This window comes from Erythrolamprus reginae, chromosome 9 (assembly GCF_031021105.1).
Source record: "Erythrolamprus reginae isolate rEryReg1 chromosome 9, rEryReg1.hap1, whole genome shotgun sequence".
NCBI classification, from domain to species: domain Eukaryota; kingdom Metazoa; phylum Chordata; class Lepidosauria; order Squamata; family Dipsadidae; genus Erythrolamprus; species Erythrolamprus reginae.
Genome location: NC_091958.1, coordinates 14,816,990 through 14,960,424, shown reverse-complemented (window position 1 = coordinate 14,960,424; position 143,435 = coordinate 14,816,990). Strand labels below are relative to the sequence as shown.

The window sequence follows — 143,435 nt, the reverse complement described above, 5'->3', positions numbered from 1 at the left end:
CTCTCTCCGCCCGCCGCTGCGCCTCCTTGACGCCGAGAGGAAATGCCGGCAAAGGCTTTTCTCAGCGGAGGTCTTCAATGTCGGGGGCGCACGGGCGGTTGCACGCGCTCCCTATCTCCCTGCTAGCCCACTCGGAGTATTCAAAATAAGAAAAACCTTTGCCGGCGAAGGCTTTTCTTATTTTGAATATTCCGAGTGGGCTAGCAGGGAGATAGGGAGCGCGTGCAACCGCCTGTGCGCCCCCGACATTGAATATCACCTTCGCCGGCCCCACCTCTCCTGCAAACCCCCTTGCTGAGAGCCCGGGGCGAAAGTGCTCTCGCAAAGGTGAGGCGGGCAGGGCGTGCGCGCGTCACCGCTGAGAAGAACGGAGAACGAGAGTGAGTGATAGCAACAGACAGCAAGATAGAGAGAAAGTGAGAAAGAGAGAGTGAGAGAAAGGGGGGGAGAAAGAGATAGCAAGAGAGAGAACAAGAGAGAGAAAGAGCGTGAGAAAGAAAACAAGAAAGAGTGAGAGAGAGAGAAAGCAAAAGAGACAGAAAGAAAACAAGACAGAGAAAGTGAGAAGAAGAGAGAGAAAGAGGGGGAGAGAGAGAGAAAGAGAGGGAGAGGGAGAAAGAGAGAGGGAGAGGGGGGAGAGATAGCAAGAGAGGGAGAGAGAGAAAGAGAGAGGGAAAGGGGGGAGAGATAGCAAGAGAGGGAGAGAGAGAAAGAGAGAGGGAAAGGGGAGAGAGGGGGGAGAGAAAGAGAGAGGGAGAGAGAGAGGAGATAAAGGAAGAGGAGAGAGAGAAAGGAAGAGAAAGAAAGAAAGAGGGATAGAAAGAGAGAGAGAGTGAGAGATGCTCAGTGAGCCTTTCTTTGAAGTTGCCTTTCTTTCTTTCTTTCTTTCTTTCTCTTTCTTGCTTTCTTTCTTGCTCTTTTTCTTTCTCTCTTTTACCTTCCCTTCCTCTATTTCTTCTTTTCTTTCTCCTTCCTACCTTCTTCCCTTACTCTCCCCTTTCATAAGTTTCCTTGCTTCCTTCCTCTGTTCCTGTCCCTTCCCCCCTTCTTTCTTTCTTTCCTTCCTTCCTTTCCTCCCTCCATTTCTTGCTTTCCTTTTCCTTCCTCCCTTCTTTCCTCCCTCATTCCCTTCTTTCACTCCTTCCTCTCTTACTCTCCCCTTTCACACCTTTCCTTGCTTCCTTTGCACCCTTCTTCTGTTCCTGTCCCTTCCCTCTTTCCTTCCTTCCTTCCCACCCTCCGTCCATTCATTCACCCATTCCTCTCTTGATCGCCCCTTTTACGGCGCCGCTGACAGCTAGCTCCCCCCCCCACCGGGCCATGGAAAACTGGTCTAGCTTAAAGCCGGTCCCTGGTGCAAAAAAGGTTGGGGACCTCTGGTGTAGATGATGTGCGCTAGCCAGATAAAGACTCAGACTTAGTATTAACAATATTATTATTTACAAATATACAACCATATTAACAATGGATTATAAACCGCACACAGCTAGAATAATACGAACTCACTAGCAAAGATACAGTATCTCAAAGTAACTTCCTCCACAGGGAACGGTGCTGGCGCCCTCTAATGGCCAACCAGTCAAAGTTCTTAAAGATACAGTCTTTACTTTCATAGAGCAACATTGTTAGTTTACTATATGGCAACCCCAAAGTATGTGATGTACCATGTACTAACAAAATCAGACTAAAGATGGCTAGAAAACAAGGAAAACAAAAATACCTCACTAACAATTAATGCCAACAAAACCTATCCATTGTTTTAGAGAGTCTTTGGTGCTCTCTGAACTTGCTGTGTGTGTGTGCTGGGGCGGGCATTGTATCATGTGTGTAGATACACGTGCACACTCTTTGGGCATCTGAGCCAAAAAAGGTTCGCCATCACCGACACATCCACATTGCAGCCACTAAACCGGTGTTTTCCAACTTTGGCCACTTAAAGATATTTGGACTTCAACTCCCAGAATTCCCCAGCCAGCCAATGCTGGCTGGGGAATTCTGGGAGTTGAAGTCCAGATATCTTCAAGTGACCAAAGTTGGGAAACACTGCACTAAACAGACTCAAATCAAGATTTGTTTGTTTGTTTGTTTGTTTGTTTGTTTGTTTGTTCGTTCGTTCGTTCGTTCGTTCGTTCGTTCGTTCGTTCGTTCGTTCATTCATTCATTTATTTATTTATTGGATTTGTATGCCGCCCCTCTCTGAAGACTCGGGGCGGCTAACAGCAATAATAAGACAGCATATAATAATAATCCAATACTAAAAACAATTAAAAACCCATTATAATAAAAACCAAACAGACACACAGACATACCATGCATAAAATTGTAACAGCCTAGGGGAAAAGAGTATCTCAGTTCCCCCATGCCTGGCGGCAGAGGTGGGTTTTAAGTAGCTTACAAAAGGCAAGGAGGGTGGGGGCAATTCTAATCCCTGGGGGGGGGGTTCCAGAGAGCCGGGGACGCCACAGAGAAGGCTCTTCCCCTGGGTCCCGCCAAGCGGCATTGTTTAGTTGACAGGACCCGGAGAAGATTGACTTGAGTGGATCTTGACTTGTTTTCTTCTGAAATAATTGTTGACAGCTGGCATCTTAGATAAGGTAGATTGGATAAGAAGCCGCAGATTAATCTTCCCTTGGAACACCCTCTGAAATAATCATTAGGTGACTTGACCTAGTTTCAGGGAATGCTGAAAAAAGCATCTTTCCTCTAAACAAGCAAGACAAAATGTAAACACAGAGAGGGAAAGAGACAGAGGAAAAGAGAAGGAGTTGGAGGGGGGGAGAGACAGATAGACAGATAGACAAAAAAAACTGACGTTAAAGCAAGCAAGACTAGGCAATTTGCTAACCTCCATTTTGTACAAAACAAGGAAAGTCCCAGACCTTTGATAGCTGTCTGAAATGAAAGTCATTTTTCTTTCTCTCTCCAAGTACAACTCTCTCCCAATTCTCTTTAAAAAGATTTAAAAGATGAAAGGGATTGGATTCTAGCAAGTGCACTGTTTCATATTAGGACCAATTTCCAGACGTGCATTGGAGTGAGACTTTCTGAGTCTGTTTCCAAATGCTTTATTTCATTTTATTTATTTGTTTGTTTTGTCAAGTATGTATTGGTGGTATACAGAGATATATACATGATACTAGTAAAACAGTAGGACAGGGGATGGAAGACATGCTGGTTCACTACTGCACACCCCCTTACTGACCTCTTAGGAATCAGGAGAGGTCAACAGTGGATAGGGTAAAGTCTTGGGGGTTAGATGAAGATACTACAGAGTCTGGTAGCGAGTTCCATGCATCAAATACTCACTTACTAAAGTCATATTTCCTGCAGTCGAGTTTTGAGGAGTTTGTTGTATGCTCGTGCGTTGTTGTGGTTGATGCTGAAGTAAGGACATTGACAAGGACATTGTAGCAGATGATTTTATGGGCTATGCTTAGGTCGTGTTTAAGGCGACATAGTTCTAATTTTCTAAACCCAGGGTTGTAAGTCTAGTTGCGTAGGGTATTCTGTTGCGAGTGAAGGAGTGGGGGGCATTTATGTCCGAAATGTGGAGTGGGTTCCAGACAGATGAGCTGTATTCAAGGATTGGTCTGGCGAAGGTTTTGTATGCTCTGGTTAGTAGTGTGAGATTACCAGAGCAGAAACTGTGGAGGATTAGGTTATTTATTTATTTATTTATTTATTTATTTATTTATTTATTTATTTATTTATTTATTAGATTTGTATGCTGCCCCTCTCCACAAACTCGGGGCGGCTCACAACAATAATAATAACAATATACAATGTAACAAATCTAATATAAAAAGAAAGTATCTAAAAACACATCGTTTAAAAAACCATACAACACAAGCATACCATACATAAATTATAGGCCTGGGGGAGATGTCTCAATTCCCCCATGCCTGGCGATATAGGTGGGTCTTAAGCAATTTACGAAAGGCAAGGACCATTGAGGCAAAAACCCACCAAAATCGTGCATGCGTGATTGCAAGATTTTGCTTCCGCACAATTTTTTTTTTTTAAGAGAGACGGTGCCACATGACAGACCAGCAAAGGCAGCACCATTTTGTAAAAGGTTATCCTTTTTTTGTTCAGATATCCTCTCAGGGTGTCCAGGGAGAAAGCAATTTGAAATTCCCTGATAATTCCCTCACATTTCCCTGTAACTTGTGATCTAGTTAAAGCACAGTCGTAGATGACGTCATACCAAATGGCTAAGCCATGGAGAAATATCGGTAGCTGAGGAAGCAAGTTGTTGCCACAGTTATGCTCATTTTTGCTTGACTCTCTCGATCCATTTTTTTTTTTTAACATGATTTTTCCCTGACTTTTAAACATATTAATACAGTTTGGGGTTTTTCTCTGATTTATTCCGGGTTTTTTCACGAATTCCCTGATATTTCCCAAACCGCCGATTTTTCTGACAATTCCCTGATTTCCCTGTTTTCCAGGTTTGCTGGACACCCTGTCCTCTTTTCTAGAGCCCCATGCTAAAAAGCTTATTTTTTAAAACTTGGAGCATCGCTGTTCTACTTAGCGGTAATCTTCACCTGCTCCATGAGATGAACATAAACCGTAAAGTTCAACATTGTCAATTCCCTGAGTAATCCATCAAAAATGGCCTTTTTATGCGAGTCTTCAGAGCCGTCAGCATTTTTTGCAGGATAATGAAACTGAACACCAGATGGTGCTCAGCTCCAGAAACAATGCGAGGAAACGGATTGCCTTCAACTGCCTGCTTCCTTCTTCCTTTTCCGTAGTTTGAATAGACAACATTCTATTGTTCATCCAATCCAGATGTGTTGGGTTCCACGTCTCAGACTTTCACAGCCTCTGAAGATTTTAGACAGCTGCGGCTTCAGACTGGGATCCTCTGAGGACTTTAATTTGGGGAGAGCTGCTGTATCGGTGTTAAGATAATTTCATGTACAGCTCTTTTTATTTTATTTTTATTTTATTTATTTTATTTTGTCCAATACACAATGAGGGATTTAGTGGGTATATATATATACACATAGTAAAATACATGATGAAGGTTATAGAGGAGATACTCATAGTAAAATATATCTAAGAAATAATAGAAAAGAAGATATAGGAATAGAACATATCAATGAAAGAATAGAAAAAGAGATATAGGAATAGAAGAAAGGTATAGGAGATATAGGAGAGCAATAGGACAGGGGACGGAAGGCACTCTAGTGCACTTGTACTCGCCCCTTACTGACCTCTTAGGAATCTGGATAGGTCAACCGTAGATAATCTAAGGGTAAAGTGTTGGGGGTTTGGGGATGACACTATGGAGTCTGGTAATGAGTTCCACTCTTCAACAACTCGGTTACTGAAGTCATATTTTTTACAGTCAAGTTTGGAGCGGTTAATATTAAGTTTAAATCTGTTGTGTGCTCTTGTGTTGTTGTGGTTGAAGCTGAAGTAGTCGTCGACAGGCAGGACGTTGCAGCATATGATCTTGTGGGCAATACTTAGATCTTGTTTAAGGCGTCTTAGTTCTAAACTTTCTAGGCCCAGGATTGAGAGTCTAGTCTCATAGGGTATTCTATTTTCAGTGGAGGAGTGAAGGGCTCTTCTGGTGAAGTATCTTTGGACATTTTCAAGGGTGTTAATGTCTGAGATGCGATAAGGGTTCCAAACAGATGAGCTGTATTCGAGGATGGGTCTTCCTGAATCTTGATGTATATGTGGAGTACAATCGGTTTGAATTAAGTCGGGGTGTCAAAACCAAGGCCTGTGGGCCAGATCCGGCTGGCAATCTGGCTGGATCAAGCCCGTGGGGCCAGCCAGGAAAATGTAAAGGGCTGGCCTGCATCGCTTTGGCCCAATCTTTTTTTAAAAATTAATTAATGTATTTATTTATTGGATTTACGTGCCACCCGTCTCTGAGGACTCGGGGCGGCTTACAACATATAAAAACAATAGAGAACTACAAAATCCAATTAATTAAAACTAGACAAACAATCTAAAAATCCCAGTTTAACTAAATCAGAACTGCAGAAAAAACAATTGCTGCCAACCTGCCTTCCATCGAGGTCCTGTATACTGCACGAGTCAAAAAGAGGGCGGGGAAAATATTTACTGACCCCTCGCATCCTGGACACAAACTGTTTCAACTCCTACCCTCAAAACGTCGCTACACAGCACTGCACACCAAGACAACTAGACACAAGAACAGTTTTTTCCCGAACGCCATCACTCTGCTAAACAAATAATTCCCTCAACACTGTCAGACTTTTTACTAAATCTGCACTTCTATTTCTATTAGTTTTTCTCATCATTCCTATCCTCCTTTCCCTCCCACTTAGGACTGTATGACTGTAACTTGTTGCTTGTGTCCTAAGATTTTTATTAATATTGATTGTTTCTTCATTGCTTATTTGTACCCCATGCCAATCATTTAGTGATGTATCTCATGATTCTTGACAAATGTATCTTTTTCTTTTATGTACACTGAGAGCATATGCACCAAGACAAATTCCTTGTGTGTCCAATCACACTTGGCCAACAAAATTCTATTCTATTCTATTCTATTCTATTCTATTCTACTCTATTCTATTCTACCCTTTCAAACAACAGCCATGCAAACATTCATCAGCCAGGGGGTTAGTAATCACTCCAAGCCTGGCAGCACAAATGAGTCTTAAAACTCTTGCAAAAGGCGTGGAGGGTGCGGGCAGTGCGAATCTCCAGGGGGAATGGCGGCAGCGCGGGCAGTAGGGGGGAGCCGGCACAAGCGCGGGCAGAGCCAGTGCAAGCGGACATGGAACGGCGAATGATGGTGGTGGGGATCCAGCAAAATTGCAGGCGGCAAGGTGAATGGTGGTAGCATGGGCAGTGGGAGGGAGCTGGCGCAAGAGGCGAGTGAGGGACCAGGCGCTTGCGGTGCGGGAAGGCAAAGCTCGCGGCAGGCAGACTAGGCGGCGTTCCGGCAGTTGGTGTGCACACGCGCTTTACCGGAGCTAGCCTATGCAGTGCCTTGCCACCACCGGAACCGCGTTCCCCCCGTTCAGAGTCCAGCCCACCCCAACTCTAATCTGTAAATAATCATTTGTTATAAATCTCCATTTTATATCACTTATTGTTTCTGAAATGATTGCATGTTTTGACCTATAAACAAATGTAGCTTGCTGGAGGAAAGGATTAAAAACCAAAACAGTTACAGGTAGAAGAAAAAAAGGGAATGCAGATGGAAAGGTTCATCACCACCCACAATAGAGAAATAGTTGGTTAAGATGATGGAACTTGCTGAGAATGGCTAAATTGGTTTCTTTGAATTGCAAACAGACAATAAAATCTACATTTCTGGCTGTCAGGAACTCCTTACAGACTTTGTGGGCGAAAGAAGAAAAAAATAAACTTGGGGATTTAGGGTGAAAGTGAAAATCCAGGCCTTGAGTGGGAGACTAACACCTTCCTGCTTTAAAATGTGCTTAGAATTTCAGATTAATAAGAGTTTAGGATGATCTACAGCAATGTTTCCCAACCTTGGCAACTTGAAGATATTTGGACTTCAACTCCCAGAATTCCCCAGCCAGCATTCGCTGGCTGGGGAATTCTGGGAGTTGAAGTCCAAATATCTTCAAGTTGCCAAGGTTGGGAAACACTGATCTACAGCAAGATAAACCCAGTTTTATTTTGATTCAAGGAGCGATGATATGGTAGATGGTTACATATAAGAAGACGAGGCCCATCTTGTCCATTCATCACACAAGGGTTTGGAACTGTCAAAGCATATGGATCAAAGCGAAAGCAATTTCGGACCTGTACCTCCCAACGCAAGATAACTGCCTGCTAGATGAATTTATCTCATTAACTATTATGCAACACTGCAATAAATCAGTTGCTCTTTGTGGAAAAGCTGGACCGCTTATTATGTCTCTTGAGCTAATCCCCAAAGTGCTTCGGATGAGATCAATTCAAACATCTGCCAAGGATGATCTGTACCTTCCCAGAAATCTTGGAAGAAGTGGAAAAGAGATGAGAGAGGAGATAAAACTCAGGGCACGGGAAGGAGATAGAACAGTGATGGCAAACCTATGGCACAGATGCCCCAGGTGGCACGCGGAGCCATATCTGCTGGCACGCGAGCCATTGCCCTAGCTCAGCTCCAATGTGCATGTGTGTGCCGGCCGGCTGATTTTTGGCTCAAACAGAGGCTCTGGGAGGGCGTTTTTGGCTTCCATAGAGCCTCCAGGGGGATGGGGAGGGTATTTTTACCCTCCTCCAACTCCAGGGAAGCCTTTGGAGCCTGGGGAGAGCGAAACACAAGCCTACTGAGCCCACCAGAAGTTGGGAAACAGGCTGTTTCCAGTCTCCAGAGGGCCTCAGGGGGGGAGCTGTTTCCGCCCTCCCCAGGCATTGAATTATGGGTGTGGGCACTCGGGCCTGCTCGATAGCACGCAAGCATGCTCTTTCACCACCTGAGGGGGAAAAAAGTTCACCATCACTGATCTACAAGGTCCTTCCTTCTGTATTAGTCTAAAAAGGAGGGACAGAGTTCTAGTCCAGGGTGAGGTATCATCAGTACACGGATGATACCCAGCTTTACATCTCCACCCCTTGTCCAGTCAACAAAGCAGTGGAAGTGATGTGCCGGTGCCTGGAGGCTGTTGGGGTCTGGATGGGTGTCAAAAGACTCAAAGTCAACTCTGATAAGACAGAGTGGTTGTGGGTTTTGCCCCCCAAGGACAATTCCATCTGTCCATCCATTACCCTGGGGGGAATCACTGACCCTCTCAGAGAGGGTCCGCAACTTGGGCGTCCTCCTCGATCCACAGCTCACATTAGAGAAACATCTTTCAGCTGTGGCGAGGGGGGCGTTTGCCCAGGTTCGCCTGGTGCACCAGTTGCGGCCCTATTTGGACCGGGAGTCACTGCTCACAGTCGCTCATGCCCTCATTGTCTCGAGGCTCGACTACTGTAACGCTCTCTACATGGGGCTACCTTTGAAAAGTGTTCGGAAACTTCAGATCGTGCAGAATGCAGCTGCGAGAGCAATCATGGGCTTCCCAAGGTATGCCCATGTTACACCAACACTCTGCAGTCTGCATTGGTTGCCGATCAGTTTCCGGTCACAATTCAAAGTGTTGGTTATGACCTATAAAGCCCTTCATGGCATCAGACCAGAATATCTCTGGGACCGCCTTCTGCCGTACAAATCCCAGCGACCAGTTAGGTCCCACAGAGTTGGCCTTCTCCGGGTCCCGTTGACTAAATAATGTAGTTTGGAGGAACCCAGGGGAAGACCCTTCTCTGTGGCGGCCCCGACCCTCTGGAACCAGTTCCCCCCAGAGATCAGAATTGCCCCCACCCTCCTTGCCTTTCGTAAGCTCCTTAAAACCCACCTCTGTCATCAGGAATGGGGGAATTGAGATATTCCTTTCCCCCCAGGCCTATACAAGTTATGCATGGTATATTTGTGTATATGTTTGGTTTTTAATGAGGGTTTCTTAGTTATTTTAATATTAGATTTGACATATGCTGTTTTATTATTGTTGTTAGCCGCCCTGAGTCTACAGAGAGGGGCGGCATACAAATCTAATAAATAAATAAATGAATGAATGAATGAATGAATGAATGAATGGATGAATGAATGAATAAATAAATAAATAAATAAAATAAAATAGTTTTGAAAGCCAACTGATTGTCTTTGGATCAGTCACTCTGTTAGCCCAGCCCCACTCACAGGCAGAGGTGGACTGCTAAGGTGAAACAGTAACATGTGCTCACCCCCAAAACCTGTGTGTCCATGGGCGATTTCACTACCTGCCCAGGTGTAGTAGCATAATTGCTCTAGACTCCGCTACCACTCAGAGCCACGGGGGCGAGCACACATCACCCTTCCACCTTAGCAGCCCACCTTTGCTCACAGGATTGTTTGGCCATAAAAATAGGAGAAAAGTATTGTGTATTGACCCAGGGGAAGAGCCTTCTCTGTGGCAGCCCCGGCCCTCTGGAACCAGCTCCCCCCAGAGATTAGAATTGCCCCCACCCTCCTCACCTTTCGTAAACTCCTTAAAACCCACCTCTGCCATCAGGCATGGGGGAACTGAGATATTCCTTCCCCCTAGGCCTTACAATTTATGCATGGTATGTTTGCATGTATGTTTGGTTTTATAATAAGAGGTTTTATTAATTGGATTACATGTTGTTTTTATCATTGTTGTTAGCCGCCCCGAGTCTACGGAGAGGGGCGGCATACAAATCCAATAAATAATAGTAATAATAATAGCATGATTGCCACCTTGACTTATTTTAAGTAATAAAGGTGGGATTATTATTTTTTTAATAAATAGTATGAAAACTTGCAAACAGAAATGATTTCCCCTTAACTGAGTTTCCAAATGCCCGAACGCTGGAGCTTTGGGTTTATGTGTGGAAGACCTTGTTTTCATTGCTTTGAAAGAATCAAAAGCAGCTGATATGACCAACATCTCCCTAGAAATCTGGACAGTTAGCTAGAGGATGATTTGTTATCTGGCCAGCTAATCACATGAACTGGGATGAGGCAGCTTCACATCCTGGGCCTAGAAAGCCTAGAACTACGGCGCTTAAAACACGATTTGAGTATTGCCCACAAGATCATATGCTGCAACGTCCTACCAGTCAATGACTACTTCAGCTTCAACCACAACAACACAGGAGCACGCAACAGATTCAAACTTAATACGAACCGCTCCAAACTTGACTGTAAAAAATATCATTTCAACAATCGAGTTGTCGAAGCGTGGAACTCATTGCCAGACTCAATTGTGTCAACCCCTAACCCCCAACATTTCTCCCTTAGACTCTCCACGATTGACCTCTCCAGGTTCCTAAGAGGCCAGTAAGGGGCGTACATAAGTGCACTGGTGTGCCTTTCGCCCCCTGTCTAATTGTCTTTCCTTTCTCTCACTTATCATATATATTTTCTTTCTTTCATATATCCTCTCCTCTAAGTTCACTTTACCCTTATATATATTACTACATGTCTATTTTTCTTCCTATGTATTTGTGTATTGGACAAATGAATAAATAAAATAAATAAATAAAGTAAGGTGCTGTCATTTCCAGCAAGTCTCTATGGGTAACATGAAGAGTGGTCCACCACCGTTGCTTAACAGTGACAGCCAGCAGACACTCAAATTTCTAGTATCTATGCAACTGCGTGTTATGATTGGTATGTAAAACAACTGTACTGCTCCAAAAAAATAAAAAATAAAGGGAACACTTAAACAACACAATATAACTCCAAGTAAATCAAACTTCTGTGGATTCAAACTGTCCACTTAGGAAGCAACACTGATTGTCAATCAATTTCACATGTTGTCAGCACATTCAACTTTGTACAGAACAAAAGTATTCAGTGAGAATATTTCATTTGTTCAGATCTAGGATGTGTTCTTTGAGTGTTCCCTTTATTTTTTTTTGAGCAGTGTATATAAATAGCACTGAAAAGTTTAACCATGTGCCTGGCTCTTATATGCTCATAGCAAACACCTGGTAATAAAATGTGTACAGTGCTCAAAAAAATAAAGGGAACACTCAAAGAACACATCCTAGATATTTATTTATTTATTTATTTATTTATTTATTGATTGATTGATTGATTGATTGATTGATTGATTGATTGAATTTCCTTGGACTGAATGGAATATGCAACTGTTCTGTACAAAGTTGAATGTGCTGAGAACATGTGAAATTGATTTGTCAATCAGTGTTGCTTCCTAAGTGGACAGTTTGATTTCACAGAAGTTTGATTTACTTGGAGTTATATTGTGTTGTTTGTTGCCCCCCCCCCTTTTTTTCTTTTGCAGTACACTGTATATTTACTCATAGGAGAATGCATGCATCTGCTTCCTTACTACTTGTTGAAATGTGACCTAGAGAGCTTCACATTTGCCCAGATCATCAATCTGAAATGGGGTAAGAGCAAGATCGATCACAACAGAGGTGGAGGTGACCCTGGAGGTCTTCTAGTCCAATCCTCTGCTCAAGAAGGAGGAACCTATACAATTTGAGGCAAATGGAAGAGTTCCCTATGTGGGGCGAAGCCTAGAGGAGAAAGCATTGCACACTCACACACACACGCACAGACCGCGTGCCTGTTTGCCTGCCTCCAATCTCCCTCGCCTGGGCGGCCGAAGCCCACCTGGAAAGAATGAGCCGCCTCGCGCACCGTTTCCACGGCAATCTTGGCTCGGCAGAAGCGATGCCACCTGTGGATCTCACGCGCACCTTTCCCGCCCGGGGCTCTCGGACCACCCACCTCGGCTCTTGATTGGCTGCTTTGGAAATCCTTTTCCTCGGATTGACTGATGGGCTTCTCTTTCCCCTACCCCCCCCCCTCCGAGGGTGGGGACAGTTTAAAAAGTCGGCGGGCTCCAGTCTGAGGTACATTATAAGCGGGCGCGCTGAGGAAGATGCCACGTCTCTCGGAAGAAAAAGCCCAGTTGCCTCTTGAGAGGAAAAAAATGAATAAAAACAAAATTCCAGGTCATGGGACAACCCTGACCTAGGTAGCCGAGACTCCAGAGACGCTGCGTCTCTCGTTCTTTCGCTGCTGCAAGGGCGCCGGGAGAGGGGGATAAACCAACCCCCCTTTCCCATCTGCGCTTCCGCAGCCGAAGACTTCGTGCCTTGGACCATGCCGAAGCCTCTTGTGTCCTGAGGTAATTCTAGCGGAGACACGTTGCGGGGGTACGTAGGGGGGCTAATGAATAGCGAATTCATTGGCAGTAAGGATAGTCCCTGTGGTAATTTTAATTATTAGGAGTAAATATAGTCTTAGGAGTAAAAAAAATACGGTTAGGAGTAAAATGCCAAGGGGGGCTGAGGTAAATATCTCTGCAACTTATTTAAAGGACTCTAGTACCCTAGCTCACCTATGGGGAGTTGCCTCAGTCAGTCCCAGGGAGTGGTTTCCCTCAGGGAAAAGAGGCAAACTTCTGGGTCCTGAATAGTTTTAACGAAGGCTCTAGTTTTTAAGGGAGTAAAATATTAGTGGAGTCTCAGGTAACCTCAACTAAGCCATGCCTTGTTTAAAAAAAAAAAAGACCAAACCAACCACAGGTGAGCAAGAATTAAAATTGGCTTAGGAGGAACAAAGCTGAGGCAATTTTAGGCACCTGTGCAGTTAAACGGACTAAACTACCACAGGTGAATTAAGTGTTAAAATTAACTTAAAGGCAAAATTGCTTCAATCTCTGGAATTGACCTTCCTCTCTTAAATAAAGTGAACTCTTGGCACTTGAGGTCATTGTAGCCAAGGTTCAAGTTCTTAAAAAACATGTAGAGGACTTAGCCACTTTAAGTAACTAAAGGCAAAAATTACTTCATGAGTTGCCCTTACTTTCTTGAAATAAAGTCAACAGAATAATTTGAGCCAAAACTAAACAAATTTAGAGAAGAATACTGGTGGAACCTAAGGTAAACTCAAGCCATGTACTTTTGAAAGGACCAATCCACCAACAAGCAAGTCAGAATTAAACTTTGAAAGTAAAATTGATTCAGGAGCTGACCTTGCACTCAGGAATCAATGAATTCTTGGGACCTGACTGAGGTCATTTTAGTCAAGGCTCAAATTCTTAAAATTCCTTGGCCAAATATTGTATTCTAAAGAAGGTAACTACAATTACTTCATGTCCAGGAGTTGATCTTGTTCTCAGAAATAAAGTCAATTCTTGGGACCCGAGGTAGTAATTCTAAACATAACCCCACCACCGCCATCCCCACCACCAGGTGCAGAGGACCAGCCACTTCATCTAAGGCAAAAGTTAGCCAAAAATTACTTCCAAGTCCAGGAGCTGACCTTGCTCTCTGGAATAAAGTCAATTCTTGGCACATGAGGTAATTCTAGCCAAAGCTCAAGTCCTTTAAAAAACCCAAAACATAGGAGACTAGCTTCTTCAATGAACTAAAGTTAACTAAAATTGCTTCAGGGCTAAAAGCCATACCTTTGGGAACAGTAGAAACCTGTGGGTCTGAGGTATTCTTAAGGGTGCAACATTCCAATTCAGTTTATCTTGCTTTTTTCACTGGTAGGATAAAGCACATAAACCTCCTTTGTGAAATTGTTGACTTGGTTTTCTAGTCTTTGAACATCAGGAGGGCGTTTGCCCAGGTTCGCCTGGTGCACTAGTTCCGGCCCTATTTGGACCGGGAGTCATTGCTCACAGTCACTCATGCCCTCATCACCTCGAGGTTCGATTACTGCAACACTCTCTACATGGGGCTACCTTTGAAAAGTGTTCGGAAACTTCAGATCGTGCAGAATGCGGCCGCGAGAGCCATCGTGGGGCTTCCAAGATTCGCCCACGTTTCTGCAACACTCCGCGGCCTGCACTGGTTGCCGATCGGTTTCCGGTCACAATTCAACGTGTTGGTAATGACCTTTAAAGCCCTACATGGCATTGGGCCAGAATACATCCGGAACTGCCTTCTACTGCATGAATCCCAGCGGCCGATAAGGTCCCACAGAGTTGGCCTTCTCCAGGTCCCATCGACCAAACAATGTGGTTTGGCAGGCCCCAGGGGAAGAGCCTTCTCTGTGGCGGCCCCGGCCCTCTGGAATCAACTCCCCCCAGAGATTAGAACGGCCGCCACCCTCCTTGTTTTTCGCAAATTACTCAAGACCCACCTTTGTCGCCAGGCATGGGGGACTGGATATTCCTTCCCCTAGGCCATTACAAGTTATGTATGGTATGTGTGTGTATGTTTGGTTTTTATAATAAGGGTTTTTAGTTGTTTTATTAAATTGGATTGTTACATGTTGCTTTTTATCATTGTTGTTAGCTGCCCCGAGTCTGCGGAGAGGGGCGGCATACAAATCCAATAAATAAATAAATTTGGCGATGGTGATTATTTATTTCTTTTATTTCAGAGAGATTCACGGAGTAAAATCACTCAAAAGTGAAGACATCAAAGGTAAGTCATTGGTTTCATTAACTATCCAGCGCTGCATTTAGCCAAGAGGCTTGAAAGGCAAAAAGTATCTAAAACATAAATTTCTAACTGACCTCTCCTACTTGTGAAGGTCATTCAGTCCCTGAGCTTCCAGTCTCTGACGTTCAGACTGAATGAGCCTGGTAGTCGGCCGCTGCCTATCTCATTCAATCCCTGAACGCACACACGCGCGAGCACACAAACACGCGCATGAACACATGCGCGTGAAAACATGCGCGTGCACACACATGCACAAACACGCACGCGCACACCCTGGGAGACTCACACTGAATGGCCTTTCTGGGGTTCCATTGGGTGACCCTTCCAAGTCACTGAGCAAGAAGTGAAGGCGAATCAGCCTGGAGGAGTCAAGAGTGTTCAGCTGCAAGCCAACTCCAGCCCTGAGGACCCTCTCACTACTCCGACTCGAAGGGAATCCTTTTGGATCACCTCCATCCCACTTTCACTCTATTAGAAAGAATGCCAAGTAGCAGCTAGATGTCTTAGAGCTGAAAGTTAATCTAGTGATGCATTTTAATATGATGCTGTATATAATACAGGAGAAGATTTGTGGCTCAGGTTTGAAATGAGGGGGTTTTGGTGCTTTCTTAGGTTGATAGTTTACTTGGAGATGTTTCATTATCAACAAGTGAAGTGCTAGGAGGGAAAGAGTTAGCTCCGAACTTATGTTTTAGTGGCTTGTTGTTTAGTGTTGCAGGAAATAGTCTTGGAAGTTCTTCCATTGAGCTATGTATTTATTGAGTATTGGTCTGATGTTAGTCTAGGATCAGTTTGTTTGGTTTTCAGCTACTTGATGGTGTCTTGTACACAGACTAAATATCATTTGTGTCTATGTGTCTTGTGATGGTTGTTGGTTGATAATAAGAGTGTATAGTTTTCTGTGCCTGGTGTAGCTTTGCCATGGTGATGGTTCTTAGAACCAGAAGATAGAAAGCAACGGCCCATTTTAAGGATAGGCGTGGCTGTTGGCTGCTAATAAGAGTTTATAGTTTTCTGTGCCTGGCGTAACTTTGCCATGGTAATGGTTCTTAGAACCAAAAGACAAATCTCAACGGCCCATTTTAAGGCTAGGCCTGGCTGTTGACTGATAAGAGAGTGCCTGGCGTAAGTTTGCCATGGCGATGGTTCTTAGAACCAGAAGACAAATCTCAACAGCCCATTTTAAGGCTAGGCCTGGCTGTTGACTGATAAGAGAGTGCCTGGCATAACTTTGCCATGGCGATGGTTCTTAGAACCAAAAGACAAATCTCAACAGCCCATTTTAAGGCTAGGCCTGGCTGTTGACTGATAAGAAGAGTTTATAGTTTTTTATGCCTGGCGTAACTTTGCCATGGCTATGGTTCTTAGAACTAGAAGACAGAAATCAATGGCCCATTTTAAGGCTAGGCATGGCTGTTGGCTGATAATAAGAGTTTATTATCCTTCCACCCTTCCATGTATCACAATACTAGACAAAACAGAATCAACAGTAGAGGCGTTCAAATTTCTAGCTTCTATCATATCTCAAGACCTAAAATGGTCACCTAACATCAAAAACATCACCAAAAAAGCACAACAAAGAATGTTCTTTCTGCACCAGCTCAGGAAGTTCAAACTGCCCAAGGAGCTGCTGATCCAGTTCAACAGAGGAATCACTGAGTCTGTCATCACCTCTATAAATGTCTGGTTTGGTGCTGCAACCCAACAAGACCCACACAGACTTCAGAGGATAATCAGAACTGCAGAAAAAACAATTGCTGTCAACCTGCCTTCCATTGAGGATTTGTATACTACACGAGTCAAAAAGAGGACGGGAAAATTATTTAGCGACCCCTCACATCCTGGACATAAACTGTTTCAACTCCTACCCTCAAAACTCCGCTACAGAGCACTGCACACCAAGACAACTGGACACAAGGACAGTTTTTTCACGGACGCCATCACTCTACTAAACAAATAATTGCCTCAACACTGTCAGACCTTTTATTAAATCTGCACTTCTACTAGTTTTTTCTCATCATTCCTATCACCCATTTCCTCCCACTTAGGACTGTATGACTGTAACTTGTTGCTTGTATCCTAAGATTTTTATTAATATTGATTGTTTCTTCATTGCCTATTTGACCCCTATGACAATCATTAAGTGTTGGACCACATGATTCTTGACAAATGTATCTTTTCTTTTATGTACGCTGAGAGCATCTGCACCAAAGACAAATTCCATGTGTTTCCAATCACACTTGGCCAATAAAAAATTCTATTCCATTCTATTCTATTCTTTATAGTTTTCTTTGCCTGACATAACTTTGCCATAGTGATGGTTCTTAGAACCAGAAAACAGAGCTCAATGGCCCATTTTAAGGCAAAGGCTGGTGTAAAGTTTAGTTTAAAGTGTAGTAGCAATGGCAAAAGTTCCGGGCTACCTATTGGGACCCAAACCATCTTAGGGGAGGCTCTGAGGTTTCTCTTTGCCAGAAAACACAGACCCCCTTTGCAACAAAAAAAATCCTCCCCCTGCAGCCACTACTCCCGAGATGGGATGCTTCCCCTGCAGGGTATGGCAAGGAGGGTGGGGGCAGTGCGGATCCCCGGGGGGAGCTGATTCCAGAGGGCCGGGGCTCCCACAGAGAAGGCTCTTCCCCTGAGTCCCGCCCGCCAACATTGTTTGGTTGATGGGACCCTAAGGAGACCAACTCTGTGGGACCTCTCCAGTCGCTGGGATTCATGCGGCAGAAGACGGTCTCGGAGATAATCTGGTCCTATGCCATGAAGGGCTTTATAGATCATAACCAACACTTTGAATTGTCAGTGCCAGCCCAATCAAGAACTGGGTGAGGAGCAACACCAGTGAATGTCCACTTGCCTTGAGTGCCGCCAACGCCCTCCAGCTGCTAGCCCCGCTGCCCAGCCAGCCCTCTTTGCTCACTTGAACAGCCCCTTGAAGGCACACCTGTTTTTATAGACCCTGCCCCTTTGACCCTGGCATCAATTGAGGCTGCTCCTATCCACCACTCTTCATATGTTTTAGCCTCCAGTCCCCTGATCATCTTTGTTGCTGTTCTCTGTGATATTTCCTCAAGTACTGGAAAGACTTCAAGTCTCCCCCTCCAATCCTTCTCTACAAAATTCTGCCTCATGATCTATTATCCCCCATGGAATCAGGTTCTTTTCCCACTCCTATTTTAAGGTATCACAAGACTCTATAATTCTACTGCAGCAACTGACACAGTTTCCTATTAAAACCTGATTTTCATGTTTCACTATTGTAAATTTTAACTCTTTAAACCCTTCCCCCCCCCCAACCAGGTTCATCTGTCTAAGATGGTGCATATATAGAATAGAATAGAATTTTTTATGGACCACGTGTGATTGGACACACTATTTATTTTTTATTTTATTTTATTTTTTATTATTTTTTTTATTTTTTTATTTCTTTTTTTTTATTGGATTTGTATGCCGCCCCTCTCCGAGGACTCGGGGCGGCTCACAGCATGTACAAAAACAAAACAATAATATGAATCCAATTAATAATACATTAAAAAACAACCATTAAATTCAATTAAAAGAAAACCTATCAAACCAATCATTCAACAATCATACGTAAAGTATTAATTGGTCAAGAGGAAGATCTAAAAACCCCAAGCCTGGTGGCAAAGATAAGTTTTTAAACTCTTTCGGAAGGCAAAGAGGGTGGGGGCAGTGCGGATCCCCGGGGGAGCTGATTCCAGAGGGCCCGGGCTCCCACAGAGAAGGCTCTTCCCCTGGGTTCCGCCAGCCGACATTGTTTGGTCGATGGGACCCTAAGGAGACCAACTCTGTGGGACCTCACCGGTCGCTGGGATTCGTGCAGCAGAAGGCTGTCTCGGAGATAATCTGGTCCTATGCCATGAAGGGCTTTATAGATCATAACCAACACTTTGAATTGTGCCCGGAAACAGATCGGTAGCCAGTGCAGTCCACGGAGTGATGGTGAGATATGGGCATTTCTTGGAAGGCCCAAGACTGCTCGCACGGCTGCATTTTGGACGAGTTGAAGTTTCCGAACACTCTTCAAAGGTAGCCCCATGTAGAGAGCATTGCAATAGTCGAACCTCGAGATAATAAGGGCATGAGTGACGGTGAGAAAGAAATTGGCCTTGGTGCATATGCTCTCAGTGTCCATAAAATAAAAGATACATAAAGGAAAAGACATATGATGATTCAGATTACAGATTATTAAGAGTTGGAAGGGACCCTGAAGGTCATGTAGTCCAACTCCCCATTCAAGCAGGAATCCCTATACCATTTCAAGACAAATGGCCATCCAATCTTCTCTTGAAAGTCTCAAGTGTTGGAGCTCTCACAACCTCCACAGGAAACTTCTGTTCCACTGATTGATCGCTCTCACCGTCAGAAAGTTTCTCATTTCCAAGTTGAATCTCTCCTTGGTCAGTTTCCGTCCATTATTCCTTGCCTGGCCTTCTGGTGCTTTGGAAAACAGCCTGGCCCCCTCCTCTCTGTGGCAGCCCCTCAAATATTGGAACACTCCTATCATGTCACTCCTGGTCCTTCTCGTCACCAGACTGGCCATGCCCAGTTCCTGCAATCGCTCTTAATATATTTTAGTTCCCTAATACAGTGTTTCCCAACCTTAGCAACTTGAAGATATTTGGACTTCAACTCCCAGAATTCCCCAGCCAGTGAATGCTGGCTGGGGAATTCTGGGAATTGAAGTCCAGATATCTTCAAGTTGCCAAGGTTGGGAAACACTGCCTTAATCCTCCTGATTGGTCTCCCCTGCACTTTCTCTAGAGTTTCAACGTTTCCCTAAATTCCCTAAAGCTGTAGTTTACAGACTACAATCTGTGGTCTCTTGAGACCACAATCTCACAGATATCGATTTGAGGGACCATTGAAATGAAGCTTAATGAATTTGATGAATAATTAATGAATGGATCTCATTGATTTTTATTTTTTTAAAAAAAATGTTTAATATGTCTCCTGATCTGGAAAACAGAACAGAGCTCATTCAATAAAGAAGGGGCCGTAAGTGAATTCATACAATGCATTTAACCCAGTGAATGAAAAAACAATGGATTAGCACAAAATGTTATGCTTGGTTAGGAGTAACTAGGGTTGACCATCTGTATATTATTATGATCAGGACTATCCTGATTTACAAGAAAAACAAAATGCACAGGGACAATATATGTGATATATGGCTCAAGAGTAGTAACTCTGAGAGGGATCTTGGGGTCCTTATGGACAACCATTTAAATATGAGCCAGACGTGTGGGGCAGCTGCCAAAAAAGCCCACACAGTTCTAGGCTGCATTAACAGAGGGACGGAATCAAGATCATGTGAAGTGTTAATGCCACTTTATAAGGCCTTGGGAAGGCCACACTTGGAATACTGCACTCTTTGGAGAGGGGCAGCATACAAATATAATAAATCTTAATCTTAATTTTGGTCACCATGATGCAAAAAAGATGCTGAGACTCTAGAAAGCGTGCAGAGAATAGCAACAAAGATGATTAAGGGACTGGAGGCTAAAACATATGAAGAACGATTGCAGGAACTGGGTATGTCTAGTTTAATGAAAAGAAGGACCAGGGGAGACATGATAGCAGTGTTCCAATATCTCTGGGGTTGTCACAAAGGAGTCAAACTACAGTGATCCCTCGATTAGCACGGTCTCGATTAGCGCGAAACGCTGCAACGCGGTTTTTCAAAAAATATTAATTAAAAAAATAAAATATTAAAAAATAAAAAATAAGTCCACGCTAGTTCTCTCTCTCTTTCTCTCCCTGTTGCCGGCGTGGTATATGAGAGAGAAAGAGAGAGGCAGAGGTCGGGCGCATTACCGGGAGGTGGAGGCGGCGTGGGGACGCTGGGTGCCGGGGACACCGAGGAGGGGGTGGACGTGGCCTCTCAGCTGCAGAGGCGGAGGCAACGGCGGAGTCCGGCGCTGGGGCCATGCGGGGCCGCTCATCCAGGGGGGCGTGGACTGGCAAGTCGCCCTCCTTTCTCTTTCTTTCTCTCTCTTATACCACACCGGTAACAGGGAGAGAAAGAGAGAGAGCGGAGGGCACCTTGCCGGTCCACGCCCCCCTAGATGAGCGGCTCCGCATGGCCCCAGCGCCGCCCAGGCAAAGGGGAAACCCCAAGATCGCTTGCCGCTTGCCGTATTGCAGCGAAGGAGGCGAAGCAAGGCTCCAAGCTGCAATACGGCAAGCGGCAAGCGGCAAGTGATCTTGGGGTTTCCCCTTTGCCTGGGCGGCGGGAAGACCAAGGGAAGGTTCCTTCAGCCGCCCAACACCTGATCCGCTCCGCAGCGCGGCAACGGGGAAACCCCATCTTCGGCTCCTCGCTGCTTCCGCGCTGCGGAGCAGATCAGCTGTTGGGCGGCTGAAGGAACCTTCCCTTGGTCTTCCCCGCCGCCCACACGCAAACTCCACCATCTGCGCATGTGCGGCCATGAAAAAAAATGGTGCACATGCGCAGATGGTGGTTTTTACTTCCGCATCCAGTATAACGCAGAAATCGATTAGCGCGGGAGGTCTTGGAACGTAACCCCCGCGCTAATCGAGAGATCACTGTATTCTCCAAAGCATCTGAAGGTCGAACAAGGGGCAATGAGTGGAAATTCTTCAAGGAGAGGAGCAACCTAGAACTAAGGAGAAATTTCCTGACAGAACAATTAATCAGTGTGGAGCATTCAGTTGTGAATGCTCCAAACCTAGAAGTTTTTAAAGCAGATGTTGGATAACCATCTCTCTGAAGCAGCGTAGAGTTTCCTGCCTAAGCAGGGGATTGGACTAGAAGACCTCCAAGGTGCCTCCCAATTCTGTATTATTATTATTGTTGTTATTGTTATTGACATCTCAGGTGTCCAATCCACAGGCATCTGGGTATTTCCCATCAAATTCAAGGGGATCTTCCTCACCCTATAAGGCTAACAAGTCGGTACCCGAATTGAGTGGACCTAAATATTGGGAAAAGAAAAGCAAACCCTTCCCATCCTCCATTTCATTTCCAACCCCACCACCTAAAAGAAGAGTTGCACGTGGCTCTAAAACCCGAGATCTCCAGTTCACGCTTGGAGAGCGAAGGCCACCAGGCAAACCCAAAGATACTTCACCAGAAGAGCCCTTCACTCCTCCACTCGAAACAGAATGCCCTACGAAAGCAGACTCTCAATCCTAGGTCTAGAAAGCTTAGAACTACGATGCCTAAAACACGATCTAAGTATTGCCCACAAAAACATATGCTGCAACGTCCTGCCTATCAATGACTACTTCAGCTTCAACCGCAACAACACAAGAGCATGCAACATATTCAAACTTAATATTAATCGCTCCAAGCTTGACTGTAAAAAATATGACTTTAACACGTGGAACTCATTACTGGACTCAGTAGTGTCAACCCCTAACCCCCAACATTTCTCCCTTAGACTCTCCACGATTGACCTCTCCAGGTTCCTAAGAGGTCAGTAAGGGGCATACATAAGTGCACTAGTGTGCCTTTCATCCCGTGTCCAATTGTCTCTCCTTATCTCATATATCATATATCTTTTCTTCCGTTCATATATCTTCTCTATTTTTATATATTTTCTTTATATATATTTTCTTTCTTCATGTCTATTCTTATATATTTTCTTTCTTCATGTCTATTCTCTTCGATATGTATTGTGTATTGGACAAAATAAATAAATAAAAATAAATAAAAAAATAAAACCCGAGCCATCTCTTCAGGCTTCTTCGCCCGGGGAAAGGGGAAGAGAGAGATGCTGGCGCATCCTTTGTTCATCCAGCCATGGCACAGCGGGCTGGGGGGGGGGGCAACGCGGGGCTGGGTTCTCCCTTCCCGTTCTCCCCACCCCCGCATCCCACCGCTGCATCCCGGCTGGCCGCCCCAAGAAGCCTCTTTTGCGCCGTGGAGGGGCCTTTACGCGCCTTGATCGCCTATTCTGCGCTCCTCCGGTCCACGACCGAGGAGGCGAAGCGGCATGGAGAGACTGGCCTTTTGCTCCGGGAAGAGGAGGTGGAGAGGAGGTGGGCGAGGGCGGGTTGTTTCCCCGGGGAAAGGCTGCTTCCCCTCCCCGCCTTTCTTCTCTCCTCCTTCCTCCGGCTGCCGCTCCCTAATTGGGGCGCTGGAGGGCGACTCCCCTGGAGGAGACTAAGACGGTGTGTGTGTGTGTGTCTGTCTGTGTGTGTGTGTGTGTTAGGATGTAGCCCCGCCTGGGGGAGGGACACCCTCCCCAGACCGCTCTGCTGGAGTTAAGTCAACGGCTTGGCTTCCCAAGGGGCGCCCTCGGGACTTCTTACCCAAACCGGTGTTTTAAGAGCCTTTTGTTGTCCCACCTGCCCACCGGGCTGGGGGCAGAGGGAGGGGGCGCCGAGAGCTTTAAGCTCTGCCCCCCCCCCTCCCGTTGCCACAAAGGCGGAGAAGAGTTTAGGGTGGGGTGAGCCATTGTCTCGCTGGAAAGTGGGGAGGAGGCGCTCGAGCGCACGAGGGGAATCCGGAGGCCGGGCGCGCGGAGGGGGCGCGCGCGCGTTCTCCTCCATCCTCCTCTTTTCTCTACTCTCTCCCCCCCCCCACTACTCTCCCCGTGCTGTGTAGCCCTGCACCCGGTTCCGATTCATTGGCTCTCGGTCCTCTCTCCATGGGAAAGGTGGAAGAGGGGGGGAAGAAAAAAGAAGAAAGAAAGAATAAACAAAACTCCCGGAGTCTGCTGGAGACTCCAAAATGCCTCCGGCGGTCCTGCGGGGAAAGCCGTCTGGTCCACGCGAGGAAGTCCGCAGCAGGGGGGGAAACTCGGGGATCGTGGAGAGCCCGTCGCACGTATGTATGCAGAGGTGGAGATGGAGGCGGGTGGGGACGCTGGGGCGTTGGGGAGGGGGCTGCGTGCGTCTCTTTCTACTTCTCTTCTTTCTTCTCCATCCCTGGCGATGCAGGAAAGGAACCAAGCCAGGATTTTCACTCTCTTCTTCGGTTTCACTTTTATTTGGATGGAAAAGTAAGGGCTGGAGTTGGAGAGGCAGGAAGCAGGGGTTGGGATGCAGCCATTCGCTGAACAATGGAGCAGGTGCCTTCCAAAATCTCATTGTCCTCCCGGGCTTCTTTGTCCCGACAATGGGAATGGGGGGGGGAGCTTTATTCCTGAAGCTTGTGCATCAAGAAAATCTAGGTGTGTGTGTGGTTTCAGCTCTACAAAGAAAATCAGCCTCTTTTAAGAATGTGGAAGGCTTGAAGTTTCTGCCCTGCTGTCCCTTTCTCCAGGCATGGAGTTTCTGGAAGAGAAAAGCTATGGCCCTCTGCTTAGTTTGAGGTCTGACTGTCAGCAGAAGAAAGACAGGGGAAATATTTATTTATTTATTTATTTTATATTATTTTTCAAACATGTATAGGAAAGTAGCAGTTTGTATAAACACAAGTAAAGAGTAACAATAAAAGAGGACAGTAGGACAATAGGACACATGTAAAAAATATTTACCATATTTTTCGGAATATAAGACGCACCTTTTTCCTCCCTAAAAGAGGCTGATAATTTGGGTGGGTCTTATACTCTGAATGTATTTCCTCCCCCCCCCAGCCCTAACTAGCTGTTAATAATCTTCCCAGCTCTTATCTTGCAGGCTCTTTCATTGTTTCTCTCTACAAAGAATGTTTTCCAAGCTCTTAAGTCTTTTCAGGGGGGGGGGGTTCATTGCTCTTACTTGCTCCGAATAAGTTTCTTTCCAGCCCTAACCAGGTGATAACGATGTTCCCAGCTCTTACCAGCTTGCAAGCTCTTTCACTCTTACTCTCTGTGAAGAATTTTTTCCAAGCCTTAAGTCTTTGCAGGGTTTTTTCCATTGCTCTACTTGCTCCAAATGTTTCTTTCCAGGTGCCAATGATGTTCCCAGCTCTTACTGGCTTGCAAGCTCTTTCATTGTTGCTCTCTCCAAATAATTTTTTTTAAAGCCCTAACCAGGGAATAAAATAATGTGCTGGCTAAGATGAATACCTGCTAAGCAGGTTCTTTTCCCAAAACTAAAGTGTGTCTTATACTCCAAAAAATATGGTACATGTGAATCCCTCCCTGGTGCTCAGATTCCAGTTAAAAAAGAAACCAAAAAGCAAACAGAACTGACTTGGCCTAAAATGAATAGGGATTTGTCTTGGGGGTGATAGGGAGAGATGAGAAAGATTATTATTTGGGAGTGTTGACTTCCTGGCCAAATTCTGGTCAAACCCAAAGCAGTCAATCAAGATTCAAAATACAAAAACCTTGGAATCGAATTAGTGCTTGTGTAATCACTTTTTAAAGCTGGCTGGAAGACGGGTGTTCAGTCTGCCAAGGGTAGATCTTTTTTGTAGAAATTGCTAACCTAAACAAAAAACAAAGATTTCAAGAAAAGAGACAAGGATGGGCAAGCTCATATTCCTAATCTCAATTTGGTGTGGGACCCATTTCCCTGGTCAGTGTGGAACTTTGGAGAGGGGACAGTTGAACGTGTTTTCTGTTGACGTCTTCCAATGGTTGTGTATTGCACTCTTCCTGAATGCTTTGTTTCAAAATAGGCATTATTTATTTATTGGTTTTATATGCCGCCCCTCTCCGAGGATTTGGGGCGGTTCACAACATATCAAAAACAATATACAGTATTGTTTATTAGTGCGGCACTTTTCATTAATATTATTCTACCTTTTTTTAAGGGTGAATATGAGCACAGGTCTTAATTCCCTTTTGCCTGTGGATTTGGTGTGTGCAAACCGGATACATTCATGCAAACTGTTTTTTTAATGTAACAAGATTTACTTTGATGCAAACCAGTGATCCATCTCAACTCAGTGTTCTTAATCTGATTGCCAGGCATTGTCCATAGTTTCAAATCAGTGTCTTTTTCATTAGTAATATCAGGGCCTTACTGAACCTTTTGGTCTGGCATAAGGTGGACGTGCGCAGAGCTCTGAAACTCTATATCAGGCGCACGGCTCCTTTTCACAAGACTGAGGCCTTGTTTGTCTCCTTTGGCCAACATCGACTGGGTCTCAAAGTGTCATCACAGACCATTAGTCAATGGTTGAAGCTTTGTATAGCAGAAGCGTACAAAGCAGGTTCCCAGACATTGCCTAGTGGAATCACGGCTCATTCGACTCGTAGTGCCGCTACTTCAGCGGCATCGGCCACACAGGCATCGATAGAGGACATCTGTAGGGCGGCCACGTGGGCCACCCCTACCACCTTTATACGGCATTATAAACTGGACACGTTTGCTTCAGCCGAGGCAGCCTTCGGGAGGAGAGTATTGCAACGAGTGTGTGACACTACAGGATCATGATTCAATGATATCCCTCCCTTGAACACTGGAACTTGGGTATATCCCATGCTGGACTCTCCTTCCAGAGGCATGGGAGACATGTTCCCCAAGATGTGGTGCTTCCCTTTCAAGGTTTCTGGAGATCAGAAATCTGTGTATGCTTCTTATGGATTGAAGAAATAGCTGGATTTGTCACTTGGTTGGAGGGGCCTATAACGGTTTTCCAAAATCTGGCTAGTAAATTTACCGGGTGTACTTTCAAAATGTACAGTTACATATCTCCTACACAACAGATAGAATAGAATTCTTTATTGGCCAAGTATGATTGGACACACAAGGAATTTGTCATTGGTGCTTAGGCTCTCAGTGTAGATAAAAGATCCATTTGTCAAAAATCATGAGGTGCCACACTTGATGATTTTCATAGGGTGCAAATCAGTAAACAAAGGCAAAGTGTTAAAAATTCTCTCTTTTCTCTTTCTCCTTGGTTCTTTTCTTCCACTTTCTCTGCTTCTGGAAAGTTAAATTGGAACCAGTGGCTGTTATTTCAGTCTCTGCAAGTAATGTTCCAAGGTTTAAGAGTTTATATGGTGGAATATATGGGCCAGATTCTCAAGATTGCAGAGGTATAAGAGATAGCTCGGTATAGATAATTTGTGTGAGTGAAAGTGGGTGAAGACAGCTCCCCCCTAACCTGTTCCATGTGCAGGTCGCCAGTGGCCCTGGACAGCTGGTAATCTGGGCCCATAAGATTGTAAACTTTTAACATTGTTACATGACATTGTTACATGATTTATGTATCTTAACTATATTATAGAAAAGTGCGGGATACCTGTGCTTCACCACGAAACCAGGTGATTGGTATTGATAAATCAACAATTAAAGCTTGAAAATTAATGAATAGTTATGATTGGGCTTGATACATTGGCACTTAAAGCTTGAAAATTTATGTAGAATGTGTAACTCCTTAGCATCAGAGCATGTTAATATAAGACAACTGGCAGTTGGAGCAGAGTTCTTTTCAGGAGGGGAGGGGGGAGTAGAACATCTAACTCCTTAACATTAGGCTGTGTTAATATAATACTTAATAAGAAATACTAATGATCTGATGGTCATTTCAAAAAATCCTTTCTTAATGAGAACCTAGAAGCCAAGAGGAAGCTACATGCCAGGTTTCAGGTTTGTAGGCTTTACAGTTCTGGAGATTTTATGATGAGTGAGTGGTATATGCGGCCCAAGACAATTCCTCTTCACTCATTGTGGCCAAGACAAGCCAAAAGGTTGGATACCCATGATTTAGATCAGGGGTCCCCAAACCTTTTACACAGGGGGCCAGTTCACTGTCCCTCAGACTGTTGGAGGGCCGGACTATAAAAAAAACTATGAACAAATCCCTATGCACACTGCACATACCTTATCTTAAAGTAAAAAACAAAATGGGAATGTACTATTTAGAGGGGGGAAAGAAGTCTGAAATTCATATATGTTTATGTTTTGTTTTTAATTTTGTTTTGTTAACATCTGATTGGCTATACAAGGTTTTCTTGGCTTATAGAAAAATGTCTAAAGAAAGAAGGAAGCACTTTGGCATAGTGGTTAATAAGTTAGAAAATAATTGGTGTTGTACTTTTTGAAGGAACATTAAGGAGGGAATTTAATTAAAAGAAAATGAATGTAACTGGATGACAAAATTAGAAAAAAAACTTTTGCAACTTTTTTGATGATTGATATTAGTTACTAAGAAAATACCGCATTTTATTCATGGAAAATTAGATGGTACACTGTATTGTTTGAATGTATGTTAAGAGAAAAATAAAAAATTACCCCCCCGAAACAGTCCTTCTTTCCTCTGTCCCTCCATTTCTCCTTCCTTCCTTCCTCCCCACTTCTCTTTCCCTCCCTCTCTTTCCCTTTTCTTTCTTGCTCTCTTTTCCCTGTGCTCCTGTCAATCACCGGTGGGCCGGATAAATGGCCTCAGTGGGCCGCATGCGGCCCACGGGCCATAGTTTGGGGACCGCTGATTTAGATAGTAGGCTGCTTTAGTTTGGCAAGATTCTTTCTATAGAAGTGGAACAATGTGAAATCTCCTTGAAAGAATCACTCTGTTTGAAAGCAATTTTCTTAAATTTTCTTAAGTAGGTTTTGTTAGAAGGGTAAAAATTCATAGTGCCTCTTTTTATAAAGGTTTTTTATTTATTTTTAAAAAAACATGAATGTTTCATATTTCTTTAAACCGTGTGTCATCTGGGTATAAATATCAACATTTACAAGATCATTCACATTAATATTCTCTCATCTTAAAATTATAACATATTAAACAGTTGAATATAATAAACCTGTTCCCTTTTTCCTCTTAGCGTATCTCCCAATAAAAAGTATAGTAATAACTTCAAGCATTATCATCCTCCTCATCATAATATAAACAGTTATCATATTCAACTCTCTATAGTGCCTTTTTGTGTGTGGCACGATTAAAGTGCCAGGATCACATTGTTTACAAGATGATCTGTGACCCCTCATAATAGCCGAAGCCAAAAGTGGCAGAGAATAGAATTCTTTTTAGAAGAGAAATCTTTATTGGCCAATCATTAAGTGTTGTACCACATGATTCTTGACATATGTATATTTTCTTTTATGTACACTGAGAGCATCATGCCGTCATCACCTCGAGGTTCGACTACTGTAATGCTCTCTAAATGCTCTCTAAATGGGGCTACCTTTGAAGAGTGTTCGGAAACTCCAGATCGTGTAGAATGCAGCTGTGAGAGCAATCATGGGCTTCCCCAAGTATTTATTTATTTAGTTAGTTAGTTATTAGATTTGTATGTCGCCCCTCTCCGTAGACTCGGGGCGGCTCACAACAGCAATAGAACAATTCATAACAAATCTAATAATTTAAAAAACATTTTAAACCCCCCATTATTAATCAAACATACAGTAGTCCGTCGCTATATCACGCTTCACCTACTGCGGCTTCACTTCATCGCGGGTTTTCAAGAAATATTAATGAGAAAAATCATTCGCGGATCTTCGCTGGTTCGCGAGTTTCTGAGGAAGTCGATCGGCAGATTTAAACAGCCCGTGGAACTCGATCGGCAGGTTTTTCCAAAAAAAAAAATCTAAAATTGTAAATACTGTATTTAAATACTGTATCTAAAATAAATACTGTGTGGGAAGGGTTTATAAACACTTAAAACAATGAAAACTTACCAAACAATTACAATATAAATACTTAAATAAGTACTATCAGTCGATAAATTCCCCATCGCGGATTTCACTTATCGCGGCCGGGTCTGGAACGTAACACCCACGATAGGTGAGGTCTTACTGTACATACAAACATACCATACATAAATTGTATAGGCCCGGGGGAGATATCTCAATTCCCCCATGCCTGGCAGCAAAGGTGGGTTTTAAGGAGTTTACGGAAGGCAAGGAGGGTGGGGGCAGTTCTAATCTCCGGGGAGAGCTGGTTCCAGAGAGTCGGGGCTGCCACAGAGAAGGCTCTTCCCCTGGGACCCGCCAAACAAGATTGTTTAGTCGACGGGACCCGGAAAAGGCCAACACCAACACTCCACAGTTTGCATTGGTTGCCGATCAGTTTCTGGTCACAATTCAAAGTGTTAGTTATGACCTATAAAGCCCTTCATGGCACCGGACCAGAATATCTCCGGGACCGCCTTCTGCCACACGAATCCCAGCGACCGGTTAGGTCCCACAGAGTTGGCCTTCCCGAGGTCCCGTCGACGAAAAATGTTGTCTGGCGGGACCCAGGGGGAGAGCCTTCTCTGTGGCGGCCCCGAACCTCTGGAACCAGCTCTCCCCAGAGATTAGGATTGCCCCCACCCTCCTTGTCTTTCGCAAACTCCTTAAAACCCACCTCTGCCGTCAGGCATGGGGGAATTGATTTCCTTGGGCCATTTCTGTTTTATGTATGGTTTGTCTGAGATGTATGACTGTTTTTATATTAAGGGATTTAAATTGTTTTTAATCATTGGATTCGTACTGTTCTGTTGTTGTGAGCTGCTCCGAGTCTTCGGAGACGAGCAGCATACAAATCTAATAAATAATAATAATAATCTGCCCCAGAGACAAATTCCTTGTGTGTCCAATCACACATGGCCAATAAAGAATTCTAGTCTAGTCTAGTGTAGTCTAGTCTCAATTCATACAACCATTCTTCCTATGTTTTAGCCTCCAGTCCCCTAATCACCTTTGTTGCTCTCCTCTGCACTAGACTCTCAACATCTTTTTTATATCGTGGCAACCAAAACTCAGTTGATTAGAATTGGCCTAGTCTCTTTTATTTGGCAGCCTCGTCTGACAGTACACAGGAAGCATGGCCTTCTCTGTTACAGCACCGGCCCTCTGGAACACTGTAAGATTTGCCTGGTCCCCACCTTAACCATGTTTTTGGACAATTGGGGTGTTTCGCTTGTATTTTTAACTATATGCCAGCTAGAGTGACTGTGGAGTTGGACAGCAACATCAATTTCACAAATAATATATGAATAAACGCCTCTCTCTTCTGCTGCTTCTCTGGCAACTCAGGCTTCTACACCAAATCTCCAGGGAAATTCCTCCCAGCGGCTCCTCCACCTTTTCATCATTCGGCAGGAAGAAACAGCATCTTAACCCTTGCTCAGCTCTCTGTCAGTCGTTGCTTCTAAAAGCTTTCCAGCAGAAATCGGAACCTGAGGGAATAAGCAAACCCTTATCCGATTATGTAATGTTTAGTCAGATCTGAAAGAAGCCAATTGTCGCCATCTCTTCAGTGGCAGATACTTCTCTGAGGGGAAATAGGATTTTTTTTTCTGAGAAGTTTTCTGTTCTTCACAGAAAATATCCTTTAACCACTTTTTTTCACAACTTTGGGCAGTTGTAGCCTAAAGGAAGTAGGAATATTTAGTGGTTCCATATCAAATTGTGGTGCTGATGTTCTGTTCAAGGCCTCACCTCAAGAGGCCTCAGGGCCTCACCACCATAGTTCCCTCTAAGCTGAGCAGTGAGCAATCGCTCACTTAAAAATCATCATCAACTCAGATTTTTCCAAACCTGCCCAGAAGCTGAGAGGGAAAGAGTGAGAGGGAAGGAGAGAGAGAGGAAGAGAGAGAAACAGATAGAAAAAAGAGAGGAAGGAAAAGAGAAAGAAAAAGAATGGGAGTAAGGAAGAGAGAAAGAAAATCAAAATCTAGTTTGAAACTAGCTCAACTATTTAAGTGGCATTTTGATATTGATAGAGTTGCCCTATTATGAGCTCACTGTTATAGACACACAGTACAGTATTTTATTTTGAAATTCTCTGAGGCAAAAAAGGGTGGGTTTTTTGTTTGTTTGTTTATCTGTCTGTCTGTCTGTCTGTCTGTCTGTCTGTCTATCTATCTATCTATCTATCTATCTATCTATCTATTATTTCTGTGCCGCCCAGTCCCGAAGGGACTACCGCTCAGACACTATACTTTTCCGCCCACCCCCCAAAAAAATTAGAGGGAACACTGCTCACCATAATATTTTAGGTGGTCCCTGGATCTTGCAAAAACTACAGGCACCAGGTTTCCCTCAAAATAAGACCCTGTCTTATATTTTTTTTGAACCCTGAAATAAGCACCTTTTTCCTCCCTAAAAGAGGCTGATAATTTAGATGTGTCTTATACTTTGAATGTAGCTTCTTTTTTCCAACCCTAATTAGCTGCTACCGATCTTCCCAGCTCTTACCTTGCAGGCTTTTTCATTGTTTCTCTCGGCGAAGAATGTTTTCCAAGCCCTATATTTTTGCAGGGTTTTTTTTTTCATTGCTCTAACTTGCTCCAAATAAGTTTCTTTCCAGCCCTAATCAGGTGCTAATGATGTTCCCAGCTCTTATCCGCTTGCAAATTCTTTCATTGTTACTCTCTGCTAAGAATATTTTCCAAACCCTGTCTTTGTTGGGATTTTTTTCATTTTCTGCTTTCTCCAAATGTTTCTTTTCAGCCCTAACCAAGTGCTAACAAGTTCCCAACTCTTATTGGCTTGGAAGCTCTTTCATTGTTACTCTCTGCAAAGAATGTTTTTCAAGCTCTAGGTCTTAGCAGGTTTTTTTTCATTACTCTAACTTGCTCCAAATAAGTTTCTTTCCAGCCCTAATCAGGTGCTAATGATGTTCCCAGCTCTTATCAGCTTGCAAATTCTTTCATTGTTACTCTTTGCGAATAATGTTTTCCAAGCCCTAAGTCTTTGCAGGCTATTTTTTCATTGCTCGAACTTTCTCTGAATAGGTTTTTTCCAGCCCTAACCAGATGTTAATGATGTTCTTACCAGTTTGCAAGCTCTTTCATTGTTACTCTCTGCTAAGAATGTTTTCCAAACCCTGTCTTTGTTGGGATTTTTTTTTATTCTCTGCTTGCTCCGAATGTTTCTTTTCAGCCCTAACCAAGCGCTAACAATGTTCCCAACTCTTATTGGCTTGCAAGCTCTTTCATTGTTACTCTCTGCAAAGAATGTTTTTCAAGCTCTAGGTCTTAGCAGGGTTTTTTTTTCATTGCTCTACTTGCTCTGAATGTTTATTTCCAAGTGCTAATGATGTTCCCAGCTCTTACCGCCATGCAAGCTCTTTCATTGTTACTCTCCCTGAATAAGGGTTTTTAAAAGCTCTATCCAGGGGATAAAATGATGTCCTGAAACTGACCCCCTAGCCAGGGGATAAAATAATGTGCTGAAGGACGCTAGCCGGATAAATATCTGGTAAGGAGATTCTTTTTCCTATTTAAATTGCTGACAGGCAGAAACCAAAGCTTGGGGGTGGCTGGGTGAGGTTACATTTGGTGTATAAGACACACCCAAGTATTCATTCTCATTTTTGGGGGGAAGGTTTGTCTTATACTCTGAAAAATACGGTAATTTCTTTCCTCTTTTCCCTGGTTCCTCATCTTTTTCTTCTGTTGCTTCTCCTGCCATTGAAATAAATTCAGATGCCCTTAGTAGTTATCGGATGGCACCAGTGACATCACCAAGGATGTGGTGCCCCATTCTCCGTGCAAAAATGGAGTTCTGGGCTGGTGCTCAAAATCTTTTTCCCTGTACATTTTGTTTTAATTTAGTTCCCTCTGAAGTCGTAATTCACGTTTGGCCTTTCCCCAAAACATGATCAGCCGAAAAGTGACCTGGTTTTGCCTTCTCTGCAGCTAAACTCTCCTGCTAAAAATATAGTGGGTTGTTATTTGCAAAACAAAAACAAAAATGATGTTGGTTGTTGTAATCTTTAACAGGGTTTCTTTCTTTTTTTCCTCCTGAAAATATGTCTGCCAGCCGACAAGATACCATTTACAATTTAGGCACCAGACACTATGTCATCTCACACTTTCCCTCCCCCTACAAGAAAATTAACAATGGCCTGGAGTTTTGCAAAATTGACTTGCAATAATCTTTGTGGCTTCTCACCGGGAAAGGTTGAGCTCTTACAAGGTGTTTGATTCTCACTTTAATTCAGTGAGACGTTCTCAAGAGATTTGGGGCTGGTCTGGCTGTCTGTTTGTCTTTCTTTCTTTCTTTCTTTCTTTCTTTCTTTCTTTCCTTCTCTTTTGTTCTTTCTCTCTTTTCCTTCCTTCCTTTCTTTCTCTTTCTCTTGCCCTTCCTTCCCTCCTTTTTTTTCTTTTTCTCTTTCTCTCACCCTTCCTTCCTTCTTTCCTTTCCTCCTTCCTTTCTTTTTCTTTTGCTCTTTCTTCCCTTCCTTGCTTCATTCTTTCTTTTCTTTATTTCTTTATTTCTCTTTCTTTGCCCTTCCTTCCTTCCTTTTTTTCTTTTTCTCTTTCTCTCACTCTTTCTTCCTTCCTTTCTTCTTCCTTCCTTCTTTCCTTCCCTCCTTCCTTCCTTTCTTTTTCTTTTGCTCTTTCTTCCCTTCCTTGCTTTCTTTTCTTTCTTTCTTTCTTTCCTTCTCTTTTGTTCTTTCTCTCTTTTCCTTTCTTTCTCTTTCTCTTTCCCTTCCTTCCTTCCTTTTTTTCTTTTTCTCTTTCTCTCACGCTTTCTTCCTTTCTTCTTCCTTCCTTCTTTCCTTCCCTCCTTCCTTCCTTTCTTTTTCTTTTGCTCTTTCTTCCCTTCCTTGCTTTCTTTTCTTTCTTTCTTTCTTTCTTTCTTTCTTTCTTTCTCTTCTGCCTTTTTTGTCCGAAGGATTTGTCCTAAGGACTGCTATAGAGAAAAGAGGTTGAAAGCATCTGAAGGCAGAACAAGAAGCAATGGATGGAAATTGGTCAACGTGAAAACCAAACCTAGAACTAAGGAGTAATTTCCTGACTGCTCGATGTAGTATGATACTGTTTTCAGGATGAGCTAGGTGTTATTTGTCTCCTAGTCAACCTGTATTACATGCAAGCCTCCAGATTGAGTAGGTGGGAAGTGAGTTGAGACCAAAGCGCACTGCTGTTCCTAAAACAGCATCAGCCCTACCCCCAACCCAAGCTTTAGCTTTCATACTTCTTCAACAATGCTTTTACAGCCCACTTCCAAACTCTCTCACACACTCTCTCTCACACTCTCTCTCTCTCTCTCTCTCTCTGTAAAAAAAAACCCTTACAGGATGGGAAATAAGAATTTGAGGGACATAGAAAGGAGAGGCATAGGAAAACCCTGGCATCTAAATCTTCTCAGAAATGTTTAAGTGTTTTTTTGCAGCTGTGTTGGTCAGTTTGGTGCAGTAGCTAAGCAGTGGTTCTCAACCTTTCTAACGCCGCAACTCCTTAATACAGTTCCTCATATTGTGGTGACACCCAACCATAAGTCTAGCACCAATTCTCCCAACAGAGCTTTAAGATGATTAGTAGGAAGGTCAGAGGGACCCCCGCCCACTGTAAATGCCTGATTGTAAAAATATGTTCCAAGGCGCCATAATATTCCTAACACCATGGGAAATTTGTCTTTTCCCATGGTCTTAGGCGACACCTGTGAAACGGTCATTCGACCCCCAAAGGGGTCCTGACCCCCAGGTTGAGAACCACTGATGCTAAGACATCAAGATAGAAGTTGTTTTTCAAGATTAGCAACTTCCTTTTGAATTATGAATAAAAACTATGCAAGCATAAATGTTAACGAAATGTTGTAAAAATGTATATACCTCTTTTATAGCTTCTGACAAAAGTGGGATGTAAATTATTTGTTTATTCATTCATTCATTCGTTCGTTTGTTCATTTGTTTGATTTTTATGCCGCCCTTCTCCTTAGACTCAGGGCAGTTTACAATATGTTAGCAATAGCACTTTTTTAACAGAGCCAGCCTGTTGCCCACACAATCCGGGTCCTCATTTTACCCACCTCGGAAGGATGGAAGGCTGAGTCAACCTTGAGCCGGTGATGAGATTTGAACCGCTGACCTGCAGATCTAGCAGTCAGCTTTAGTGGCCTGCAGTACTGCACTCAACCCACTGCGCCGCCCCGGCTCTTTTAAATGTCCCAGCGGTGTGTATTTTGTGTTTGTTGTATATGTCTGCTGTGTTTTAAATTTTAAAAAATCTAAAATAAAATAAAATAAACTTTAGTCGGGCAACTAATGATTGAGATCCTCCAAGAACATTATCCCCTGCGTGCTAAAAGCACAAACATTATTTCATCACAGGTCTTATGCAAAACCATGCTGCCAGGCAGACAACATGCTTATGGCTTTCTGAGAGCCATGTGCCGTCAGAGTGGGTGATACAGAGAAATGTAAGAGAGGGCGTTGCGAGCATTTTCTGATGGAGGAGCAGCATAAGGAAAATTATAAATCATGAACAATTATGCCGATTAGCATGGGCCTTTGGCTATCAAAAGGATGACACAAAAACATTGAGTTAATTAGGACATAGGTCGGGCTTTTTTTTTTTCCTTCCCTGACTTTGTAGAAAAATAGCCTTCCATCAATTTAAGTTGAACGCATTATTTTCATAATATTTGATGGAAACATAGAAGACTGATGGCAGAAAAAGACCTCATGGTCCACCTAGTCTGCCCTTATACTATTTCCTGTATTTTATCTTAGGATGGATATATGTTTATCCCAGGCATGTTTAAATTCAGTTACTGTGAATTTACCAACCACGTCTGCTGGAAGTTTGTTCCAAGGGTCTACTACTCTTTCAGTAAAATAATATTTTCTCACGTTACTTCTGATCCTTCCCCCCAACTAACTTCAGATTGTGTCCCCTTGTTCTTGTGTTCACTTTCCTATTAAAAACACTTCCCTCCTGGACCTTATTTAACTCTTTAACATTTAAATGTTTCGGTCATGTCCTCCCTTTCCCTTTTGTCCTCCAGGGAAATGGGGGACATGATCAAAACATTTAAATGGACAGAGGAATGGACAGATGGATGGACAAAGTTTCTTCTTTAAAGTCCATTGGGTTTAATACAACTTCGGTATAGTTGTGTAGACCCAAAGCTTATATTTGACGTTACAGGGCAATAGCATTTCAGTATTTTTCTTTTCCTTTTAAAAGAGAGTTATTTGTCATGTGTTTAAATTTTAATTAAAATACTTTATTGAATATGTACATTAAAAAAGAAAGAAAATGAAAAAAAAAACCAACAATACAACATATGATATATACATATAACATACAGCAAAAATAAAGCATCATGCTTTATACATGGATTATTTGATATCATAGCTTAATATTTGCACCTGCTAAATGGCAGTATAATTAGTTCGCAGCTCATTCATTTATAATAATATTTTCCTTTTATTGGTTATTACACATATATACATCTTGTTTATTTTCCTGTTGGTATATCCATTTTTTTTGGTTTCATTTTCTCAATGGTATAGTAGTGCCTTATAGTAGTAATATTTCCTCTTAATATCAATTTGGTTTTTCTCTCTCTATTTAATATTTTAAATAATTTTATCGTTATTCCCATTTTTCTTTCATTTTATTTTATTTTTCGCAATCCAGACATACCACCTGCCCCAAGTTTTATGGAAATCCTCCATATCCTTGTCTTGTAATTCGCATGTACATTTTGTCATCTCTACGACTTCGTAAATTTTAGTTATTAAGTTAAACATTGTTGGGATAGTTTCCTGTTTCCAGGCTTGTGCAGAGATAATTCTTGTCGTTATATGTAATATTAAATGTCTGTCATTTATTGTGACTTTATGTCTGATTATTCCAAGGAGGAAGAGTTCCAGTTTTAGAGGTATTTTTCCTGTCATGTGTTTAAATTTAATAAATAATTTCCTTAAAGAAATGAGCTGTGGTTTGTTATAGCCTCAGTTTTCCCCATTGACTCAAGAATTAGCTGCCCCGAGTATACGGAGAGGGGCGGGATACAAATCTAATAAATAAATACATAAATAAAAACATTCAAAATTTAGAAGGGGGCACTGCATCTAAATAAAAGAGAACACAGGATTATGCTGAATCTCCTCAAAGCTTCTTTGTGTTATCTTGCAGTGCACATGTGTCTATTTCCTTGGATTCAAGCGATACCACGATAAGAGATAAGATGTCCTCTCTCTGCTGTCTTGATAGCAAAATAAACTATAAGCTCCTGTCAGACCTCCCAAGCAGAAGCTGCTGAAGGCTCTTTAAGCAGGCTGCCTTCCTACCACAAAAACCATTAGCAAGACCAGGCAAGCATCTCTTGGGGACCGCCAGGGTTGGGAGCAAAGTAGATTGCTGGCATCGTTCCTAGCTGGGCCTTAAGGGAATGAGCTAGGCAGAACACAAATCAAAGAATTGTGCATCTTCTGGCCCTAATTTTATATCAAAGCCCATTCCCAGGAATCTGTAGAGATGTGAGAAGATCTTTCTATTTGCAAGTTAGAGCGATGTTTTCCAACCTTGGCGACTTTTTAAGGTGTGTGCACTTCAACTCCTAGAATTCCAGCCTTCTGGGCAATTAGTTAGGCCTTCTGTCTCATGCATTCCAGCGTCCAGTCCGGTCCCACAGTTGGCCATCTCCAGGTCCCGTCAGCTCAACAATGTCACCTGGCAGGGCCTAGGGGAAGACCCTTCTCTGTGGTGGCCCCGGCTCTTTGGAATCAACTCACTCCAGAGATCCATACCGCCAATACAGTGTTCCCTCGATTTTCGCGGGTTCAATCTTCACGAATAGCCTATACCACGGTTTTTCAAAAAATATTAATTAAAAAATACTTCGCGGTTTTTTTCCTATACCACGGTTTTTCCCACCCGATGATGTCATATGTCATCGCCAAACTAATAATTTTTGCAAATAAATAACAAAAAAAAATTATTGTTAATAATTATGTTTATAAATATCAGGATCACTAAGTGTCTTATTCAGTGGTGAGTACCAGTAATAATGGTGAGTAAATGGTTGTTAAGGGAATGGGGAATGGTAATTTAGGGGTTTAAAGTGTTAAGGGAAGGCTTGTGATACTGTCCATAGCCAAAAATGGTGTATTTACTTCCGCATCTCTACTTCGCGGAAATTCGACTTTCGCGGGTGGTCTTGGAACGCATCCCCAGCGGAAATCGAGGGAACACTGTAAATGAATTGGCATGCATGATTGCGTGAATGTGAGTGACTGGGTTTTTTAAAAAAGAAATTGGGGTTTTAGAATGTTTTAGATTTAGATTTCTATATGTATTAATTCCTGTTGTGAGCTGCCTTGAGTCTGAGGAAAAAGACGGCATAAAAATCAGATTAGATAGATAGATAGATAGATAGAGAGAGAGAGAGAGAGAGAGATTAGATAGATAGATAGATAGATAGATAGATAGATAGATAGATAGTTAGATTAGATAGAGAGAGAGAGAGAGAGAGAGAGAGATAGATAGATAGATAGATAGATAGATAGATAGATAGATAGATAGATAGATAGATAGCGAGAGAGATAGATTAGATAGATAGATAGATAGATAGATAGATAGAGAGAGAGAGAGAGAGAGAGAGAGAGATTAGATAGAGAGAGAGATAGATAGATAGATAGATAGATAGATAGATTAGATAGATAGATAGATAGATAGAGAGAGAGAGAGAGATAGATAGATTAGAGAGAGAGAGAGAGAGATAGATAGATAGATAGATAGATAGATAGATAGATAGATAGATAGATAGATAGATAGATAGATAGATAGATAGATATCTGATACCAAATACAACAAGCCCTCTAGTTAAATGTACCCTTTATTAGGAGTGCCAGCAGCCGCACTGTAGTCACAGTGAAGTCAAGAACTACATATGCTTCATCTTATTTCCTCATCTTACCTTTCAGGAGACTTACATTTGTCTCATGATCTCTGTCCCTCTCCTCCTTTCTTTTCATTCCTGTTAAATATTTTTCCATAGTGTCTCTTAAAGGTTTGTTATCTGCACTTCATATCTCCTGCTCTGTGTCGTGTGCTATTCTTCGGTGCAAAAGACCCCTACTCCTTGCGGCAAAAAAGCATATTCCCCGGGGTCACAAACCCCCCCCCAGCATCGTTCCGCGTGCCCCCAGGGAGGGCCCCCCCCCACTATTTGAGAAACACTGATTTAAATGAATATATTTTCAATTTTGACTTCTGGACTAGATTAGCTCCCATCCCCTGAGAAAGGAAGACTAACCTGTTTATTTATTGCTCTGATATATTACCATAAAAACAACAACCAAGCATTACATTTTCAAGACATTTGGGGTCTTGCTAATGCACGTGTTGCTCTGCTTGCTGTTGACTTGTTTTTTAATTAAATCTCCCTTTCTCTCCTCCTCTTCCCCCTCCCTTTTTTTTAGATGAAAAGAATTCCCTGCCTTGCAGAAAAGAAAGACTTCAGTACAGGGACAGCTTCTGCTCGGTGAATTGGCCTTCTTTGCCACCACGGGAAGAATTGTGAGCAAAGAATACGTCTCCATCCCAGTGATATGTTCAGCCGAATGAACCCTTGGGCGCATCAAGCGAGGTGGTTCACGCACCGCCATCCAGCTGAGATTTCTGCTACTGATCACAGGTTGGAGTCGCGTTGGACTATCGGGTGGTTAGGCTTAAAACGATGTCAACATTTAGTAAGCCGTTTCTTGAATATTTTGTTGAGAAGGAGAAGCAGAGCTGACTTCCAAAACACTACAGAGGATTCATACTCTGTTCCAGGGGTCTCCAACCTTGGCAACTTTTAAGACTTGTTTGTTTGTTTGTTTGTTTGTTTGTTTGTTTATTATTTATTTATTTATTAATTCGACTTCTATGCCGTCCAATCCCGAAAGACTCAGGGCAGCTTTCAACAGTATGAAATACAAAACCGGTAAAAAGAAGTCAAATATAGAATCTGAGTTATAAAACCTTAATTAAAAGCCACAATAAACTAACCCAACATTCATTCATACATAGAAACATAGAAGATTGACGGCAGAAAAGGACCTCATGGTCCATCTAGTCGGCCCTTATACTATTTCCTGTATTTTATCTTAGGATGGATCTATGTTTATCCCAGGCATGTTTAAATTCAGTTCCTGTGGATTTACCAACCACGTCTGCTGGAAGTTTGTTCCAAGCATCTACTACTCTTTCAGTCAAATAATATTTTTTCACGTTGCTTCTGATCTTTTCCATAACTCACCTCAGATTGTGCACCCTTGTTCTTGTGTTCACTTTCCTATTAAAAACACTTCCCTCCTGAACCTTGTTTAACCCTTTAACAACTATATATACATATAATTCGGCCATGGTTGTTGTTGGCTCATGGCTCCCAGGCCTGCTGGCCTTGTGGAAAGCCAATAGGGTGGGAGCAGTACAGACATTGGAGGGGAGTTGATTCCATAGAGCCGGGGCGGCAACAGAGAAGGCCCTACCCCATGCATTGCTTAGTTGAGGGGACCTGGAGGAGGCCAACTCTGTGTGCTCTTATAAGTCTCTGGGAAGTATGCGGCAGGAGACGGTCCCGTAAATAGTCTTGAAGTTGATGTCCACAAGTCTTAAAGTTGCCAATGTTGGAGACCCCTGTTCTATTCCATAGCAAAAGTCCTCTGCATAAGGAAAACTGCACAACTTAGGAAGCAGTTGTGAGTTGAAGCCGTTTTGGACCGGTTTGTTCAGATATTCAGAGCTACGCAGTAGAACTTGACAAGACGCCAGAATTTATAGTGTCGCAATTTAGGAACCAGTGCAGAGAAATAATGAATACACTTTTGTAGTAAACAGTTTTACTCTTCAGTGCAATCAAAATATCTTCTGTCTTAGTCTTCTATTTACAGGAACAAACTTTGCTTTAGCTACATGCAGTACATGCATTACATGTAGATAGTAAAACAATCCAGGTTTCTCCATATCAACACTACAGCTCTAAGTCAATAATTAACTCATGCTCAAAACTGTTCCAGCCAGCCAACAAACAACATTACCACCAACAACAGCAATAGCAATAGCCAATGACTAACAGCTCACAATCATTGTAAAGTTGCTTTGATTGGATTGGATTGGATTTGTATGCCGCCCCTCTCCATAGACTCGGGGCGACTAACAACAGTAGTAAACAGCACATGACAATCCAATATAAACAGTTAAAAACCCCTATTGTAAAACCAACATACATACAGACATACCATGCATAAAATTGTAAAGGCCTAAGGGGAAAGAGTATCTCAATTTCCCCATGCCTGGTGGCAGAGGTGGGTTTTAAGAAGCTTACGGAAGGCAAGGAGGGTGAGAGCAATTCTAATCTCTGGGGGGAGTTGGTTCCAGAGGGTCGGGGCCACCACAGAGAAGGCTCTTCTCCTGGGTCCCGCCAAGCGACATTGTTTAGTTGACGGGACCCAGAGAAGACCCACTCTGTGAGACCTGACTGGTCGCTGGGATTCGTGCAGCAGAAAGCGGTCCCTGAGATAGTCTGGTGCGGTGCCTTTTATAATGCTCTGGCCCAATCAAATTGCAGTTTACACCCTGACTCAGCATTCATTATTGTTTAACATCCTTACATCCTTCCTTAACCTTATATGGTAACAGTATAAGAAAGTACAGTGGTACCTCGGTTCTCGGCCACAATTCATTCCAGAAGTGTGGTCGAGAACCGATTTGGTCGAGTACCAAATTAATTTATCCCATAGGAAATAATGGAAATGGGTTTAATTGGTTTCCAGCCCCTATTTCCTTTATTTCCTATGGGATAAAGATCTGAGGAAGGGTGGGGGCAGCTGCAATACCGGCAGTTTCGGGGGCTCCTTCTTCCCTTTAAGCAGCTACACCAACTTTCTCCTTCTCGGCGAGGGCGGCTTTCCTTCGAGCAGCAGCAGCGCCGGGAACGTCAGCGGCTTCCCTTTCTCATGTGACGTTCCCGGCGCTGCTGCTGCTTGAAGGAAAGCCACCCTCGCTGAGAAGGAGAAAGTTGGTGTAGCTGCTTAAAGGGAAGAAGGAGCCCCCGAAACTGCTGGTATTGCAGCTGCCTCCACCCTTCCTACACCTTTCCGCTCCAAGCTGTAGGCAGTTTCGGAGGCTCCTTCTTCCCTTTAAGCAGCTACACCAACTTTCCCCTTCTCAGCGAGGGCGGCTTTCCTTCAAGCAGCAGCAGCGCCGGGTACGTCACATGCGAAAGAGAAGCTGCTGACGTTCCCGGCGCTGCTGAGTGCCCTCCACAAAAGGCTGGAAAACACAACTTTTTAGGAGTCGCGCATTCTGGGTCCCCCCACGAGGGAGGGGGGGAGCGAGGGACGGACGTTTTGTTTCTCTCTGACTGACCAGCTACAAAGGAAACCATTCTACTCCCTCCCTCCCGAAACCCACCGGCCCAACTGGGACCAAGTTATCTTGCCAAGCGGGCGGCGAGGGAACCCCCTCGTGTTGGGTATCCTGGAAGTGGACTTGGCAGAGGCTCCCCACGCCGGGGACGACCCCCCAGAGATGGTTGGCGGTGCCCCTCAGCAGGCGGCCGCTCTTGCCCGTGAAGGTGGTGAGGTACTCCATGAGGGGCTCGAGGCACCGTGGCCCGTCCGGACTTAGGAAGCGGGGCGCGCGCCACAGCCTCATGGCGGACTAGAAGCCGAGTTCGGAACAGAAACGGAGAGCAGCGCGGCCGGGGGAAGAGAGCGGAAAAAAAAGTTAGGCAAAAAAGTTGGGTCTGACGCCGCCTCAGGTCCCTTCCTACAGCTTGGAGCGTTTAGACTAGAGACATGGGAGGCTGTTTAGTGGGCGGCCAGGATGGGCGTGTCGGATTCCGACTCCCATTCCGTCTCACCCCGTCCCCTCAGATCTTGTAGCATTTCGGATAATAAACAAAATTTTCTGTGGCTGTTCGGTATCCGAATTTTTGTTCAGATACCGAAGCAAATTTTTGCCGAAAATTTTGTTCGGTATCCGAAATGTACGAGAAAGGAAGCGTTCGAGTACCGAGGTACCACTGTATAAGGGACTCCTGCTTGAGCAGGGGGTCGGACTAGATGACCTACAAGGTATCTTCCAACGCTAGTAATCTAATCTAATTTCCCCAACATAACATAAGCCCATGCGTGAGCAAAGTTTGCATTTCTATTGCGATGTGAAGCGGTAGGGATGGTAAGCGGAAGCTACTCCTGTTAGGAAGGTTAGATGAGGTTAGGTTAACCTCATCTTTCTCAAAACATGCTAGCTCCCTGTGAGCAGAGATATTCAGATAAAAACACCAATCAGATCTCATCAGTATAAAAACAGCGAATTAAGCTACATCTGGTGGGTTTTCAAACCATTAAGAGTATTTTAAAAATGCATAAAGAACGGTGTCTTTGCAAGAAGGCAAGTCAAGGAGGTTTAATGGTTGGGAGTGCTTTTGCAAATGAGGCATATTAAGAGTATACTCAAGGTTACTTAATGCAAATTAATTACCTTTTAATGGTATTTAATTATTCCATCTTACTTGCAGTTAAGGGTAGTAGAATTTTAAATGAGGGCTTCTTGGTTAAGCGAAATGACATGTTGGCGACGGCGAAGTTACAAATGCAGTGTGTCGTGTCTTCTGTACTTAGTAATGTAGCGAACACAACTGTGACCTTGAATAAGAGTATTTTTCCTCTATAAAGTGCTTAGACATGAAAGAACGTGGAAGGCAAGATTAGCAAAATAGTCCATTTGAACGTCGGTCACATACGATTTGATTTGTTGAGTGTTGGGATAGATTTTTTTAAAATGTACTGGAGTTTTTCACCAATTTGTTTTTAAATTTAATTGAATTTCAGAAGTTCTTTAATTATTTTTATGTGTTGTAAGCTTCCCTGAGTCCAGTAAATAAATGAATAAATAATAAATGGGTGGAAACTAATCAAGGAGAGAAGCAACTTAGAACTAAGGAGAAATTTCCTGATGGAACAATTAATCCGTGTAGCAGTTTGCCTCCAGAAATTGTGAATGCTCCAACACTGGAAGTTTTTAAGCAGATGTTGGATAACCATTTGTCTGAAGTGGTGTAGGGTTTCCTGCCTAAGCAGGGGGTTAGACTAGAAGACCTCCAAGGTCCCTTCCAACTCTGTTGTTGTTGTTGTTGTTGTTATTTGGAACTTGATTATTTCCATTACTGTCTGACTTGGGAAATGTGTTTGGTGAGTTCTGGATCACCATAGATTTTAGGAAAAATATATTGATGGAATCCTTCCTCTGTACAGGTCTGGGTTTTGCATGGTAGGGGGGAGACAGATTGTGTCATGGTTATGGTATAAATTCAGTTCTTCCTTGATGTTATTTTTTTAATGCATTTATCCATTTATATCCTGACTTTCTTCTCAAACTGAATAAAGTAACATGGAATTTATCACTTTTAGCCAGAGGAGAAATAGGATCATAGCATTCCACAAGTGGAAAATACCGTTTAGGTCAAAACTAGCCCATCGCTCACATCAGGAAATCCAAATTGAAGTATCTTCAACTAGTATCTGTTCATCCTTTACTTGAGCTGCAGTAGTAAAAGGAAGATAATTGGTTACCATGTCACTCTGCAGTTACTATTGAGAAATCTGAACTAGAGAAAGGCAGATAATTGGCTATACTGTCAATCTGCTGTTACTATTAAAATTCCGTTGACTCTGCTTTCCGAGAACGTATTCTGTGTCTTGCATTATGGGACTGCAAAGACCCAGTCTCAACGTTTTTCTACATGACAACCTGTCTAGTATTTGAATTGTGGTGGCAATGTTATCCATTCAGTCGTGCCTGACTCTCAGCGATCCTATGGGCCAAATCTCTCTACATCTTTCCATCTCGCACAACTTCGTGGAGTTTTTATATGCTCTGGCTGGTCTCAGCTTTGAATGGCGTTCAACCACCATATTCTTTGGTGGCCTGGTTTCCTTTTAACATGAACTCTTCCAAAGATAATTTGCTAAGCATGACACAGTGAAAGTAAATGAAACACGGTTTCATAATTTTGCCTTCTAGTAACATAGCAATAGCATTTAAACTCACATACCACTTCCTAGCCCTCTTTTCTTAAAAAAAATAATTTTATTGGTTTTTTAAAAAATATTTACATGTTAGTATCTTCAGGTAGGTCAACATCCTTATATTTACATTATTAATGTAAATACAATATATGTTTGTACATTGTATGTGCAATCATTTTTTAAATATTCTTTCTATCATCCCTCTTTTACTATTGTTTTGCATTTCTTTTTTGTGTCCAAGGTTGGCTCAGCCTTCCATCCTTCCAAGGTGGGTACAATGAGGACCCGGATTGTGGGGGCAATGTGCCGGCTCTGTTAAAAAGTGCTATTGCTAACATGTTGTAAGTCGCCCTGAGTATAAGGAGAAGGGCGGCATAAAAAATTGAATAAATAAAATGAATAAATAAATCCCCTGGTTGGGGATAAAAAACAACAACTTCTAAGCACAGCTGATCGTCAGAGAGCGAAGCAATGAAAAAAGCAGGCAAAGTGCGGAAGATGCTTCACTCACTAGCGCTTCAGTTACAGCTGAAAAACAGCTTCTAAACACAGCTGATCGTCAGAGAGAGAAGCAATGACAAAAGCAGGTGAAGTGCAGAAGATGCTTCACTCACTAGTGCCTTATTGTTGTGTTTGGGCTTGGGCCAGCCGTTGCTCCCACAGATGGGAGAGATGCGGCACAAAGTGAGTGTGAAAGCATGGCTGACAGCCAGGAAGACGTGGCAGACAGCCCTGAGGATGAGGCCACTGGTTCAGAGGAGTTGGCAGACAGCACGCAGGACCCAGCAGACAGCCCAGGGGATTTGGCACACAGCCACTCAGAGAGTCTCTCCTCCTTGGATTCCGATGCAGAACAGCTCATAGACATGCCTAGCCAGAGAGCCATGCAAAGGAGGGCTCAATTAAAGGACTATTACCGGTGATCAGAGTAGCACCTGGGCTGGGTGTGGTTCTTATACTGAGTGCTGGGTGTGGTTTCCCTAATGAGGGCTAAAGGTATAAAAGGGAACAGAGGCAAAAGGCAAACTGTGGCTGTTTATCTGTGTGACTTTGTGGTTCCTGCTCTGAAGTTTCTGTTCCGTGCCTTTGGATTTCAACCCAGCCTTTTCAGGCATGTGGGAGGTGAAATCTCTGGGACTAGCTGTTTGCTCTCGAGTCTCCAAGATTCAAAGGACTCCTGAAACGTTTCTGCTCCATGCAGGTTGTCTTTGTTTGCTTTTTCCTGTGTTTTGTATTTGGCTGACTTACGCCTTGCACTATTGTTTATTCCTGACAATAAGGACTCTTTTTGTTAACCCTTTTTTGTTTGTTTAATACAAGTTTGCTGATTAGAAAAGCACGTGTGTGTTTGATTTCTTTTCCTTGGACTGTTACTAATCGCCTGCGCCCAGTCAGGCAGAACACTTAATAGGGCTGAAAAACAGCTTCTAAAGCACAGCTGATCATCAGAGAGAGAAGCAATGAAAAAAGCAGGCAAAATGCGGAAGATGCTTCACTCACTTGTGCCTTATTAGGGCTGGAAAACAGCTACTAAAGCACAGCTGATCATCAGAGAGAGAAGCAATGAAAAAAAGCAGGCGAAGCGCAGAAGATCACTTCACTTACTGGTGCCTCATTAGGGCTGGAAAAAAGCTTCAAAAAAGCTACATTTGGAGTATAAAACGCACCCAAATTTTCAGGAAGAACATGTCTTATACGCCGAAAAATACAGTATTTATTTATTTAGGCAGTTGTTTCTCATTGCTGACTCTACAATTCCAGGATCCTTTTCATGTCTGGTAATTACCGAGCGAGGCTTTCCTCGTCCTCTACTCAATCTTTTGATTTCTTTTTCTTAAGTGGAGAATTTGGAAAAGTACTCGGCATTACACATGCACGCACCACCAGTATGTATAAATAATGTGATAGCAGAGCTTTATCCAAATAGTGTGGTTGCCAAGGGAGTTTGTCATCCCTGCTAGAAACACTGCATAATGAGAAGTGACTTCCAGCCAAACCCTCAATAATGAGAAGCAGCTCCAGGCCAGATAACATGCATTTATAAATGTTAAACTTACAAAGAGAGAGGAAGGAAAAAGACAAAGTATTCAACCATTGCAATGCTAAGCATGCTCTCAGAAACTATAATGCGCAGCAGCTAAGAGAAACACAATTGTAGGGAAACCTTTCAGGAACTGCCTTTGATTTCTCACCATTTTGTAAAAAGAAATTATGAGAAATTATAGAGTGATTACCGTATTTTTCGGCATATAAGACGCACCTTAGTTTTTGGAGAGGAAAATAGGGAAAAGAATCTGCTTACCAGATATTAATCTGGCTAGCATACTTAGTCTGGTCAGCTTCAGCACATTATTTTATCCTCTGGTTAGGGCTTTAAAAAAAAACCTTATTCAGAGAAAGTAACAATGAAAAAGCTTGCAAGCCAGTAAGAGTATTGTTAGCACCCGGTTACAGCTGAAAAGAAACATTCGGAGCAAGTTAGAGCAATGGAAAAAAAAAACCTGCAAAGACTTAAGGCTTGGAAAATATTCTACGCAAAGAGTAAGAATGAAAGAGCTTGCAAGCAGCTAAGAGCTGGGAACGTTGTTAGCACCTGGCTAGGGCTGGAAAGAAACATTCGGAGCAAGTTAGAGCAATGGAAACAAAACCTGCAAAGACTTAGGGCTTGGAAAACATTATTTGCAGTGAGTAACAATGGAAGAGCTGGCAAGGTAAGAGCTGGGAAGTTTGTTAGCACCTAGTTAAGGCTGAAAAAAAAAGCTTTGAAAAAAGCTACAGAGTATAAGATGTATCCGAATTTTCAGCCTCTTTTAGGAAGGAAAAAGGTGCATCATATACTCCAAAAAATACGGTATCTTGGTCCATATTTGCTAAAGGCTATTGTGTAATTAGGATGGATTATTTGGGTGGAAAGGACTGGGGTTTTTGTTTTGTTTTATTTTGGAAATTGCTAGGCTCGTTTGCTGTGTGTTTCCATATGGGTAAATCATCATCTTTGCTCCTTGCTTGTGCCTTCTGAGCAAAGTATCTTCCTTGTTTGAGCTCTTGAGAGCCTTGGTCTACTTGAAGTCTCATGCAGCTTCAAATGATCTTGCAAACAAAGTGTTGGGTTATGGCAGTGACCCAAACAGAAACTCCACTATCTGAAAACAAATTGTTTCAGAAGATCAGCTAATAAGGACCCACCAGCCAGGAAAATCTATCGTACTTTGACTTCATCTAATGAAATCCTAAGTCTTGTGTAATTGACCAGTGTTGGATACTGAACCCTAGCCTGGGTCATCATTGACATGATTTGGGCTGTCAATCTTATCTTCATCTTCTGTAGCACAATTGGCATTTTCAGGCTTAAACCAATTTCAATTGCCAGCACTATAAAAAGAGGCTCCTCGACCTTTTATCCTGAACCCATTCCTTTTAAGAAGGAACATTTAATACTCGGATAATGCCAGACTTGATAAGGCAGGAGTCCATGTCTTTTCAGAAAGTCTGACAGCAGGTCAATAGGCACTCTAGTAAAGGAGATTTCTACATTCACAGCATGATTATTTCACTGGCTCAGGTCATTGTCATGTTATCCTTCAGAATGTTTTCAACTGTTGTAAAAAAATTAATAAAATAAATCTTGGACGATGGACATGTTTGCAAGCAAAGCTGGCTTTGGTCATTAAAATTTTCTAAATATGTTTACAGGTGTTCCTTGACTTAAACCATTCATTTATTGACTGCTCACATTTACCACCTGTAAGAATTGCCAGGATGTTCCCAAATTCTTCCTCCATATGCTGAAAATGTAAGAAAGAAACTGGAACCTGTTTGGAAACTTCAGATCGTGCAGAACGCAGACGCGAGAGCCATCATGGGGCTTCCAAGATTCGCCCACGTTTCTTCAACACTCCATGGCCTGCATTGGCTGCCAATCAGTTTCCGGTCACAATTCAAAGTGTTGGTCATGACCTTTAAAGCCCTACATGGCATTGGACCAAAGTACCTCCGGAACCGCCTGCTATCGCACAAATCCCAGTGACCGATAAGGTCCCATGGAGTTGGCCTTCTCTGGGTCCCGTCAACTAAACAATGTCATTTGGCGGGCCCCAGGGGAAGAGCCTTCTCTGTGGTGGCCCCAGCCCTCTGGAACCAACCCCCCCCCGGAGATTAGAACTGCCCACCACCCGCCCTGTCTTTCGTAAACTACTCAAGACTCACTTATGCCGCCAGGCATGGGGGAGTTGAGATATTCCTCCCCCCTAGGCCATTACAAGTTATGCATGGTATGTTTGTGTCTATGTTTTGTTTTATAATAAGGGGGTTTAGTTGTTTTATTATTGGATTGTTATATGCTGTTTTTTATCACTGTTGTTAGCCGCCCCGAGTCTACGGAGAGGGGCGGCATACAAATCCAATAAATAAATAAATAAACCTATTAGCATTTATGACGGACTTGCTTAAAGGCAAAAAAGTACTGGAGTAAAATCAGATCCTGCCGAATTATTTGGGCTTAATTGACAAGGTGGAGGATTCTTTAATACCCTTTTTAAGTGTGGTGGGCAGGCCACACCTATCAAGTAGTAAGAACTGCAAGGGATACACTGTGCTCATTGACATCATTTTCAAGACTCTAGAAACAATGTTCTCAGTACATCCGTTTTGGATTGCAAGGCCTTTCATGAATGAAAGAAACGTTGGTGGGAGGATATTGGCAGAACCTCTCAGTAGCTGCCTAATGACAGCAGCAACCAGGAAGTGATTTACAAATTACCTCTAGTCTGCTGAATCATTAAAGCCTAACATAATATCCCCGAACTCCTTAATGGATATGAAGGGAAGGAAAATGATAAGAAGGAGGGGTTGTTGGGGAGGGCTAGGCTGGTCTCTGCAGCATCTGTTCAGAAATAATGCTTTGCGCCTATCTTTTGTGTAATAATGGGTGTATTTCAAAGGAAGCAACTCAGGAAGGCAGAGACATTTTGTTAGGTGGAAATTCAGAGTGGTAATTGTGGATGAAATGAAAAACCACATCTCTGGTGGGATAGTAGCAATAGCACGTAGACCTCTGTACTGCTTCACAATGCTTTACAGCGGTTTATAGAGTCGGCATATTGACCCCAACTATTTGGGTCCTCATTTTACCCATCTCGGAAGGATGGAAGGTTGAGTCAACCTTGAACTTGGTGGGATTTGAACTGCCAAATTGCAGGCAGTTGGCAGTCAGCAGAAGTAGCTTTCAGTACTACACTCTAACCACTGCGTCACTGTGGCTCAATGTTATTCTATGGCTAAAATGCTGGCAAAAGCAGGATTTATTCAGTGTTAGAGCTGTGTTAACCAGTGTGTGCCTGCGTGACTTAAGAGGTTTCAATATATTTGGAAGAATTATAGTGAAGGAAGTCCCTGGATGTCAAACAGTTCCTCATCCACATGTATAAGACGCACCTGAATTTTCAACCTCTTTTAGGGAGATAAAAGGTGTGACGTACTATATGGTACGTCAGTTCAGCACCTCGGACAGTACATTTCCCTATAACTTGCAAGTCTATGGAGATTCTCAGTCATCCAGGTCACGGTTGTCCCCAAGGTGCAATTGGACTTCTATTTTTGTTGTTGTTCTGAAGAGGTTTTGCATCTCATCCAAGAAGCTTCTTCAGCTCTGATTGGATGTTGGGGAATGGAAGGGTTTATATCCTTGCAGACAGCTGGCCATTTGCATCCTTTTAGAGAACAGTTGAAGCACTTGGAGGTTGAAGCATCTAGATCAGTGTTTCCCAACCTTGGCAACTTGAAGATATTTGGACTTCAACTCCCAGAATTCCCCAGCCAGCAAATGCTGGCTGGGGAATTCTAGGAGTTGAAGTCCAAATATCTTCAAATTGCCAAGGTTGGGAAACACTGATCTAGATGACTGAGAATCTCCATAGACTTTTAGCCATGCACTTTGGGATGTGCATCCTTCGAATGGCGTGAGTATATGAACCGATTTCCAGAGAAAAATTGCAGACTACATTTGCACTACTCAGGTGACCCGGAAGACACAGACAAACAAATGTCTCAACAACTCTCTAAAAGGATGGAAAGGACCAGCTGTCTACAAGAACTATAAATCCTTCCATTGCCCACCATCCACTGAGAGCTGGAGAACGTTCTTGGATAAGAAGTGAAATGTCTTCAAAGAAAACCCCCCCCCAGAAAAGACCAGTTGTCTCCTGAATAAGCACCGTTGTGACTTGCAAGTTGAACCGTTCAACATCTCAGTAGGGCAACTTTGGTTGCGCTCACAAACTCAGGTTCGTATCTATTTTTATGGGAGAGCCAAGATGGCGCAGTGGTTAGAGTGCAGCATTGCAGGCTACTTCAGCTAACTGCTAGCTGTAGTTCAGCAGTTCAAATCTCACCACCAGCTCAAGGTTGACTCAGTCTTCCATCCTGCCGAGGTGGGTAAAATGAGGACCCAGATTGTTGGGGGCAAGAGGCTGACTCTGTAAAACGCTTAGAGGGGGCTGTAAAAGCACTATGAAGCGGTATATAAGTCGAAATGTTATTGCTAGATTGCCAGGTCTGTAAGCTAAAGAGGGAAATTTAGGGCGGGGGGCAAAACCCACTTCAGTAATATTGTTAGAAACGTTTAATGCACCAATTCATGAAATTAACTAGGCGCCTCAATTTTCGTATGATCTCCATTTCCCCACTTCTCATTTTACCTCTCTTTCACGCACATCTCTTTATCCTTCATATTACACAGAAACATAGAAGACTGACGGCAGAAAAAGACCTCATGGTCCATCTAGTCTGCCCTTATACTATTTCCTGTATTTTATCTTACAATGGATACAGTGTTCCCTCGACTTTCGCGGGGGATGCGTTCCGAGACCACCCGCGAAAGTTGAATTTCCGCAAAGTAGAGATGCGGAAGTAAATACACTATTTTTGGCTATGGACAGTATCACAAGCCTTCCCTTAACACTTTAAACCCCTAAATTACAATTTCCCATTCCCTTAGCAACTATTTAGATTATTACTCACCATGTTTATTTATTAAAGTTTATTAAAAAAATATTTATTAAAGGCGGACAAAATTTTAGCAATGACATATGATGTCATCAGGCAGGAAAACCCATGGTATAGGGGAAAAAACAGCGAAGTATTTTTTAAATTAATATTTTTGAAAAACTGTGGTATAGACTTTTCGCGAAGTTCGAACCCGCGAAAATCGAGGGAACACTGTATATGTTTATCCCAGGCATGTTTAAATTCAGTTACTGTGGATTTACCAACCACATCTGTTGGAAGTTTGTTCCAAGGATCTACTAGTCTTTCAGTAAAATAATATTTTTTCATGTTGCTTTTGATCTTTCCCCCAACTAACTTCAGATTGTGTCCCCTTGTTCTTGTGTTCACTTTCCTATTAAAAACACTTCCCTCCTGAACCTTATTTAACCCTTTAACATATTTAAATGTTTCGGTCATGTCCCCCCTTTTCCTTCTGTCCTCCAGACTATACATACATATTTGTAGTTATGGGGAGATTCACCTATCACTATTGGCTATTTCACTTCACAGTCCTTACTCTAATTATGGTAAAGACTTTATTCCAGGAATGAATGAAGACTTCCACAGCTGGCTTCTGGGAACTGAGTCCCAGCACATCTGGGAAAAGCCAACTTGAGAAAGAAAGTTCTAGCCTAGATTCTCTCTGCTATTTCCTTATTTATAAAGAGGCTGGTGGCGCAGCAACTCGTTTAAGAAAACTTAATTATCTTAATTTACCGGCCGTATCATGCCTCATTTTGTTGTGCTGGAGTCGTATCTCCAAATTTGGGAAATTATGCTGTGACAAATTTGATTTTCGAAGAATTCTAACTGTTGCCTGGCATAAAATGCCTCTTTTTCTTTGGAATAAATGATTCCACCACCACCACCCCTCCTGGTTATTTCAAGAAGAGCCCTAACAGCAGCATTTCGTGGAATGGTCTTCTTTGAACCGCTCCTAATCAGAGTAGAACTCTGTGGTTTTTTTCCCCTTCCATTTCTGCTGGCCATCTGCACCTTGACCACGCTTATCTTTTCATTAAGCAGTTGATTGAAAAGCTGAGAACTGTCAGGTTGCATTGGGTCCAGGAAGTATTATAAGCATGTCTGTAAAGCTGGGCCATCCTGTTATAATTTGCTTGTGCTTGTTTATTTAACTGATGCCCTGCCAGTTTATCCAGGAATAACACTCTGCAGATAGCCTGCAGTATGGTTTACCTTAATACTTTATGATTCAGTATAGAAACATAGAAGTCTGACGGCAGAAAAAGATCTCATGGTCCATCTAGTCTGCCCTTATACTATTTTCTGTATTTTATCTTAGGATGGATATATGTTTATCCCATGCATGTTTAAATTCAGTTACTGTGGATTTATCTACCACGTGTGCTGGAAGTTTGTTCCAAGGATCTACTACTCTTTCAGTAAAATAATGTTTTCTCATGTTGCTTTTGATCTTTCCCCCAACTAACTTCAGATTGTGTCCCCTTGTTCTTGTGTTCACTTTCCTATTAAAAACACTTCCCTCCTGGACCTTATTTAACCCTTTAATATATTTAAATGTTTCAATCATGTCCCCCCTTTTCCTTCTGTTCTCCAGACTATACAGATTGAGTTCATTAAGTCTTTCCTGATACGTTTTATGCTTAAGACCTTCCACCATTCTTGTAGCCCGTCTTTGGACCCGTTCAATTTTGTCAATATCTTTTTGTAGGTGAGGTCTCCAGAATTGAATACAGTATTCCAAATGTGGTCTCACCAGCATTCTATATAGCGGGATCATAATCTTCCTCTTCCTGCTTGTTATACCTCTAGCTATGCAGCCAAGCATCCTACTTGCTTTCCCTACTGCCTGACTGCACTGTTCACCCATTTTGAGACTGTCAGAAATCACTACCCCTAAATCCTTTTCTTCTGAAGTATTTGCTAACACAGAACTGCCAATACAATACTCAGATTGAGGATTCCTTTTCCCCAAGTGCATTATTTTACATTTGGAAACATTAAACTGCAGTTTCCATTGCTTTGACCATTTATCTAGTAAAACTAAATCATTTACCATATTACAGACGCCTCCAGGAATATCAACCCTATTGCACACTTTAGAGTCATCGGCAAATAGGCAAACCTGAGTATAATATGCATAACCCTCCAAGCAACTTGCTTGCTTGATTTGTTTATTATTTCATTTCATTTATATACCTATCCCTCTCAATCAATGACCCTGGCTGCCTTCCAATGCCAAATTTCAAGGAGGATATAATTGAACTGGAAAAGGTACAAAAAACGGGCAACAAGAATGATAAAGGAAATGGAGCATCTCCCTTATGAAACCAGGTTGCAACGCCTTGGTCTCTTCAGCCTTGAGAGACGGCTTTTAAGGGGCGACTTGATCGAAGTGTATAAAATCATGCACGGGATAGAAAAGGTGGATGGAGAAAAATTATTTTCTCTATCACACAATACTAAGATGAGGGGGCCCTCCCTAAAGCTCATAGGCAAGAAAGTGAGGATGAATCCAGGGAAATGTTTCTTCAGAGGGTCATTGGTTTATAGAATTCACTTCCAGAAGAGGTTGTGACAGCTATCAGCCTGGATAGATTCAAGGCAGGATTAGACAGATTCACGGATGCCAAGTGTATTGGTGGTTATTGAAACAGATGTCCATGTACCGCCTCTGTGTTCATTGAGGCAGGCAGGATTCCCTTGGGTACCATTTGTTGGGGGTCAAGGGAAAGGGAGGGTCTTGCCTTCTCTTTCTGCTCAAGATCCCCATGTGCAAATGATGGGCCACTGTGTGACACAGAATTCTGGACTTGATGGGCTTTGGCCCGATTCAGCATGGCTCTTCTGATGTTCTTTATTGTTGCAACTGAACTTTTTTCTCCAAACCCATTCAGTATTCCGGCCAATGATTACGTAACTTGGTTTAATGTCCCTTAGCACTAGGCGCGCCGTTTTCCCTACCTGACTGTTCCTTTTTAAAGGAACTTTTAATTTCAAAATTAAATAAAAAGTTGAGAGTCTCCAGCACCATCATGTTTATTTTGTCACATTGCCTTTGAATGTCAGAAGACGAAGAAATTGATTGTCTTTATGAACTTGAATGTTGATTCCTGGCAATTGTGTGGACTAGTCCCTGAAGTTTTCTTGGTAGGATTTTTGTAGCAGTTTGCCATTGCTTCTTTCCTAGTGATGAGAGAAAGTGACTGACCCAACAGTCTTTGTACCTAAGTTGAGAACTACAACTCACAGTCTCCCAGTTTGTAGCTTGGTGCCTTAACCACTACACCAAACTGTCCCTCCGTGGGGCAAGTAAAGTTCCTATAATAGCCATATTTTATTTATTATTTATTTTATTAATTGGATTTATATACCGCCCCTCTCTAAGGACTCGGGGAGGCTTACAACTTATAATATGACCTATAAAGCCCTTCATGGCATCGGACCAGGATACCTATGAGACCGCCTTCTGCCGCACGAATCCAAACGACCGGTTAGGTCTCACAGAGTTGGCCTTCTCCGGGTCCCGTCGACTAAACAATGTCGTCTAGTGGGACCCAGGGAAAGAGCCTTCTCTGTGGTGGCTCCGACCCTCTGGAACCAGCTCCCCCCAGAGATCAGGATTGCCCCCACCCTCCTTGCCTTTCGTAAACTTCTTAAAACCCAACTCTGCCGTCAGGCATGGGGGAACTGAGACATCTCCCCCTTGCCCATGTAGTTTTTGTGTATGATTCGTGTTGTTTTTTATATATTGGGGTTTCTTTTTTTGGACTTTTAATCTAAAACTGTAACCTAGATTTTTAAATATTAGATTTGTTACTATGTATTGTTCTTCACCATTGTTGTGAGCCGCCCCGAGTCTGCGGAGAGGGGCGGCATATAAATCCGATAAATCTAATCTAATATAAAAACAATAAGATCCAATATTACAATACAATATTGCACGTATGCCAACAAAATGCTTTCAATGTTTGAAATAAGTATCTTATATCTTCCCTAACCACTAGACCCTTTATTTGCCCATTTCCTTCTCTCTGCCAAACATTCCATTTTACTAGTGTGGTGCTAAGAGACAGCTTGAGTAGAAAACCTATTTTTGTCTCTCTATCTCTCTCATGCAGTCTCGGTACAGCGTTTTCTTTCAAATACAAGATAACTTTTTTTTCTTCTCTTAAGCTGTACTGTTTTGCTTAAAACCTAGCCCAAAGTAGATTTTTAGTACGATTGTTGAATGAATGCTAATGGAAGTTTTTAAAGTAGGTTTTTAAGATTTTTAAATAAATTTTCAAAAATGTAGCGATAGCCACAAGATACCCATAGCTCCTATACCTAGAACAGTAATGGCTAACCTTTTTCTCGCGGGGTGCCAAAAGTGTGCATGAGAGATTGAGCCAACATGCATAATGAGCGGCTGCTCATCTTACCTTCTACCGGTCAGCCCTCTAAGGCCTTTTTGGGGGTGCATGAACACCCATCGGCACAAGATTTGGTTTCTGTGCATGCGCAGCAAGTAAAATCTTACGGGACGACACATGCGCAGAAGCAAAAAATCAGTGAAAATTGCCAAAATTTATTTATTTATTTAATTGGATTTGTAATGCCGCCCCTCTCCAGGGACTTGGGGCAGCTCACAGCATATACAAAAAAACAGAGAACAATTAACAATTAATAATACATTTAAAACAATTATTTTTAAAAATTCTAATTTAAAAAGCTATCGTTACCATTCATTCGACAATCATACTAAAACATTCATTGGTCAGGGGGGAAGATCTAAAAACCCCAGGCATGGCGGCAAAGATGAGCTTTTAAACACTTTCGTCCTTGCACGAGATTTCTCTTGTTCTGCATGCGCAGAAGCCAAATCTCATGTGGGGGCACGCAGCTGCGCACACGTCCCAGAATTTCCTACCGGGACGAAGCACCTGAGCGCATCAGTTGCTGCCCAACTGGGCATGCATTATCTATGACGAAACTATAAGATTTTCTTGTTTATTCTCAACATGTTGAACGGCTAGCTGTTTACATCTGGGTTTTGCCTCTGTTGATGGGAAACAGAGTTGTTGGTTATTCATAAATCTAGCACCAAAGTTACTTCTACACGAAGCCATGACATGGTTGGATTTGATTCTTTCCTCCCGGTTCGGACCGGTTCTATAGAACCAGTAATAAGGTTAGGTTAGGTTAGGTTTATTGGATTTATATGCCGCCCCTCTCCGCAAACTCGGGGCGGCTCACAACAATAATAAAAAACAGTACAGTACACAATACCAAATCCAATGCCCACCCATCCAGTTCCAATTTAAATTAATAATCTTATAAAAAACAGTATATATAAAAAACAGGCACACAGTCAATCAATCAACAAAACAACATGGGCAAGGGGGAGGTGTTTTAGTTCCCCCATGCCTGACGGCAAAGGTGGGTCTTAAGGAGTTTACGAAAGGCAGGGAGGGTGGGGGCAATCCTAATCTCAGGGGGGAGCTGGTTCCAGAGGGTTGGGGCCCCCACAGAGAAGGCTCTTCCCCTGGGTCCCGCCAGACGACATTGTTTAGTCGACGGGACCCATCAATAACTTGATGGCCTGGGTCATTGAAACTGGCGGTGACTCAGATCTGCCATGCCCCCAAACCAGTTCTCTTGGCCATCTTATTTTTTGCCTCTAAGCATGTGCAGAGGTTTTTTTAAATAGTACTGTGCATGTGCAGAGGGTCATTTCCAGGAAGGTCCCCGTGTGCCCAAAACATGCACTTTCATTGCAGTGCAAACTGGTGGGGGAGGTAAGTAGAACACACCACTGGTTGGATTGGGTTGAAATTGGCACGTTGGATTTGAAAACCTAGTTTATGATTTCGTGTTGAACCAATCCACTGGGGATTAAGTAACAAATCAAGAGTAAGCACGGTTTCACCTGGTGTACAAACACAACCAGTGTTTGTGTTACTATTGCAGTGACGTAGAATAATCTTTTCAAAGATGATAATCGATTAGTAAGCGCTTCCCGTTCCATCCCCACTAAGACCAGTCCCGCCTTGCCGTGTCGGTTACATAGACAAAAGGAAGCATGGTTTGAAGCTGATGAATCAAACAAATATATTTCTTGCCAGATTAGGGTTGGCTTGGTAACATCACCTGTAATAAGAGCCAGCTCTAAATATTTATATATATATATATTTGAAAGAAGTAGAGCAAGTTGTTAAAAAAAAATTGGCCGGCTTATATTTGGGGCTCATTTATTTTTAGAACAAATTAAATATATTAAAGGGGAAAACAGCAGCCACAGTGAGCCGGGATAATGTTCCAGCCTCACAAATATTACCCACTTCCAGACAATGATGGGGGCGGGGGGGATCAACCTTAACTGAATTAACACACTGTACGAAGATGTGGTGTGGCTATCGTGGTCTTGGCTTCACATGTATGAACTCACACACTTGGAGTTGGTTCAAGCAGACCAGGTGCAGAATTTAGCGCAATGTGAAGAATGCACGCAGTGGTTGTGGTTAGCTGAAAGGTTAATCTAGAACGGCGATGGTGAACCTATGGCACGGGTGCCACAGATGGCACGCAAAGCCATATCTGCTGGCATGCGAGCTGTTGCTCTTGCTCAGCTCCAATGTGCATATGTCTGTGCCGGCCAGCTGATTTTTGGTTTGCATGAAGGCTCTGGGAGGGCATTTTTGGCTTCCAGAGAGCCTCCGGGGGGGGATGGGGGAGGGCGTTTTTACTCTCCCTCTGCACCAAGGAAGCCTTTGGAGCCTGGGGAGGGTGAAAAACGGGCCTACTGGGCCCACCAGAAGTTGAGAAACAGGCCATTTCCAGCCACCAGAAGGCCTTCGGGGTGCAGGGGAAACTGTTTTCACCCTCCCCAGGTATTGAATTATGGGTGTGGGTACTTGCACATGCGTGATAGAGTGCATGCACGCTCTTTCGGCACCCGAGGAAAAAAAGGTTCGCCATCACTGATCTAGAACATGGTATAAAGTGCTGCGTTTATCTTCACGGCGCATGTGAGCATAGCTATTGTGATTTCTGAATCAGTTAGAAAGATTTAAGATTTATTAGATTTGTATGCCGCCCCTCTCCGAAGACTCGGGGCGACTCACAACAATACAATACATAGGATACAAATCCAATAAAGTTAAAAAATTAGATTTAAAACCCATAGATATTAAAAGCAATCATACTGCACAATCACACCATTCTCATATATTACAGTCAGGAAAAAAGGTGGTGGTGGCGGAAGAGATAGTTATTCCCCCCATGCATGGCGACATAGATAGACCTTCAACATCTTGCGGAAGGTGAGAAGGGTAGGGGCAATTCGAATCTCCGGGGGGAGTTGATTCCAGAGGGCCGGGGCCGCCACAGAGAAGGCTCTTCCCCTGGGTCCCGCCAAATGGCATTGTTTAGTCGAAAGGCTCTGGAACTTGGGGAGAGCAAAAAATGGGCCTTCCCCACCCATTCTGGAGGCTGAAAACAGGCTCATAGTGGGCCCAGAAAATCAGCAGGCTGGCACACGCATGCGTACCGGACCTGAGCTCACATGCACGCCGATATAGCTCCATGTGCCACTTGTGGCACGTGTGCCATAGGTTCGCTGTCACGGCTATAGCCAGTGGCATAGATGTCATGCTTGCTTTCCATCCAAGCAATTTCATTCACTCCGGTGGAATTTATCATGTTGATAAAACAGGTTGGTGCTGTGGAGGATAGAGAGCCTGTATGTGTTTACACGCTAATTTGAAAGAGCAGGTTTACAAGTGGCTGTGACATCCACGCGGTGCCCTCAAGGCACAAATATCTGAAACAATTTATTTCTCACCCTCTTTTTCCTGGCACATACTCTTCGCTTCTGACATTCGGAGCGTGCAGGTCAGCCCTGATCCAATCTGGTTCCTTCAGGCCCTTTAATAAGAATGTCAGCGCACAATGGAGGAAGTTGTTATCAGGTTGCTGCAGCAGAGAAAATAAAAATAAAAAGCAATGTCAGCTGTCCGAAAAGGACAGGCCAGCACTTTGCATTGGAGGAGAAGCGTTCACAAATCCTGGCAGATTTGTGCCTCTTTCAGCTCTTTTTTTTTAAAAAAAAACTTTTTTTATTTCTTAATTTTTTTAAAAAACATTATTTTTTAGTTTAAACATACACAAACAAAAACAAACTTAAAAACGTACATTTGGGATATTTACAGCCTCATTTCTGTTCTGTCGGGCTCTCTGGTAGAATCCTCCCAAAAATTCACAGGTACAAATTTCAGACACACACATGTTTGAAAATTCAAAACAATGTTCTTTATAATGAAAATTCACTTAAACCAAGCCCTCTTTTGGTATAGCAAAGAGCGCTGGTCTCCAAACAAACTGGTAATTTGTACAAGTCCCTTATCAGTTCTGTGATACTTCGCTTGCAGCTGTGAGGCAATTCACAGTCCTTCTTCTTTCACAAAGTGAAACACACTTTGCCCTGGTTTAGTTTCAAAGCGGGGAAAAATCAGCACACAAAAGGTCAAAGTCAGTAAAGCAGTCACGAAACACAACAATCAGATAATCCTCCACAATGGCCAAACCCACAGGCTGCTAGTTATAGCAGCCTCACTAATTACCACAGCCCCACCCAACCACAGGTGGCCTCATTTTCGTTGATAATAATCTCTCAGTTGTTGCTGCCTATGCATCGCTCTCCGCATGCATGGCTGTATCATTAACTCTTGTTCTGAATCCAAGGAGGAGCTAGATAATTGATCTCCTTCTGAGCTGTCTGCCACACTCTCCTCCTCCCTGTCACTCATGTCTTCTTGGTCAGAGGAGCCTTCATCAACAGATTCCACTGGGGGCAAAACAGGCCTGCAGCATTTGGATGTCTCCCCCACATCCACAGTCCTTGGGGCAGGGGCTGGGGCAGAGCTAACCACAACAATTTCTATCAGAATTTCGATTGGAGAGGGGATGGTAATTTAAAAAGTTGTGGTTTATGCAGAGATGTCAAGGAAATTAGAAGGGAAAGGAGGTTCAGACTATTGTAAGATATGGGAGAATTTTTATAATTGGTTAGAAGACAGGAAGGATAAAAGAAATGAAATTATACAGAAAGATAGCTTATGAGACTAATATAGATTTTAAAAAACCAATTTTATTATCAGAAACAATTTTATTAGAAATTCAAGTAAAACATTAAGAAAAACAAAGTAAAAATATCAGCCCATTTAATATGCCTGGATGTACCAAGTCAACCATGGTTATTCTTGGACCAATATTGGAGGTTTTTCAAGAAGAAATTGGACAATCGTTTGTCTGAAATGGTCTAGGGCAGAGGTAGGCTAAGTTTGCTCTTCTATGAGTTGTGGACTTCAACTCCCAGAATTCGTGAGCCAATCATGCTAGCTCGCGAATACTGGGAGTTGAAGTCCACATGTCCTAGAAGAGCCAACTTAGCCTACCCGTTGTCTAGGGCAGGGGTGTCAAACTCAAAGCCTGTGGGCCAGATCCAGCCTGTAGGGATGTACCTGATGTATGGGGCCACTCTGGAAACAATGAAGGACTGTCCAGTGAAAACAAAGCTCAGGAGGGCCCTACCAAATTCCATTTTTGCTGGCAGAGGGTTGCAAGAGGCCATAGAACCCGGAAACAGAGTTCGGGAGCCCGTTTTTACTGGCAGAATGCTCAAGCTGTCACAGGCGCCCTTGACACAAATGATATTGAGCTGTCCATGCCCACCCCGGCCACACCCACCCCAAACCAAGGTCAAACACAACCCTGATGCAGCCCTCAATGAAATCATGTTTGATACCCCTGGTCTAGGGTTTCCTACTTGAGCAAGGAGGTTGGACTAGAAGACCTTCCAGATCCCTTTCAACCCTGTTACTCTGTTATTCTGCATTAGTATTTTAATTCAAGGATCTGACAACAAGAGCACAGTATCCGTTGCATATTGGGACTGGTGACAATATGGATACAGGCATCAAGACGTCACCATAGAAACATAGAATATCTCCAGGACCGCCTTCTGCCGCACGAATCCCAGCGACCAGTTAGGTCCCACAGAGTTGGCCTTCTCCGGGTCCCGTCAACTAAACAATGTCGTTTGGTGGGACCCAGGGGAAGAGCCTTCTCTGTGGCGGCCCCGACCCTTTGGAACCAACTCCCCCCAGATATTTATTTATTTATTTATTTATTATTTAGATTTGTATGCCGCCCCTCTCCGAAGACTCGGGGCGGCTCACAACAAGATAGAACAAATCATAAATAATCCAAATAACTTTAAAATATTTAAAGATTTAAAAGAATCCCATATACTAACAGACACACACACAAGCATACCGTGTATAAATTGAACATGCCCGGGGGAGGTGTTTCAATTCCCCCATGCCTGACGGCAAAGGTGGGTTTTAAGGAGTTTACGGAAGGCAGGAAGAGTAGGGGCAGTTCTAATCTCTGGGGGGAGTTGGTTCCAGAGAGCCGGTGCCGCCACAGAGAAGGCTCTTCCCCTGGGGCCCGCCAACCGACATTGTTTAGTTGACGGGATCCGGAGAAGGCCCACTCTGTGGGACCTAATCGGTCGATATCAAAGTTGCCCCCACCCTCCTTGCCTTTCGTAAAGTTCTTAAGACCCATCTCTGTCGTCAGGCATGGGGGAACTGAGACATCTCCCCCGGGCCTATACAGTTTATACATGGAATGTTTGTGTGTGTGTTTGCTTTTAATAATGGGTTTTTTAGTGTTTTTTAAATTATTAGATTTGTCCTTACATTGTTCTTGTTATTGTTGTGAGCCGCCCCGAGTCTACGGAGAGGGGCGGCATACAAATCTAATAAATAATAAAATAATAATAATAGAAGATCACCAGAGACCCTGAATTCGTTTGTCGGCCTAAGCTATATTTTGATGGGCTGAGATTTAGCATAACGTGAATCTACCATTGTGTCTTGCAAATTGCTGATACCCAAAGCCAGTCGTTGTGATGCATAAACTGAAGTGTATGTCAACTGTCTCTTAGCCTAAATCGGGGGTAGGCAAAGTTGGCTCTTCTATGACATGTGGACTTCAAGTCCCAGAATTCCCGAGCCAGCATGATTGGCTCAGGAATTCTGGGAATTGAAGTCCACAAGTCACAGAAGAGCCAACTTTGCCTACCCCAACCTAAATCAAGGAAGTAATAGAGTCCACTTCCTGCAGATGAGTGAGAAGTTCGTGCTTGATAATTAGGCAACTAAAAAAACTGTAGAGAACTCAACCCAAGTCCTGATAGGAACCAGAAGGATTTCATCATAAAGTCCAGATCTTATTGGACTTTATTGGACAATTCCCACCAACACAACCCTGTGATTGAGGATGGAGAGAGTTGCAACAATCCAACAATATTGTAGTCCTGATGGTTGCGTTGACTGAAGCTGATGGGATGTTGCCCATTCACAGGAAATGAAAGGGTCTACGCAGTTCAAATGAATATATGGGTTTATTACATGCTAAAGCTCTCTCTACAAGAATCTGAATTACTAACGGTCAAAGTAAATTGGCAGTAGATAAGAGTCAAAGGAATTCAAGGTGGGCTGGACTTAAGATCTCTTTTGGGCATGAAAGTACTTGAGACTGATGATGAGCCTGGTCATCTCCTACAATTCAACTGTAAGCCCCAAAGATGCATCTGGCAATGGACATTTGAAATGGACTTTTGAAATGGGCTGTTTTGTAGTATTTTGTAGGGCTGCAAGAATGGTGGAAGGTCTTAAGCATAAAATGTATCAGGAAAGACTTAATGAACTCAATCTGTATAGTCTGGAGGACAGAAGGAAAAGGGGGGACATGATCGAAACATATTAAATATGTCAAAGGGTTAAATAAGGTTCAGGAGGGAAGTGTTTTTAATAGGAAAGTGAACACAAGAACAAGGGGACACAATCTGAAGTTAGTTGGGGGAAAGCAACGTGAGAAAATATTATTTCACTGAAAGAGTAGTAGATCCTTGGAACAAACGTCCAGCAGACGTGGTTGGTAAATCCACAGTCACTGAATTTAAACATGCCTGGGATAAACATAGATCCATTGTAAGATAAAATACAGGAAATAGTATAAGGGCAGACTAGATGGACCATGAGGTCTTTTTCTGCCATCAATCTTCTATGTTTCTATGTTTCTTCAACCGAGTCCCTTTCTGTCTCGTTGCTACACAGAAATCCAGCTGAACCGTAGCACAACGTCATCGGCGAGATTACTCACTGAACGGAAACCAGCCGAGGCCCTATTATGCTGGATTCGTCAGTGCTTGTGGCTGGAGTAGTCATCGGAGTGGTCCTCTTTCTATCCTGCGTGGCCATCCTGATTGGCAGCCTGCGAAAAAACCAATGCTTTCGACATCTCCAGCTCTGGAGCGATGCCAGCTACAGTAAGAGAGTCTTCTATGTTTTTCTTTTTTCCTTTCTGACGGTACCCTCAAAATTAGGAATGTTTCACTTATCACACGGAATAAACTATCCACACACTAAAAACCGCACTCTGGGCGCATAAGCAATGTCATTTGGCAGGACCCAGGAGAAGAGCCTTCTCTGTGGCAGCCCCGACCCTCTGGAACCAGCTCCCCCTAGATATCAGAGTTGCCCCCACCCTCCTTGCCTTTCGTAAGCTCCTTAAAACCCACCTCTGTCGTCAGGCATGGGGGAATTGAAATTTCTCTTCCCCCTAGGCTTATAGAATTTATACATGGTATGCTTGTATGTATGAGTGGTTCTTTAAATTGGGGTTTTTTAGATTGTTTTTAATATTAGATTTGTTTACATTGTCTTTTTATATTGTTGTTAGCCGCCCCGAGTCTTTGGAGAGGGGCAGCATACAAATCTAATAAATAATAATAATAATAATAATAATAATAATAATAATAATAACAACAACAATAACCATTGTTAGCATTCCACACAGGGCTTATAACCAATTTTAGAATCCTAAACTTAGGAACAGACTATATGTGGCAGTGAGGGTTGTTCAGCCAATAACCCAGACTAATAAGCAAGAGTATAAATATTGTTTTCAATGTTTAGAATAGATTAATCAGTAAACAATCAACTACATACATATCCAAGTCAAGCAATCATATACAAACCAGATATCAGAATATACAGTTCTATACAGACAGCAGCTAACCAATAATATTCCCCTTCAGAACACACAGTTCTATATATATATATAATTCTACAATATTCCTCTCCTGTAGAACACACAGTTCTATATAATACCATAAGTATTACTTACATACATAATGCATAGACCAATGTTTAGCACACAGACAAACTAGCAGAGAGAGAGATCGGGGAATTAGCATTATCAAGAGCAATAGCAAACATTTGCAAGACTAACTGCAATATCCAACCAACCAAAGAGCAACACATCTGACTCCCTTTTATAGCTTAATTGCAGCTTAAGGGGAGTGTGCAGAGGAGTGTGTCTTATACTCCAAAAAGTACAGGTACATAGCCCTCACTTCATCCTAAAAGTTGCATTCCTGGCTGTCATCCTAAATATTTGTGATTTAGAATTTTCAAGATTCTTTGTCACCAATTCTTGTTTAATCCACTTTTTGGAACTGTGCTAATTTTATTTATTTATTTATTTATTTAGTTGGTAATTTATTTAGTTGATGTTCTGCCGGCGTGTTTCAACCGCCCGTACTTACAGGGTAATTAGTCCAGGAAGACACACACCACACGATAAAAGGAAAACCCAAAAGTTTTTATAAACAGAAAAACAGAAACAGCTCCTTTTTTAAATGTCAAAGGGATTTTCTGGTACACACAAGGCACTGGGAAATTGAGTCCAATTCTAAAGTCCAGAGAGTCCACACACAATCTTGAACAGCACAGAAACCACAATCTTGATGAAACAATGAATCAGATAAACTGCCATGAGGCTAAAACACCAGGTTGCACTTTTATCTGTAGCACTAATTACAGCAGCCCCACCCAACCACAGGTGGCCTCATTTTCTCTTGTAATAATCCTTCAGTTGTTATCTCCTATGCATCACTCTACGCATGCGTTGATGTGTCATTAATTCTTGTTCAGAATCCAAGGATGATACAGATGATTGATCTCCTCCTGGGCTGTCTGCCAAACTCCCCTCTTCCCTGTCACTCACGCTTCCTTGGTCACAGGAGGCTCCGTCGCCAGATTCCATCGGGAGCAAAACAGGCCTGCGGCATGTGGATGTTTCCCCCACATCCACCTGCACATTCCTTGGGCAGGAGCTGGGCCAGAGCTAACCACAACAGTTGGTAAGAGCCGGGGTGGCGCAGCAGGTAGAATGCTGTACTGCAGGCCACTGAAGCTGACTGTTGACCTGTTCAAATCTTATCACCGGCTCAAGGTTGACTCAGCCTTCCATCCTTCCGAGATGGGTAAAATAAGGACCCGTATTGTGGGGGCAATAGGCTGGTTCTGTTAAAAAGTGCTATTGCTAACATGTTGTAAACCTATGCTGCCCCTCTTCGAAGACTCGGGGCGGCTTACAACATGTAAAAAAAATAAAAGCATCCTAAGTCCAAATTTAAAATCGATTTAACTAATCTAAAACAACCCCAATTCTTAAACTCAAAAGTAACATTACAACCAATCAGTCCCATTTAAACAGACATACATTCTATTTCCCGGCCGGGGGCGAATATCTTAATGCCCCCAAGCCTGTCAGCAAAGATGGGTCTTCAGACTTTTGCAAAAGGCAAGGAGGGTGGGGGCAGTACAAATCTCTGGCGGGAGCTGATTCCAGAGGGCCGGGGCCACCACAGAGAAGGCTCTTCCCCCAGGCCCCGCCAAGTGATATTGTCTAGTTGACGGGACCTGGAGAAGGCCAACTCTGTGGGACCTAACTGGTTGCTGGGGCTCATGCAGCAGAAGGTGGTCCCGTAGATCAGCGTTTCCCAACTGGTGTGCCGCGGCACACTAGTGTGCTGCGAGACATGGTCAGGTGTGCCGCAAAACTCCTAGGGAAGCTCCAGCTGGGCGCGGCGCTGCCGGCACCGGTGCCTTGGACCTGGAGTTCCCACTCACAGCTGTCCCCTGACTCCTGCCCGTTGCCGCGGTTTCTGGCGCTCTCTGCTGGGCCCCAAAGAAGGAAGGCGGGAAAAAGGAGAGCTTCATTCTTCGCGCCTCCTTTCTCCTGCCTTCCTTCTTTGGGGCCCAGCAGGAGAGCGCCAGAAACCGCGGCATCGGGCAGGAGCCGGGGGACAGCTGCGAATGGGAGCTCGGAGGCACCGGCAGCGCCCCGCCCAGCTGGAGTTCCCTGGTGTCAGCGGCAAGTGTCCTTTGGGGCCCGGCGGGAGGGCACTGGCGTTGGGAGCGGGAGCAGCAGGGTGCCAGCTGCAGCGGCCCCAGGCGGTCGCAGGGAGATGGGGGCGGCGAAAGGGAGCTCCAGGGTGGAGGCACCGACGGTGGCGGTTGGACGTGCTGCTGGACGCCGTACATGCTGGCGCTGCGGGGCTGGCATATACGGCGTCCAGCAGCACATCCAGCTGCCGTCGTCAGGGCTCCCGCTCGCAGTAAGCTGAGAGAGAGAGAGAAAGAAAGAAAGAAAGAGAGACATAGCAAGAGAGGCACAGAGAGAGAGAGAGAGAGAAAGAGAGACATAGCAAGAGAGGCAGAGAAAGAGAGACAGAGAAAGAGAGAGAGAAAGACATAGCAAGAGAGGCAGAGAGAGAGAAAGAAAGAAAGAGAGACATAGCAAGAGAGAGAGAGAGAAAGAGAGACAGAAAGAGAGAGAGAAAGAGAGACATAGCAAGAGGCAGAGAGAGAGAGACACACACACAGAGAGAGAGAGAGACATAGCAAGAAAGACAAAAAGAGAGAGAAAGAGAGAGAGAGAAAGAGAGGCAGAGAGACATAGCAAGAGACAGAGAGAGAGAGAAAGAGAGAGAGAGAAAGAGAGATAGCAAGAGTGGCAGAGAGAGAGAGAAAGAAAGAGACATATAGCAAGAGACAGTGAAAGAGAGAGAGAGAGCAAGAAAGAGAGAGAAAAGCAAGAAAGAGATAGCAAGAGAGACAGAGAGAGACAGAGAGAGCAAGGGAGAGAGAAAGACATAGAGGAAGGGAAGGAGGGAGAGATAAAGAGAGCAAAAGAGAGAGGAAGAAAGAAAGAGGGATGGAGAGAAAAAGAAGGGAAGGAAGGAAGAGAGAGAAATAGGGAGAAATAGAGCGAAAGGGAGGAAGAGAGAGATTTTTTTTGTCCAAACTTTTCTTTACCCCCGCCCCCTTCCCCTCCCCCCCCCCCCCAATTCAATGTTCCCCAGGATTTTGAAAATATGAATAATGTGCCGCCGCTCAAAAAAGGTTGGGAAACATTGCCGTAGATAATCTGGTCCGAGGCCATGTAGGGCTTTATAGGTCATAACCAGCACTTTGAATTGCATTTGGAAACCAATTGGCAACCAATGTTGCTTACTTTTATTATTTACAGTATTACTTTTCTTTCCCCTAGCTCCAGATTGTTTTTCCTACGGTGGCTCCGCCGGAGAGCTAAGATCCAGCTGCGCTGAAGAGTTCCCACCAACGTTTTACTTTAGCTCTTACATGGAGGCACTCTCCCAGGCCAACATCATACACCCAGACTCGCCACCACGGTAAAATTTCTTTTTAACTGATTAATTATTCTCTTTTTAAAGGTTTTAAAAAGGTAAAGGTTTCGCCTGTCTAGTCGCATCTGACTCGCGGAGGCGATGCTTATCTCTGTTTCCTAGCTGAGGTATTGTCGGAAGACATTTGCGTGGTCGTATGCAGTTGTGGGAAGGGAATTCTTCTGGCAGGGAATTCCATCAACCAAAGACCCTCTGGGTGAAGAAATATTTCCCTTTATTTGTCCTCGCTTTCTTACCTATGAGCTTTAGGGAGGCCCCCCTCGTCCTAGTGTTGTGTGATGGAGAAAAGAATTTTTCTCTAACCACCTTTTCTATCCCATGCATGATTTTATATCCTTTGATCAAGTCACTCCTTAAACACCGTCTTTCAAGGCTGAAGAGACCAAGGCATTGCAAACTGGTTTCATAAGGGAGGTGCTCCATTCTTGTTGCCCTTTTTTACACCTTTTCCAGTTCCATTATATCCTCCTTGAGATGAGGTGATCAGAACTGTACACAATACTCCAAGTGTGGTCTCACCATCGATTTGTACAGAGGCATGATGGTTCAGAAAAGCTTGGAACTATGTCGCCTTAACCTGAGCATAGCCCATAAAATTATCAGCTACAGCATCCTTCCTATCAAGGACTACTTCAGCTTCAACCACAACAACACACGAGCACACAATAGATACAAGCTTAAAGTAAACCACACCAAACTCGACTGCAGGAAATACGAAGATACAATAGCACTGGGCCTCTTCAGATCAAGCCTTTATTTTTAAAAAGCTTCTTCATTTTATTAAGTTGTCTAGAACAATAATAAAGCAGTCTTTTAAAAAATGACTCTAATAATTTCAACATTCTATAGACATTTATAGTTTTTTACAGACCCCCCGGCATCCAGTTTCAGCAACTGATTAGCACAAGAAAATAAAATTCTGCTTCTGCCTCTCCCTCCCAGCAATTTGCCTCCTTGCAGCTTTAGTTTCATTGCCAGTTTAGCACATGGCCGGCTGGCCTGCAGCCTCAAATCAGCTGAGGGTCGGGAAGCTGATAATGTGTTCTTTGGCTTAACAGGCTCCGTTCTGTTTGCTTCAAGGAAGTAAATTGCTGGGAGGCAGAAGTCAAAGGGGGAGGTGGCTGGGTGGCGCTGCATTCGGTGTATAAGATGCACTCAGGTTTTCACCCTCTTTTGGGTGGGGGGTAAAAAAATATGGTAAATCCCACTGAGATCCAAGAGGCTTACTACAAGATCATTGGGTACAAAACCATATGACTGAATGAGTTGCAATGACCCCCTTGTGCCTTGCATAAGCCTGAATGAGGCTCCCTATGATAGATGCCAGGTTGTTGCTTTTCTTCTGGGTATCCATGTCAGGTTAGCAAATGTTGTCATTTGTTTTGTTCTGTCATAGCTCCAGGTTAAGGAGTAGGAAAAAATAAAATTCATACAATACAGTCAAGAATCGGTATAAAGAATCACTGAGAGCAAACCCAGTGTTATTCTACTGTTTTTCTCCTTTCCAGAGAATTAAAGGTGGCCAATAATCATCAGGTCTCACATAGTCAGCCTTCTCCAGGTCTCATCAGCTAGACAATGTCATCTGGCGTGGCCTAGGGAAAGAGCCTTCTCTGTGGCGGCCCCGGCCCTATTGGAGCAAGTTCACCCCAGGGATTCATACTGCCCCCACTCTCCCTGCCTTCTGTAAAGCTCTAAAGACCCATCTCTGCTGACAGGCTTGGGGTAACTGAAACTCTGATATGTTGCCCCGCCTTATGAACAAATATTGGTTTTATGATGTATGAATCTGGTTGTCTAATTTTTAACTGTGGGTTTTTAGAATGTACTTTTCTTAGATTTCTAAACATGTTGTAAGCTGCCCTGAGTCTCAGGAGAAGGGTGGCATAGAAATGAAATCAATCAATCAAATACATACATACATACATACATACATACATACATACATACATACATACATACATACATACCACTGTTAGACACATTTAACAAAAGAAAATATAGAGCCTTGTTTTTCAATTTTGGCAATCTTAAAATGTTTGGATTTTAACTCCCAGAATCTCCCAGCCAGCCAGGTTTAATGAAGGTTCTAAGAAAATGATTTTTTTTAGAAAGACTCCTGCTGCATCTGAGATTTTTGATCCCATTGCAAGGTTGTTGGGGGGGGGGGGGTTGCACCCCATTGAACCATGACCAGTACATGAAATGGAACTGGTTGTAATGGGGAAATGGAAAGTGTATGTAGATTTTTAAACAATGGTTTGTCCATCAAACCATCCATCAATCCTCAAATTTGTACCAGCATGTCCAATAAAGTTTGCATCAGATGAAAGGGGCTTTCAGGAATTCTGGGATTAGCACACACACCCTATCATTTGGAGGGCACCAGTTTGGGAAAAGGGCAGCAGGGGTCAAATGAGGTAGCCATTACAGCTGAACGCAACATCAACACCTGGGACCAAATCTTCTGAGAATCAATTAACTCGCACTCCTGACCAATAAAGCGAAGCCGAGTCCCATTATTTTGGGTGGGTGGCTGTTCTTCATTTTAAATTTTGAAGGGCAGGAAAAACTATTTATATACAGTTCTAATTAGGACATTAATTTATGAAAGATGCTGCTGGGACGTTAATAATTTAATTGCCTTGATGTACGAGCTACAGAAATCTCATTTGCGACTAAATGTGATTATCTCTCTAAATGTATCCCTAATCAGTTCTCATACGAGTCTACAGATTTCGTTTGGGATTATTTCTCTTCCTGCTTCCCTTAATCAGGATCCTGCCAGACGGAACCACTCCAGTCTATTTTCCTTGAAAGGGTACATCAAAAGTAATATCCATAAATACCTCTCTCTTAATGGATTTCCTGAGGACCCAAATTCACTGGGAAACATGTCAGATCTATTTTAGAGTTGGTATTTTAAAAAGAGCAGATACAGAATTTTTTTAAAAAATAAATAAAATAAAATAGGCAGAGAGACTCTACTTGGCTGCTCTGTGTAATGACTCAGACTTGTTTGTTTATCTGTGTATTTATTTAGTAAACATATAGATCGGTGATGGTGAAGCTTTTCTGGTTTATTTTTTGGTAACTTCCTCACAAGCAGATGGAACAAAGTGCCTCTAACTGCAAAACACAGAGCCAAGTTGCAAGAAAAAGAGAATTGAACGGGTCCAAAGACGGGCTACAAGAATGGTGGAAGGTCTTAAGCATAAAACGTATCAGGAAAGACTTAATGAACTCAATCTGTATAGTCTGGAGGACGGAAGGGAAAGGGGGGGACATGATCGAAACATTGAAATATGTTAAAGGGTTAAATAAGGTCCAGGAGGGAAGTGTTTTTAATAGGAAAGTGAACACAAGAACAAGGGGACACAATCTGAGGTGAGTTGGGGGAAAGATTAGAAGCAACGTGAGAAAATATTATTTTACTGAAAGAGTAGTAGATCCTTGGAACAAACTTCCAGCAGATGTGGTTGGTAAATCCACAGTCACTGAATTTAAACATGCCTGGGATAAACATAGATCCATCCTAAGATAAAATACAGGAAATAGTATAAGGGCAGACGAGATGGACCAGGAGGTCTTTTCCTGCCGTCAATCTTCTATGTTTCTGTTTGTGTGGCAAAACCTCTCCGAAGACTCGGGGCAGCTTACAACATATAAAACCAGTAAATAACAATAAAATTAATCCAATTAAATTTAAAATTATACGGCTATTTAAATTCCCTAATGTATTTAAAAATCAATCGTACCCATTCTTACAGCAATCATGCAGTCATTCGTTGGCCAGGGGCTAAGATCTAATGGGCCCAAGCCTGACAACATAAATGAGTCTTAAGACTCTTACGAAAGGAAAGGAGGGTGGGGGCAGTATGAATCTCCGGGGGAGCTGATTCCAGAGGGCTGAGGCCCCCACAGAGAAGGCTCTTCCCCTAGGTCCCGCCAAATGACATTGTCTAGTTGATGGGACATAACCGGTTGCTAGGATGGATTTGGATGGATGGAATTGATGGTTTGGTCCAAATTATGCAGGAAATACCCTATGGTTGTGCTTTCGACTAAACAATGTCGTCTGGCGGGCCCCAGGGGAAGAGCCTTCTCTGTTGCGGCCCCTGCCCTCTGGAATCAACTCCCCCCAGAGATTAGAACTGCTCCTACCCTCCTTGTCTTCCGTAAACTACTTAAGACCCACCTATACCGCCAGGCATGGGGGATTTGAGACACCTTTCCCCCAGGCTTATTATAATTTATGTTTGGTATGTATGTGCTGTTTGGTTTTTAATTATGATAGGGTTTTTAGGGTTTTTTTTTCTTTTAATATTAGATTTGCGCCAGCATAATATTGTTTTTTATCGTTGTTGTGAGCCGCCCCGAGTCTTCGGAGATGGGCGGCATACAAATCTAATAAATTATTAATTATTATTATTATTATTAATTATTAATTAATTATTATTCTTTCAGGTACGATGAGTGTGTTGGGCCCGGAGCAGCCCAAATCTACCTTCCAACCGAAGATCCTCCACCTTATTCTCTGATAGACCCTTGCCAGCAGAACAATGTGTCTGTAAACAATGCCTTGGACGAAAGGGGATCTACCAGTACAACAATGGGACCGGATTCAGAGGGTTTGGTTAGGCTACAGGACCTGCATCAACCTTCCAGGGCCTCGTCGTCATCATCCTTTCCCACCGAAGCTGCTCCTCCATACGAGGCTGTTGTGTGTGACCAGGACATTCCTCACCCACAAGTCTCACTCGGTCTGCTCAAAGGTTCGGCAGATTATCATCGGACACTTTTCGACAGAGTAGCATAAATGAGTGACGCATGGAAAGATGAACTGATCGCTCACCCGCTGGTGGACCTGCAACGGAACATTTTCTCTTTTTTCTACTTCAAACAGGGCTACTAGGCTGGTCTGCTTTGGGACACAGGAGTTTCGTTTAGTTTTCTTTCTTTAGTAAAAACATCTTTGCAAAGCTGGTCTATCGACGTCTTTTGCACTGTTTTCTCTCCCACTTTGAAAATGCAAAACACCAAAAGCGACACTAAGATAGGCGGACATCTCTGAAGCATTTTTTTTTTTAATGTCTCCTGCTCACCTAGAGGCATATGGAACTGTCACTTCCTGTTGGGTCTTCCCTGGTTCAGGAGGAAAAGTTGCCCAGAATCAACTTTAGTGAGATGGGCAACTTTATAATTTTGATTAATAAATAAAATGCCTAGGGCTTTTTTTTTTAAAGAAAAAGTTCAACCAATATTTTAAGCATTGCTTGTAAGCGGTAGAGGTAAATAACAGAGGAAGGGATTCTTTGTAAGGAAAATGAGGGTTGGGTTTTACAAAATGCACTAGGTTAAAATGTGGGCTGGCTAGTTTGCACCTCAGAGTGGTCTGGGAAAATAGCCATCCTGACGCCAACCGGTCTGCCTATCAACACGACCTACCTCGCAGGAGAGTTGAGAAGCTAATAAAATAAGGAGAACACAAATCTATGTTGCTCTGAGGTCTACGGAGCACGTTCATGATGATGACAATTCAATGGATGTATGTGCCAAAATATGATTCTCCAACTGATAATTGGCTACAGATTTCTCAAAGTATCTCAGATCGTTCATCTGTTTATGGGAATCTGGTTTTTTTCTGAATTCTAGAAACTAGTTTGCTGGTCTTCTTCCTAAGTTTTGCAAGTAGGAAGCAAAATAATTCGCTGGGACTCTGAATTTTAAATCCCTGCTTAGGTTCTTGATGGCTTGCTGCTATAATTCTTGTTTTACTGCGGCTGTTGCTTCTGTCCTACAAAACATCTAACGTCATTAGACAATTTTAACATTATTTTATCTCCTTATACCAAATCACGTTTTTGCTCTTTGGGAAAAATGGAAGTTCTCCAGCTGTTCCTTTGATTCATCCCATTCAGACTAAATTCAGTTCTTTTAAGGCAGGGCTGTCAAATCTCAGTCCACTTGCCTTGGAAAATGCCGGGCCTAGCCTTGGAAATCTCTAAACTTTCTGTCCAAAATTTGTATTTCCATGGGTACATTTTAATTTGATACAAGGGAGAAATGTGGCATATATTTTTTTTTGGGGGGGGGGGGGATGAGCATGAACTTGACATCCTTGTATTCCATTAACTGTTCCAATCAGGTCAACTTTCATCTTGGTCCTTTCCCTTTTATCTTTGGAAGTGTCATCTCAAACAGAAGTGGGCCTCCAGACAAAGGACATTTCCTTCTGGCTATAACACCCATGCGTAAAATCTCTTATGATTTACCCCTTGGGATCAGCTGAATTTTGGTTGTGTGAACATAGGGATGGTAAAGTGGTCGTAAAGTGTGAAAAACAGTCATAAACCACTTTTTTCCAGTCCCGTTGTAATTTTGAGCAGTCGCTAAAACAAACTTTTGTAAACCCAGAACTACCTGTATTGCGTTTAACTTGTAGAAAGTCTACAACAGCCTCTTATCGAGCACAAATCTTTGATCCCTCCAGGATCCAATATCCTCGTTTGATTGGTTCCAAACAATAAAACGTTTCCTTTGATTTGGACCTTTCCCAAATATTGCATCTAATTCCACACAGCCATACCGGAAACCCACCCATATTAATCTTGCCAAGTTGAGAAACACCATGGTGCTTTATGTCCCATGGATGTCCCATTCTTCCTCTGCAGGTAAGCCTTGACTTTAATGACCCTGCAGAATTTCTGTTGCTAAGCAAAATGGTTGGTAAATGAGTCGTGACTGGTTTTATCACTTTAATTCACAGAGTGGTTAAGCAAATCACAGCAATTATTAAGTATATCACATGGCCATTAAGCGAATCCAGTTTTCCCTATTGATTGCTTGTCAAAAGATTGCACATAGAAACATAGAAGATTGACGGCAGAAAAAGACCTCATGGTCCATCTGTCCTTATACTATTTCCTGTATTTTATCTTAGGATGGATATATGTTTATCCCAGGCGTGTTTAAATTCAGTTCCTGTGGATTTACCAACCACGTCTGCTGGAAGTTTGTTCCAAGCATCTACTACTCTTTCACTAAAATGTTTTCTCACGTTGCTTCTGATCTTTCCCCCAACTCACCTCAGATTGTGCCCCCTTGTTCGTGTGTTCACTTTCCTATTAAAAGCACTTCCCTCCTGAACCTTATTTAACCCTTTAACATATTTAAATGTTTCGATCATGTCCCCCCTTTCCCTGCTGTCCTACAGACTGGACAGATTGAGTTCATGAAGTCTTTCCTGATAAGTTTTGTGCTTAAGACTTTCCACCGTCTTTGGACCCGTTCAATTTTGTCAATATCTTTTTGTAGGTAAGGTCTCCAGAACTGAACACAGTATTTCAAATGTGGTCTCACCAGCGCTCTATACAGCGGGAATCACAATCTCCCTCTTCCTGCTTGTTATACCTCTAGCTATGCAGCCAAGCATTCTACTTGCTTTCTCTACCGCCTGACCGCACTGTTTACCCATTCACTCACATGGCAATCATATGACCCTGGACCTTGACAGCCATCCTGAATACATACCACTTTAAGCACCTGAATTTTGATCGTGTGATCATAGGGAATAATACAACATTTGTTTAAGAGTCAGGACCATAGTCAGAAGTTTCCTTGTAACTTTGAACAGGTAAATGAATGGCTATAAATTGAGGGCTATCTGTATATTGTAGCAAGAATAGAAAATGGCTTGTTTTGCTCTGTTTGTCTTTTAGCAATCTTTTTTAGAAATGTAGCAGCAAACAAGGCGGCGTTTGCCTCTGGATATAGAAGGCTAAATATTGTAAAGCATGGGATACCGTTAACAATTAAATGCAAAAACAAAAACGCCCATCTGTCATGATTACTTTATGCAGCATAATAGAAAGAGAATTGTATTTCTTCCTGCCGCTAATTAAACGATGGATATTTGTATAATGATTCCAAACAGAAGAGCAATAAAAAAATACATGGAACATTTTTACAACATGCATTTAAGCCAGCCTTTTTGGAGTTAGAAATATTTTCTAACAATTTAAATTTATATGGGGTAATTCTTTCGCCAAATCTTAAAATTCTGCATGATTCAAAAGCTTGCTCTATAATTTATTATATATGAATGGGTGTTGCAAAGGATTCCAAGATTATTGCAAAACTCAATCCTTAGTTTGTATACCTAAAACAGACAGTTTTCCAACCTTTGGTGAGCTGATAGGCCCCGTTTTTGCTGTCCCCAGGCTCCAGAGGCAAAAATTCCCTCCCCCATCCCCTCGGACACTCTCCAGAAGCCAAAAATGCTATCCCAGAGCTCCAGGTGAGCCAAAAATCTGCTGGCCGGCACTCACATGCACATTAGAGCTGAGCTAGGGTTACGACTCACATGCCAGCAGATACGCGTGCTACCTAAACAGCCTCCTGACCCAAAGACATACTGTATTTTTCGGACTATAAGACGCACCGGTGTATAAGGTGCACCAGGGTTTCAAAGATGTAAGTAAGAAAGAAAAAGGTTTTGTCCTCCCCAGTTCTTAGGTGCACTCTGCAAGCCTCCCAAACACTCTGTGTGCCATATTTTTGGCAAAAACACTCCCGTTTTTTTTTGCAAAAATGGGACACTTGGGTGGTTTTGCAGGAGGCCTGCAAAATACTCTTGGGGGCTGATGGAAGGGGAAAATGCCTGTGTTTTGCAAAAAATGGCCCATTTTTCACCTTTTTTTCTTTTTTTGCCAAAACAGCATTTTTGCCTAGCTCCAGCCCCCAGGAGCACTTTGCCGCCCTTTCAAACCCTCTACACCAGTGATTTTCAACCTTTTTTGAGCCGCGGCACATTTTTTACATTTACGAAACCCTGGGGCACATTGAGTGGGGTGGGAGGGGGCGGCTAAAAAAGTTTGGACAAAAAAATTATCTATCTCTCTCTCTTCCTCCCTTTTGCTCTATTTCTCTCTCCCTCCCTCTTTCTTTCCCTTCCTCTTTCTTTCTCTCTCTCTCCATCCCTCTTTCTTTCTCTTCCTTCCTCTCTTTTTTGCTCTCTTTCTCTCTCCCTCCCTACCTCCCTCTATGTCCTTCTCTCTCTCTCCTTCCCTCCCTCTCTTTCTCTCTCTTGCTTTCTTTCTCTTTCTCTCTCTTTCTCTGTTGCTTTCTTTTTCTTGTTCTCTTTCTCTCTCTCTTGCTTTCTTTCTCTCTCTCTTCCTTTCTTTCTCTCTCTGAGCTTCGCGGCACACCTGACCATGTCTTGCGGCACACTAGTGTGCCACGGCACACTGGTTGAAAAACACTGCTCTACACACACCATTTTTGCGAAAAACTCTCCCATTTTTTGCAAAAATTGGACATGGGTGGTGCTTCAGGAGGCCAAAAATGGCTGCATTCGGTGTATAAGGCGCACCAACATTTCCACCCTCTTTCAGGGGGATGTGGGGGGAGGTGTGTTTTATACTCTGAAAAATATGGTATTTCAGGGAAATGGGATCTGCAGAATGTTTCAATCTCATTAATTGAAAGTAATCATTTATCTGTAATGTTTTGGTTTTTTAAAAAACAGAGCTTAAAGCTCTTTTGGGAGAATTGGTGCTAGACTTATGGTTGGGGGTCACCACAACATGAAGTGTATTAAGGGGTCGCAGCATTAGAACGGTTGAGAACCAGTGCTATAATGATAAAGATTGAAAGAAAAGGCTTGCTTTACCTGAACACCCTTCCATAGTTCCCTCTAAGCTGAGCAGTGAGCAATCGCTCACTTAAAAATCATCATCAACTCAGAGTTTTCCAAACCTGCTCAGAAGCCGAGAGGGAAAGAGTGAGAGGGAAGGAGAGAGAGAGGAAGAGAGGAAGAGAGAGAAACAGATAGAAAAAAGAGAGGAAGGAAAAGAGAAAGAAAAAGAATGGGAGTAAGGAAGAGAGAAAGAAAATCAAAATCTAGTTTGAAACTAGCTCAACTATTTAAGTGGCATTTTGATATTGATAGAGTTGCCCTATTATGAGCTCACTGTTATAGACACACAGTACAGTATTTTATTTTGAAATTCTCTGAGACAAAACAGGGTGGGTTTTTTATTTATTTGTTTATTTGTTTATTTATTTATTTATTATTTCTGTGCCGCCCAATCCCGAAGGGACTGCCGCTCAGACACTATACTTTTCCGCCCACCCCCCCAAAAAATTAGAGGGAACACTGCATCCTTCCAATGGCCCTGTTGCAGATGTGGGCTTTGGGGCAAGCAATCCCAGGTTTAGTTTACTGCACCTGACATAACACAAAACTTTCATTGATTGGTATCTCATGTTTATATTTACAAATAACTCAAACCAGCAATACAGTGGTACCTCGAGATACGAGTTTAATTCGTTCCGGACCTGGGCTCTTAAGTCGAGCAGCTCTTATCTCGAACAACTTTTCCCCATAGGAATTAATGTAAATAATTTTAATTGGTTCCAGCCCTCAAAAAACTCACAAAGTTAGTCTAAATTATGCAGAAAGACATGTTTTTAATGAAGAAATGTACATGTACATATAAATGAATAATGAAGTTTCTTTCACTTAACTTGTAAACTTTCTTAAACTTTTAAATTTACATATGTTCAACTTCTCTACCACCCAATCCTGTAGGACAGAGGTCCCCAACCCTTTTTGCACCAGGGACCGGCTTTAAGCGATCAAGAGAGGAATGGGTGAATGAATGGACGGAGGGTGGGAAGGAAGGAAGGAAAGAGGGAAGGGACAGGAACAGAGGAAGGAAGCAAGGAAACTTATGAAAGGGGAGAGTAAGAGAGGAATGAGTGAAGGGAGGGAGGGAGGGAAGAAGGTGGGAAGGAGAAAGAAAAGAAGAAATAGAGGAAGGGAAGGTAAAAGAGAGAAAGAAAAAGAGCAAGAAAGAAAGAAAGAAAGAAAGAAAGAAAGAAAGAAAGGGGGAAGGGACAGGAACAGAGGAAGGAAGCAAGGAAACTTATGAAAGGGGAGAGTAAGAGAGGAATGAGTGAAGGGAGGGAGGGAGGGAAGAAGGTGGGAAGGAGAAAGAAAAGAAGAAATAGAGGAAGGGAAGGTAAAAGAGAGGAAGAAAAAGAGCAAGAAAGAAAGCTGCAAGCACCCCCCCCGAGCCCCCCAGGCCGGCTGCAACCTTTTAAAACACGCGCGCCGCTTCGCAGCTGTCTCCTGAAGCCGAACGCGGAAGTTAGCGTTTGGCTTCAGGAGACAGCTCCTTGGCGCTTGTATCTCAAATTTGGGCTTGTAAGTAGAACAAAAATATCTCTCCCCTCCCAGCTCTTATCTCGAGTTGCTCTTAAGTAGAGCAGCTCTTATGTCGGGGTTCCACTGTATATTCAACACACCTCCCTGCTCCTATTTTCCCCACGTGAGGTGTGAGGTGAGTTTGGGCTGAGAGAGTGAGCGACTGGCCCAGTCACCCAGCTGGTTTTCATGGCTAAGTTGGAACTCGAACTCACAGCTAAACTTACGACCACAACTGAGTCCAAAATTTATGTGGCTAAGTGAGAAATTTGTTAAGGGAGGTTTGCCCCATCTTTTCTTGCCATTTTGGGAATCACTGCAGTTGTTAAACTACTACAGTGTTTCTCAAATAATGGGGTGGGCGCCCCTGGGGGGGTGTGGAGTGATGCGTGGGGGGGGTGACCCGGGGACGTGCTTTTTTTGCTGCAGGATGTGGGATTTTTTTCAACCGAATAATAGCACTCAGCATAGAGCAGGAGATATGAAGAGCATACAACAAACCCTTAAGAGACACCATGGAAGAATATTTTCACAGGGATGAAAAGAAAGGAATCACTTTTCAATGTCATAACGTTGTAAGTCAAGGACTAGGTGCAAGGCTAGGCAAAGTTGGCTCTTCTATGATTTGTGGACTTCAACTCCCAGAATTCCTGAGCCAATCATGCTAGCTCAGGAATTCTGGGAGTTGAAGTCCACAAGTCATAGAAGAGCCAACTTTGCCTACCCCTGACTAGATGCAATAATAGCCATCATCCAATGCGGGACACTTCTAGAAGGCCTGACAGAGCCAGCCAATCTCCTCCCAACCTGCCTTGGAACCCGGATCCCTCAAAGAAGAACTCCCGTTTCCTTTCCCCCCTTAAGTTTCGCTTTCGTTTTGCCAGCCCCGCCCACTTCCCGCCTCCTCGTGAGCCCGGAATGAAAAAACGACGCGCGCTCTCCTTGAGCGACAGCAAGGGCAGCCAATGAGTCGGCGGGCCGAGCAGCGGCCGGGCCAACGGCAAACCTCGGAAGAGCCCAACGTGGGCGGCTCCGCTTCCGCGTCCCGCGAGTGGGACTTCCCCGGCGCGCTTCGTCCCTTGCAGGCTGGTTCCCCCCGGAGGGTCCAGGATGAGGAGCTGCCCGTCTCTGGCCGCCCCGCGCGAAGTTTTGCAGGACTTCCTGGCTTTCTACCGGGCCAACTGGGCGGAGGGCGAACTTCGCCTTTGCGACGAAGCGCCGCTCAAGGGCCGCGCCGGGTTCCTGCGGGGGGCCCAGCCAGGCAGGTGGGACGTGGGCGCCCTCGCCCAAAGCTGCTGGAGGAGGCGCGGCCCCCACCCCCCGCGGGAACCGGGCGCCCTCCTCCGCCAGCTGAGTGGGGCCCTCGGCTACCTGGAGCTGCTCTGCGTCAACGGTTTGCCTCGCGCCCTGGAGGAAGGAGATCAAGTCGCTGAAGGTTGCTTGGGGGGGGGCGGAGGGAGAGGGAGGGGGAGCAGAGGGAGTGGATGGGGGAGGGAGCAGAGAGGGGGAGGGAGGGGGAGAAAGGGGGAGTGGATGGGGAGGGGGATGAGAGGGAGGGGGAAAGGAGAAAGTGGAGGGAGGGGGAGCAGAGGGGATGGGGAGGGAGTGGGCAAGGAGTGGGAGTTGAGAGGGTGGGAAGGGAGGGGAGCAGAGGGGGAGGGGGAGGGGAGGGATGGAGCTGGGAAGTTAGGGAGAGCCGAGGGAAGCGGGAGGAAGGTAGGTCCCTTGCGGGTTTGGCCATTTTGCATCTTTGATGGATCTCAAAGTGGGGGGCTTTGCTCCAAGAACCTGAAGTAGAGGAGCTTAAAAACAAAAATCCTTACATCTTGCATCCTTACCTAACCTCAATAGGACCTAGGGTCCCCAACTTTGCCAACTATGAAGGCTTGTGGACTTCAACTCCCAGAATTCCTCAGCCAGCAAGCTTGTTGGCTGAGGAATTCTGGGAGTTGAAGTCCACAAGTCTTCAAAGTTGCCAAGGTTGGAGACCCCTGGCATGGGAGATAGGCTGGGTTGAGAAAGAGACCTGCTCTTCACCGGCGTGGTGAAGCAGCCGGTTCTCCCCAGCCTTAGTTCAGCCCTTTATTCAAGGTTCGAGCTGCTTTAATTAGAATAGAATAGGACTTGCATTGCATTCTATATTGGTCAAGTGTGATTGCCCACTGTTGCTTGAAGTCCAAATTCTTCTGTTGATTGTATCCACAGGGAAGATCTTCAACCCAGGATTTCACAGAACATTAATAATTTCGCCATGCTGGTGTCTCCTAATGTTATTTTTATGCCATTCTCTTTTAGACTTTTACAGGAAACTTTGTCTACTACGTGAAGTCCATCCTCCCAGAAAGCCTCGTACAAATGCTGCTGTCTGAAATCGGCTACGATGCCACCTCTGCTACCGAATATTCCCTGGTCCGAAAACTAAATGAGGAAGAAGCGGGGAACGTTGCGTTTGAAATATTCCTGGCCAGAATTGAATGTGAACACCTTCTTGAAGTTGCAGGGGACATGAAAGACAGCGACCTCACTGAGGTTTTACAGAAGAGGGCCCAGGAACATTGCCTTCCTTGCGTTGGCTCCACTAAAAAACAGGAACACCCACAAACGAGAGAGGACGTGGCCTTTGGAGAAAGCAACGGGACGTCAACTCCTGCAGTGGCCTACTTGAGTCCTAGCCAGAGTGTCTTCAAAGAGCGGGACCAGATTGAGCATGGCAAGAGCTTTGGTCTCCGATGCATTACAACAGAGACTCAACCAGCTGCTTCCAAACAGACTCTGGGGCTGGACAAAACCCAAAACCAGACAGAGGCAACCTCGCCGAACTCCTGCATCAGAAGCACGGACAGCGAGGACTTTCTGATTAAATACAGTGACATCGTCATTGGACAAAAGCCTCTCCACTTCTCTACCTCTTCTTCTTCTTCTAGAGCAACCAATGAGACGACCTGGCTTACGGAAACAACGCTGGGCCTACCAGCCGGTGGGGGAGAGACCCTCCCTCGCCTGCCTTCTGATGAAAGCGGCCCTCGAGCCCTAGCTATCCTCAACGATTCTACCTTGGTAAGCAAAACTCCTTACGATTACCAGACTCGACCGGCGATGAATGAGTCAGTAATCAGTGATGCTAGGAAGCGCCTGACCATTCCCGGGTCAGATACACTGGACGAACCCAAAGAACTCAAAGGCAGCCTGGCGCAGCAGTCATCTAACCCCTCCGATGCCTTGATGGGAGACAAGCTGAAGAACAAGGAAGACTACGCAGAGAAGTTGATGTATCCCGTGGAAGAAACGGCGCGGTCTTCAAGGAGCCAAAGAGTTCCCGAAGAACTTTATCATCCCGAGATGAACTCTGCAAACTTCTCCTGTGGAGACAATGACAACGTGGACCTCTACTCGTCAGATCACTTCAACCATATCCCCGGGTGCAGATACCCCATGCCTGGTCCAAATTACAACAGGCATCTAGATGTCCCAGCTTTAACCTGTCCCATTCCCACCGAGGACCAGTACTGTGGTGACATTCCAACAGGTATTCGGCATAGGCGAGAAAGATGTCCTCTTCACTCTTCTTTGGCAGACTTCGATGCTCAGGAGGCACGTGTAAAAGAACCAAGCCTAGACGGCTATGTTATTAAGAAAGATAATTAAAAAGTACCACGTTTTCCAGAATATAAGACGCACCGAATATAAGACGCACATACTTTAGTTTGGGGGAAGGAAAATAGGGAAAAGAATCTGCTTATCGGGTATTCATCTGGCTAATGTCCTTAGTCTGGTCAGCTTCAGCACATTATTTTATCCCCTGGTTAAGGGCTTAAAAAAATTATTCTGACAACATTGTTAGCACCTGGTTAGGGCTGGAAAGAAACATTTGGAGCAAATAGAGAATGAAAAAAGAAATCAAAGACAGGGTTTGGAAAACATTCTTCGCATAAAGTAACAATGAAAGAGCTTACAGTAAGAGCTGGGAACATCATTAGCACCTGGTTAGGACTGGAAAGAAACTTACTCAGAGCAAGTTAGAGTAATGGGGGAAAAAAACCTGCAAAGACTTAGGGCTTGGAAAACATTCTTTGCAGAGAGAAACAATGAAAGTGCCTGCAAGGTAAGAGCTGGGAAGATCGTTAGCAGCTAGTTGGGGCTTGGGGGAATACATTCAGAGTATAAAACGCACCCAAATTATCAGCCTCTTTTAGGGAGGAACAGGGTGCGTCTTATACACCGAAAATACGGTGGGCCTCTAAGAGCTCTGGGACCAGCAAGTCAGGATTTACCGAGTTGCAGCAAACTTGGTTATACAGTTTCTAAGAGCATTGGGGCGTCTACATGCAAGTGGTAAAATCTTGCAAGAGAGAATATGCACCAAAGATAAATATTGCAAGAGGGCATATGCACCAAAGAGAAATTCCTTAAATTCCTTAAACATGGCCAATAAAGAATTCTATTCTATCATGGGATGTTTCATAGGATTTCAAATGTTCTCAGCTAAGACCTGGAGAGGTTTAGCATCATCTTACTGTGAGATCGCTGAAAGGACATTATATTTTTAAGGGCGGGAGGGAAAAATCACCATTCCTTCAATTTCCAGGGAAGGAATTTTCATCCACTTATGCAGCTCCAATGTCTCCTCTGAATTTCTCTCTCTGCTCATGGCTTAAAGATTGGCAGGCGTGCTAGAGATGGATACACTGCTAGTACTCCTTTCTTCCTCTTATTGCAGTCCCTAAGTGCCTGAGAGTTGTCCAAGATAAAGAACTAGGACCAAGTGTTCTGCCGGCGTGTTTCAACCACCAGTAATTACAGGGTAATTAGTCCAGGAAGACACACACCACACGATAAAAGGAAAACCCAAAAGTTTTTATAAATAGAAAAACAAACAGCTCCCTTTTTAAATGTCAAAGGGATTTTCTGGTACACACAAGGCACAGGTTAAATGCAATCCAATTGCTCACCCAATAACTGGGAAATTGAGTCCAATTCTACAGTCCAGAGAGTCCACACACAATCTTGAACAGCACAAAAACCATGATCTTGATGAAACAATGAATCAGATAAACTGCCATGAGGCTAAAACACCAGGCTGCACTTTTATCTGTAGCACTAATTGCAGCAGCCCCACCCAACCACAGGTGGCCTCATTTTCTCTTATAATAATCCTTCAGTTGTTGTCTCCTGTGCATCACTCTACACATGCGTCATTAATTCTTGTTCAGAATCCAAGGATGATACAGATGATTGATCTCCTGGGCTGTCTTCCAAACTCCCCTCTTCCCTGTCACTCACGGTTCCTTGGTCAGAGGAGGAGGCTTCGTCGGCAGATTCTATCAGGAGCAAAACAGGCCTGCGGCATGTGGATGTTTCCCCCACATCCACCTGCACATTGCTTGGGGCAGGAGCTGGGGCAGAGCTAACCACAACACCAAGAAACTACAAATCAGGAATGCTTTGCGGAAGTTTCTCTTGAGCATTTTTTCTTCTTCCCACCCAGTTCAGATTTAATTAAAGAAGTGAACTTTAAAACACAAGGTTCCAGGTAGTCCTCGTTTAGCAACGAGAATTGGAACCAGCAACTTGGTTATTAAGCAGTCGTCCAAAGACACCACCATTCCTTATTATCTTACTTCAGCTTTCCTTTGCTTTACAGGCCTTTGGAGTCCATAAATATGTTAACGTTTTCACCTCTATGAATGGTGCCTTAGGCAGTCACTAAACAAAAACTACCTCTAAGAAACTGTTATTGAATTATCTGGATCCTGATGTCAGTTCATAAATAGGCTGTTTCATGAATACATGAATCATGTTAAATGTTTAATACAATTGCTGTTAATGGAGGAAATATATCCAGAAACAGAATATCAAATAGTTTGCATAGCTCCCAAGTTTGCTCAATTGGTTTATTTGTTATCTCTTCCTGTTAAGATTCTCTGCAATATAGCATAGGTTGATCAGACAAGATGAAAGATAATGTAAGTTGCTTCTATACTGAGATATAACCAAAAATAACTCGTTAGAAAATAATTCAAGAATGCTGGTATGACTTGTTTTTTTTAAAAAAAGAAAAGGCATATTGAATTCAGCAGGAAATTTGAGAAGGGAAGCATTTAAATTAACAAAAATAAGGGGAAAATAATTTCTTTTGAATCACCCACGCCAAAGGCATTTGGACCCCAAATATGTTGGCCGATGCTAAACTTTCTTATATGTCCTTTTGGTTTCTTCTCTCATTTGTTTGGCTTCTTCAGGGTTTGCGGATGAAGATTTTGTAAAATCCACCGTTAGACAACTGGAACAAGTCTGTCCAAAAATGTATTGTAATAATGAACCAGCAGCCAATATATACTGCTCATAAAAATAAAGGGAACCCTCAAAGAAGACATCATAGATCTGGAATGAATGGAATATTCTCATTGAATACTGCACTTTGTTCTGTACAAAGTTGAATGTGTACAACAGCATGTGAAATTGATTGTCAACCAGCGTTGCTTCCTAAGTGGACAGTTTGATTTCGCAGAAGTTTGATTTACTTGGAGTTATATTATGTTGTTTCAGTGCTCCCTTTATTTTTTTGAGCAGTGTATTATGCATCCTAAGGTACAAATATAGTCAATGGCCTGCCAAGCAAGCTTCATTGAAAATACAGTGGTACTTCGTCATACGAACCCCTTGTCATATGAACTTTTCGAGATACGAACCTGGGGTTCGGAATTTTTTTGCCTCTTACGAACTTTTTTCGTCTTACGAACCCGGCGCTGGGATGCCCCGCCTCTGGACTTCCGTTGCAAGTGAAGCGCCCATTTTTGCGATCCTGGGATTCCCCATAGGCTCCCCTCCATGGGAAATTCCACTTCCGTGTTTTTGCGATGCTGTAGGGAAATCCCAGGAGGGAATTCCAGGATCGCAAAAACGTGCAATCCGCTGGCAACGGAAATCCGGAGGTGGCATTTCCCAGCGAGGGAATCCTCAGCGAAATCGCACCATCGCAAAAACACGGAAGTCCGGAGGTGGGGTTTCCCATGGAGGGGAACTTCAGGGGAATCCCACCACTGCAAAAACGGGCGCTTTGGCTTGAAAAAGGGATAAAATTTGGGCTTGCACGCATTAATCGGTTTTCCATTGATTCCTATGGGAAACATCGTTTCGCCTTACGAACTTTTCACCTTACGAACCTCCTCCCGGAACCAACAGTTAGTAAAGGAATGCATGTGAAAACATTCATTTCTCACCAAACACAGGTTGTCCTGAACTTACAACCACAATTCCTGTTGCTAAGTGAAACATGCTGTTAAGTGAATTTTACCCCAATTTACAACTTCTTGCCACTGCCGTTAAGCGAATCACCGCAGTCATTAAGTCGACCACATGGTGATGCGAAATCTGGCTTCCTCATTAACTTTGCTTATCGGAAAGGCGCAAAAGTTTATCACGTTACCTTGGGATGCTGTGACGTAAATATGAACCAGTCAAGCACCTGAATATTGATCCCATGACCCATGGGGATGTTGCCACGGTCATTAAGTGTGAAAAATTATGTCCCTTTTTCAGTGCCATTGTAACTTCGAGTGGTCACTCAATGAACTGTTGTAAGTTGACAATTACCTGTATTTTGGTTCCTTGTTCTTGGTTATTATTTCGAATCCTGTTGCTCCAGTTCCTTTTGTGCTGCTTTGCCAGTACGGTTGATGTGAGGAACTTGTAGGATTTCACTTCTCAATCTGCTTCAGCTAATACAGGGGTAGGCAAAGTTGGCTCTTCTGTGGCCTGTGGACTTGCAACTCCCAGAATTCCTGAGCCAACCATGCTACTCAGGAATTCTGGGAGTTGAAGTCCATATCTTGGTAATGACCTTTAAAGCCCTACATGGCATTGGGCCAGGATACATCCGGAACCTCCTTCTACCACACGAATCCCAGCGGCCGATAAGGTCCCACAGAGTTGGCCTTCTACGGGTCCCGTCGACCAAACAATGTTGTTTGGCGGGCCCCAGGGGAAGAGCCTTCTCTGTGGCGGGCCCGGCCCTCTGGAATCAACTCCCCCCAGAGATTAGAACGGCCCCCACCCTCCTTGTCTTTCGCAAATTACTCAAGACCCACCTTTATCGCCAGGCATGGGGGAGTTAAGATATTCCTTCCCCCTAGGCCATTACAAGTTATGCATGGTATGTTTGTGTGTATGTTTGGTTTTATAATAAGGGTTTTTAGTTGTTTTATTAATTGGATTGAACATGCTGTTTTTATTGTTGTTAGCCGCCCCGAGTCTGGAGAGAGGCGGCATACAAATCCAATAAATAATAATAAAATAATAATAATATCTCATAGATGTGCCAACTTTGCCTACCCCTGAGCTGATATAACCAATATTAGCTCACAGGTCCGCAACTTGGGTGACCTCCTGGATCCACAGCTGAACCTTGATCACATCTCTCAGCTGTGGCCAGGGGGACCTTGGCCCAGGTTCACCCGGTATACCAATTGCAGCCCTATTTGGACCAGGAGGCTCTGTGCAGTCACTCAGCTCTCATCACCTCCTGTCTAGATTATCGCAATGCGCTCTACATGGGGCTACCCTTGAAGAGTGTTCGGAGACTTCAAATAGTCCAGAATGCAGCTGCGCCAGCTGTCGTGGGTGTACCTCGGTACACCCATATATCACCTACGCTCCATGAGCTGCACTGGCTACCAATTAGTCTCCAATCACAATTCAAGGTGTTGGTTATTACCTATAAAGGCCTACATGGCTTAGGGCCAGACTATCTATGGGGCCGTCTCCTGCCACATACCTCCCAGAGACCAATAAGATCGCACAGGGTTGGCCCCCATCACGTCCCAGAGTGAACAATGCAGGTTGGCGTGACCACAGGGGACGGCCTTCTCTGGCTGCCCCGACTCTATGGAACCAATTCCCCCCTCCCATGTCTTTATTGCTCCCACCCTACTGGCCTTTCAAAAGGCTGCACAGACCTGGCTTTGCTGGCAGGCCTGAGGGCCAGAAATTTGTCATGTCTGAATTGTACTGAATGGTATGCATGTGTCATGATTGGATTGTTTGTGTCGTGGGTTTTTAACTTGGGGTTTATAGTTTTAGATATTCACATTTGACTTTTTTTTAAATTGTATTTGTATCTCTTTTATATTATTGTAAGCCGCCCTGAGTCTTTCGGGATTGGGCGGCCTAGAAGTCGAAATAAATAAATAAACTATTCAGGGAACAGAAGCTTTGGAACCCTTGCAATTGAAGGAGTGACAGTTTCTTATCTCTATAAAAATAAAATCCTGAAGTTGAACAATTAGCCATTTACATACAGTACATAGACTTGTGTGAAGAATCCACTAGCATGTGCATTTTTTTTCTATCCAGCCCTGAAATACACAAAAATTGTTTCAAAATTGCTTTCGTTTTCACTGAGGCCAACTATGGAGACTGAAAATATTTTATAATCACCGTATTTTAACATTAGGTGGGAAAACAGGTAACATTGCAGTGTTCCCAGTAACATAGATCAAATAAATGACAATAACTTAATATATTAAAGAATTTTAATGTGGGATATTTTTCTTTACATTGCTATTCGGCTCAATTGGAGAATAACTGAATCAAGTTAATTTTCTACCAATGACATTACAATTTAAATAAAATATGTAACCAATTCTTTCATCTTAGAATTCTGTGTCTTGGGGAGACCCAGGTTGATAGTTGTTCTCTTTATTTGGCCTAAGAATGTGAGACAATAACACATTTTTGATGCATTTTTAATGAAAAAGAAGGAATGATAAAAATCTTGGAATCACATCTGCTGGTAAACTAACCAAGAGTTTCCAAAACATGCTGAACAGAAAATTGTACACTCATTTAATATAACCATTTGCATACTTTTTTTGAATACAAGTTGAGCAAAATTACCATCTTGGTGCAAAAAATGTTATCTTCCAACCCATGTTCTACTTTAGATCCATAACTTTCCATCTCAGTTAAGAGACATTTTAATCCAAACTAAGTTAACAGTAAAAGACATCTAAAAATTATGCCTGTGCTCCATTGTTTATCTATATAGACTCATGTAAAGCCACTGATCCAACATGACCGTTCCTTGAACCTGACTCTTCATATCAATACAAAACCCTACAAAAGAAATAATTCAGAATAAACTGACTTGTAAGGAAAAGTAAAATTAAACGTAGATGGTTGAGAATTGGACCATATTAACTCTCATCCTGCCGGGATGTGGTCATGGAGGTGATTTAGAAATGGGGGTCATCTTATTTTTTGTGCTCACCAGGCTGGAGCTGCCTAAAAATCCAATGTGAAGAAGACCCCTGGGATTTATCTGGAAGAATGAGGGGCAAAGAGGATCTGTATCCTGGTTGAGTTGTCTTGACTGGTGCTCAAGAGTGGGTTGGCACCATCCAAAGTTGGCCCCTGGAATGAATTCTGACAACCTTCCCTAGCTTTGGGTGTCAATAGGGTCAATCTCCATTTGCTGCTTCACCTGTTTCATATAACATACAATTTATGTATTAATGCAGTGTTTTTCAACCAGTGTGCCGCAGCACACTAGTGTGCCATGAGACATGGTCAGGTGTGCTGCGAAGCTCAGAGAGAAAGAAAACGAGAGAGAAAGAGAGCGAAAGCAAGAGAGAAAGAAAATGAGAGAAAGCAAGAGAGAAAGAAAGCAAGAGAGAGAAAGCAAGAGAGAAAGGGAGGGAAGTTGAGAGAGAGAAAGACGGAGGGAGGGAGAAAGCAAAAAAGTGAGAAAGTGGTGGAGAGAAAAAAGAACAGAGAAAGAGGGAGGGAGAGAGAAATAGAGCGAAAGGGAGGAAGAAAGAGGAAAAAAATTGTCCAAACTTTGTTTAGCCGCCCCCCCACCCCCCCACTCAATGTGCCCCAGGGTTTTGCAAATGTAAAAAATGTGCCATGGCTCAAAAAAAGGTTGAAAATCACTGTATTAAAATAATTCCGCTATTCCATCTTGCAGTGATCCCCAAGCTCCTGGAATGGGGGCAGTGTCATGGACAGATCTTGTGCTGCAGCCCAATGGGAATAGAGCTGTACAAATAAGAGGGTGAGCACACAAAGTTTCCTTCGCGCATGTGCAGGACTAGTTTATGTGCACAAAACTATTCCTCCCCCCACCCCCAGCTGACACCGATGCCACCAGCAAAAAGGAACACCCAAATTGCCAGTCCCTAGAGCCGGAAAGTTGGGGGTCGTAGCCATATCGTGTACACTTTTTAGTATAGTTATTATTAACACAATGCAATATGTACATACTAGTGATAAGCCTAGCTAGTTTTTTTCTTTGTCCCCTTCTATTAAATTTCTTTTTTTTTTGGAAAAACATTTTCAAATGCAATTGCATTTGAGCTGAAAGTTTGCTAACTCCAAATAGCAGCAGGAGGAATTAAGTCATAGCTACGCATTCGTTCACATGTCTCCATCATTTGTGAGTCTCTCGGGTCTCGCCACCTGGCGTTAAATGCAAGCTGAAAAAAAGTAGAATGGCTGCTGTGAAAGAGAAGTAGTAGCCGCACTTTATATGTATGTATTTACTCTTCAAGGGTACAGTCCAAAAGCAGATAAGAGGTTGAGGGTGGGAGGCAGAGGGGAGTGCAGAATCCATTCTGGCTCTGGATAGGTCACCCCGCATGGAAGTGGTGGACCTTCTCAGCAATTCCGTAATTCCAAGCCCTTGGACCATTTCTGCAAAGCCTTCCAAGTTTCCACGCCCACCGATTCAAGCTGTTTGCAGGAACCAAGTCTCCAGCTCTCTCTCTCTCCTTAGGCTACACTATCTGTGTACTTCTTCTATTTGGGCACACCAGAGTCTTGTCCACAGTAAGACAGCTAATTCTACAGACGGTGTTGAGTGTTGTCCAGCATTAAGATCTGGTCCTGGTTCTCTTCGTATTTCTCCATCATTTCCTGCAAGTCGTCATCAGCCTGCAGCACCTTAAAAAGATTCAAAGGATCAAGCACATTTCTCGGGGGGGGGGGGGATCTACAGATGAGACAGTATCCAAGTCTGGAACTGGGATTATATACTGCTAAAAAAAAAATAAAGGTATTACTTAAACAACACAATATAACTCCGAGTAAATCAAACTTCTGTGAGATCAAACTGTCCACTTAGGAAGCAACACTGATTGACAATCAATTTCACACGCTGTCGTGCACATTCAACTTTGTACAGGACAAAGTATTCAATGAAAATATTTCATTCGCTTTGATCCAGGATGTGCTAGTTGAGTGTTCCCTTTATTTTTTTTGAACAGTGTATGTTAAGCAAGCCAACATTCATGAGCTTGAGCTAATTTAGGATTTGTTCTTGGCTTAGAAACCCCGGCTTGTTTGGCATAACAATTCTTGGCCTCCTTTGTTTCGATGGCATGTAAATCTATTTCTTTCCTTCAAGCAAGCAAGACTACCTGCATTAAGAGACAACTCATTCATGCTGTGGTTTACTCAATCAGGACCAAATGTTGCTTGGTTTTAGCATAACATGCCGATGCGAGCAATTATAGTTCATATAGATCACTGTAATTTATGAAAGAGTAGTAGATGCTTGGAACAAACTTCCAGCAGAGTTGGTTGGTAAATCCACAGTAACTGAATTTAAACATGCCTGGGATAAACATAGATCCATCCTAAGATAAAATATAGGAAATAGTATCAGGGCAGAATAGACGGACCATGAGGTCTTTTTCTGCCGTCAATCTTCTATGTTTCTAAAGCCCAGGCAATATATGTGATCTCCCCAATTAATACTATTTTTGTCGTATTTTTTTATAGGCATAAATATTGCAACACATTTTATTAATTTTATTAGTTTGATTTCTAAGCTGCCCTTCTCCTAGGACTCACATACGTGTTGTTGCCCATGTCAATTTTTACACTTCTAATTCCAGGCTGCCATATTTTATATCAGTATTTGGTCTGGCAAACAAGAAGAATAGATCTTCAAGCTTTATAAAGGTCCTGGGAATGATTTAAGTGCATTTTTTTTAAAAAAAATCTGAGATCAGGCCCCTAATGAAATTCAAAGAGAGAGATGACTAAAAAGAGTAAGAGCTACATAGAAAAGCGTTCGAATTTGAAGTGAGCGTTTGCACAAATAAGCCCGACACAAACAAACATGAATTGCACTCAAAGTTGGCTCTTCTATGACTTGTGGACTTCAACTCCCAGAATTCCTAAGCCAATCATGCTAGCTCAGGAATTCTGGGAGTTGAAGTCCACAGGTCAACTTTGCCTACCCCTGGCCTAGGGTACCAAGATGGACCCAGTTCATCCTTTTCAAAATCTGTGATTAACTGAGCTGGTCATGGACCACATTAAGAAGAAACAGACTAATTCCCCAGCTTGTCATACTTTCTAGAAGAAACCAAGTTGCCAAAATCCAACGCAATGTCTGTCACAATTCTATTAAAAGGTCTCTCCCCCCACCCACCCCCAAACCTTATGGAAAGTTTACAGTAAGTTGAAGAAGCCTTTGAAGATAGTTAATAAGGAGACATAACAGGATGGAGAACGAGACTTCTTTTTTTTTACAAACATAATAAAAGTTATGCACTAATTCAGATGCCTTTTTCCTGTTTTGGCCAAACACTCTTTTCAAAGCAATCATGAATATATACTTACAAGCACCGGAGAAGGGACTTTGAACAATGTTTGTTTAATGAGCCAATCTTCATAAAGCTGATGAATAGTTTCTAAATATTCCTGTCCAGAGGAGGAGGAAAAAGAAGGAGATCAGGGTTTGTTTTTTTTAATAGAAGCAAAAATTACTTTGATTCATCTTGATTTGTGTTCTGTAGAAGTGAAAGGTAGGATAGTTGCAATTAGAGCCAAATAGCTGGTGTAAGTTGCAACAGGACAACCACATTTGGGAAAGGGGCCGGTTAGTGAACCTGGATCTAGTTTACATAGGACAGTTGTTTTCTCGTCTCAGTTACTGAACACTCAACACCTCCCCAGTCAAAGGTACAACTGTGATCTTTTAATTGAACAGGGAATTCAAATCAACAGCCAAAAGTAGTGTTTCTCAACCTCAGCATTTTTGAAGATGTCTGGACTTCAATTCCCAGAATTCCCTAGCCAGCATGAAAGGGGGACTTCCTGTTCTGCCATGTGCTCTTCATAGGCAGGGAACATCACCCCCAAACCAACTTTAGCACAGAAATCTACTTTCTGCTAATCACAGAATGCATTTTTTTCAGCAATATTATAGAGTTGGAAGGGACCTTGTAGGTCATCTAGTTCAATCCCCTACCAAACAGGAGACCCTACCCCATTTCTGACAGTCCAGTCTCTTCTTGAAAGCATCCAACGATGAAGCTCCTAAAACTTCCAAAGGCAACTTCTGTTCCATTGGTCGATTGTTCTCACTGTCAGAACATTTCTCCTTTTTTCTAGGTTGACTTTCTCCTTGATCAGTTTCCATTTATTTGGCCTTGGAAAATATCTTGATCCCTTCCTCTCTGTGACAGCCCCTCAAATTTTGGAACACTGCTATCATGTTGTTGTGGTTAGCTCTGGCCCAGCTCCTGCCCCAAGGAATGTGCAGGTGGATGTGGGGGAAACATCCACATACCGCAGGGCTGTTTTGCTCCCGATGGAATCTGGCGACGAAGACTCCTCTGACCAAGGAAACGTGAGTGACAGGGAAGAGGGGAGTTTGGCAGACAGCCCAGGAGGAGATCAATCATCTGTATCATCCCTGGATTCTGAACAAGAATTAATGACACATCCACGCATGCGTAGAGTGATGCATAGGAGACAACAACTGAAGGATTATTACAAGAGAAAATGAGGCCACCTGTGGTTGGGTGGGGCTGCTGTAATTAGTGCTACAGATAAAAGTGCAACCTGGTGTTTTAGCCTCAGGGCAGTTTATCTGATTCCTTGTTTCATCAAGATCGTGGTTTTTGTGCTGTTCAAAATTGTGTGTGGACTCTCTGGACTTTAGAATTGGACTCAATTTCCCAGTTATTGGGTGAGCAATTGGACTGCATTTAACCTGTGCCTCGTGTGTACCAGAAAATCCCTTTGACATTTAAAAAGGGAGCTCTTTCTGTTTTTCTGTTTATAAAAACATTTGGGTTTTTCTTTTATCGTGTGGTGTGTGTCTTCCTGGACTAATTACCCTGTAATTACGGGCGGTTGAAACACGCCGGCAGAACACGTCTCCAGTGAGCCTTCTCTTCATTAGACTAGCCAGTTCCTGTAACTGTTCTTCATATGTTTTAGTCTCCAGTCCCCAAATCATCCTGGTTGCTCTTCTCTGCATTCTTTCTACAAATGCAACATCTATTTTATAGTTTGGTGCCCAAAACTGGACATAATACTCTAGGTGTGGTCTTACTAAGGCTTTATAGAGTGGTATTAGAATCTCCCTTGGTCTTGAATATCCAAGAGACCACCATGACCTCAAAACGATGGTTACATGGATCATGGTATCATCGCACAAATGCCACACTTCCACCATAATGTCTGATGGAAGAACTAAAGTTAAATCATCACTGTTCGATTCTTCTTCCAACCAACCAAGTTGTAATCTTCCCCAAAATGGAAAGGTCTTCTCCTTACCATAGGAATCACCTTTTCTTCTTCCCTGCATCTCCGCTTGAGTCTCTGGTAACACATGCTCGGAGAGGTCTGTAGGTAAACTGCATCAAACCGTTATAGTTTTAAACCATTAAGGGTGCAAGGGCTATTTCAATCATTTCAGAAGTACAGTGTTCCCTCGATTTTCGCGGGGGATGCGTTCCGAGACCGCCCGCGAAAGTCGAATTTCCGCGAAGTAGAGATGCGGAAGTAAATACATTTTTGGGGGGTATGAACAGTGTCACAAGCCTTCCCTTAACACTTTAAACCCCTAAATTGCAATTTCCCATTCCCTTAGAAACCATTTAGATTATTACTCACCATGTTTATTTATTAAAGTTTATTTTTAAAAAAAATTTATTAAAGAGAGACAAAAGTTTGGCGATGACACATGACATCATCGGGCAGGAAAAAACGTGGTATAGGGGGAAAACCCGCGAAGTATTTTTTAATTAATATTTTTGAAAAACCATGGTATAGACTTTTCGCGAAGTTCGAACCCGCGCAAATCGAGGGAACACTGTATTTTATCTCAGAAGCCAGAAAGAATTCAAAAATAGTTACAGCAGCTACCCATTTGAAACCAAGCATTTCGCATTCAAAATGCTTGGCATACTAAAATAAACAGAATATTCCTGAAAAGCCTTCCAGTTTTGGAAAACTCAGATCCCAGTGGCAATAGCCAGATTTTTTATCTATGGTTATAAAACAATGCATTTTAGTAACAAATCAATGAATTAGGGTTTGAAGTCTATGATGTAATATTAAATGTTTTATTTGCTAAACTGTTTTATTCAATGCCAAATTTAGATTACCGTATATTGATAGTCTGCATTGGTGCCTAAATAAAACTGAACACAAAGCTCAGAGGAAAATTAAGCTATAGGAATTTACACTGCTCAAAAAAATAAAGGGAACGCTCAAAGAACACATCCTAGATCTGAATGAATGACATATTCTCATTGAATACTTTGTTCTTTACAAAGTTGAATGTGCTGACAACATGGTGAAATTGTCAATCAGTGTTGCTTCCTAAGTGGATTTCACATAGGTTAGAGGAGTTATATTGTGTTGTTTAAGTGTTCCCTTTATTTATTTATTTTTGAGCAGTATATTTGCTTTTCTGGAAAGAAAAATTCCCAAATGATAAATATTTCAACATTCAAAAGTACAAATACATTCATGTAATCACGCAGAAACTACCAAAGCCTTTTAATGCCAACGTAGACTAAAGACGAACCTATTCTTGATTTTAAATTATCAAAAGAAAGAAAAATAATTTAGAGCTAAAAAGTTAGTCTACTCTACACAAATGGACAAACACAAAAGTTTCTACTTTATTAAAAAAAAGAAACAGCATATTTCACATATGATTTCCCTCAAATGGTTTCCCCCATATATGTTGAAGTTCAACTCCCTTAAATTCCCAGTGATTGAAGAATTACTGACATTGAAATACAAACTAGTTGACTGGCATTGTGTTGGAGAACCTTCTGTTAGTCTCTAAGACTCAAATTACCAAAATTAACCCTAATGATCAGTGTTGTGGTTAGCTCTGGCCCAGCTCCTGCCCCAAGGAATGTGCAGGTGGATGTGGGGGAGACATCCACAGGCCGCAGGCCTGTTTTGCTCCCGATGGAATCTGCCGATGAAGCCTCCTCTGACCAAGGCAGCATGAGTGACAGGGAAGAGGGGAGTTTGGCAGACAGCTCAGGAGGAGATCAATCATCTGTATCATCCTTGGATTCTGAACAAGAATTAATGACACATCCACGCATGCGTAGAGTAATGCATAGGAGACAACAACTGAAGGATTATTACAAGAGAAAATGAGGCCACCTGTGGTTGGGTGGGGCTCCAGTAATTAGGGCTGCTGCTATAAATAGCAGCGTGTGGGTTTGACCGTTGTGAAAGAGTATCTGATCGTAGTTCTTCGTGAATTGTGTGTTGCTGTTTTCTAGACTTTGTTGATTTTTCACGCCTTTGAAACCACAGCAGAGCAACGTGTGTTTGTATGTGTCTCACTTCGTTGGAGGAAGAAGGGGTGTGAAGTTTTTTCCTAGCTGCTATCTAAGTACTTAATGACTGCTTAAGGGAAATTGTACAGACTACCCGGTTGTTTTGGGACGAGTGCTCTTTGCAATACAAAAAGAGTGCTTAGTTTATTTTGAATTTTGTGATAAAGAACATTGTTTTGAATTTTCAAACGTGTGTGTGTGTGTGTGTGTGTGTGTGTGTCTGCAATTTGTACCCTTGAATTTTTGGGAGGCTCCTACCAGAGAGCCCGGCAGAACAGATCAGTAGTCACAAAACCTCCCCAACTCTGAAGAATCATTAAAGGTGTTTACCTATCAGATCAACTGACATGTTCATATTCTTGAGGATCCAGTCAAACCATTCAGTCAAGATAACGTAATCTACTTCTGGCATTTTCCCACTGCAACAAATATAGGAGAATGATCTTAGGAGGCATCCAATGAAAGAATATGTGCCAAGACAAATGCTTTGTGTGTCCAATCACACTTGGCCAATAAAAAATTCCATCCTATGCGATTATTTCCCTTCAGTTCTCTACATTTCTATCTCAACCAATTACTTGTGTTCCTAGGTACGCCTGTATTACTCCATCTTTATGCGAGCTGCATATTGGGATAAAAAAGAACCAAAAGATATTTTCGTATCCTCACATCTGCAGCTTTGTTCAAGAGATGCCACCTTGTGGATTAACCAATCGCTTCTCTTTTTCCCTCCCGTATTTCAGAAGGGAAATCTAGTTTGGCGGTATGTTTATTCAGAGTGCAAAAACAATGGCAAGGCAAATCGAAAATATATTGCAAGACGAATAGCAGAAGCCAGACTGCCTTAGTCAGTCAATGTGCAACTGACAATTTGATGGTAATTTGGCTCTGTTCCTGGGCTATTTCAGAATGAATAAAATATGAAGCCACTTTCTTAAAAGCACGTTCTGTACCGTACCTGCGATATAAGTTCTCCACAAAAATGTACTTTGCGCTGTGAATTGACCTCTCCATCATTCTTATGGGAGAAATCTGCAAATAAAATGTCGAAAGGTACTTAGAAGGATGGATAGATGGGTGGAGAGACACACACAAATTGTGAGCTATTTTAGGGGACGGGGAGATTAGCTGTTCTGCAACATCCACCAGACCACAGATTCTTTTGGAAAAGGGATTTATTCTCTTTCTTTATTTCCTGGAAGTTTATTTAATTTTGGCAAGGCTTTAATGAAACCACAACCTTGTTGGATTTCAATCCTTTCGTTCAAGAACTCAGATTAATTATCCCTCTTCCTATTTTCCTCATGTTGACCAAGCCAAGGAAGTAGGGTGAAGTGAAGGCGACTGATCCAAAATTACCCATTTAAAATCCATGGGAGCAACTGGATTTGAACCAGGGACTCCCCATTAGAGTGATGGCAAACCTTTTTTGGTTCGCATGCCAAAAGGGAGGGGGCGGTGAAGGGCTACTACCATGCTGTGGGCGTGGTTTGTTTTGTGAGTATGACTTGCTGGTCATGTGGTGGGAGTGGCTTGGTGATCATGTGACCGGGGATGGCTTAAAGATCATGTGACTGGCTTAAAGGTGGCCATCTTGACGTCACTCGCGTCAAGGGTTAGGGTGCCTGGCCTCACCTCGGCTCAGAGAGATACAATTTTGGTGCCTTCCGGTTAGGATTCTAGTTACTACTTTATAAAACATACCATGGGTTTTGTATGCTGGTCCAGCATTGTCAACTGCACGTAAGTCTGCAATGTCATCCCCCACCGGGTTGCATCTTGATACATTAAGCCCTGCCATTGGGGAGAAAACAGTAAGGCTATATACAAGGGAGTGGAGTGGAAGAGGAATGGAAGAGGAGTGGAGTGGAAGAGGAGTAGAGTGGAAGTGGAGTGGAAGAGGAATGGAGTAGAGTAGAAGAGGAGTAGAATGGAGTGGAGGTGGCGTGGAAGAAGGTTAGAGTGGAGTTGAAGAGGACTGAAGTGGAAGTGGAGTAGAAGAGGAGTGGAAGAAGATTAGAGTGGAGTAGAAGAGGAGTGGAAGTGAAGTGGAAGAAGATTAGAGTGGAGTAGAAGAGGAGTGGAGTAGAAGAGGAGTGGAAGTGGAGTGGAAGAAGATTAGAGTGGAGTAGAAGAGGAATGGAGTGGAGTAGAAGAGGAGTGGAGTAGAAGAGGAGTGGAAGTGGAGTGGAAGAAGATTAGAGTGGAGTAGAAGAGGAATGGAGTGGAGTAGAAGAGGAGTGGAGTAGAAGAGGAGTGGAAGTGGAGTGGAAGAAGATTAGAGTGGAGTGGAAGAGGAATGGAGTGGAGTAGAAGAGGAGTAGAGTGGAGTGGACGTGGAGTGGAAGAAGATTAGAATGGAGTGGAAGAGGAGTAGAGTGGAAGTGGAGTGGAAGAGGAATGGAGTGGAGTAGAAGAGGAGTGAAGTGGAAGTGGAGTAGAAGAGGAGTAGAGTGGAGTGGAAGTGGAGTGAGGAGTAGGAGTTAGAGTAGGGAAGGGGAAGGGGAAGGGGAGAGGATTGTTGCAATATTAGCTACATGAGCAAATATAGTTCCAAATCCTCCAGTATTTATTTAATTTCTTCTCCCCAGTGGGAAGGACTTACTAAGCATATTCAGTTCTCAATGGGACACTGGCCACCAAGGAAAACTTGTGACTCATATCTTCCTTTGGGTCTAAATGTATTTTGGCTGCAAAAGAATTAGCACTTAAAACTGAGACCAACTAAAAAAAGGCTTGAAAAATCATTACCAAATTACAAAGAGGAAGTGTAGCATATGCTGTCTTGAAATATCTTATTCTGGTGAATCATATTAGCCACCTTATTAGGGGAGAAAAATCCACTCAATAATAAAGCTTGAACTTAAGACAGAGAATCAGTATGTTTTCTAGTGTTCAGTTTCACTTTCTCACTCTAATTCAAGGGCTTTTCAAGCAGTTAAAACAATTAATGCAGAAAATAAGCCCAGGAACTTCATTCTAGCAACTTACCAGTGGGTTGTGGCCATGGACATTCCTCCATTTAGATACTGGTTCTGTCAACACCTGGATTGAAAGTTTAAAAAAATAATCAGTGCAATACAGAAAAATTCAGTTTACTTCTCTCAAGCTACACTAAAGAAACAACCAGGAAATGTAGAAGATTAGCAGCTGGTACCCTCAGACAGAGAATATGCAAAGTATGTGAGTTTCTATATGACTGACTGCTTTGCCAAAGACCAGTTTGGCCCGAGGAAAGGTTATTTTAGGGTTCTCTTATGCTCTTTCACTACTATGCAAACCACTTACAAATAAAATATGTATATTAGTGGTTCGCAGCTTCTGGTCAGCAGACCCCTGGGAGGCTGCGATGTCATCACAGGGGGACAAAGGAAGGTTTGAAGAAATATTGTAATTTAAATCTTGGTTTAAGTTCAGGCCACAAAAGGTATTTAAAGGGGGAACATGGTAAAGACAAGGTTGAAAACCACTGATTTATTATCTTTTCATTGTTTCGTTAGATTCATTCATTCATCCATTCATCCATCCATCCATCATTCATTCATTCATCCATCCATCCATCCATCCTTCGGAACCACCTGCTACCGCACGAATCCCAGCGACCGATAAGGTCCCACAGAGTTGGCCTTCTCCGGGTTCTGTCGACTTAACAATGTCGTTGGGTGGGCCCCAGGGGAAGAGCCTTCTCTGTGGCGGCCCCAGCCCTCTGGAATCAACTCCCGCGGATATTAGAACTGCCCCCACCCTTCTTGTCTTTCGTAAATTACTCAAGACCCATCTATACCACCAGGCATGGGGGAGTTGAGACACCTTTTCCCCAGGCTTTTTATATTTTTATATTTATGTTTGGTATGTATGTGCTGTTTGCTTTTTAATATGATAGGGTTTTATATGCTTCTTTTAATATTAGATTTGTTTCGCTATAATATTGTTTTATTACTGTTGTGAGCCGCCCCGAGTCTTCAAAGAGGGGCGGCATACAAATCTAATACATTGAATTGAATTGAATTCATTCATTCATTCAACTTCTATGCCTCCCAATCCCGAAGGACTCCTGGCGGCTTATGACAGTATAAAACACAAGACAATAAAAAGAAGTCAAATATAAAATGAAGTTATAAAACCATTATTAAAAACCCTAATAAACATGATAAACTAACCCAACACGCATACTAAACATTCATACAATTTGGCCATTGTTGTTGTTGGTTCATGGCCCCCAGGCCTGCCGGCAAAGCCAAGTCTTCGTGGCCTTACGGAAAGCCAATAGGGTGGGAGCAGTACGGATATCAGGGAGGAGTTGATTCGATAGAGCTGGGGCAGCCACAGAGAAGGCCCTTCCACTTCCCCTGCATTGCTTGGCTGACGGGACCTGGAGAAGGCCAACTCTGTGTGCTCTTATAGGTCTCTGAGAGGTATATGGCAAGAGACGGTCCCATGAATAATCTGGTCCTGAGCCATATAGGGCTTTCTAAGTAATGACCAACACCTTGAATTGTGCCCGGAGACTAATAGGAAGCCAGTACAGCTCGTGGAGCGTAGGTGTAAACATGTGAACTGCAATCCTGATCCTATTTGTTTACAACTGGGGTGTCAAACTCAAGGACCGGGGCCCAGATCTGGTCCATGGGGTACTTAGATCTGGCCCAAAGGGCCACCCTGGAAACAGTGAAGGACTGGACCACAGTGCCTCTTTCATCAAAAAGGGAGTCCGGGACGATTGCAGGCCATTGCAGCTGAAAACGGAGTTTGCAAGATGTATGGTATGTTTGTACGTATGTCTGCTTAATAATGGGGTTTTAAAAAATATTTTAAATTGTAAATTATTAGATTTGTTATGAACTGTTTTATTGTGTTGTGAGCCGCCCCGAGTCTACGGACAGGGGCGGCATACAAATCAAATCAATCAATCAATCAATCAACAAACAAACAAACAAACAAACAAACAAATTCCCAACTCCATTTTTGCTGGCAGAGGGTTGCAAGAGGCCATCACAGCCAAAAAAGGAGCTCAGGAGACTATTTTCCCCATCAGAGCCCTTGGTCCGCCACAGGCACCCCTGACACAAGTGATGTTGAGTTGGCCATGCCCAGTGAAGGGCTCCCAAAATTCTTACTACTACATTGTGGGCGTGGCTTATGCAGGACGCCCTGCAATTTTCTTTCAACATATTTTAGTGCAAATTGGGTGCTCTGGGGTGGAGCTCCGTTTTCACTATCCCACTGTTCCCCCACCATAGTTCCCTCTAAGCTGAGCAGTGAGCAATCGCTCACTTAAAAATCATCATCAACTCAGTTTTCCAAACCTGCCCAGAAGCCGAGAGGGAAAGAGTGAGAGGGAAGGAGAGAGAGAGGAAGAGAGGAAGAGAGGGAAACAGATAGAAAAAAGAGAGGAAGGAAAAGAGAAAGAAAAAGAATGGGAGTAAGGAAGAGAGAAAGAAAATCAAAATCTAGTTTGAAACTAGCTCAACTATTTAAGTGGCATTTTGATATTGATAGAGTTGCCCTATTATGAGCTCACTGTTATAGACACACAGTACAGTATTTTATTTTGAAATTCTCGGAGGCAAAACAGGGTGGGTTTTTTGTTTGTTTGTTTGTTTGTTTATTATTTCTGTGCCGCCCAGTCCCGAAGGGACTGCCGCTCAGACACTATACTTTTCCGCCCACCCACCCCCCAAAAATTAGAGGGAACACTGCCCCCCACCTCCCGGTCCGGGCACTAGCCCACCCCTGGCCATGCCCATCCGAGCCACACTCACAACCCCCACCCCCCAAAGGTCAAACACAACCCTGATGCGGCCCTTGATGAAATTGAATTTCACACCCCTGGTTTTCAACCACACGAAGAACATGAAGAAACTCAAGAAGTCACAACGCATCACCTCAATGCCGGTGTTTTTAGCAAAATAATCCAGGCAGGTTGTTTTCCCGCTCGCAATGTTCCCCTCGATGCAGATCTGATGAAAGAAAGAACAAAAATTAGGACAAAAATTGGACTTCTAGGCCGCCCTTCTTCAATGGACTCGGGGCGGCTCACACAATAAAATCAATACAAAAAATACAAATGTAAGAAACCCAATATAAATCTAAATACTCAATCTGAGTATTGTATTGGCAGTTCTGTGTTAGCAAAAACTTCAAAAGAGAAGGATTTAGGGGAAGTGAACAGTGCAGTCAGGCGCTAGGGAAAGCAAGTAGGATGCTTGGCTGCATAGCTAGAGGTATAACAAGCAGGAAGAGGGAGATTGTGATCCCGCTATATAGAGCGCTAGTGAGACCACATTTGGAATACTGTGTTCAGTTCTGGAGACCTCACCTACAAAAAGATATTGACAAAATTGAACGGGTCCAAAGATGGGCTACAAGAATGGTGGAAGGTCTTAAGCATAAAACGTATCAGGAAAGACTTCATGAACTCCATCTGTATAGTCTGGAGGACAGAAGGGAAAGGGGGGACATGATCGAAACATTTAAATATATTAAGGGGTTAAATAAGGTCCATGAGGGAAGTGTTTTTAATAGGAAAGTGAACACAAGAACAAGGGGACACAATCTGAAGTTAGTTGGGGGAAAGATCAAAAGCAACGTGAGAAAATATTATTTTACTGAAAGAGTAGATCCTTGGAACAAACTTCCAGCAGACATGGTGGATAAATCCACAGTAACTGAATTTAAACATGCCTGGGATAAACATATATCCATCCTAAGATAAAATACAGAAAATAGTATAAGGGCAGACTAGATGGACCATGAGGTCATTTTCTGCCGTCAGTCTTCTATGTTTCTATGTTTCTAAAACAAAACCCAACAATTAAGACCATTTCAACTAAAAACCAGTCACACTGTCAGCCGGAGCTGGGGGCAATGCTCAACGGCCCCAAGCCTGCTGGCAGAAGGGTGTCTTTAGAGCCTTACGAAAGACCAGGAAGGTGGGGCGATGCAAATCTTTGGGGGGAGTCGATTCCAGAGAGCCGGGGTCGCCACACTGAAGGCCCTTCCCCTAAGCTCCACCAAATGACATTGTTTGGCTGACAGGACCTGGAGAAGGGCAACTGTGGGCTCTGGCCAGCCGCTGGGATATATATGAGGCAGGAGACGGTCCCATACGTAATCTGGTCCTAAGCCATTTTTGTCTTTATAGGTAATAACCAACACTTTAAATTAAGTTTGGAGACCAACAGGTAGCCAATGATATTATTTATTTATTTAATTGGAATTATATGCCGCCCTTCTCCGAGGACACAGGGCGGCTTACAACACATAAAAAAGTAGTACAATACAATATAATTATCTAAGTCCAATTAATTTTAAAAACTAATTATTATTATTATTATTATTATTATTATTATTATTATTATTTATTAGATTTGTATGCCGCCCCTCCCGGAAGACTCAGGGCGGCTCACAACATTAACAGCAATACAATACAGTACATATCTAATATTTAAAAAATTAAAAAACTAATTTAAAATACATTATCATAAAAAACATCTACATACACATTCAATCCAACTAGTCATAATACAGAATGTACTAGTCTATGATAAGTTGAATGTTTTTAAGTTTTTAGGATATTTTTAAGTCTTTTAATTGTAATTAATTGGATCAAATTGTTTTACTATATATTCTATGTTTGTTGCGAGCCGCCCCAAGTCCACGGACAGGGGTGGCATACAAATCCAATTAATAATAATAATAATAATAATAAAACCCAATATTATTTTTTTAAAAGCCAACCATACCCACTCAAACAACAACCATATGTAACATTCATCAGCCAGAGGGCTGGAGTCTAATCGCCTCAAGTCTGGCAGCATAGATGAGTTTTAAGACTCTTGTGGAAGGCAAGGAGGGTGGGATTCCAGAGGGCCGGGGCCCCCACAGAGAAGGCTCTTCTCCTAGTCCGTGCCAAGCAACATTGTCTAGTTGACAGGACCTTGCGAAGGCAGTCCCGCAGGTAGCCTGGGCCGATGCCATGTTAGGTTTTTTAAGTCATTACCAAGCTTGCCAATGCCCACCCTGGCTACACCCACCCCAGCCCCCCTCCACCGAGGTCAAACTCAACCCTGATTGCAGCCCTCAATGAAATAGAGTTTGACACTCCTGGCCTACACTATTTCAAATAAAGCTTTCTTCTACTCTTTCAAGTTTTCTAGTCTGGATAAATGCAAAAATCTGATACATCAAATATCAAATAAAAAGGGTGGCACAAAGTCCATGCAATCATGTTATTAAGCAAGCAAGCGAGCATGAACTATCGGTTTCCAGTCCCTTCAATTAGGATTTTAATCCAATATTCTTCCCATCTGCAGACTATATGCCACCAGTCTTTTTAAAACATACTACATACATATTGTTATTATTCTCCATTATGGTATCCAGCAAAAAGATTTCGAAGTCTGCATAGTGATTGTTTTCATTACTCTCTCATTAATGCTGTATATATGGGAGCTTCATACTTACAACTGTCTTCCTTTCTCCTCTGTTTGCCAGATGGTTATCTTTAAAAGAAAACAAAGGCATTAGTTGGAAAAGTAATTGGTGCTGGTAATAAACTGAAATATTAGTAGTGCTACAAAGGAAAGGGCAATATAGTATTAAGGCTATTCTATGCGCAAAGATGGAAGGTTATAGAAACGGCAATCATGGAGGAATGGGTTGTGAAGATAGCAGAAATGGCCCAATTAATTTGTTTTATTTGAGTTAATTCTGACAGTCTAAAATTGAATCTAGACACATCTACAGTCATACAGTCATAAGTGGAAGGAGAGGGGTGATAGGAAATAGTTTGACAGTGTTTGAGGGAATTATTTGTTCAGCAGAAAGCATAAGCCATTTCAACAAAGGCAAATTATGGCAAAAAACAGTAAGGAAATGTTAGTGTTCTTTCTCTTTAACGAAAGAGAAGTAACTTAGAACTAAGGAGAGATTTCCTGTCAGTCAGAAGGGTTGATCAGTGGAATAGCCTGCCTCCAGAAGTTGTGAATGCTCCAACACTGGAAGTTTTTAAGTAGATGTTGGATAACCATCTGTCTGAAGTAGTGTAGGGTTTTCTGCCTAAGCAGGGGGTTGGACTAAAACAGTGTTTCCCAACCTTGGCCACTTGAAGATATCTGGACTTCAACTCCCAGAATTCCCCAGCCAGCATTCGCTGGCTGGGGAATTCTGGGAATTGAAGTCCAAGTTGCCAAGGTTGGGAAACACTGGACTAGAAGACCTCCAAGGTCCCTTCCAACTCTGTTGTTGTTGTCGTTATGTCCCAGACTCTTCTTGGACAGTCAGCGTCTCAATCCAAGGGATACTAAAACACTATCCGTTCATTTAGCGGATTCAACAAACCCAGGCAATTTACGCTTTCCCCACCCCCGAATATCCCGGGAAGGAGCCCAAGCCAAGCCAGGCCAGGCCGGACATACAAGAGGCGTGCTGGGCAGAGCCGGCCATGGGGCAGCGTGGATGCCTCGGCGGCGCGGGGTGACGGAGCTCCGAGAAGCCGCCTTTGCAGCGGCAGGAAGCGGAGACTGGCCCTGCCGCCCAGAGCGGCAAGCCGGGCAGCCAGAGCCGGGCACGGAGCGATCGCATCCACATCATCGCCCATGTCCGGTCGTGCAGGAAACCGGAGGGCGGTCACGTTTCCAAAAGCAGGAAAGAGCAGCTGCCCCGGCAGACGACGACCCGCTTCCTTCCGCCGCTCCGGCAGCTGCGCTCGCAGAATGCCGAGCGTCCCGGGCGCCAGTCCCGCAGCTGCGCTTTGCAACGCGGGGGGGGGGGGGGAGAGACGCGCAGCTGTGTCAGCCGACCGCAGCTTCCCCAGATGGGGCAGGGGATGCTGGGAGTTGTAATTCAAGCCTTCTGGCCTGGTGCAGGGTTAGGCAAAGTTGGCTCTTCTAGGACATGTGGACTTCAACTCCCAGAATTCCTCAGCTAGCATGATTGGCTCAGGAATTCTGGGAGTTGAAGTCCACAAGTCCTAGAAGAGCCAACTTTGCCTAACCCTGGTGGAATATAGAGTAGAGTAGAGTGGAGTGGAGTGGATTAGAATAGAATGGAATGGAATAGAATAGAATAAAATAGAATTTGTTTTTATAACGTATTTTTCAAATGCAGAAGGTGGGATATAAACAAACAAAATAACAACAAACTGAATTCAAAGTTCAATTCATCAACCCCAACAGTCAATGTTTTATACCCAGTAAAGAAAGTAAGAAGGAAAATGGTTCAGCAGCATGAATATTGTTTGGTAATTGCAGTAATTAAGGGAATGGTTAGGGTTATTCAACTGGATGGATGGAAACAGAGAGGGAGGGAGGGAGGGAGGGAGGGAGGGAGGGAGGGAGGGAGGGAGGGAGGGAGGGAGGGAGGGAGGGAGAATTCTTTATTAGCCGTGTGATTGGACAAACAAGTTTGTCATTAGTGCATATGCTCTCAGTGTACATAAAAGAAAAGATACATTTGTCTTTAAAAAAAATAATAATTTTATTGAATATAAACATTAAAAACATTAGGATAAAAACAAACATAGACAATACAAAGCAACACATTTAGAAATACTGTATACATAACAACCTCTATAACGATTCTATGGTGAATTGCCTTAATGTTAGATTTTCATTTATATGTTAAACTGAATTTCCTTTACAGCATTTATCTATTTCTCTATTAGTAAATATATATATCCTTACATACATTATCATAAGTCCTTATATATCTTTACATATATATATGCATTTATCTATTAGTATTGTACTGGCAACAGTAAAAAAAACAATAATTACCACATACACTGAAAATGTAGAAATAATGTAATAACAAAAATTCTTCTATATTAGAACCTTTATGTGATAGAGCAAAACTAAGTATACTTTTGGAATCAGCACATCAAACTCCAGAAAACAGACCTACTACCTTTCCTGACGATTTTTTTGTGTTGACCAGTGTTATCAACATGATGGTTAAATTAATGTGGCTTCCCCATTGACTTTGCCTGTCAGAAGCTTGCAAAAGGTGACCATATGAATCTTTGACACTGCAGCCATCACAGGTATGAGCCAGTTGTTTAAAGTCCAATTTTAAATCATTTATTTATTTTATTTATTTATTTATTTTATCCAATACACAATGAGGGTTTTAGTGGGTATATATCTATGTACACATAGTAAAATACATGATGAAGGTTATAGAGGAGATACTCATAGTAAAATATATCTAAGAAATAATAGAAAAGACGATATAGTAATAGAACATATCAATGAAAGAATAGAAGAAGAGACATAGGAATAGAAGAAAGGTATAGGAGATATAGGAGAGCAATAGGACATGGGACGGAAGGCACTCTAGTGCACTTGTATGTGACTTATCATGTGACCACGGGGATGCTGCAACAGTCATGTGTGAAAAATGGTCATAAGACACTTTTTTTCAGTGCCGTTGTAACTTTGAACAGTCACTAAGTGAACGGTTGTTCACTTGCAGTAGATCCTACCCACAATTGTAGTAGAATGCCACTTTACAGTCACAACTCTGGTTCCCCAGTCACCTCCAGGACTAATTAAAACTACAATGATGATCAAATCTATATGGCATGAAGCCTGCCAAGCAGCTTTGTGCAGTCCATTAGCATTTTTTGAAAATCAATTGTCATCAAATGTCACCCCTAGCTAACTTTTCAAAGCCACTTCTGCCTTTAAAGACCTGCAGCAAAGTTCCCGAAGGCCTCACCTGGGATGCCAGCTCCATCACTGCCTCTTCCCTGCTAGCCACCAAACAGCTGATTGGCATGTCAGGTCTCACTCTGTGGCCTGCAATTAATTCTCATGCATCAACGTGGCCTTTTCACTCTATGAGTGGTCCCAGCCTGCCCTCCAGCAACACATTATATTAGGACTTTGCCATCCTCCAGGAGCATTGGGGTGGGGGCTTGCATAATTGCCAACTCTTCCATTGCCATGGAAACCACACGAGAAACAATGGATATAAATTACAGAGGTTAAGATGGGGGGGGAAATCCTGATGGCGGGAACCGTCAGAAGAGTGGATCAGTCAGTCTATGGAAGAGAAACAGCTCTGAAGATTCGGACAAAGAGACTAGGCAGCCCTTTCTCAAGAGAGTTGGTTTTTTTTCCTGCAGTGCAGAGGGTTGAGCTAGAAAGCTTAGAACTACGGCGCCTAAAACACGATTAAGTATTGCCCACAAGATCATATGCTGCAACGTCCTACCGGTCAATGACTACTTCAGCTTCAACCGCAACAACACAAGAGCACGCAACAGATTCAAACTTAATATTAACCGCACCAAACTTGACTGTAAAAAATATGACTTTAACAATCGAGTTGTCGAAGCGTGAAACTCATTACCGGACTCAATAGTGTCAACCCCTAACCCCCAACATTTCTCCCTTAGACTATCCACGATTGACCTCTCCAGGTTCCTAAGAGGTCAGTAAGGGGCGTACATAAGTACACTAGTGTGCCTTTCGTCCCCTCTCCAATTGTCTTTCCTTTATCTCATGTATCATATATATTTTCTTCCTTTCATATATCTTCTCCTCTATTTTTACATATTATCTTTATATATACTACTTCATGTCTATTCTCTTCCATATGTATTGTGTATTGGACAAATAGATAGATAGATAGATAGATAGATAGATAGATAGATAGATAGATAGATAGATAGATAGATAGATAGATAGATAGATGACCTCATGGTCCCTTCCAGCTGCACAATTCAACAATTATGAGAGAGGTAAGGGAGCAGAAGACTCCAGCATACAAATCCAATTAATAATAATAATAATAATAATAATAATAATAATAATAATGCTACCCACCAAATTAAACTTACCCTTTCCCCCTTGGCATTCTGGAAAACCTTGAAAACCCTCCTTCTACACTGCCATTTTATCTGACTGATGGGGACTAGGCAGCCATTTTTGGCTACACACTGTTGAGTTTTACTATAAATTGTTCTTTGGGGGGGGAGGAATGTCAAGTGTGTTGGGATTGGTCTCTGGGCATCACGTGACTTTCGTTGTCAATAACAATTTTATTGTATTGACAATGACAATAAAGTATTTATTTATTTATTTTGCTTCCCTGTTACTCTCCCATAATCAAGATTAGATAAAGAAATAGTGTAAACATTGTGTAAATAAATAATTGGAACAAATATATCGCCCCAGGTTAGAGTGAAGTATTGCAAGCTACTGTACTTGTGCTGATCACCAGCTGCCAGCATTTTCGCAGATCGAATGCTATTGCTATTTATAGTTATTGCTAGTTATGGACCATGGGGTCTTTTTCTGCCGTCAGTCTTCTATGTTTCTATGTTTCTATGTTATTGCTATTATGTGTTGCTATAAATGCTATTGTTATTGGTAAATATCCACAAAATTCCTAAGCCTTGCAAAAAAACAATTCCAGGTGGAAGATTGAAACAAAATGTTCAACGGCTAATAACAGCAGTCAAAAAGCACAATAAATATTTGAGTCTAAGCAAAGAAGAATCAACAATCCGGTGTTTCAAAGAGCTTTTATCTCAGAGCTGTAAGTAAGAAAGTTCTTGCTAAATTATTTCCTGTTGTAATACCGGAATTCCTTTAGCAAAGCTAATTGTAGTTTTGGAGCAGAAAAAGACTGGTGAACTCCTATTGGTGCAAGCCATGTTGGTGACATTAATCAGGGCTTGAAAGCCACTTGAAGTGGGTTCATATGCAACATTTTGAAGCTTGAACTAAAACACTAACTTACGTTTTAGCATAACCCATGAACCTAACCAGTGCAATCTACAAGTCCCATTTTATATTTAATACAGGAATGAGGTTCTGGCCTAGGATTATTTCTTATTCAATAAATTGTAATAAATTGTAAGTTGCCCAGAATGATGTGTGTTTATGTAAATTGTAAGTTGCCCAGAATGATATATGTAAATTTATTAAATAAATGAAAAAGCACTTGTCCACTCATATCACCTGCATCTATACAGAAGACACCTTTGTCACCTTTGAAGCTTTTCCAAAATAAAGTTTGAGAATACAGTACATCATCCTGATCATTTAACCAAGGACACGTTTTAATGGATCCCAAAGTCTTTTACTAATTGATCTGACCAATACAATTATAGTTAATCTAAAATAAGGAAGAATTAACAACATCATCTCAAATAACCATCCATAAAAGGTTTCCTACAGCTCTGCATTACTCATTTATACTTTCATTGATTACAGAGGTGAAACTCGAAAAATTAGAATATCGGGCAGACGTTCATTTATTTCAGTAATGTAACTTAAAAGGGTGAATCTTAATATATGCAAGATATTGACTTGCATGTTATAAGTATATCTTTTTTTTAAAAAAACCTGATATATAAACTTTAAAAAGAGAATACAAAATGAAAAGAAATCCACAAAAAGGGAAAAAACAAAGATATTATGAAAAAATCTATAAAACAAACATCTACACAACAAATCGACTTTTACGTTTTAAGATTTCCATTTGTTGTTATCTTAGTTATCCATCTTACATCAATTAGATTTAATTATAACACCCATGTTATGTGTATCTCTCATATATTAAGTTTTACCTTTTAAGTTACATTACTGAAATAAATGAACATTTGCACGATATTCTAATTTTTCGAGTTTCACCTGTAATTCAACCCTGACAGCAGCCCAGGGGTCCCAAAGGGGCCTCAAAGTTCCATGTACAGGGTTAAACTAACCATGGTTTATTCAACTCCTCAGGCTTTCCAAACTTATAAATTATGGGGAAATCTAAAACTGGATCAAAAGGTGGTTTGTTTGTTTGTTTTCCCCACATGGGGCCAAAAGGTGGTTTGTTGCTTCCTTGTTGCGAGCGGCCTGCAAGAAAGAGATGGTCAAGTCCATTTGCAGGGGTAGGCAAAGTTGGCTCTTCTATGACTTGTGGACTTCAACTCCCAGAATTCCTGATCCAGTCAGGCTAGCTCAGGAATTCTGGGAGTTGAAGTCCACATGTCATAGAAGAGCCAACTTTGCCCACCCCAGCACTGGGGGTCGTTTCTCTACTCATTTTCCTCACAACCGTCCATCTTTCTCCTCACAACCGCCCATTTTTCTCCTCAAACATTTTTCTCCTCACAACCGCCTTGTGAGGTAGGCCGGCCTGGAAAGAGAAGGGGGAGATCGCTCAACTCCTCTCGTTCCCAACTCATTTCTTCCTTACACACACACCCCACAACCCGAAGGCCTCGCAACACCCCGGCCGGGTAGGACGGTCCAACCGCCCCGAGGAGGCGTGGAGGAGGAGCGCGGCGCCCTCGCCCTCCGCCCGTCAACCGGCGCCCCTTCCGGCACCGCCCGCCGCCTCGCAGCACCGCCATGGTGGAGATAAACGAGCGGTTCCCGCGCTCCTCGGGCGGCATCCTCAAGGCGGTCCGCATGGTACGTCGAGGCCCAAAGAGGCCTCTGAGCTTGTGCAGAGAGTCTCCCCCTCCGTCCTCTCAGGGCCGGATTTCCCAGCCGGGAGGGTGGCCTAGGTGGCCGCGCTGAGGGTCTCTTCGGTTGGTTCTCCTTTCCTTTCTTTCTTTCTCCCTCAGCTCCTTTCTTCTTTTTCTCCTCCATCCATCCTTCTCTCCTTCCTTCTTTCTCCTCAGCGTCTTTCCCCCTTTTCTCCTCCATCCATCCATCTTTCTCCTTTCCTTTCTTCTTTCTCCTCAGCTCCTTTCCTCTTTTTCTCTTCCACCCTTCTTTTTTTCTTTCTCCTTTCCTTTCTTTCTTCCTTCTGTTTCTCAGCTCCTTTTCTCCTCCATCCTTCTTTCTTCTAGTCCTTTTCCCTTCTTTCTTTTCTTTCTCCCTCAGCTTCTTTTTCTATTTTCCCCTCCACCCTTCTTTCTTTCTCCTTTCTTCTTTCTCCCTCTCAGCTCCTCTTCCCTTTTCCCCCCTCCATCCTTCTTTCCTTCCTTTCTTCTCTGGCCTCTTCCTTTCCCTAATTTTTTCTTTCTCTCTCTCAACTCCTTTCCTTTTTCTTCTCTGTCCTTCTTTCCTTTTTTCTCTCTTTCACTTTCTTTCTCCCTGTCTTCCCCTTTTCTCCTCCATCCTTCCTTCTTCTCATTTCATTTTCCTTCTTTCTTCTTTCCTTTTTTTCTCTCCTTCACCTTTCTCCCCATCTTCCCTTTTTCTCCTCCACCCTTCTTTCTTCTCATTTCCTTTTCCTTCTTTCTTCTCTTTCTTCCTCAGCACCTCTTCCCATTTTCTCCTCCCTTCTTCTTTCCTTTCTTTCTTCTCTTCTTTCTTTTTCTCCTTTCTTTGGCGCATGTTTCATTTTCCTTTCTATTCTTTCTTCTCCAGTCTCCTTTGCAATCTTACTTCTTCTTTCTCCATCTCCTTTTCCCTCTTCATCTTCTTCTCTGTCTCCTATTCTTTCTTCTGCCTTCTTCTTTCTCCTTTCCTATTCCTGATCTTTTTTTCTCCTTTCTCCTTTTCAGTGTTCCTCCTCTTTTTTCCTTCTCTATTATTCTTTTCTATTTCTTTTACTTTTTCTCCTCTATTTCCTTCTCTTTTTCCTTTTCTTCCACCTTCTCCTCCTTTTGTATATTCTAGAAATTAAATCCTTCGGAAATAACTTTTAGAGTCACATCAAGGCAATGTATGTCCCTGCACATCAGGAACACAGTAGCTGAATTGAACTGCTCTCCTCTGCACGTCAATACTGTGTATGTCAGAAATATATATGACATATTAATATGAAGGTGTGTGAAATAATACAAACAAAATGCAGCTATTCCCAATGGGCTCAGGAAATGCATAATCTTACTATTTTTTTGAAAAAGCAATTGCCTTCATTTCCCTTTTCTTTGTTGTTGTCTTTTTGGCTTTTGTGTATCTAGTTATGAAATAAAATATAAAATATAAAAACTAATAAAAAGTTAGATTTAGATTTATTGGATTTATATGCCGCCCCTCTCCGCAAACTCAGCAGTTAACTTAATAATGATGTAAAACTGAAGTAAAAAGTATCAATATAATATAAATATGTCAGGCTGGACCCTGGCCAGAGTCACTTTAGTGAGATGAGTGCAGTGAAGGGCTACCAAAAGTTTTACTACCACACTGTGGGCATGGCTTATGCAGGACACCCTGCATTTTCTTTCAACATTTTTCAGCGTAAATTGGGTGCTCTGGGGTGGAGCTCCATTTTTGCTAACCCACTGCGTTCCCTGGATGAGTGGCCATATAAATTGACTAAATAAATGAAATAAATATAGAATGGTCTCATTCACTTAACATATTCCTACATCTAGACTCTACAGAAACAGATTGCTTCATTTATTCATTCTAAGATATTCAGGGTCTTGACTTTTGGGGCAATGAACTATTCATATTCATTCCTAATCTGTGGGTTCACACACCAGCTCTATCCACAGAAACTAACCAGGGTCCAACAAACAATATTACTAGGTTTGTAACTGAGTAGCCATTTTGAATGTCCAGGGCCATATAGGGGGCATTTTAAATCTGCCTTTTCCAACCAGAAATCTTCTAAATTCATTGGACGACAGCAGCCATCCTCCTTAGCCCCAGAAAAAAGAAAAAGACTTGTAACACAGGATAAAGGAGGCTAAGTTGTTTCCAAGTATTTTATGTGGTTCCTACTGCCATGTGAAATAGTGATTCTCTTCCAGGTGCACATCTTGCATTTTCAATGCCCAATTTTTTCCTTTTTCATGCTGTTACTTTGTTTAAAGAATGGAATGCAAACCCAGCCACTATTTCATAATACCTCTTAGCAAACTTAACATCTGTTTCAGGAAGTTGGTCTTATTTTGGCTGTTTGTTTTGATCAACAAAATAAAAGTGAAATAAAAGCTCCAAACTCTTGGGTTATAGTTGGTGCTACCATATAAGTGTGTTTCACATGGAAACTTGTGTGCAAGACATTCTGTCCTTGTCACATCCTTAGTCTGTTTTAGCTAGAATTCCAAAGAAACTTGTAGCATTTCTTTTTGTGAAATTTCTTAGCTTTGTGTTTTATTATTTTAATTATTTTAATATGTAAAATAGAAAGTTTAGCAGTCTTGTAGGATGTCTTGTAAATTACTTATTTCTTCCTTGCAGATGTTATCTTTTATGGCAACCGTCACTTTTGCCATTAGAAGATCTCACGAAGCCTTCTTAGCCCTTGTGATCATGGAACTTGTCATTACCTTTTTATTCTATTTACTCTATCTATTAAAGTTGGATGCAAAGCTAAAATTCCTATTTTGGCCTTTGGCTGTAAGTACAATTTTTTTTTTTTACAAATAACTGTTTTGTGTACACATTCTGTAACTAACGCAAGAGATAGATGTCAGATTAATACTTCATGTATCCAGTCATACTCCGAGTCCTCAAAGAGGGGCAGCATACAAATCCAATAAATAAATAAATAAATAAATAAATAAATACAGTACTAGAAAAATAGGCTAATTATAGAAAGATTTCCACTGTTTTATATAGCTTGATCACTGGATGTAGGACTGATTGATTTATACATATGTGTGTGTGTGTGTGTGTGTGTGTGTCACATGTTTTTGCTGAATTTGAAAATTAAGGGAGACTAGGATAGATATATTTCGGCCATATTTTGGCCTCATCAGCTAGCCATACCCTCACTGGGACTTGAACCTGCAACCTTTGCCTTGTAATATATATATGTAGATCGTTGTGAGTTGGTATTTTTCCCCATGTAATATTTTGAGCATCTTTGCAATGTTTCGGCGAAATCACATTCGCTATCATCAGGCTGAAGTTATTGGCTTCGTGCTGCTTTGAATACAAATATAACCATATTACATGGGGAAAAACACGAACTCAACAATCTATGTAAATATACCCGTGAAAATCTACAAAAACAAATATATCTATCTATATCTATCTATCTATCTATCTATCTATCTATCTATCTATCTATCTATCTATCTATCTATCTATCTATACATACGCATATGTATACATATTTATACATATATATACATACACACAAACACACACACACTTTTATTCAATCATTCATTCTAAACATGCTTCTGATGATTGTGCTTCATTTAACATTATGAAATTACCAATGTTAGATCTGCTTAGGAATTGTATACTTAATGTTGATAATTCTTAGGATTATATTTAGCTGACTAGTTTCATTGAATGAAAAGCATTAATCCAGCATTAGACCCGTGATGGTGAACCTATAGCATGTGTGCCACAGGTGGCATGCAGAGCTCTCTCTGCGGGCACATGAGCCGTTGCCCAGCTCAGCTCCACCACGCATACGTGTGCGCCTCCTGCCAGCCAACTGATTTTCAGGTATCTGCCATGCATGTATGGAGGGCGGGTTGCATGAAGGAGAAGCGCACATATGCGCAGGGGTAGGAGAGGTCACATGCACGCATAGGGGTGGGAGGAGCGTGCGGGGGTACAGCGCCCCCCCACGGCCTATTTTTGGTCCCAGGAGGCTGCAGGGAGACCTGCTAGGCCCAAAATGGGGTTGGGGGCTTCACGCGCATGTGCATGAGGGTAGTAACTGGTCATGCATGCATGCAGGGGGTCGCATGCACCTATGCGGGGAGCACAGGGGGGTTACATGCAGGGCTGGGCTACTGTCCGAATGGGGGAACGCAGTGGGGTAGCGAAAATGGAGCTCTATCCCAGAGCACCCAATTTGCACTGAAAGATGTTCAAAGAAAATGCAGGGCGTCCTGCATAAGCCACGCCCACAGTGTCGTAGTAAACATTTTGGTTGCCCTTCACTGGAGATGCGTGGGGGGCAGGGCATGTGGGGAGCTTAAATTCCATGAATGATTTAAGGCAATGCCTGAAACCTGGTCATTCTTCAAAATACGTCTACTTCTCTTCACATTTGATATTATATTTAAGATGCTTTAGATATGCTTTATCATTTTTATTAGCTGCAATAATACAGATTTTGTTCAATAAAAAGCATCTCAGACTTAAAACACTGCTTATCTTCTGTTTGAGGCACTACTTATAAAATGTTACTGGGTGTTACTGCATTAAGAATTTGTTTAGTCATCCTTTTTTCAATGATCTCACGATTACTCAAAATTGTTTCTCCATGGAGTTTTAACTTCTGCCCATTACAAAAATTATTCCTTTTCACAGCAGTTATATTGAAGGTTAGCCAACAATCGGGTAAAGATTCACATTATAGACTTTTATAAGCACTCTTTTCTTGGATGTTTCTTTTGTTTTACAAAGCAAAAGAATATTGATGCAATATAAACATTTTTATCAGATATCAGGAGGCTGTGAGTTCAATCCTAGGTAGAGGCAGATATTTCTCTTTCTAGGCAAAATGAGAATATATCTGTTGAATAAAACTCGTCATTGGTGATAGGAAGGGCATATTGCCAGTAAACATACAGCTCCATTCAGTTGCCCAGACTCCACCCTGCAAGGGATTATGGGGTGATGATGATGATAAACATTTTTATCAAATATGTAGAATTTCAGCTAGCTCCTCCAACAGCTGATTTAAGGTACTGTATTGTAAATGGGCACTAACTAGTTTAATTATTGTACAATTGTTGATGCTTGCATTTGCCTTTTATTTCTCACAAGACCTTGTGAGGTTTGCTACCATGTTTCCCCAAAAATAAGACCTTGTCGTATATTTTTTGAACCCTGAAATAAGTGCTTGGCCTTATTTTTGGGGAGGTCTTATTATTTGGGGGCACATGGAGCAGAACGGGCCTCCTCTTGCCATCTTACCTGATTTCCAGCTCTGCCTTCTTAACCCTAACCAGAGGAACTGACAGGGACTGCCTGCACATGCATTTAAATATTTTTGGGGAGAGCTTATTTTTGGAGAATGTCTTACTTTCGGGAAAACGTGGTAGGCATTGCTTGGTTGACTCAAGAGAAGAGCCACCCACATGTTCTTTACCAGACTTGCTTTGTTTTTCAGGATGCTTTCAATTCCCTGGTGGCAGCACTATTTCTCATCATTGTGGGTCTGTGTGCAACAATCATAAAGACCATCAGGGAGACATTAATTGGAGGTGTAAGTAAGACATCTTTACTAGCAGTACGGTGTGAAATTAGTTGGCCACATCCTGGAGGATATCTGTGGGCCAGGTACCCACAGATACCTGTGGGAGGGTATCTGGAGAACAGGTTTTGGCCTTAATGTAGGCACTGCATCCCAAAAGTGAATGACATTTCAGATCAAGGTTGGTGGTTACAGTCTCCCAACGTACTATCAAACAGTCAAAGGGAATAGGTTTTCATGCAGTTTTTTACCTTTCAATGAAATCTGTTGGTTGGGGAAGGCACTACCAAACTTGATTTTGGTTACCATAAATTAATGTGTCTCTCTTCCAACAGTATAACAATTTACCAAGATCTCCCCCATATATTGCTTTTTCACTTAACTCACATGTAATGCTCTCTACATGGGGCTACCTTTGAAAAGTGTTCGGAAACTTCAGATCGTGCAGAATGCAGCTGCGAGAGCAGTCATGGGCTTACCTAGGTATGCCCATGTTTCACCAACCCTCCGCAGTCTGCATTGGTTGCCGATCAACTTCCGGTCACAATTCAAAGTGTTGGTTATGACCTTTAAAGCCCTTCATGGCACTGGACCAGAATATCTCCGAGACCGTCTGCTGCCGCACGAATCCCAGCGACCGATTAGGTCCCACAGAGTGGGCCTTCTCCAGGTCCCGTCAACTAAACAATGTCGGTTGGCGGGCCCCAGGGGAAGAGCCTTCTCTGTGGCGGCCCTGGCCCTCTGGAATCAACTCCCCCCGGAGATTAGAACTACCCCTACTCTCCTTGCCTTTCGTAAGCTCCTTAAGACCTACCTCTGTCGTCAGGCATGGGGGAACTGAGACATCTCCCCCGGGCAGGTACAATTTATGAATGGTATGTTTGTTTGTATGTATGTGTGTTTAGAATATGGGGTCTTTTAAATATTTTTAAACAGTAATTTAGATTTGTTGTAGATTGTTTTTTCACTTGTTGTGAGCCGCCCCGAGTCTGCGGAGAGGGGCGGCATACAAATGTAAATAATAAATAAATAAATAAATTTCATATTTGAAAGAGAACACTATAAATTTCTAGGCCATTGTCAAGTACTATTTCTCAAAATCTCCCAGAAAAGTATTGCATTTACTTGAAAGGAAGATGTTTTCTCCACTTGGTTCACCTTTAAAATGGGAAGCTCATTTGACATTTTGTTGAGAACATAATAAAAGCAAATTTTCTAGAATATGAAGTACTAATATTTTTCCAGGTTTCTTACCTATTGCATGTATTTAGAACAGTCACAAAACCAAATTCTGATCTACATACTAGCCTTGAGGTGTTAATAGTGATTGTGTATTTTTCATTTTTGTGTAGAATCTGAACCATTTTTTCCCTTTTCTTTCCAGGTATTCTGTTTGATACTTTCCATTGTTTGCATAATAGATGCTGCTTTAATCCTGAGAAAAGTTTCTTTTAAAAGGTCATAGTAGGAATGGATGGTATCCAAACATAGAATGGCCAACTGAGCCAAAAAAAATTATATGAAACATCCATTCTAATATAACTATACAAATATGTTGGACTAGAGCTCCCATCATCCACAACCAATGCATAAAGCACTTTATTGTGTGCAGCTGGGACAAAATACCGGCAAGTCATCGGGTTGGGAAAGCTGTTATAATCCATTTTAAAAGCCTGCTTTGCTGTGGGCTCTTTGTCACACTTTCTCTCTACATTTCATGAAAGCTTTAGATTCCAGTTGAGTCAGTCAAGCTTTATTAAATCCTATTGATTTCAAAAAGGCAAAATTAAGCACATGTTTAACCCTATCAAATTACATGTGATTTAAAATCCTGCACGTGATGGGGGATTTTATGCCTTTAGTTTAACTGCATCAAGAAGTTGACTACTGCATACTTTGTCAAATTAGTTCCTTTCTTTAACAGCATAAACAACAGTTGATTAAAAAAAATCTTATGTTTTATAAAACAGCTGGGTTTTTTTTTACCATACAACATTAAACTTGATTATGGGGTATATTTTCTTGAACTGGTTTGTATTAAATCTTAATGTTTTAATTAAAATGGTTTATTTGTGATATTAGGGCTCCTAGTATTTATTGTGTGCATTCCCCCCACCCCACCCTGCTCAGAATTCTTTTTAAAAAATTAATCTTTTAATAAAATTCCCATCTTAAGAAGGCACCACCATTGACTGCGCTGTTTGTAGCAGAATACTGAGTTCTCTCAATGTGCTGGGTTAATATGGGGGTGGGTCAGTGACACCCCTCCCCCAGTCCTTCCGATTAAACATTCAACCTCTGGCCATTAATTCGTATGTTGTGCAAATACAGATACACGCACTCACAACTTGGCAAATCTTAGCAGAGGACTCAAAAAGAGGAAGTCAGTCAGAAAAAGACTATCGCTAAGACTATTGCCTGACAGTGCAGAGTGGAGATGTAGCTGTAAGTAACATTTTTATTTGTTTGTATCCCCTACACTTTATTGTTTTTACAAACAACTCAAGCCAGAGTACCCATCCAATGTATCTTTCGCCTCGTATTTTCCTCATGACCACCACTCTGTGAGGTGAGTTGGGCTGAGAGAGAGGAATTGGCCCACGTCACTCAGATGGCTTTCATGGTTAAGGTGGGACTAGAACTCACAGTCTCCTGCTTTCTAGCCTCTGGGCCAGTGGTTCCCAACCTTTTTTTGGCCATGCCCCACCTAAGCATCTCTCAAATCCTGATGCCCTCCATCCCCGTGACATATAGTTCTTACTATTCAAAAAGTGAACTACTCACATGGAGGAAACCTAAAAGGCCATTAATTTGGTTTAAACAAGGTTCCATTTGCCCCTATTAAAAATCAAATTGCGCCCTGTTGTGGTTAGCTCTGGCCCAGCTCCTGCCCCAAGGACTGTGGATGTGGGGGAGACATCCACATGCTGCAGGCCTGTTTCGCCCCCAGTGGAATCTGATGATGAAGGCTCCTCTGACCAAGAAGACATGAGTGACAGGGAGGAGGAGAGTGTGGCAGACAGCTCAGAAGGAGATCAATTATCTAGCTCCTCCTTGGATTCAGAACAAGAGTTAATGATACAGCCATGCATGCGGAGAGCGATGCATAGGCAACAACAACTGAGAGATTATTATCACAGAAAATGAGGCCACCTGTGGTTGGGTGGGGCTGTGGTAATTAGTGAGGCTGCTATAAAGAGCAGCCTGTGGGTTTGGCCATTGTGGAGGATTATCTGATCGTTGTGTTTCGTGACTGCTTTACTGACTTTGACCTTTTGTGTGCTGATTTTTCCCCGTTTTGAAACTAAACCAGGGCAAAGTGTGTGTCACTTTGTGAAAGAAGGACTGTGAATTGCCTCACAGCTGCAAGCTAAGTATCACAGAACTGATAAGGGACTTGTACAAATTACCAGTTTGTTTGGAGACGAGTGCTCTTTGCTATACCAAAACAGGGCTTGGTTTAAGTGAATTTTCATTATAAAGAACATTGTTTTGAATTTTCAAACGTGTGTGTGTCTGAAATTGTATCTGTGCATTTTTGGGAGGATTCTACCAGAGAGCTCGACAGAACACGCCCCATGTTGGCATTAGACCAAATTGACTTTTGCTGATGAGCTTTTGCATGATATTCCAGTTTCACCTGTACGTGCTCCTATTTCCCCAACTCTGTGATCTCTTGATAAAAAATTTTAAAAAGGAAAAAAATGTTTAAAGCCGTTTATGAATGTGAAAAAATGAAAACACCAAACTATGTCCTTGTATTTGTTTTAAACTAATACTTAAAATGATTAAGGTGTGATAGCATAAGTGTTTGGAAATATAGTAGTACATGGAAAAGTGGAATAATATGTGAAAATAGAGCTTCTTTCAACACAGGCAAACTTAAGGCTTTCAAAAGACCAGGTGAAAAGTTAAAAAAAATCAGAAATAGAAACTGCCTATGGTGATAGTATTTCAGAAAAGGGAAAGATTAAACATTTTATGGCAAAATGTCAATTTATGTATCTTAATCACTTTTCTGAAAGTTTCATATAGTAGAAGCAAAAACCAGAATATTCAATTTGATTGATTCTTTCTGCTTTCAGCATTTTTTCCCCCACTTGTCCAAACAGGTAACAGTAAAGACAAACTACATTCCTTCAAGCTTACAACTCCACTTGCTACAAACAATAAAAACCTCTAAAATAGAATTAAATATAGTTCCATTTTATACATCAAACAAGCAAAGGAATATAAGTTATTCATGTTTATAAAGTCATGGATCATTTTATATCTCTAAAGGTTGTTTGTTGTCTGCTGAAATTACTTCTCCCAGAAATTCCCCCCAAAAAAGCTTGTTAAAAGCACATATGTTTCTATGTTTCTATAATAGGATAATGACTCCCCAAATTCCCAGCTAAATTTGGGTAGGAGTTTGAACTATCTTATTGATAGTTAAATTATCTCACTTCCCTCGCTTAACCAAGTAAAAATTAAGAAAAAAGCATTGTGGTCCAACTTCTTGATATCACTGGTCCTCAAGTCTTCTGAAGTCTTTCTCCAGACCCTTGAATCTATTGATTTTGCCTAAATTAATTATCCCCCATAATTAAGATGTACATAAAACCGAAACATCTGCATACATCTTCCTAATCATGGTTATTCTGCATTACTTGCAAAGACTAAACATTTTTCATCCCTCATAACCATGATGGCAAACCTGGGACAGGCGTGTCACAGGTGGCATGCAGAACCATATCTGATGGCGCGCAAGCTGTTGCCCTGGCTCAGCTACAGCACACATGTATGCACCAGCCAGCTGATTTTCAGCTCCCACAGAGGCTCTGGGGGGGGGCATTTTCAACCTCTGCAGGGCGTGGGAGCGTGTTTTCGTCCTCCCCAGGCTTTAAGAAAGCCTCTGGAGGGTGAAAAACAGGCCTACTGGACCCACCAAAAGTTGAGAAGCGGACTGTTTCTTGCTCCAGGGGGTCTCCAGGGGAGGCCATTTTTGCCCACCCCAAGCTCCAAGAAAGGGGGGGCATTGAGTTACAGGTGCGGACACACATATGAGTGCATGCATGCTTTTGGTACTCCATGCAAAAAAGGTTTACCCTCACTGCCTTATAATGTCATCCCTGCTTGGTTCCCCTTACCAATGAAGCATCCTCATCTCTCAAGGTCACGTTCTACACACTTTTCTCAGACTTTTCTATCTGTTCAACAGTGGGATGGTCTTGCTATTAACCATCAAGGGTGAGCCAAATCTGCTTTAAACACACAACAGCCCTAAGGGACCAAGGGCAATGGATGGAAACTAACCAAGGACAGAAGTGACCAAGGAGAAAATTCCAGACAGAACAATCCATGGAACGACTTGCTTTCAGAAATTGTCAATGCTGTTGACATTGACAATTTTGTTGTCAATACTGGAGGCTTTTAAGAAGAGAGTGAACGGCAACTTGTCTGAAATGATACTTGTCTCATCATTTGTCTGCTTGAGCAGGGGGTTGGACTAGATCTCCCAGTTCCCTTCCAACTTTTTAAAGTTTCCTTCATTGTTTTTTGTCTTTAAACAACATATCATTTCAATACAGATCCACACCCAAATTTCATACATTATTATATATCTATTTACAATATTGTATGTTTACATTATCCCATATCTTTGTCTTCTCACATTGTCTTAAAGTCTTTCCTCTTTTTTTAAACTCCAATTGTACCATTTGGTCCATATTTCATAATAGTCCAAGTTATCTTGTCCTTTTAATTCTATTGTCAACACGTCCATTTCTGTACACCTGTATATTGTATCTATCGACAGATCTTCCAAAGGAACTTTGTTCATCTTTCCAACACTGAACATAAGCAATTCTTGCTACCGTGACCAAATAACTTTGTTATTCTGTTGTTCCGGATGATCCAATTAGCACAGAGATAGCCAGCCTCACCAACTTTTAAGATTTGGGTCAATGGAGACGCTCAACTATTCAGGTCCTGGTTGTCCCAAAGATGCTTTTCCAAAGGACAACTTGACTTTCTTGCGGGGGTTTTCCTTGAAAAGGTTTCACTTCTCATCCAAGTACTCAACTTTTACCACTCTCGTCCCCTAAGTCAGTGATGGCAAACCTATGGCACAGGTGGAATACATAGCCATATCTTCTGGTACGCGAGCCGTTGCCCTAGCTCAGTTCCAGCGTGCATGTGTGTGCCAGCCAGCTGATATTTGGCTCGCGCAGAGGCTCTGGGAGGGCGTTTTTGGTTTCCAGGGAGCCCCGGGGAGATGGGGGAAGGCGTTTTTCCCCTCCGCTGGCTCCAGGGAAGCCTACTGGGCCCACCTGAAGTTGGGAAACAGGCCGTTTCCGACCTCCAGAGGGCCTCCAAGAAGCCGGGGAAGCTGTTTTCACCTTCTACAAGCATTGAATTATAGATGTGGGCACTCGCGCATGGGTTATAGCACACTCGCATGCTCTTTCAGCACCTGAGGAAAAAATGTTCGCCATCAGTGCCCTCAGTAATGGATGGAGCTGAGTGTTTACTGGCCGGATGCCCTTCCTGACTTCATACGGAGTTCGCAGCAGATATTTTTTGCTTTGCTGCAGGGAGAGAAGGTTCTTCTTAAACCTTTGGGTTTAAGATTTGTAAACTTCCATTGTTAAGGGCAATGAACTAGGGGGGGGGTCACCATCAATGAGCTGCTGGACAATGGTTCAGGGTGTTGGGATTGGTCTTTTGGTGTCATGTGAATTTTGTATGTTTATGTGTGTGTGTGTGTGTGTGTGTGTGTGTGTGTGTGTGTATCATCTGTCTATCTCTATCCATCCATCCATCCATCCATCCATCCATCCACCCACCCACCCACCCACCTATCTATCTATGATGGTCTTGGCATAGATACCTGTACCCGTGAAAATCTACAAAAACAATTCTCTCTCTCTCTCTCTCTCATCTCTATATCTATATATCTATACACACACACACACACACGCTGACAATAAAGTATTGATTTATTATTCTCAGAATCCTGGGAGTCCAAAATCCACAGGTCTAAAGAGTTGCCAAAGTTGGAACCCCTGATTTAGCGAAACCAAACCTGCCTTTCCGCGCCTCAGCGCTTTGCACGTTTAAGAACCGCTTCTCCGAAGCGATTGTCCCCTTTCCCACGAACGCGACACGCGGGCTCGCCAGAAGATGGCTGCGTGTGCGTGGGACTCTTTCGCTGGGATTTACACACCCACCCGACCGACCTTCCAACCGCGACCGGCGGTCCAGCAAAGCAGAGCTTCCCGCGGCGACAGGATCGCAGTGGCCCACTTTAGCGCCGCGATCCTGAGCGTCTGGCCGCGCAAAAGGGCGTTTCCGGCTCTCTTGGCCGGCAAACCCCCCGCTGTGGATGTCATTCAATTCTGGCGCCGGAGGAAGGAGGAGGAGGAGGAGGAGGAGCCGAGACGGTGCGGCCCCCTCCCTGCCTGCCTGCCTTCCTCTCCCCACACCCCCGACCCGGATTGGTGGCTGTCCGTAAAAGATTGCGGGTCTGCCCGATTTCCGTCCAGTTTCCGTTTTCCTTTTTCCGGAGAGCCAGAAAAGAAAAGAAGAGAGGAGAGGAGAGAAAAGAAAAGAGAAGAGAAGACAGAAAAAAGAGAAGACAGAAAAGAAAAGAGTGGAGAGAAAGAAAAGAAAGAGAGAGAGGAGAGAAAAGAAGAGAGGAGAAGAGATGAACGTAAAGAGAGGAATGAAAGAATAGAGAGGAAAGAAAACAAAAAAAAGGAGAGGAGGGAAAGAAGAGAAGAAAAGAAAAAAACTTGCAAAGTCGCCCGCGGAATCGGGGTCCTCCTCCCTCTTTGCAAGCCAAGCGGGTCCGGAACATGGAGCGCTGCGAAGGCGAAGAGCCCGAACCGGCCGAGGCGCCGCCGGGGTCTCGCCTGGTGCTGGCCTTCAAGGAGTTCCTCACGTCCCGCAAAGGGCTGCTGCTGCTGGCCCAGGCGGTAAGAGCCGGGGAGGGGGCTGGGGAGGGCAAGGCGAGGCGCTCGCCCATTGCAAAGTTCAGACCCGGGGTGGGGAAGAGGCTGGCCGAGGAAGCTGAGCTCATCTTTGGCAAAGGAAGGGACGAGTCCTGGCTAGGCGTAGCTACGATTCGGGAGGGGAGGGGGTGTCTCCAGCCTTGGCAACTTTAAATCTGGCGGACTTCAACTCCCAGAATTCCCTAGCTGGCTGGGGAATTCTGGGAGTTTATTTATTCATTCATTTATTCTTTCTTTCTTTCTTTCTTTCTTTCTTTCTTTCTTTCTTTCTTTCTTTCTTTCTTTCTATCAAGTAGGTATTGGTAGTATACAAAGATATAACAATGTTTATATCAATGTTTCCCAACCTTGGCAACTTGAAGATACCTGGACTTTTCGCTGGCTGGGGAATTCTAGGAGTTGAAGTCCAAATATCTTCAAGTTGCCAAGGTTGGGAAACACTTGTTTATATACATGATATATACATGATACTAGAGAGAGAGAAACATTAGGACAGGGGATGGAAGGCACACTGGTGCACTTATACACACCCCTTACTGACGTCTTAAGAATCAGGAGAGGTCAACAGTGGGTAATCTAAGGGTAAAGTTTAGGAGATTAGGTGATGATACCACAGAGTCTGGTAGTGAGTTCCATGCCTCAACTACTCGGTTACTACAATCGTATTTCCTGCAGTCGAGTTTCGAGCAGTTCACTTTAAGTTTGTGCCTACTGTGTGCTCGTCGTATATTGTTGTGGTTGAAGCTGAAGTCGTCCTTGACAGGAAGGACGTTGTAGCAGGTGATTTTATGGGCTATGGTTAGGTCTTGTCCAGGATGTGAGAGATCTGGAAATAAAGGTCCTAAATGGAAGGCAAGTTGGCAGCAATTACGTATATTTTTTCCTGTAGTTCTAATTATCCTCTGGCAATATAAGATTTCTGCAGCTTGCCTTAAACCTCTTCAGATATGACAACCAACATTATGACATTATGAACGTGGCTTGCTAAAGCAAAACACGGTTAATATTAACCACAGATGTCCCAAAGGTGCTTTTCTGAAAACTTTCTCTGTTTTTATTTGAAGGCGTTTTGCTTCTCATCCTTCATTGGTTCTAAGCAGAAGCTTCTTGAAATGAAGAGCAAAGCATCTTCAAATAAAAACAAAAGAAGTCCAGTTGCCTTTTGAAAAAGCACAATTTGGAACAACCATGATGTGGATGATGGAGAATCTCCATGGACATTCACCCCCGTTAAGCATTCAGGCATCAAACGGCTGAATCTAGCCATATCACCAAAGATGATGGGATTAACAAGAGCATAGATTTTTAACCTCCGATCAACCTTAAGTGGGCCAAAAAAATCAGGAATATCTCTACGAGGAACAATGGTAAGTAAATCAATCAATGAAAAAAAGTCACTAGCCCTTCCCATTTAACCTAAGAAAATTAACCTTTGTTCTTCTGTACCCGAGTCTAAGATTCCGATCTGATTAGCTGATTGACATACAATTGCAATTCCAATCAGAGTTTCTGCTGTTAATTGAGGCAATTTTTAAGTGCCTGGTTTTATGACCCCTTTTTTTGCCTACCCCTGCCCTACACCATTGTTTTGAGGGTAGGAGTTGAAATAATTCATGTCCAGGATGCGAGGGGTCTGTAAATATTTTTTGCAAAACCCAGAGTTTAGAAACATAGAAGACTGACGGCAGAAAAAGACCTCATGGTCCATCTAGTCTGCCCTTATACTATTTCCTGTATTTTATCTTACAATGGATATATGTTTATCCCAGGCATGTTTAAATTCAGTTACTGTGGATTTACCAACCACGTCTGCTGGAAGTTTGTTCCAAGGATCTACTACTCTTTCAGTAAAATAATATTTTCTCATGTTGCTTTTGATCTTTCCCCCAACTAACTTCAGATTGTGTCCCCTTGTTCTTGTGTTCACTTTCCTATTAAAAACACTTCCCTCCTGAACCCTATTTAACCCTTTAACATATTTAAATGTTTCGATCATGTCCCCCCTTTTCCTTCTGTCCTCCAGACTATACAGATTGAGTCCATTAAGTCTTTCCTGATACGTTTTATGCTTAAGACCTTCCACCATTCTTGTAGCCCGTCTTTGGACCCGTTCAATTTTGTCAATATCTTTTTGTAGGTGAGGTCTCCAGAACTGAACACGAGTTTGGGAGTGTCCTCAGTGGGACAACCAAGAAACCCATACTGGCTGTGCATTTTGGGGTTGTGTTTCTCCACTTCCATCAGATGAAGCCTGGGAAAGATTCCTGCATGGTGTTGCCACCATCAGACCTTGAGTAGGCGAAATCTTGGTTTTAGGGTTGTTTGCATAGTAGAAGAACTGGATGAATGGGTTTGAGCAGTGGAAAATTTGGAAGAGAGTCTTTTGAAGACACTGTCCAAAGTCAGGAAGATTTCAGGGGGGGGGGAGAAAGAAAAGGACAGATTTGCATGGAAAAACAGATAATTTTCCAGACTCCTATTCAGCAGTGTGTAATGCATGGGATCTTTAAGTAAAGTGACTCTTCGTCCTTTATTATAGAAAACCTATCACTCGGATTTAATTTGCCAGGGAGGTTGGAGTGTTTTTATATTTTCCTTCCTAAAACCAAATTATATTTTTTTCCACATTTTTGAATTGCCCATTTCTCTCCGAGAATGACACTGGGCAATGTACTGCAAAGTATTAAAAGCTTTTTGAAAAGGTATATGAAAGTTAAAAATTTGGAGGCAAGGATGAGAAAATACTATTAACAATGAATACTAAAATGTTCTGCCGGTGTGCTTCAACCGCCCGTAATTACAGGGTAATTAGTCCAGGAAGACACACACCACACGATAAAAGGAAAACCAAAAGTTTTTATAAACAGAGAAACAGAAACAGCTCCCTTTTTAAATGCCAAAGGGATTTTCTGGTACACACAAGGCACAGGTTAAATGCAATCCAATTGCTCACCCAATAACTGGGAAATTGAGTCCAATTCTAAAGTCCAGAGAGTCCACACATGCAATACTGAACAGCACAAAAACCACGATCTTGATGAAACAATGAATCAGATAAACTGCCATGAGGCTAAAACACCAGGTTGCACTTTTATCTGTAGCACTAATTACAGCAGCCCCGCCCAACCACAGGTGGCCTCATTTTCTCTTGTAATAATCCTTCAGTTGTTGTCTCCTATGCATCAATCTACGCATGCGTGGATCTGTCATTAATTCTTGTTCCGAATCCAAAGATGATACAGATTGATCTCCTCCTGGGCTGTCTGCCAAACTCCCCTCTTCCCTGTCACTCACGCTTCCTTGGTCAGAGGAGACAGATTCTACTGGAAGCAAAATAGGCCTGCGGCATGTGGATGTTTTCCCCACATCCACCTCCACATTCCTTGGGGCAGGAGCTGGGCCAGAGCTAACCACAACAGGAGTAGAAAAACATTATTTGCATAGAATAACAATGAAAGAGCTTGCAAGGTAAGAGTTGGGAAGATCGTTAGCACCTAGTTAGGGCTGGCAAAAAAGCTTCGAAAAAAGTTACATTCAGAGTATAAGACACACCAAATTTTCAGCCTATTTTAGCGAGGAAAAAGGTGTGTCTTATACTCCAAAAAATACAGTAACTTCCCTGCTGGGTTGCTTATAAACATTGAGTTTTTAAAAAATTATGAACCTCTTTCAGATTTGCTTCCTTTTTAGGTTTGTCTGTATTTCCAAGAAAATGTGGTCATTGCAAATATTGGGTCATCTTGCCACATTCACTTTGGGAGGGACAGCCAAGTCCTTTCAATAAAGTTGCGGTAATTTGATTGCATAGCTCTGCCTTTCCAAGTAGGGATTAGCAATGACAATAGTGTAGAACCCTGTTTCTCACCTTGGCAACTTTTAAGATGTGCAGACTTCAACTCCCAGAATTGCACAGACAGCTAATGAATTAAAATACTGAATGAAGATCGTGTGAAGTGTTAATATCACTTGATAATGCCTTGGTAAGGCCACACTTGGAATGCTGCATTCAGTTTTTGGTCACTAGGGTGTAAAAAAAGATGTTGAGACTCTAAAAAGAGTGCAGAGAAGAGCAACAAAGATGATTAGGGGACTGGAGGCTAAAACATATGCAGAACGGTTGCAGGAACTGGGCATGGCTAGTTTAATGAAAAGAAGGACCAGGGGAGACAGGATAGCAGCGTTCCAATATCTCAGGGGTTGCCATAAAGAAGAGGGAGTCAACCTATTCTCCAAATCACCTGAGGGTAGAACAAGAAGCAATGGGTGGGAACTAAACAAGGAGAGAAGCAACCTAGAACTAAGCATAAACTTCCTGACAGGACAATTGATCAGCGAAATAGCTTGCATCCAGAAGTTGTAAATGTCCCAACACTGGAGGTTTTAAAGAAGATGTTGGATAACCATTTGTCTGAAGTGGTTTAAGGTTTTCTGCCTCAGCAGGGTGTTGGACTAGAAGACCTCCAAGGTCCCTTGCAACTCTGTTGGTGGCACACTGCACATACCTTATTTTAAAGTAAAAAACAAAATGGGAACGTACTATTTGGGGGGGGGGGAAGAAGTTTGAAATTCATATATGTTTATGTTTTGTTTTTAATTTTCTTTTGTTAACATCTGATTGGCTATACAAGGTTTTCTTGGCTTATAGAAAAATGTATAAAGAAAGAAGGAAGCACTTTGGCATAATGGTTAATAAGTTAGAAATATAATTGGTGTACTTTTTTGAGGAGGGAATTTAATTAAAAGAAAATGTATTTATTTATTTATTTATTTATTTAGATTTGTATGCCGCCCCTCTCCGCAGACTCGGGGTGGCTCACAACAGAATAAAAACAATTCATAACAAATCTAAATTGTAGTTTAAAATATTTAAAAATATTTAAAATGAATGTAACTGGATGACAAAATTAGAAAAAAAACTTTTGCAACTTTTTTGATGATTGATATTAGTTACTAACAAAATACCACATTTTATTCATGGAAAATTAGATGTGCTCCTGTCACTCACCCACGGGCCGGATAAATGGCCTCAGCGGGCCGCATGTGGCCCGCGGGCCGTAGTTTGGGGACCGCTGTTCTATAGGGTTTCCTTCCTAAGCAAGGAGTTGGATTATAAGACCTCCAAGGTCCCTTCCAACTCTGTTATTCTATTCTAAGTGGGGCTTCCACTTCAAGACTATCAGCAGCCCTAAAGATAAATTTCTGCCAAAAAATAAATGTGTGTGTGTGTGCAGCTCTTTCATTGCAGCTATGGTTGAAGATCACCATCCTCCATTTTTAGTGGGTTTCTACTACTTACCAGCAAAGACTTCCTGGATTTAAAAAAAGTTACAGGAACTGCTGGGTTTCTTGGAACTTGTTCTGCCTTTTTCGAGTTCTTATTTCACAGCTGGCTGAAATTTGCAGTGGTTTGCACCAGTTTGCAGAAGCTTAAAAGGAATAGGAAGTGGTATCCCCCAAACCCGGAGACAGAGCTTGAGATTAATTTTTTCAAAAGCTTTTAAAAAAAAAAAAAAAATTAAAGAAACTTTAAAACAGAGCTGGCAGTCAGCAAAGCACAATGCAACTTGCCTGCAGTCTCTTTTCAGTCCAAAAATGTCTCTCGGACCCTTGGGATGTCCAATGAAGTCTTTTTCACAGGTAAAAGCAATCTGGATGGAGGTCCATGGATTGTTTAGGAAGAAGGTCTGTCTCCTGTCCCCAAAAGGCAAAATTAATTGGTAGTCCTCAACTTAATAAGGGTTCATTTAATGACCGTTCAAAGTTACAACGCTCGAGTGACTTGGAAATGTTTTTTCACACTTTATGACCCTTGCAGCGTTCCCCCGTGGTCGCGTGATCAACAATGAGACCCTTGGCTCATAGCTATGACGGTTATGATGTCCCAGAATTAAATGAGGACTTTTTGCGACCTTCTGACAAGCAAAGTCAGTGGGGAAACCTAAATTCACTTCACAAACCGGGTTACTAATTTAAGAACTGCAGTGATTGACTACATAAATGTGGTGAGAAAGGTGCTAACAACATAAGTGTTGGCTACATTGTGGCCGTTAAGTTAAGGACTACCTGTAATATAATGTTTCAGGGCAGAGGTCTTCGAACTTGGCGGCTTTAAGACTTGTGGACTTCACCACCCAGAATTCTCCAGCCAGTTATGCTAGAATTCTCTTGAATTCTAGATAAGCACATTTAATTAAAGCACTATTAACTAAAGCTCCATTGAGGACCTGTATACTGCACAAGCTAAAAAGAGGGCTGTGAAAATATTTACTGACCCCTCGCATCCTGGACATCAACGGTTTCAACTCCTACCCTCAAAACATCGCTACAGAGCACTGCACACCAAGACAGCTAGACACAAGAAGAGTTTTTCCCCCGAATGCCATCACTCTGCTAAATAAATAATCCCATCAACACTGTCAAACTACAGTGATACCTCGTCTTACAAACGCCTCGTCATATAAACTTTTCGAGATACAAACCCGGGGTTTAAGATTTTTTTGCCTCTTCATACAAACTATTTTCACCTTACAAACCCACTGCCACCGCTGGGATGCCCCGCCTCCAGACTTCCGTTGCCAGCGAAGCACCAGTTTTTGCGCTGCTGGGATTCCCCTGAGGCTCCCCTCCATGGGAAACCCCACCTCCAGACTTCCGTTGCCAGCGAAGCGCGATTCTGGGATTCCCCTGCAGCATAGCAAAAACACAGAAGTCCGGAGGTGGGGTTTCCTATGGAGGGGAACCTCAGGGGAATCCCAGCAGCGCAAAAACGGGCGCTTCGGTTGGCAAAAGGGGCAAATTTTGGACTTGCACGCATTAATCGCTTTTCCATTGATTCCTATGGGAAACATTGTTTCGTCTTAAGAACCTCGTCCCAGAACCAATTAAGTTTGTAAGACAAGGTATCACTGTATTTACTAAGTCTGCACTTCTATTTCTACTATTTTTTTCTCATCATTCCTATCATCCGTTTCCTCCCACTTAGGACTGTAGGACTATAACCTGTTGCTTGTATCCTAAGATTTTTATTAATATTGTTTCCTCATTGCTTATTTGATCTCTGACAATCATTAAGTGCTGTACCTCATGATTCTTGACAAATGGGGGTAGGGCGTGCGCATCGAGCGAGATTTTGCTTCTGCTCATGTGCGGAAGCAAAATCCCACGAGAGGACGTGTGGACGCGGGAGATTTTGATGACTTTTGGCGTTTCTTTGCTTCTGCACATGCCCAGAAGCAAAAAACCGGCCGAAATCGCGCACACCTGCACATCTTCTTGTGAGACTTGCTTCCAGCGCATGCGCACCAGTATGTGCACCAGTAGTGGAGGGAAGCAGGAGCCCCCGCCTGGTGGGATGGGATTGCGTCTGCAGGAATGCCAGGCTGGGTGAATTCCCAGCAGATCCTCCGCAGCTCATGGATAACCGCCACGCTCTCCCGCTGGTTTCCTTCAGGTCCTCTCCTTTATCATCTTCATCTGCTACATCGCTTCGACAGCTGCGCCCTTCATGATGGTGCCGCTACTGACACTTCTCCTGGCTTTGGGCTTTTTCATTTCCTACTCTCTGAAGTTGAACGAGAAGTTCCGAGGCATCTATTGGCTTTTGGGGGTAAGTAGCTGAATGGAGGGGTGGCGGGTGACTGGTGCTTAAGATGGGGTGGACCTATTCTAGTAGGTTTCACCTGCTCAATCCACCGGAATCTGTCTTCACATGCTCGGGATAGACAAGTCCCTATCTCGCCAAAGGTCAATGACCCATCGGCTACTCTTAGCCTGGTTTGGCCAGTCTGTTGAAGCTGTTGCCTGGGGTGTAGCCGCTGCGCATGATACAGCTACTAGGAGCCACAGGTGGGAAGGAAGGAAAGAAAGAGGGAAGGAAGGAAGGAAAGAAAGAGGGAAGGAAGGAAGGAAAGAAAGAGGGAAGGAAAGAAAGAAGGAAGGAAAGAGGGAAGGAAGGAAAAAAAGAGGGAAGGAAGGAAGGAAAGAAAGAGGGAAGGAAGGAAGGAAAGAAGGAGGGGAAGGAAGGAAGGAAAGAAAGAAAGAGGGAAGGAAGGAAGGAAAGAAAGAGGGAAGGAAGGAAGGAAGGAAAAAAAGAGGGAAGGAAAGAAAGAAGGAAGGAAAGAGGGAAGGAAGGAAAGAAAGAGAGAAGGAAAGAAAGAAGGAAGGAAGGAAAGAAGGAGGGGAAGGAAAGAAGGAGTAGGGAAGGAAAGAAGGAAGATAGTAATAGCCCTTAGATTTACATACAGCTTCACAGGGCATTACAGCACTCTCTAAGTGATTTACAGTGTCAGCATATCGCCCCCATAATCTGGGTCCTCATTTTACCAATCTCAGAAGGATGGAAGAGTGAGTCAACCTTGAGCTGGTCAAGAAATCATAAATCAAGGTTACATAATCACGGGACACTGCAAATGGTTGTATATGTGAGCCAGTTGCCAACCCCCAATATATGATCACACGATTGTGGTGGGGAGAAATAGCCATTGGGAACTTCAAATCCAGCTCGTAAGTAGCCTTGGGATGTCATACCTTTAGACAGCCCTTAAGTAACCCAAGGACTCAGTATTCAATTGCATTCCACCTGGGGCTTTTGAGCAAGTTATCTTTGGAATCTGCTTTCCGAACGACGGGCAGGCTGGCCTGATGGCGAAGCTGGTTGTGATATTGGAACCGGGTCAGATCTTGAGGAAAACAATTGCTTAAAAACTTCCTTGTTCTCCACGGTGACCACCAGGGGGTGCTAGCCTTCAAGGAAGACTTAACTTTGCAAAGCAAAACAGGCTGTCGGGCAGGTTGGGAGGGGGGGGGCATAGAGTTCTTCCATAGAGTTTCGTTCCACCCCATTTGTTCATTATTTTCCATCAGCTGTCTAGTTTATGGTCAAAGGACTGCAGTGCTATAACCCAGATATGCACTGCTAAAAAAAAATAAAGGGAACACTTAAACAACACAATATAACTCCAAGTCAATCTACTCTGCACTTTACCTTTTTGTTTACCTTCTTAATAATCTCTCCTACGACTACATTGGTTTTGCAGGATTGTTTGTGTGGAATTATTGCTGCTATTATATATTTTTCCATCTCCATTGCTGCTGTTTCGAAATATACGGACACGGCATCGAAGGCAGCGGGGGTAAGTTTCCGTTTCGGAACAGAACTTGTACACCACATTTTCTCTCCCCACAGAGTTAATTTCACAAACATGTTTGTGTTTTATTTTTGCAATTGTAGCTCTGTCTAAACCTATCTATGGTTGCTGTTCGCCCTTCATTGCTCAACTTGGGTTTACTCAATCCTAAGGAAAAAGAGTTTATAAACTGCTGTAGCTGTGATTTTCCCCACACGTTCTTATGGAATATCCCTTTTTAAAATCTTCCATTATTATCAGTGTGTTGTGGTTCAGCCTGAGCCAGATCAAAGACCAGCTGCGTCTCTGCTGGCTCCATGTCTGGGGGAGGCTGAGAGCGGAGAGGAGAGTTCTTTGCAGTCAGACAGTGTAGACAGCAGTCACGAAAGTGAAGGTGATGCAAGGCCTGGGAGCCCTGGGGGAAGGCTATCTCAAGCAAGTAGCTGTGATTCCCTGGATGACGAAGCACAAGCTATCATTAGTATGCGGCAGAGACGCATAGCTCAAAGGAGAAATCAACTGCGTGGATATTATCAGCGTTGATTGAGGAACACCAGGGGGTTGGGTGTGGTCCTCATTAGCAGGGAAGGGTTTATAAGGCATGAGAACCATTCCGGCAGCGTGGAGTGTTATCAAAGGGGAGTTGGTGTTATCTGCATTTTCTCTCAGCGTTTTTGTTCCTGGCTCGTGGCCCAGCAGCCTTGAAGATTGGTGGGAGGTGTGTGTCTGTTGGCTCAACAGCCTCGTCTGGCATTAAGGATCCTGTGTTTCTGTATGAACAATTGCTTTCGTGTATCTATTTGGAGTTCCACTGTTTTCCTGATCTGTCAGGACATTTTCTGTTGGCTTCTTTTCTCTTTACTATTATAAAACTGTTTGGATTCAACCAGTGTGTCTGGCTTATCTTTTTGGGTTGGTCATAGCTTCCAGAGTGACCCAGACAGAACACAGTGGAAGCTTTTTTCTTTCTTAAAGAAGTACCATATTTTTCAGAGTATAAGACGCACCTTAGTTTTTGGAGAAGGAAAATAGGGAAAAGAATCTGCTTACCAGGTATTCAACTGGCTAGCGTCGTTAGCCAGCACATTATTTTATCCCCTGGTTAGGGCTTTTAAAAAAACTTCATTTGGAGAGAGTAACACTGAAAGAGCTTGCAAGCCAATAAGAGCTCTAAATTACTTCTCTCCTTGTTTAGTTTCCACCCATTGCTTCTTGTTCTACCCCCAGGTGCGTTGACTCCTTCTTCTTTGTGGCAACCCCTGAGATTGTTGGCAGTTAGAACAATTAACCAGTGAAACAACTTGTATTCAGACGTTGTGGGTGCTCCAAGATTGCAGAATACAATCAAATTGTTTTAAGAAAGGGGTTTTAAGAAGAGGTTGGCCAACCACTGAAATGATATAGGGTTTTCAGCCTGAGAAAGGAGTTGAACTAGAAGACCTCCAAGGTCTGGTATTCTGCATTCAAGACTAAAAATGGAGACATGGGATATGGGCTGAATTCTGTTATTTCTACCCATTACAGCTCTTTTCCTCTCTTCCCTCCCTCCTCCATATTTTAAAAACTCATGCTTTCCATATTTCATCTATCTTGACCTTCAGGTACTTGGGTTTATCATCACCATCATCTATTGTGCCTACGTCTATTTCACCTTTAATGACCTGGCAACGTTTCTAAAACAGGAAGATTCCCCCGAAGCCCCCAAATCACAGAAGTCAGACGGTAGGTTTGAACTGTCCTTGCACTGCTGTCCAACCACACTTGGCTACTTAGTGTTTCAATACAATCTTGCTACCTAATGGTTTGGTGCAGGGGAATTCTGGGAGTTGTAGTCCACATGTCTTAAAGTTGTCAAGTTTGAAAAACACCGCTCTAGTTTATGGTGAATGAAAAACTACAGTTAACATGGTTACTTCTCACTTCTCAGTTGTCCTCTACTACCCTGTTTCGCCTAAAATAAGACATACCCTGAAAGTAAGGCATGTGAGAGGTTTTGCAGAATTTACTAATATAAGGCACCCCCCGAAAATAAGGCGTAGTCAAGTTTACATACGGTACGGTGGAAAAACATATGGTACCATTCAAAGCTGTTCATAGCGGTACCGTAATAATGTGGTGTCCCCTGCTGGCCCCTTCCATCGCTTTGTACCGTCCAGTACAGCAGACACAGTCTGCTGCTGTCTCACCCCCATTACAGTCTCCACTACAGTGCATAGACTGTAGTTCCTCTGGTGGCCGGAAGCTGCAATAGTGGGAGAATACTGTTGTACCATATAAGTGCCGTCATTTGTGTGCGTGGGTGCCATTACCGTACCGTAATCAGTGTACCATACGGTACACTTTCTTTGGGGGTGTCAGCTTTTCTGCCTTTCTTATTTGAGAAATATAAGGTACCCCCCGAAAATAAAACATAGCACAACCTTTGGAGCAAAAATTAATATAACACAGTGTCTTATTTTCAGGGAAACACGGTATTGTATTTTTTTTAAAAGCCCATTCCTTATTTTTAGTATGGAAATTATTCTTCACGTCCATTTTTTTTCCCCATAGATGATTCGGATTCGGATTCGGACTGAATTAAACAGTATTTTTGATGAATGGCAGAACCACGATGGAAAATGAGGAAGACGTAAAGCGGAGAAGAAAAAGCAGAAGAAAAATGAATGTTTTGAGTATTTTAACTTCTTTTTTTTTCAGTGAACTTGGATATTTTAACCTTTTTTCAGTGAACTGTACATATTTTTGTTACTACAACTGAGATCACCAAAATCATGCTGGGAATGTTATTGTCTCTGAAGCTCATTCATCAATTGCAGTATTTTTTTTCCAGTCAATCTTTTTATGAACAGACTCCTTATGTAATCTGGGGTGTATAAAGAAGTCAATAGCATCTTGCAACATGGAGCTTCTTCAGTAGCAGACATAATACCCAGATTAAGCTTAGAAACTTTAATATCTCTTTCTTTTTTCGACTTATACCAAGGTTTTTGTTCTTGAGTTCAAAAGACAATAGCTTATTTGTTAGAAGGGGGCTTGATTTTAAAACTTAGATTGAATTTAGACTCAGGACAATAATGAAAATAAATTTAAATCCCTAATGAATAAAGCCAAAATAAGATGATTCCTTAAAATCATCTCTGATATTCAGTAATTATATGCCTAGAAATACCAAGTCCCACGTTAATGGATCATTCCTCAAGAAAGAAATGTGATGGATATGCTTTCTCTCACAACTTTTGTGATTGTGTACCTAGCTTCATGAAATCCGAAACATAGCGTGGATAGTGATCACACAGTGCCTAGGTCTTTAATAGTCACACCAGCCAATCAAATCTTTATTACAGTCATATACCAGCATAAGAACTGTGAAATTTAAAAAATAATTTGGTAGATGATAGACAGATGGAGAGAGAGAGAGATTACAACTTTAAAAAATTAAAATATTTTACATATACCGTATTTTTTGAAGTATAAGACGCACCGGAGTATAAAACGCACCTTAGTTTTGGGGGGAGGAAAATAGGGAGAAGAATCTGCTTACCAGATTTCATCTGCCTAGCATCTTAGTTTGGTCAGCTTCAGTAAATTATTTTATCATCTGGTTAGGGCTTTAAAAAAAACCTTAAGCGGAAAGAGTAACCATGAAGGAGCTTGCAAGCTGGTAAGAGCTGGAAACATTGTTAGCACCTGGTTAGGGCTGGAAAGAAACATTTGAAGCAAGTAGAACAATTAAAAGAAAACTACAAAGACAGGGTTTGGAAAGCATTCTTCTCAGTGAGTAACAATGAAAGGACCTGCAAGGCAAGAGCTGGGAAGATCATTAGCACCTAGTTAAGGCTGGGGGAAAAAGCTCCAAAAAAAAGATGCGAGGATGGGAGGAAAAGGATGTGTCTTATACTCGTGACTTACGATATTTAGTTTTTTAAATTTTGTAAATTATTGATTGTATTCTGGCCTGTGACCATAATAAATATTTGATTTGATTGATAGCTCCACCAGTAATTATGAGGAGTGGTGAGCTATAAAAAACTATGCAAGATACAGGGGCCCTTTTCTGAGACATTCTTGTGATCCAAAACTGGAATTGCCAAAAAGAATCTCAGGATAATGTGAACCAGGAATGCAATTCCTTCGACTTCTGGGGGGTTTTTCCCCTCCCATATGCCAGTCCTTGCTTAAGGACTGCTCTGTTTAGCAGTGGTTCTAAGTTATGACAGTGCTGGAAAGGTACGTTTACCACTGATCCTCAATGGAGCGGATTCCTGATTCCGCTGTGTGCGCAGCTTTGCTTCTGCGACCGCATCCCAGCGAGATTTTGCTTCTGCACATGCTCAGAAAGCAAAATATCACAAGGGGACGCGTGTGGGTGTGAGATTTCGGGAGGGGGGCGCACATGACCCGGGGGAACGTGCTTCTTTTTGCCGTAGGGAGTAGGACCGTGCGTCCTACCTGACACTTGTGCTGGTACTTCTGTCACATTCCTTAGCAGGCTGTTCTAAAAGAAAATGTCTTGCAAGTTCAATCTTTTACTTTACTTTTACTTTTATTTAGATTTGTATGCCGCCCGTCTCCGCAGACTCGGGGCGGCTCACAGCAAGAGACAACAATTCATGACAAATCCAAATATAATTTAAAATATTTAAAAAGAACCCATTTTACTAACAAACACACACACAAACATACCATGCATAAATTGTACATGCCCGGGGGAGATGTTTCAGTTCCCCCATGCCTGACGGCAAAGGTGGGTTTTAAGGAGTTTACGGAAGGCAGGGAGAGTAGGGGCAGTTCTAATCTCTGGGGGGAGTTAGTTCCAGAGAGTCAGGGCCGCCACAGAGAAGGCTCTTCCCCTGGGGCCCGCCAACCGACATTGTTTAGTTGACGGGACCCGGAGAAGGCCCACTCTGTGGGACCTAATCGGTCGCTGGGATTCGTGCGGCAGAAGGCGGTCTCGGAGACTTCGAACTTCTCAAACTCATGCGACATTTTCTTTTAGAACACAACCCGGAGGAACACGATGAAGGTACTAGTAGAAGTGTTAGGACACATGTCTCACAATGGGGCACAATTTGGGGATGGCAGGGTGGGCCGCGATACTATTTACAGTCGCGGCGGAATTCGGGGGGGTGCAAAATGTTTACTTCTTCCTGGGGGGGGGGGTTAAGAGTTACCAAGAATTGCCAATCCAAATAGTGATAACTAAACAGGGACCCGCATAACATTGAGGGCAAACCTATGGCACGGGTGCCACAGGTGGCATGCGGAGCCATATCTGCTGGCACGTGAGCAGTTGCCCTAGCTTAGCTCCAACGTGCATGTGTGCGCTGGCCAGCTGATTTTTTTGCTCAGGGTACCGGTATGTGTGTGTGTGTGTTTGGTGTCCAGAGGGGAAGGGTGTTTTTACCTTCCTCCAGCTCCAGGGAAGCCTTTGGAGCCTGGGGAGGGTAAAACACAACCCTACTGAGCCCACCATAATTGGGAAACAGGCTATTCCCAGCCTCCAGAGGGTTTCCGGGGGTGGGTGGGTAGGGGAAGCTGTTTTCTCCCTAGCCAAGCACTGAATTATGGGTGTGGGCACTCTTTTGGCACCCAAGGCAAAAAAGGTTCCCCATCACTGCCCTATAATGAAGGAAACCATGATGCAATATATCATTACACAATATTTAATACTCTTAGTAGTGATTTGTATTAGTTCTGTTGGGAGGGTCAGCTATCAAGGCGAAACAAACACGTCTTTTCTTTTAATAAACCTCACAGGCAGGTCCTGGCAATAAGATAAGGAAGGACCCAGCAGGCTGGCTCCTGAACTAGGTTAACCCAACAGTTTAGCTATGTTCCGGTTCATGCTTCTCTGGAATTCCCCCGAGGAGCATTTTACCGTCTTTGCTTATTTTTATATATAGTCATTTGCATGTGGTTTAATCTGTAATTCCCCCCGCCTCCCAATCAAAGTGAACCTAGCGTGCATGTCAAATGGAACAAGGAACACATTTTGGAACTGTAGATGGAGTAAATCTATGTCAATGTTTCACTTTAAGGTGTTCACTAGCTTTGATATTATTTAAATATCCGCACCATCTGGAAAGATGTAGGTATTTCAGATGTGAGAACAATCGTAATGGCCTGTTCTTGGCTACTTGATAACTTTTCTGTTAATCATCTCCTTCAGGGAAACCATTGTTGTCGTCTTTCTTGTTTGAAATAATCTTTGCAATACAGATTCCAGAGAAATTTTGGTCTGTAATTCAGATGCCTTAGTAACAGCAGGATGCAAAACTTGAATAATATGCAAAATTGCAGAGGAAAAATAATTTTGGGTCAGCTGATCAAAAGACAATCGCCAAGAACTAATGTTTGATTATAAAATTTGAACTTTCCAGAAATGGTTAGAGAAAGGGTACATGGAAATCGGTGCTAACAGAATTTTAACAATTAAGGATATGAAATCTTGATTTACTTGTGTGTTTCTTAAATAACATCTCTGGGATGTAATTTTGCCTGTACAAATTTAATTCCGGAATTTGTACACTGGTACGGATGCTTGATTTAAGATTAGGGCAATCTCAGGTTATACCTAAAATAACAAATTTGAAACAGCCTTAAAGTATCTAGAAGTCACTTCAGTTACAGTATACAAAATGAGCATCTCAGTTCCATTATATTAACTTGCATGATTTAGAGAGACATGCTTCCGTTTATAACTAGACTGAAAAATGGGTCTATGGTTTGATTGTGTGCATCTTACGTTATCCGAATTTTGTAATCTTTTTGATACTATGTTAGCCTGTTTTTTATTGTATGTGTATTTTATATATAAAAAAAGGTACATCTGCCTCGAGTAATTACTTACGTGTGCAATTGAATCCTCAACGTAGCTGCATCAAAGGAAGTTTGATGGGTGTCTGTAATTGGCAAAGTAATGTCTTAGCTTTTTATATTTTCTTTAAAAGTTCATATTAGGCACTTTTAAAAAACAGAGAAATTGCTAACACTAAAAAGGATTGCAGTAAAGAATCATTTTTTACATTAGGGCTGAGAAATAATTCATTCAGAGATACTCCTCTTAACCTTCGGCTTAAAACATCAAAGTCTCCATTGACCAAGACAAATGATATAGGTAATTCACTAAGATTTATGACGCAGCCCCTAAAAGGTACAGTGGTACCTCTACCTAAGAACGCCACTACTTATGAACTTTTCTAGATAAGAACCGGGTGTTCAAGATTTTTTTGCGTCTTCTTAAGAACCATTTTCCATTTACAAACCCGAGCCTCCAAAACTAACCGGAAAAGGCAGGGAGAAGCCTCCGTGGGGCCTCTCTAGGAATC

The 143,435-nt window shown here is 42.7% G+C and overlaps 5 protein-coding genes across 9 annotated transcripts; 4 read left to right on the top strand and 1 right to left on the bottom strand.

Moving 5' to 3' along the window:
- The first annotated feature begins 12,385 nt into the window (after nt 1-12,385).
- On the top strand, nt 12,386-75,679 carry BEAN1 (brain expressed associated with NEDD4 1). 4 transcript variants are annotated; one of them, XM_070760371.1, is made up of 6 exons: nt 12,386-12,662; nt 14,873-14,916; nt 39,905-40,119; nt 64,696-64,907; nt 68,981-69,122; nt 73,605-75,679. In XM_070760371.1, the coding sequence occupies exons 4-6, from the start codon at nt 64,769-64,771 to the stop codon at nt 73,954-73,956; spliced, it is 633 nt and encodes a 210-aa protein (XP_070616472.1). In that variant the 5' UTR covers nt 12,386-12,662; nt 14,873-14,916; nt 39,905-40,119; nt 64,696-64,768; the 3' UTR covers nt 73,957-75,679. The 4 variants fall into 4 exon arrangements, with proteins under 4 accessions (XP_070616472.1, XP_070616473.1, XP_070616476.1 ...); XM_070760372.1 differs by having other exon boundaries at nt 12,386-12,690; XM_070760375.1 differs by lacking the exon at nt 39,905-40,119.
- A 5,646-nt stretch (nt 75,680-81,325) lies between these two features.
- LOC139171881 (uncharacterized) lies at nt 81,326-84,012 on the top strand. Its single transcript, XM_070760367.1, has 2 exons — nt 81,326-81,784; nt 82,645-84,012. Exon 2 carries the CDS (start codon nt 82,705-82,707, stop codon nt 83,992-83,994), a length of 1,290 nt encoding a protein of 429 aa, XP_070616468.1. The 5' UTR covers nt 81,326-81,784; nt 82,645-82,704; the 3' UTR covers nt 83,995-84,012.
- Nucleotides 84,013-89,861: 5,849 nt separating this feature from the next.
- On the bottom strand, nt 89,862-107,735 carry TK2 (thymidine kinase 2). 2 transcript variants are annotated; one of them, XM_070760368.1, is made up of 10 exons: nt 107,381-107,735; nt 106,428-106,465; nt 103,847-103,921; nt 100,953-101,006; nt 99,666-99,755; nt 98,920-98,993; nt 98,292-98,380; nt 95,926-96,005; nt 93,979-94,059; nt 89,862-92,289 (listed from the first exon to the last, which is right to left on the bottom strand). In XM_070760368.1, exons 1-10 carry the CDS (start codon nt 107,553-107,555, stop codon nt 92,191-92,193), a joined length of 855 nt encoding a protein of 284 aa, XP_070616469.1. In that variant the 5' UTR covers nt 107,556-107,735; the 3' UTR covers nt 89,862-92,190. The 2 variants fall into 2 exon arrangements, with proteins under 2 accessions (XP_070616469.1, XP_070616470.1); XM_070760369.1 differs by lacking the exon at nt 99,666-99,755 and having other exon boundaries at nt 107,381-107,659.
- Nucleotides 107,736-113,217: 5,482 nt separating this feature from the next.
- Nucleotides 113,218-121,061, top strand: CKLF (chemokine like factor). The gene is made up of 4 exons (XM_070760370.1): nt 113,218-113,383; nt 116,057-116,215; nt 118,902-118,997; nt 120,370-121,061. The coding sequence occupies exons 1-4, from the start codon at nt 113,321-113,323 to the stop codon at nt 120,448-120,450; spliced, it is 399 nt and encodes a 132-aa protein (XP_070616471.1). The 5' UTR covers nt 113,218-113,320; the 3' UTR covers nt 120,451-121,061.
- A 5,301-nt stretch (nt 121,062-126,362) lies between these two features.
- CMTM3 (CKLF like MARVEL transmembrane domain containing 3) lies at nt 126,363-142,943 on the top strand. Its single transcript, XM_070760411.1, has 5 exons — nt 126,363-126,946; nt 134,433-134,588; nt 136,018-136,113; nt 137,709-137,829; nt 138,658-142,943. The coding sequence occupies exons 1-5, from the start codon at nt 126,827-126,829 to the stop codon at nt 138,681-138,683; spliced, it is 519 nt and encodes a 172-aa protein (XP_070616512.1). The 5' UTR covers nt 126,363-126,826; the 3' UTR covers nt 138,684-142,943.
- The last annotated feature ends 492 nt before the right edge of the window (nt 142,944-143,435 follow it).

Bases quoted from the DNA above. Each gene is read 5' to 3' on its own strand.
- CMTM3 (XM_070760411.1), top strand. From the start codon at position 126,827: ATGGAGCGCTGCGAAGGCGAAGAGCCCGAACCGGCCGAGGCGCCGCCG. The intron at 134,589-136,017 runs GTAAGTAGCTGA...TTGGTTTTGCAG, and splicing joins GCATCTATTGGCTTTTGGGG to GATTGTTTGTGTGGAATTAT. The intron at 137,830-138,657 runs GTAGGTTTGAAC...TTTTCCCCATAG, and splicing joins CAAATCACAGAAGTCAGACG to ATGATTCGGATTCGGATTCG.
- CKLF (XM_070760370.1), top strand. From the start codon at position 113,321: ATGGTGGAGATAAACGAGCGGTTCCCGCGCTCCTCGGGCGGCATCCTC. The intron at 113,384-116,056 runs GTACGTCGAGGC...TCTTCCTTGCAG, and splicing joins TCCTCAAGGCGGTCCGCATG to ATGTTATCTTTTATGGCAAC. The intron at 118,998-120,369 runs GTAAGTAAGACA...TTTTCTTTCCAG, and splicing joins GGGAGACATTAATTGGAGGT to GTATTCTGTTTGATACTTTC.
- TK2 (XM_070760368.1), bottom strand. From the start codon at position 107,555: ATGATGTGGATGCGATCGCTCCGTGCCCGGCTCTGGCTGCCCGGCTTG. The intron at 98,381-98,919 runs GTACGGTACAGA...TATTTGTTGCAG, and splicing joins GTGGAGAACTTATATCGCAG to TGGGAAAATGCCAGAAGTAG. The intron at 96,006-98,291 runs GTAAACACCTTT...GGTTTGATGCAG, and splicing joins CATGTCAGTTGATCTGATAG to TTTACCTACAGACCTCTCCG.
- LOC139171881 (XM_070760367.1), top strand. From the start codon at position 82,705: ATGCTGCTGTCTGAAATCGGCTACGATGCCACCTCTGCTACCGAATAT.
- BEAN1 (XM_070760375.1), top strand. From the start codon at position 64,769: ATGCTGGATTCGTCAGTGCTTGTGGCTGGAGTAGTCATCGGAGTGGTC. The intron at 64,908-68,980 runs GTAAGAGAGTCT...TCTTTCCCCTAG, and splicing joins CTGGAGCGATGCCAGCTACA to CTCCAGATTGTTTTTCCTAC. The intron at 69,123-73,604 runs GTAAAATTTCTT...TTATTCTTTCAG, and splicing joins CACCCAGACTCGCCACCACG to GTACGATGAGTGTGTTGGGC.